We start from the raw sequence: 144,179 nt of genomic DNA, 5'->3' as shown, positions 1-144,179 counted from the left end.
GGTGATGGGCAATGTGTGCGTGCAATGCGCCGCCGCTCCTTACCACTCTATGAGATAAAATAAACGGAATCCAGACTTAGTCTTTACTGCGAGGCATTTCTCGGTCCGCGCAAGAGACCTTTATGTAAGCGGATGATTGTTTAAAACAACCAGTATTATTATATTAGAAATCGCGTAGGCGCTTCTTTCTCTGCTAGAGACATCTGTATAAAGACCGACTGCAAAAAAAATTGGACGTGCCGGCTACAATTCCTCTGGCCACCATGAGAATAGGGTTACGTTGGCGCAAGAGTTTTGTCCACAGTTAGCAGCTGGTTTAGGCCCCTGGCGTAAATGCTGCGCAAGCCTTTTCCCAGCGTGGGAAGCGTGGAGCTCAACCAAGCGGTTAGATGAGGCGTCTATTTCGTTTTCGGCATAGATCGCTTGATAGACAGCGTTCCGATGACGATGAATTTTGCATGGGCGAAATTGGCGCTGCCGAATTAAACGGGGCGAACTACAATAAATGATGATATTTATGAGTTCTCAAAATCTTTGTCGCCGTTACTAGATTACATTACGTGAAATCTCCTGTCAGGTAATAAAAATGTGAATTTCAATTTTGTAGTCTTTCGATGGTGTGTTCAAAACACTGCTGCACTTCCTCGCAGTCCATTTTTAGGCTGAACGCAACAAGAATAAGAACAGACAAAAAAAAAATCATTACATTTCTTACCTTATTACGTTACTCTTTTTATTCTTCATTTAGGGAGTTTCGGGGAAAATGGGGTCGTTCCGCAAGAAGCGCCATTATTCGCTAACTTTCCACGTTGCGAACTTCACTTGGTAAGTTTAAAATCACTTGCTGCTTCTGCGACATCTTGCACTGCCTAACGTACGCTATTCTCGCTGTTTGCTCAGACCGACCTCCTTTTCATTACAGCTGGACAAAGCTTGCGACGAATTTAATTTCCGGCTTTTGAGAGCTCATGATTTATCTTTTGTGCGCATTCGGCAGAAAATGTGCTTGGCATAATGAAATCCCCACCAAATTAAGAGAGCGAAGCGGACATGGAACTGATTATCAAACGACAGGGGAAATAATTTTCTCCGGGGTGAGTTGCTCGCAATTCTGAAGTTGACAGCTGGCACTCATTCGCTTAAGACTATCTAAGCACATTCCATTTCTCCTTCACCGACGACACGAAGACGTTTTTTTCCATCTTATGCTTTGCGTTAGGTGTTTCTGGATGACTTAAAACTTCAGAGGGTCATCCTAAAAAATTAACCCGCATTTCGCGTGAGGGCAACTTTATTTCATGTCAGCCGACATTGTTTGTCCAAATATTTCTTTTTAATATTTCACTTACTCTCCAGCCCACATACCTCTTCACTGCTGAATTGCGTAAATTAGGCGGCCATGACAGGTTCTCCGCTGACCCCGTTTTTGACACTGTGGCAAATTATTACTCAAGATTTGGTCATATGCACCACCACATAATATTAAATGTCGTTCTACTAAGAAGAATGCGACTGGTAGCGACCAATGGGACGGGGCAAGAACTGATTTGTTATGCCCGTCGGCACATGGACGCACTTCGAACGCTTCAGAGAAACAGTATACGAACATGAGCATGGTTTTACCAGAGCCTATACTGGATAGTGCAAATCATCCAGGGCAGGACAGTATATGTACGGGCGAATTTTATGACGTACTGTGGAGGACGGAAGTGATACACCTCTGTAGGGGACTCAAGGGTGGTTCGAATTGTCCAAGTTCCACAATAACGAAGGCATAAATAATAACGCGAGCTTCGTGCGGGCAAAGATTATATTGAACTGGCGTGTTCATGGGCGGATACTGTGAGCCTACGATATGTAGGCGAGCTTTGAAAATTCTGTGCGGAACACGTTTCGTAATCCGAGTGAACGCTGGCGTTTCCCATTTCCGAGAATTATTTTGGGGTCACTCGCAAATGGCGCGTCGCACTACTCCGGACTTTAAATTAAGCGTCGTACTTAAGCTATGCCAACTATTCCTGGCATACTCCAGAAGGGCTTGAAGTTTTGGTACCACGGCCGGGAGTTTGTAGCAAATTGCCGCGTAAGAGGAAGGGGGAGTTGAAGGGTGGTATGTCAGCGAGGACTCGGTTTTCGGGCTAGGAAATAAAAACCTTGCATTAAGTCTCCCTTCTAACACAAAGTTTACAGCGGATAGCGAGGAAAAGGGTTGTTTCTGTGAGTAGAGAGAATAAAACAGGAGAGCCGACTGAGTCACTCGTGAGTGCGTCCGCCTTTGCCTACTTATTGTCACGGACTGGCTTGTTTTCGAAAATGACGAAAAAAATAAAACAGCTTCTTGCCAATTTCTCTCGCAGGCACCAGTAGACTGTACGCCATGGCATAAAGTTTCATGTTTGAATGCCTGAGTTTATAACAAACATGATATACGTGCCGCACTATTACCGCCCCGTCATTTTTGGTGCACATCGCAAACCTAACGCATGACGAGGGTTGCCTTTGCCTCCAGAATGCATCGTGCTAAAAACGGCAAGAAAAAAGAAAAAGAGTCATAAACGATTATGTAGTTGTTCGTCGCAAAACTGAAACATTTACACAGTAAGACACTAACTGCGTTCGTATACGCATTCGGGGCTAGAAATTACTTCAGCGACACTAAGCGGCCAGTGAAGGGATCGTTGTGATCCCTTCAGACATCGCAAGATGTTATATGACGTAAATACGGAGGCACAGTTTGATTGATCTACCTAAGGCAAGGGAAGTACTGCGTACTTAAGAATATTTTCGAGAGAATATGGCGTCAAAGCAGGAGTACGCCCTACTCCGCCGAACAGGCTAAATGCAAACATTTTTATTTATTGTGACCTTCGTGAAGCACCTGTATTTCCCTAACACCCTGTAAAATATGAAAGCGGGCTTCTTCATCACTCGCTAATAAACAAAGCGACAATGAGTAATTCAACAGCAATGTGCCATGACATACAGCACGCAAAAACGATACAAAAACTCGTAGCTTCACATTGGCAGATGCATTTCCGGTCGCTGAGAACCCACTGCATCGGCAACTTCACGGTGACCTGTTTACACAATGCCGACTCAGGAAACTAAGGGAAGTAGAGGTAATATGCTTCAAAGAAGAAATGATGCATTCAAAGGCTTCTGAGTGCCTCAGCAGCCACGAAGACGTTTGTTTTTCCAATGGACAAACCGTCAGTGCTATTGAAAATAAAAGTAATAAAAAATTGAAGGTGTATTTGTGTTTAAAATAGCCAGCGAAGACGGCTAAGTTCCCAAGAAGACGTTTTTACGGCTGTTATTCTCAACTTTATTCTAACAATCCAAACTAAAATAAGATGATTTCTATGGCGATTTTGCTGTGCTCTCTCAACAGGGACCAGAAAGTTTGACGGAAACGCGACGGCACGGCTGACTCCTGCTACATGTAAAAAACAAATAAACGAGAAAGGAAGCCCGAAAACATTACTATTGGACGTCGCCAAAGCTCGCCTTCCTAGCGACGTTTCCTTTGAAGTGCTCCGCAGATCTCTGTTGATTTTTGGACCTCGTCCGGCCAAGTCAACACGCTGTAATTGCTTTATACCAACCAGCCCGGAAATAACTGGGCCTCTGTCAACATCGGGATAAAACTTGTTCGCTGGGGCCCCTTTGTCCATTGAATCGATGCACCGCTGCACTGGCTAGCTGTCCCAGTTATAGGAGCGGGCCAAGGTATGCGAGTATATATGCGTCCGTTGGGCTCCGTGCAGTGCCTGGAACGACAACAAAAGCAATTCGCCAGCATCTGCCGTGGTTGGCGCGTAGAAAGAAGGAAATAAATTCATTATTACACACGATTCCCGTCCACAACGTGAAATTTTGGTCCATCAGCGGTGGCGGCGGAGTTCGGGAAAAGGCGTAAAGATGTTGCTCTGACAGGCGCCGGTGAATGCGGCTGTGTATCCAACACAAAATGTTAGCCGCCACAATAGTTGGGGCCCTAACACCGCACGAAAATTTAAAGGGATAACTTCGTTGCACAATCTGCAGTAACGTTTCTCGTACGACAAATATAGAAAAAAATACTGCATTTTCTCTTTTCATGGCCACGCCGAGCCCGTTGCCGGGCGTGCTTTTGTTCAGCCATCAGCGTGCATCCACGTCCTTGGAGGTAGTTGGCACATGCATTTAATGCAGCTTTATGCAGCTCCCTTGCTCCGCATTACATATAATTGCTGTCAGAACTATCCGAAAAGGCCGTTTGAAAGTACGCACCGACAGAAATGTCGTTTACTACAACGCTACAACTGGTGTTTCCTATCCACCACTGTCAAGCAACAAAAAAGGTAGGCATAATGTTTTATTTCATATCCCAGGATTGTATGGTTCACCCTTCGAGTGTACTGCTACTGCAGGGTTATGGGATGAGAAGCTGCTCGACATTCTGCGCCTGTGTTTTATTCAGTACGCCTACCCCTTTCCTCTTACTGAGTGTCTGAAAAAAAAAAAAAAAAACTCACCACTCACAGAATCGTTCACGTCATGGCACAAATGTAATGCTGTGCTCGAAACACACAGGCTACATTGTCGAGGTTTTCGGCACGTTTTAAAATTTATGTGGGAAACAGTGCACCACACCTCAAAGGGCATAAATTGACATCCAGCTGTCAGAGGAGTCTCAAATCAAAGGGGAAATTTTTCTTTTACGCTCCAAGTGTTCCCTTGCACTTCCAAGGTTTTCAGCCTCTTTCCGGTACTCAAAGCAGCGAGAGAAATGGTGAATTTAATTCATTTTAAAAGATGCCGTTTTCTTCGTGCCGATTTCTTCAACATGAATTACCCATCCACGAGGGAGGGGTCCTTCCGTATCCGGCATCCCGTGCTTCCTGCCGGAAGCATTAGGCGCAGCTTATCATTCGCATCGCTTTGAACGCGACGTCTAACAAATCTCCTTTCATGACGTTCCTTTCACTGCCTTGTGACACCCAGGCCAAGGAGGCGGAAACTTCAGGCGTGCTTCCAATCTTGATCGACTATCGGAAGTACAAAGCACGTGCAACACTATAAAACAGAGCAATTTCCTTCGGTCCAGCAGGGCAGACTTAGAACTCCAAAAGCGCTTTATTTGTAAGATCTGCTATATCAGCAATGGTTGCCATGCCCAGAGCCACATTAAAGCGAAACAGTAACTTACAAGTAACATAGAAAATGGAAAAATAATTTAATGGAGATAGGTGATAATAAAATTTGTATCACAGAATGCATTCAGAATATGCAGGATAACGGGGGCTGGAAGTCTGGGAGAGCAGCCTTCGTCCCACCGTTGAAATGCTCGTGAATAAGCTAATGCCGATAATAAATATAATTCTTTCCTAATTTGATCATAATTAGGCTTCCCTCTTTTTTCGAATTTAGGCAAGTTCGCTAGCAATTCGGAATGCGAGAGCGGTTTCCTTCTAACCCGTAGTGAAGGCACTCGCCTTGACATTGGGCGCGAGGGCCAAATAAGGGGACATATCTAGAATTGAGGGAAAAATCAAATGTGCTGAACAAACAAACTTCATAGTAAAAAAGCATCACAGACGCGTTTCCTGGATTAGTTGGGGGAAATAGCGGCGTTCCCAGTTCCAATTAACCAAGCACCGCAGGCGGAAGTCATGAGGATGACTCAGAATTCCCCGTCTTAATATTCACCCGCAAAGCCAGCGCCCGTCGGCTCCGGATTGCAGACAAATAATTAGATAACAACCTCGCCTAAGGCGCATAGTTGTAATTGAAAAATAAAAACGCAGAAATTGCGAGAAAAAACCCCTACATCTTTGTCTGGGTCTACACTTTTATTTTTTCGACGTGTACGCATTCTTTTATGATGTGAAAGTGCGCGACCATCACTGCTCACTGAGTTGTGTCGATGATATATTTAGAGTTGCTGGGTGTTTCTGAAGGCTGAAAGCACCGAAGAAGTGCATGAAAGAGGATAAAGCTGCCTCATTTTGGGCTTATGGCTCATTTTAATTCGAAGCCTGTCTCCCTACAGTAGTGTTGCAGCAAGAATTCGTAATGTTCCATTTTTCAAACGCACTACTCTTCGGAGTGGCGACGCTACTTTCCAGAAGGACTGGCAGGCTTTTCTGCTTCCGAAGAGAGGGTGTGGGCGCAGCCCGTAATGTAGACGCCTTTTTTCTGCAGTTCTTGCGTTTCCATTGTTAAGGTATAAACTATGCGCCTTTTCGTCTTCAAGCAAGCAAGACTTTAGTTAGAACTGTTACGTAAATCACTTTATATGGCTACAAGGGAAACCAAACTAACTGCATAGACTACATTCGAGGAGTTTTCTTCGAAAGGAGTAAAATCCACCCAAACAGAATAACAGAAATCCGCTAAACTTTGTTACGGGGCCTACATCCAAAGCTGTCAAAGATATTGCGTGATATGTTTTACATGTCAGCTGAGGAATGCTTGCGGCCACAAGTAATGAAAATTATTGAGTTTATTATTTATTTCTTATTTTTAAATTAAATATTTACTAATATCCTAAATAATTATTTCTACCCGCCTGACAGACCGAGTTTTCAGGCGCGAACTCACAACGGGGCTGCCTTGTTGGCCATATGACGTCAAACCGAAAGCAGACTCCCATTAGGAAAATGGATAGGGCCCGTTTCGATCGATGCCACAACAGGATCTGGCTCATTTTCGATCCCAAATACGATCTTCCTAAACGTTCACTGCGCGTTATCGGACCTATTTTCTTGCAACCTGTTTCTTGAAGAAAGTTCCCTAGTTTTTCTTGTCACTACAGTTTTATCCGATTTTGTTTCGGTTTCAGAATTGCGCCTATTTCGAAGAAAAAAGCTCCTCATTTGTAAGACCCCAACTCAAATACGCGGCTATTATTTAGAAACCTCACCACACGTATCTTAGGCAACACTCGAAGTAATATATAATCGTGCAATTCGCTTCATTTCGCGCAAGTATACACACGCGACAGCATAACCATACTACGAAATAGCCTAAAATTAGCAACATGCAACAACGTCGCCAAAACATTCTTCTTCGGCATTTTTTCGAAATTTATCATAGCACATCATCGTTCCGTTGTTTGCACATCAAGCCGGAATCGCACATCTCCCGCGGTACCAATCACCAGTTAATAAGATTCCTACTATTGGCACTCACTAACATGTACAAATACTCACCACTCTTATTAGCAATAAAACTATGGAACGACCTGCCTTGCCCCAATGACATAATCAGTAACTAAGATGTATTTTGTAGTGCCCTGCCGTATTTTTAAACAAAACTACCACTGACTTGAAGAAGAAAGTGTATGACAGCTGCATCTTACCGGTACTCAGCTACGGGGCAGAAACTTGGAGGCTAGAAGTCAAGACCGGCGCATAGCTCCTCCCTTTTGTTCTGTGTTTCGACAGCGGTTCCGAGTACTGCAGATTGCGATAACGCCAGCCAAGATTGAATGGGTGCCAACTGTCACTTTTGCCTATGCATCCACCCCGTTGTCAAACTAAGCACCTTACACAGCAGGCGCGTAACAGAAGGGAGGAGCTTTGCTCCGGTTCAGACTGTCTTGCATGCGCAATCATGCGAACGGCATTTTTTTTTAATTGCGAAAGTTTGCTCTGCAGCATAAAACGATGGGGGCGCAGTTTGATATCTCGGAGTAGGGATGCGCTTGGACAATTCTGCCAAATGAAACGGCGTAGAAACACGATTGCGTCTAACTTTCTAATACAAGCATGCCTGGTTACTGTAGCCACTAAAAAGTTACTTGATCCCTTTTAGTTAATTAAGCCTCCGAACTCAGTAATTGCCTCCTAATTATGTATCCCCCTGGGCGCATAACCTCACTGAGGTGGTCTTCACGTAAATCTAGGCGCCTAATTAAAAAAAACCGGTCGACTTGATTTTGATCACTCTGTATAGTGCCCCATTCGACACACTCTGTAGTGGAGGAAAAACGATGCCTATTTAGATGCCTTCTCCATTCAACACAACAGGATTGCCTTTTGAAACACGAGGCACTGTGGGGCTCAACTCCTCAATGGAAACGAGCTCGGGTGCGTCGATTTGAAGCAACTTAGAGGGAACTTGTCAACAACCGAACGACTGAACCTTAGAGGAACCTATCAACGACCGAATTTCACCTAAATGGGCTGCAATGTTACCAAGCCGGATGCCAGTGCACAGGAGTGAATCAGTGCTACACTGTAGCCGTAAACGTCGCCGATACAAATGGTATCATTTCTTTTGTGCTTACAAGGTTCCTGTTCTCTGCGGCCGACAAGGTCACTTCGTAGGAATTCGAACCTTTTTGTGCGTCCTCGCTATTGAATTTCAGAAAGGGTGGTAAAAGCGTATTAACGATCGAGCGTTACGTCAGCCCACGCTTGCGATGTGGCATCCTGCACACCAAAACACTTGCTACTTTTTTTGACTGCGCAGTGGCCTTATGAACACTGGGCCGATAGTGTGAAACTGGAGGGTTACGTGACTACATGTGTGTATGCTCCTCATTTTTATGTAAAAACTTCACTTAATGATCATTCTTAACTTAAGCAGCAAGCCATGTAATCCTCCAGGATGATCTCGACGACTCAGTAAAACGTACTCTATCTATCTTTCTCTCTCTCTCTCTGTTTTTTGTTCTGTAGCCCCATAGTGAGTTTCTGGCTAGAGCTGTTTAGAGCAGCCAACAAATGAACTTTCGACGAGCACATTGGGCGCCTTATGAATAAATTGTTACCGACGGTAATTTAGGCGGCCAACTTGGTGGTTGAATGTTGCCAATTGAACCACTGGCTTTCATTTCAAAACTTACCCCTTTTTTGCTGCGTCAGAACGAAGGAAAGTTTGAAACATGCAAAAAAAAGGAGTTTGCAAAATTTATGAAGGGAGATAAAGAAGATAAAGACGCGTAGGATACATTCAGAATGGCCAACAGAGTCTTTTCTCAAAGTTCGCATCGAAAGGATTTGCGCCTCGTAGGCTGCCCAATTCTTGCTTTACTTACACTGAGCCCAAGCAGCCCTTTCTTAATTTCCTAAAGCTACTAACTGCAGCTCTTTAGGTAAGTCTAAAGGCATGATGGATGGAGTAATATCGGAGCGTGAAGTTTGTCAGCCGCAAAAGCCTTTTGCGTTCCGCAAAAGGGTTGTGATATTTTGAATTTCTACCGTTATTCAACACCCTTTTAGAACAGGGCCTTTTATGCCATTCTTCTTGCTCGACAGTGAAATTTTTTTTGCTACAGACGGGATCCTGCATTCCAAGTTTCGCGTTCGTCACCATCTCCCTCCCGTGATTATTAAGAGATTCCATGAAAAATGACGCTCTGGGAGGTGCTTTGGTTTTTTCTGTGGCTGTATGAACGAAATTGCTCGCTCATCGTTTGTGCCGTGCATGCTTCAACAAGTGTGGAAATGCTTAATGCGGGCTTTACTTTCCCAATCCATCCTGTTAGATATTAAGTACGAGCTATAATCACTATGTTCACTTGTCGCGGTCAATTTGTGACGCAGAAGTACATTAGCTTGACTGCTCTTCCATTTTTGCTTACTGGTTCATTAAAAACTGCACACGAATGTTTTGTTCACTAGTTTATGTGCGAGTGCCCGAATACCGATGTGGGGAAGGCGTCGTCAGGTAACAGTGCAATGAAAAGCAAATTGTACCCGGCACCGTCAAGTAAAATTCAGTGAGGAGTAATTTCTGGCGTGTATGCACATCAGATTGACGGCTCCGTTTTTATTATCTGAGAGAAGAGAGAGAGAGAAGGTTCTTTATTTAGAAAGCACAGAGGTTTTCCGAAGTTTACGGTCACCTACATGCGCCTCTGCTGAGGTTTGTAGATGGGGGAAGAAAAGGCCCAAGAAAGATCTGACGACATTTTAAAGTGTAGTGTATGCTTCGTTTTCAATATCACGTGCGGAGTAAAGCTTTTGCTTGTCGAAGCTTCTTCGTAAAAATAAAACTCTCTATAAGTACCCGAAAAGATCATTTTTACACTCCTTAATTGGCATTTATGAAACTGTTCGCGAAATTGTTTAACTTGAAAACACAAACAAAAAACACTTAATATAGCTATAATGAAGGCCTGGTAGAGAAACCCGGCTTCGTTATAAGATATACTTTCTAAAAACGGAGTTGGTACACTCTAATTGCATTGCGATGGGGCCCCAAAACACTTCGAATAAAGGAAGGTTAGAAATAAGGCGACTTTGTCATAACGGGCGTCAACTGTATGTTATAACTGCAAAACGTCCTCATTTTTAATGCCAAAGCATTGACTGCCCCATTCCGCTAAAGGTAGCGTCCGGCATCGCTGTCACTGAAATATGGCTAAAAAAATGGCCGACAGCGCACAGATAATAAAAGCAAAAAAAAAAAAAACTAGTTTGCTTCCAGCCGACAAGCCGGGTACTACGGAGTTCGAGTCCAACACGCATCTGCTGCACCATCGCTGGGAGTGATTTTTTGTTTGAAGAGTAACTTAAGCATGCTAAGCACAAGAGCGGTAAAGAACGTTTGCGGTAGCAGCGAATACGTAGAGCTTGCAAGGGCACAAAAGAAAGCAAAAACAAGATAATGATGACGACTATGACGACGGCACCTCTCTCGCCAAATATCGCGATAACCAACCGGCCATTTATGGCCTATCGTATTTACAACTATACTGGCTATTGAAAACAAGCCGGCTCCAACGCCATTCTGTAAGTTTTACCTTGCTGGTGCTGGGACGTTTAATAGTTGTTAAACAACACAATAGCTTACTGGAATGTATGAGCATGTCCCATATATCTCCTCAGATTCGTTGATTATATTGATTTTGAGTATTATGTTTTTTTCTTCAGCTCACATTGCTTCACAACTTAATTGCCCACCTTTCACGAAGCTTCAGTGGTCCGCCGAATGTAACAACTGCATAGCAAATAAACAAGTAGTAATTGATACTAAACTGTTACAGCGAAAACAGACGAAGGGCAGAGGAAAGAAAGCATAAGACTAGCGCCGTGTCCGTCTTGTCCCTTCTTCTTCCATCTTTCATCTATTTTCGGCGCATCAACATAAACACCCACCAACTCGCCCAACACTCCATTTTGTTGAAGTAAAAATTGTTTCGCCCTGACCCCTTTTGGTGCAACCGTTGTAACGCTCTTTTATGTACGGTCCGTTAACAATAGCACTCGCTGCTTATGATAGATTATACTTGGGAACACAAAAGCTGACCTCTATGTGCTAAATTCATGGTTCACAACTCACTAGACTACCGAAATTTCAATCAAAAATATTAAGTCACTTCTTCCGCGTAAATACACAACTTCGCGTTGTATCCTTTCCGTGCATACCTCTTCTTTTCATATATTTTCTAGTCATTTTTAACGCTTTGTATGTATTTTTAATTTTTTGCATCCCTGAGAATCTTCAGTTTTCTTCAACGGAGTGTACCGAGCCCCTTTTTAGCATATCAGCTCTGAACACTCGGGCACTTAGTAGCCTGCCTGGTACTTGATGTCCAAAGCATATGTTATGTTTTCCAAAGTCTCGGGGCACGCCTACAAATGCGAATATGTTTACTGAATAAGAATTTGGTTTCGACCCACACATCTCCCCTAGGTGCCGGCGGAAATCCAATTTCGCCCCCGCGTTTCCCAGGAATACATTAAAGCACCTGCCAGTTTCCAACAGAGGCATGGCAGATTAGATCGGGTAAACTATTGGGTGTCAAATCCGGTTGGTGTTCATTTCTTTGCGGCTTATTTTTTCCTGTTTATTCACAGGTAACAGGTTTGTGTTAGGTGGCTAATGTGATCTGTACGGGGCAGAGGTTCAAGGTACTGAAATAGGGCAGGAATCAACGGCTTCAAATTTGCTCTTTTCTTTGCACTTGGAAGTTTTTATTTTATCTGCGTGCCCAGCTTCATCGTGTTATGCTGTTCACCTCCGCGTTTTTTTTTATGAGTATTGGATAAAGACTATGCGACAAAACAGTCGTTCCCTGCTTCGCAGGTCTATACTGGATGATGGGCCGTCGTGGTGGAAGTCGCAAACTTTGGAGACATCGGATTGTAGGCGGGTCAGTTAGTACATATTTCTGAGATTAACAGCGCGAAATCTAAGAACGGTACAACAGAGAAGTAGACTAACACAGCGCTGTGTTAGTCTACTCCTCTGTCTGTTGTCCCGTTCTCTCGTGCTGTTAATCTCAGAAAGAGGAGACATCATTGAGAGTTTTCATATTGACTATATCGGAAGCCGCTATTAATGCAGATAAAATCATTGACATTCCACAACTATAGCTGTTTATGTGGAACGCTGCAATTTGGTACGGCACTTGGACACCGGGCATAACCAGTGTGCCAACTAATGAACTCATACTTCTAGCGAACTTTAACACTGGTCCAAGAAGAAAAAGACGAAACACACACCCTTCTTCGTCCTCTGTTAAAGTTCGCTAGAAGTACGAGTTCATTAGTCAGTAACCAACTCGCACAACTCTCTGATTTAAGCGTAGAAACGGTTTAAGCGTTTGTGGAAATAGAACCTACGAAATATTTCAATTACTTACCTTCATAGTGTGGTGAGCATACGAAGATTCGAATGGCATTTTCGCAGACTTTTTGTCGGTCTGTGATAACAAAACCTATTAAAAGTAATTAAATTCGTTCTCATTTTTTAAATTGACACATGCTTGTTCCGTGTTCCAGCTGTCTGTAGTTATATTGGGCCGCTCGAAGCGGTGTTGCAGTGTGTGAAGAGCCTCTTAAAAAGACAAGGTGGTGTATGCATTGCTGGACACCTCGGGGTAAGCGTTAGTAACGTAACTGTTGATTTGGGCGATTCAGCATAACCTGTGAAGTTTCATTCGTTCATGGCTATAAGAAAATTTCAGCATTGCACACCTATGAACGATTAGTTTCATGACTCTATTATGGCATGTTTAGAACAGGTGGACAAAGCATAGAGAAGAAATTGAAGAGCTTGTACGCAGGCTGAAACCCAGAATTTCCATCAGCTCACGGCCTTAAAATATTATTGATTTGACGCAGATAAGGCACAACCCAAGGAGGATATTGCGAACTTACGTCTCCGCGTAATTATTCATTCTTGGGCATTGCAGCGAAAAAAAATGTCTGCATAAGTTCAGAGAATTAATTGGCTGTTACTACGTAGCGTTATCATGCCGCTTGTTCTGAGTGTGAATTCTTTAGAGCCAAATGCGGCTATGAATAGGGAACGACGTTGGATTATTTTGTTCTTTTTAAGATTGTTTTTGCGTCTTTCGGCCGACCATGTAAATTTGCAAGATTACAACGATGAAGAGTCTTTAGTTCTCAAATTACGTTTTTTTTTTCGGAAATGCAAGACGTAGTCCAGCGTCGGTTCATTTACGATATTTTCATTCGTATTTCTAACATTACTTGGGGGACTTTTTTTGTTTATTCCCCGGCTGTTGGGGGAGATATGAAGGGTGCAATTGAGTGATTTTGTCACACCATTTCCGTAAAAATTTTATTTTTATATTCTTCTCGATTTTTGGTTTTTCAAAATGTTCACTTCCAGTTATCCCCATTTGCCCTGTTATAACGATTAAACGTGCCACTTCCACTATATCTGCATTTTTGTGGAAACGCCTGGCGTTACATGGTTCACCAGTTCTGCATTTTTTATTCGATTTTTAGCGTCCTTTTGCGGACTTTTTTTGTTTATTTTCGGGTTTCTGGGGAGATGTTTAAGGTGCATATTGTTTATTTTGCCAGACCAGTTTTGTGGAAATTTTCTTTTCTATTTTTTTATTTTTTTTTTCCAAATTCTGCCCTAACAATTATCTCCATTTACGCTAATATAACTAATAAAGGTGTAACTATCACCATATTTGAATTTTTGCGGAAATACCGAGTGTCACAAGGTTCGCCATTTTTTCTACTTAGATATTCGTGTTCGGACGTTCTTTTGCGGACATTTTTCGGAAATACATTGGTTTTGGGGAGAGGTGTATAAAATGCCTATTTTTGGTTTTGCCAGATCATTCTTGTAGAATGTTATTTTTCTATTTTTATTTCTCAGTTTTTTAGAATCTGTCTGACCAATTATTTCCATTTACGCTATTATAACGATTATAGGTAGAATTTCCGCCAATTCGGCATTTTTGTGGAAATGCAGGGCGTTGCACCAACCTGGCTATGGAGGCACTTGGCAAAAATTGTTACGTATTAAAATAGTAGCTCTATGGGTGCGTTACAATTTTTTACTTTAAACGGCTCCGTTGCCGTCTTTGCCGACAGTGCGCCATGCTAAACGGAATTCCGATTCGAGCGAAGTCCGTAACAAAAATTGCTTCATGGAGACAGCATCGAAGTCAACGACGATACAGGCTACCTTGCTGTCTAAACTAAACGGCGCCAGCGCTACCTTTTTACAAATTAGTGCGTTGTAACAAACTAACTTGACGTCTCATTTTAATGTTTTGGTCTTAATTATATTAAAATTGATGATTATTCTGGACTTCAACGTTATCGACGAAAAGGTCACCTTCCCGGTTAACGAAGCGAAAATGTTTACACACGCTGGAAAGATTCAGATCAGGCTTTCTCGTTCCTCTTTCTTTTTCTATTTCTCTCTTCAATCTACGTACTAAATTCCTTCTTCGACTGTACTGTTTTCCCTTATCTGGTTCTTTTAATGAAAAAAAAATCTTAGGCAATCCCCCTGAGTGGGTATGGGCCATTTTATGGACAACCACCACCACCACCACCACCACTGTCAAGGTGGCGAAAATTGCCCATAAGGCACCACAGTGCTCAAAGCAGACTATTATCGCCTGGAGATTTAAATGGCTCTCCAGATGAGTTTCTTACCTCGTATGCCCCGTTGCATCAAATTGGATTATGACCTGATATGCTATGGTCCAGAAGAAGCCTGAGACTGTCGCAAAGTAGGAAAGAATTTCTTTGTTGCTACTATTGGGAATGCATTCGTAACCTCCACGCCGCTTGCTGGTAGCAGAGTCCTTCAATGCTTTACTGGTCACGAAACTTCGGCGCTCGCTTCATATAGGGACCGCGCGCGCCACTACAGGCGCCACCGCCGCACGAAGGTCATCCAGCCGCCGCGCGTGCGGCGTATTTGCCAGCTCTTGGCGTGCAAACGCTCGCTGCTTTTGGTGTCGCGCGCTGATTAAGTGTGTTTTTTTTTTTTCTTAGTAGTTAGCGATGAATAGTCCAGTAATTATGTTTATCACCTGCCTTCAATGGGGTTTTATTTTTCGAAGTAAGTTACCGTAGATGTCGGCCGCGAACGGCAACGGCTTCTGTATGCTCTGGCACAAGCGCTGCGCCGTCGTGTTTATGGATTTTTAAATCTATATTGCTTCTTTACCACAGTAAATGCCACACATACGGTAGCTGTGTAGTGACGGACTGCTGCGGGCCTGTCGATATTCACAATAAAAAACTGAAAGAAACCAAGAACGCGTCGTTCAGACTACGCTTAATGAATTCGTTGATTGCTCTGTAATGCACAGAACGCTAAAAGAGATATCCCAGTAGTATTGTCGTTTAGATGAGTGGGTACATACTTGAGAACATCTAAAAACGCTGCAGAAACGCGAAGGATCAAAACACGAAGAGATATATGTTATTCCATGTCTCTTTCTGCTTCCACGCTTTGCAATCCTTGCAAAAACAGGAAGCGAAAAAAGAACAATGAAACTGATTTTATCACACGCAACAAAAAATTTCTGTTACGAAGGGAGACAAAAGAGCGTGGTCCAGCGTACAAAAATTAATTTTTTTGCGCTGCGATGTGCAGCACACGGAGGAAACAGAATATTGCCACGTAGCCAAGAACGACGCAAAGCTTTTCTGAACGCAGTGAGCTAGCGATCTCCTGCACTACAAAAGACTAGAATGAAACACAAACGTCTAAGAAGCAGTCCGCAGTGTGACGTGAACAGATGAACGTCGATAAAGCGAGTTGCGCGGCGTTTCCTATGCATGCATTACTCTTGGAACGTTATTAATTTCAGATCCATGGAAATAGGATCGAGAACATTGTCGAAGAAACAAAAAATCAAGTTAGCGACAAGGTGGCACCCTTTCCATATCTAATAATATTGCCCGATGGGACGTACGACAAAGAGCAAACGGGCGCTCCGGTTGAAACGCCAGATAAGAAACCGGAATCGGCCACGCGCGGTTACAAAACAAACAAAACGAACCCTAAGGGATAATTCGCGGAAATATGAAAAGTAAAAGCACAAGGATGTCCCAAAGCTTTTTTACACGCGAGCCTGAGCGCAAGGTAATACAAGTTTGCAAACAGGTAATGAAGCACCGCTACAACCTGACTGATATGACAAAAATCCGGCTTTAAGTTAGCCTTGTACAATTCTAGGCCCACGATGCTCTCAAAAGGGTACATTGCTTTTTCCATTCTCACACACAGTGCATTTCCACACACTGTCGCACACTTATAATCGAAGCTGAAATCTCCCGTTGCTTGCCTTGGATTGGCACCCCTCCATTTCTCACACAGCTGCCCGTCGATCGGTCAACAGAACAAGGAAACATTTTCTGTGGTATCGTTGTACAAGGAACGACATCCCGGGACGCAACTCATGTTCGGCATCGTCGTTGCACCACTTAAGTCGCATCACAAGAGCGCGATATGCACGTTACATTTTTTTCCCGCACAAAACAAACACAACTCGCCGCGGCTCCGCCGTTCGAGCCAGCGCAACGCCGCCCGAGGAGTGACCTCAGTGAGAGGGTGGCGCCACCGCGCGGCGGCCAAATGCAGCATATGAAGCTCTCCCATTGAGTTACGGAGCAGTTTCGTGACCAGTAAAGCATTGAAGGACTCTGCTGGTAGTAAGCAATGTCTTCGCGTGTACGTCTTTCGATCGTCGGCTTTGCCGTTGCTCGCTATCTGAGCACAGTCTGCGGTCACTTCGCGAGCCAAAAGCGGGTGCTCAATAGACATAGTCTTTCTGCTTTGTTGTCCTTGAGTTCTCCTGGGTGGCCACTAGTCCAGAGAGGAACAGCTTACCGCGCTCAGAGGGCGATCCCGGTGAGGTTAGGCCACACGATCACATCTCGCTCAGGTGGTCGCCCTCCTCGAATGAAATTGCTCGCCCCTTTGAGACAAGGTTTCCGCTCACGACTTGCGTTACTGAGTTGTTGAAATTTTTCCGGCATTGTGACATGAGCAATGACACCAAAGTAATGTAGTCACAGTGGGCGGAGTCTGAACGTAAACGGGAAAAAATAACATAGCGTGAGAGCCTCGTCGCATTAAGGGCAGTGTGTAGGATTAAGATACAACAAAAAGGGGTAATAAAAAACGGCAGAATGACGAGGTAAATGCTGGGCACAGGACTAACCGAGGTGGTAGAAGGTGCAACAGTAACCTTCATCAGCTGCACTTGCGCAAAGTTCATTGGAGCTTCATCTCTATAGCGTGTGTTGCTTGGCTCATTTTAGACGCCGAGTTCCTGCAACATTGTTTTCTATACCTTTGATTGTTTTTGTCGTATTTTATATCTTTATTCAACCCATGTGATGTGATTTATGCGCTAAGAGGGATTTTCTGCGCACAGATCTGCTGTAATTTGGGCTGTAACTGGTCTTGGGGGGACAATAGCTTTTTATGCTCCTGCAAAAAAAAAAAAAAAGCTAGAATCAAGGCATTTTGTTTTATAAAGAACGTACCTGTTCTTTGCGAAGTAAGTTTTCTCCCTCGGTTCCCACTAAGTAAGAATACTTATCTAAATATATACGTTTCTCCTGAGCAAATAATGGAGAGATCACTTGGGTTTCTCTTTTTTGCATATATTTGTCCATCCCCTCTGTGCTTGCTGGCGTACACGGAACCAATCCGGTTGTATAAAAAATGGTAGTCTTACAATAGGATTTTTTTTTTGTCGCTAAAGGATTTTCAAGGTGCATGACGTTTCGGATGGGCAAATTTGAGTATCTACTGCAGCGGCAGTCCCTGGTTATGTTAGACCCTTCGTTCTTGCATGCGGAGTCTGTGGAGAGTAAGGGTGTCGTAAAGGGGATTGAAGTCGAAGAAACAGAAGTCGTGTGGCTGTTGGGATGAGAAAAATCTTAGCCAAGATGGCGATCTCTTGCTCACTAGTGTTAGGATGCGGAATGACGAACGGAATAAAGCTGCCGCTTATGAAAGCAAGTAGCAGGCGTAGCTATTTTGATTAACGTGGAGAAAGAACAAAAGGAAGAGGTGCGATGGCACTCACCCTGCCACTCGAATTATTCGTGCTTCCTGCATAGCCGCGTGGTTGTTGAATGCTCCGTTTCTAAAGAACTGTGCATATGAAATTCATTTCCCGTCACCTTAAAATCATAACATGGGTTCCTCGAGATTTATATCAAAACGATACATATGCCGCTGTAACGTCTCCCCTAAGAAATCGCAGAAAGGATACCTGCAGCGCCAGCACGGAGAAAGACGTTGGCGGGTGTAACTACTTCCGGAGAGAATTTGGCTGGACGCTGTCTGCGGTGCAGTCAGGGGAATGTTTGGAAAAACGGCAAGCTGTTCCCATTTAAGATAATGTTTTCGTTATTGTTTCAAGCCCGTTGGTGCACACCCGGCTCGCCGTTCGCGAAACTTGGTGCTGGTCGCCATGAAGTGTGCATCTCCCTCACCTGTCCCCCAATTTTGCCTCTCCACATACCAGGACTCGCGTTCTTCGCTGCCAAATGAGATCAGAGCCGCATAAAAGGAGCGCAAGCAGCAGCACTACAGTACGTGCCTTACACTCCTCTTCCGTTCCTCGTTACACGTACTAGTTGTACCTAGTGACTGCCTGCCAGCACTTGTGAAGTAGAGAACACGACACGTATCATAATGAGTCGGGATAACCTTCTTGGAGTTCCAGGCGTGGCGGCGGTAGCACACTCGCTGCAAGAAAAAAAAAAAGAAAGGAAAAGAGAAGGGGTGTGGTTGGAAGCGTAACTGCGGTAAATGGACACCCGCACGCTGAAGGCCGGGCACTAAAAATAGGCGGAGCAGTTGTAAATGTAGTCCATGCTCAGCGCAGGCGCCTTTACGCTACTGTACGATAAGCCCCGAACTAGGTTTACGCGTTCATAGCGAAAAAGAGTGCGCGGCGTGTTTGCAGGCGACGGCACAAACACGTTCGTGCTCTAACGGGACAGTAGAAAACGCGTTATGGAAATGCCTACCAGCGCGGTGGCTTTTTCTAACCACTCCCGTTAAATTTGGTCCTGTTACTTATCGTTATACTGTAGCTCAGGAGGGCCAGACTGCAGCCCAACATTGTGGTTAGGCAGTCGCCGTAGTTATAGACATTCAGTCGTTTTTCCTGCGCTGATAAAACTGGTTTAAATTGGTTGTTTAAAGCTTAGAGGAGAAATGTAGTGAAAACCTTCTATGCAAAGAAGAAAAAAAAACGGAGGCCGCCTGCGTGGGCACTTGAAATGCACCTTTTTAATGCGATATCACTACAGTAGAGTAGCCTGGCGGCTGTGTCTTGTAAGCATATGATCAACACGCACCAATTTTCACCTCAGGTTATCTTTCTTGGGATAACGAGGCAGGACGCGAAGTAGTAGGGACCTATGTGTCCAGATGACGTTCGGACAACAGATAAAGCAATGAAAGTTGCCTTGTAGATGGCATTTCGTAATAAAGGCTTACAAAGCGGCGATTTTGCTTAGAATACTTTTTGTGCGTTTCTCTAAACCATCGCCCAGAGGGACAGCTGAGCGGTCCAGCTGTGCGTTGGACCATCTTCTAGCCATCTAACACAAATTGAACAGCATTCCCGTACTGCAGAAGCGGATGACCATGGAAGCTGTCGGGTTCCCAGACGCATGTGCCCTCCCTTCCGTCTCCCTTTCCTTTCCGGGACAATACCTCTGTGGCGGGCCGTAGCGTAATGCCAGCCGGTAGCGCCCACGTGATCGGCGGCTGCCTGTGCACATGATCCTCATCTTTCCCGCTACCCAACTCCTTTCGCGTCTCCTCCTCTCCCCCCCCCCCCTCCAACAGGCCTGATAAGGTGTGGACACCCCACGTCAGACAGTTTTGGGGCCACTTTACTCATCTCCCCCCCTACAACCTCGTAACATAGCATAGGTCAGCCCTGCTGCTTGCACGGCTTTCTACGCCAGACGGGGATTACTTCAGTGATGTGGGGGGAATGTGGGACATTGCGGGTGCGGAAGTGATGGGTAAAACAAAAGACGTTGAAAACGAGACACAATGAAATGCTCTAAGAAAAGTTCGGACAGAAACAAAAGGACAGATTTATAGCTGGCCTCCACGTCGTGCGATGCATGGAGCATTTCGGGGAATCTATTAAAATACCCATACGCCCTCATAATTTGACATGATACTTTCTATATCGCCCTTACAATTGTCATCTCGGCAAAAATAAATAGTCTACAGTAGTGATGATGGCTTTGTAGAGGCTGGGAATATGGCGTTTTACCTGGATACAAACGTCTTAAGGAGGTATTTACCGTTCTATAGAGACGAGGGATCTAAGGATGGCACCGAATTTAAGGGTACCAGATAAAAAGGCGCCGCTATGGCAAAACGTATTAAACGTAGCCATGAGGGCAGGAAAAAATGCCAGCTAACGTTCCTGTACCACGCTTGTGTGGCCCATTCCGGCCAAGGTATTTGCATGTATGCTTTATTGGAACCCAGTGCTCCCTAGCTCTCATTTAGATTGCGCCCCCAAAACAATGCGTAGACTTTTTTTTTATTGAAACGTTTACCTGTTCTTGCAATATAGGTGTGGCGGTACTTCTGTTTCGAGTTTATTCGAGGAAACGTAGTTGTGCAATAGGATTTCTATGAAGATGCATTAGTACTGCCTAAACAACCAGGGATTGTCTGGACACTATGCAGATATACCTTATAATTATGTGGACAAAAAAGTGCACGTCGGTCATGTAGCAACGTATGGTATATGGAGAAACACCGACACGAATCTTTCGAAACAGTGCCCTCCCCGGAGGTTTGGTCCTAACGCAGCAGTAAGCGCACATGTGGCGCGCCGATGCTCCTCCTTCTCGGTAAAATATCACAATAATCAACTTGGAGAAAAACCAGTAGGATGATGCATAAAGTCGATAATACATCTTCTTGCTCTCCAGCTGTAGTAAGGTATATAAAGTAACGGATAGTAGAGCAATCTCGGTGTAATGACATCTTGATATCGGACTAGTTACGACAAGCAAGCATTCTGTTAGTGGATTTTATAATAGTAACTGTACATGCAGTTATGAAAAAAAGATATTGAAGCAAAGATGAAAAGGACCGCAGGTAAACAGGGAGGAGAAAAATGTTTGAAAAGAAGCTGAAGAAAAACTACAATTAGTTGTCCTTACGCATACATTGTTGCGCCTAGCTAGTTATCTCGGCTGTAATAAAAACTGAATATGTTGGACCAAACCAGGTAATTGAGACAGGGCTAAATTAGGAAAAGTACCAGGTGGTGCGGAACAGTGCTCGCTTTGGCGGCAGCCAACTGCTAGAACCGCTCGTTAAGGTTAGGATTGTTACAATGTTACTACGCTAATGAACTGTCGCCGCAATAATTAACTGAACAGAACAGACAACTTCTGTGAGAAGACCGGACCTGAATGTACATTTGTGCGAATCCTGCCAATCAGTTTTGTGGGTAGAATACTCGTGCGAAAAAGTGAAAAAATCTTTTCTAAATCAACGGGCTGACTGATTAACAGTGGTAATGGGAGCTTTTGCCCCAGCTTCTGAGCAGCTCACTCGCAATACGCAAGGAAGCCTGCAGAATGAAAACACGGATGAAGACCAATGCAATGTGCTGTATTCTTTCAGAGCATTGTTGTATTAGATAACTTTGAGGACGCTCTATTTATGTCTTAAATTCTTCCCCGAAACGTAACAGCATTTCTTCATATTCTGACAATATTTTCACCTAGGCGTCATCAATTCGTTTGTTGACTATGCTCCTGCAATCTTCAATACATAATGTGCCGCGCCTACGTCTTGAAAGAAAAACAAGAGTTACAGCCGTATTAGTAGCCATACTCCTTCCTTGGAAGGCCGTGCACTGATGGTACCCGGAAATCTCTAACGTAATTTCTAATGAATTGTGTAATTATGTAAATATATAGACACTGGGAAAACGAATTTCCAAAGCGGTTTTTGCACGCCTTTGAATTGACATAAGCTTAGACGCAGAATGCACTTACCGTGTTATTCTCCTACAAGCACAAAGAGTACCACATTGTCAACATCACTGCAGCTCTCCTACGTTACTTGTTGCAACCGCCAGCGCACAGATTGCCTTCCTTATTAGAACCTTGCCGTTGTTGTGTACAATGTATTTGTACCCATTCTTATACGCCAATTCTTTCTCCTCGTTTTGTAAATTCACAGAGCTACGCATTGTCATGTTTTCAGAAAGATTATGATTGGCATTTCAGCACCACAGCATTTTTTTCTACAATCTAACATCATAGATGCATTGCTTTAGAAAGTGCCAGATAATTCCAAGAATATTGGCCTAGTTAAACAGTAATCTATGGATTGCCGCGACAGTGTTATCAAGGAATCAAAGTGCTCAGCCATTCTGTCAAGAACATTTACTCTATTCAATAGTTTTCTTTTCCTGTTTAGGGAACGCTACGAACATCCATGTTCATTCGTCGACTTGCCCACTCAAAATCATCAACCTTCACTGTGGGTGCATAAATCTCTGGTGCTTCAGATCCGAGGTTTTGAAGCTTCCACTTGATTATTGTGATGTTGCATTCAATTTGTTTTACGCCCTGAAATAATTCAGTTATCTCGACACACACCAACTGCCCGCTGCTTCTCTCAATGCGTCCAGTATCTATCTCAGAGTCATAAAGCTTCCGGATTATTTCTACGAGCATGGACCACAGGCTCGCAGAAGCAGCTTGGTGTGGCATATAGTTTTTGTCAACCGGTTGCTGACGCCGACGACGCAAAAACCTTTCATCAGGGAACCATTAATAGATCTGCTGCAAACATTTTCTGATCCAAGCATCAGCATCATTTGGAAAGAATGGAGGCAGCATAAATAATTAGTGCGTAAACATAAATACAGTAAAACCTCGTTAACCGTACCTGACGCAGGTGCGAAGAAAGTGCGTACTTACCGGCACTACGGTTTATCCGAACTCATAAGGTTAAAGGGAAACTGAGTCGGGGATTCGGCGTAACTATGTATAAAAGGAGACTACGGCTTATGCGGGTGCGCTTTAACGAGCTTCCACTGTACTCATCTGCAACTCAAAGAGGTGCAATAAAAGGAAGAAAACCTCGCCAAATTAGTGCTATCTAGATACGCGACGACAAACTAATGTTAGGTCCCAGTGGCTTTAATATCTCACTAGTGTTGGGACAAAAAGAACGCTGCAACAACGTTTTCCGCTAATTAGCTCGTTAAGCAGTGCGCGTGCAGGGATGGGAGCGTGGGCCCTGCTTTGAAAAATATCCCAAAATTATGCCGACCTCAATGACCTTCAAGTATGAGGCAGGTAGTAAGAACTTCATTACTCTCGGGTTGCAAAACGCAGCGACAGCTAATAAACGCAGTGAGCCGGCCAGGTGGGAATTGGGAAGCGGCAGAACAGGCTGATGGGCGTGGGCTGCTTCATGAGGCGATTTGCATGGGAGCGAATCTCAAATGCCGTACTTCTCCGGTGTTGCAACGTTGCGCATCCCGCTACTGCCCACACAGCGGCGTACTTGTGGAAACTAAGCACGTTGTTAGAAGGGTGCACATTAGCAATAAGTTCGGGTGGGCAACCACGCTTTACTCTACTAGCATTTCTCGCAAATGGCCTCGAATTTGCACTGTTTCTATTTTCTTTGAGAAAGAGCCAAGAACAGGAGCTGACTCTGCACAGCAACGTCCCCAAGAACGTTTCAACGCAGTGTACGTCAGTAAAAAGCTTGCGACGCGTGACGTATTAACTCAAAAAGGAATCTAGTAGCGGGTTATAGTGCCTGGAATTTCTTATGAACACAGGAAAAACAAATCCTCTACCGAAAGCAAAAAAACAAAAGGGGTCGTGGAGGCGAAATTGGGCTCACTGAGCCACGCTAGTGGACCCAAAATTTTGGCTTAATACTCGGAAGGAATAACTTATCATAAGTACTAAGAAAATTACTTGACTTGCATTCATAGTATTTTTGCTTCGTGTATTCATGCTCGAGCCATGAGTTTGTAGACACGCGGCCGTCATGGAATAATTCTAGGGCTTCTGTTTAGACACAGTTGTAGCTTGCTTGCATTTTTCCACGTGGTTCTTTGTTTCCTTTGTCATAGGCCCTTCTGCAAATATGTAAAGAGTGCATGGGTGCGCAGCGGTAAAGCAGACTTGAAGGTTTTCTCTCCGCGGCTTCGGCGAGCGCGCACCGGCATCCTCTCAAGTAACAACTGCAGAAATACCAACCAATTTGCCGCTAAGAATTTATTTTGCCACTTGAAGACAGATACCTTGCTGTCGATCATGCTTTCATATATGTTGTAGTTGGATTTATACATTTAACAAACTTTTAGGTATAGCTACAAGAAATTTACCTCTTCCATTGCTGCAAAGGTTTAAATTAAGCGATGCTTGAATGTCTAAGGTTAGATGTGTTTTTCATGTCCGTAAACAGGAACTAAAGTGCGAGGCGCTTGAAAAAGAATGTACCGGTGTGTGTGCTACTAGAACGTGGGCATTATTAAATTCGCACGCCGTTGTAAACATGATAGGATTTAGAGCGTATACGACTAATCCGTATTTTCAGTGCGTTAGTTGGGGTTAGGCAACAGTTTAAACATCAAACTGTGAGTGCGACCTTACGCTTACACGTCTGATTGCTTGGGCATGAATTTTGAGATTAGTTATAAACAGGCACCCTAGTCAACCTCACTAGTGTAAAAGTATGTGCGGGCATATATGTAAAGTTGCCCCATAAAGTAAACGGAGCAGGGGTTGGAGATTTCCAGGGAATTTCTCCCCCATTTCCCTAGCCAGCAACCTCAAAGTGAATTTTCAAGAAAGTTATTCTAAAGTAAAATCGGGCCGCACATGCTTTATTTAAACTGGCAGCCGCATAAAAGAGCAATTATTCTAACTTCGCGAAGGCGTGCTCCGTTTACTTTTTGGGGCACCTGTACGTGTCTTTCCTAGGAATGGCCCACGTCAACCATCAGGAGCAATACAATTTTCTCCCACCTTTAGCTTAAATTACGTCACCCATCAGTCGTGTGCTTTTTAACTTCAAAAACTATGCTGATCACCTCATTTCGCAGTGTGGAATGGGTCACTATTTTTTTAAATACACATTGCGCAAGTACATGTGTTTTACTATGTAAGTGTACTGTGGTGTTATATTTATGTTTGTGCGTATGTAATTATTTCTGGTATTTTGTTGTTGTTCTTGATCACACCGTTTGGGAACCTTTTTTATTTCTTCTCTCTATCTTCTTTCCTATTTCTTTGGAGCCTGCAAATATCTTGTAATCTGCCGCTGCCACCTTGTGTGTAGGGCCTCAGGCCTCGTCAAGCTGCTGAATGAGCAGCTTTTTGTCTGAGGTCCGTTTTTCCACTAAGGAAAATAAAAAACATTTCTGATTCTGATTCTGATTCTGAATGCTAATTATTTCATATAACTGGAGGCAGTGAGCAGGTTCATATTGCTTGAAAATATGGGTTACAGTCAGAAGAATACATTATTAAATATATTCGAACCGCTGGTAAATATTCTTTTCCCGCCTGCTTAAAGCCCTTGCGCACACATTTCAAATTTCACTTGCTCATCTCAGACAAGAAGTAGACTAGCCGCTTTCTTTGCTTCTAACTTCCTCAGCTCCTTCCACTTGCATCCACACGTGTGAAGAGTTGGTGCATTCTGTCTTTTCTTCATATTTGATGTGAGCATAAATGTTGAGCTTCGAATGTCTCTCCAAGCCATTTTTTTTTAGATTCCGGTAAAGCATGCTCTCCCACATAAAGGTTTTGAACGGAGCAACAATTTGTCAAAGACGTCATTCGGCAAAATTGGCTGAACGTGCGATACATGTTTCTTATATACACAAGGCCTAATTTACCGGGTGTTAGAAGGAAAGAAGGATGCTCTCTGACTTCAGCGCTGTGCCCCACAGCGTAATGTCCTACTCAGAACGGCTAATAACACCCAGTGGTATTTTGGGGAATAATTATATGCCCCATGTACAGACATCGCCTCCTTTACAGGTTATTGTAACCGAGTAGGGCATTTTCCTGAAAGCTGTGCCCCTCTCACAAACTTCCTCATGAAAGATCTATATTTTCAAACAAGGTTTTGTTAGGAAAAGCGGGTGCCAGTGCTAAGCAAGGGCACATGAGAATATTTGGGAATCAATCATTTTCCGTATCAGGCCCCTGAGTCTGCATAAGCAACGCACACCTTAATATGCTCATTCAACTTGTTTGTGCCAATCTCAACATTTCTCATCCAAAGTTAATTCTTCTGCCATTGAAGCGAAAGTTTTCGCATGCGCCTCGATCTTAAGGCCAAAATTGACTGATTTTGATTTGATTGATTTGATTGTAGGGTTTAACGCGACGACGCAACGCAGGCGATGAGGCGCGCCGTAGTGTAGGGCTCCGGATTAACTTTGACCACATGGGGATCTTTAACGCGCTCCGAAATCTCGTTCACACTGGCGTTTTTGCTTTTCGCCTCCACCGGGAAAGTGGTCGCTGTGGCCGGGATTCGAATCCGCGTCCTCGTGCTCAGCAGCACAACGTCATAGGCACTGAGCAACCGCGGTGTGTTTAAGGCCAAAATTGAGCGGCGCGCTACGAGAAATGACTATTATGAACTGTCGGAGGAACCGAGGACATCTAGGGCTTTTTCTTGACCTCCGTTGGCTTCTACTGGAGCGCAAAAGCTGCATAAAAGTTGCGCTGTAACGCCAAGTTCATCGTTGGACCCTTCATTTTGGAATTAACTTGAAACTTGCGTCTTCTGCCACGGGACCTTGTGGGGTCATTTATATTTTTCCGAATATTTCTTGACGTAGCTGCTAAGAAAGCTTGACTAGAGTCAGGTGTATAATAAATTCTGAGATAAGATAAAAAAGATGTGTTCAAACTGAAATTCCGAGTTTTGGCAGGGCACGTATCAAGGAAACTGACCTGTCGTGTTTTTTTACTGCTTTGGCGCGGGTGCGTCAATTTTTTTTGTCAGCTTTCGTATGAGTACTTTTGACCGTATGAGAGGAAACAATATTACAAGAGGCATGTTATCACCAAAAGAAACCATACATTGCCCTGTTCATTCCATACGTGTCTCCATGAAGCATATTTTCCTAAAGTTGGGTATGAAGACCAAAGTGACCGTCTATGCTAAGCGGAGACGTTTGATTCCGCACTCAAGCTCTGTCGCTTGACTTTGGTAGTGCCCATTTCGGAGCGTTGGTTTTATTGTTGTTGGCCTAAAAGGCCTTATCTTGCGTGTAACGCACATTCGGTTGTGTGGTAAAATTATATCCCGTTATGTGTGAAATGCCACAAATTTACTATTGTTGCGCGTTCTTGTATTCTTGATTCCGGGCTTTTATGAAGAAACGTGTTGGTCAGCACCCGTGTTGATCCGAGGCTTGCTTTTATAAATAGTGTGAGTGAGAAGCTCCGAAGCGTGGAAATTCATTTACTTCCCGTTCACATTATCACCATCATCAAACACTTCGAGGAACAATTCGTCTACTTCCTGGGCTGAATATAATCATCGCTTTTGAGGTCTGGGTTCGGAGACGGCTCTGCCGCAGAATAAGCGTCCTGCTCATCAGTTACCCAGAGGCCTTACAAGTGGTAGAGGTGCGGGGTAGCCGTATTGTAAGCGAACGATACGAACTGACGTATGCGGTCACAAAGTATGTGGAAGTATGTGGCAATCATGACAGCCCCAAAATCTTACATTGCGTCCTTAAATTTACAATAACAAGCATTTTGGAAGTTCCAGCTGTGCATCCCAGTGCGGTAGAATTGCGTTTAGACCGAGTCTACTGAGGAAAAATAAGCGGAAAGTCATACGTAAGCCGGCTCTTGGTCAAACACTCGAGCTTAGGAATACTGCAATGAACACATTTAGAAAGCGCAGAGGTGAATAAGGCCAAAAAGAGGAGCCGCAAAAGACGTAAGCCTGACCGGCGCTCATTTCGTGCAGTATCTCCTTTTAGTATGGTTTGTTACATCGCTGTACGTTACATTGCTCGAGCAGCGAAGTTGCCCACCTTAAAGCACTGCGGAAGCTAGCTTCCAGAGCTGTCCAAAAAAGGGCAAGCCTAACGGTTGACTTCTTCTGGTGGTGGTCTACCTATTCTGGAGAAACATTTCGAATGAGGTTAGCGAACGCTTTTTCCTACGCACTGATGTCACCATATAAAGGTGGACTCCTAATCAGACTGGGTAGCGAGATAACCTTTACTCCACCAAACAGCACAAGACAGGTAGGAATAATCCTACCTAGTTTCTTCGAAACTTTTCATTCAATATGCCCGCCACAATTCTGTCATTATATCATAGCTACCACTCCAAAGTCTGCCGATTCAGACGTAATAGCAGAGTCATCGTATGACTTGGTATAGTGCGAGCATATCCTGTTCCTGGAGAAATGGTGGCCTAGAAGGAGACGGGGGATTTCATGTGGACGGGTGTTGCTAGCTGGAACGTTACCTTGATTTGGCTGTAAAGAAGGCTGGTCATGTAGCGCGCATCAAGATCCGGCAAAGTATCTCCGGAACGCTAAAGCCACCAGCTTTCCCTGCCATTTACCCCCCTTCCCCTTTTTACGTAAGTCGGCTACGTGTTTTTTCCGCATTTGCCCGGTTCGCTTTCGTGTAATTTGCTGTATGAAAGGATAAGAAGGTTTCATGGCATGTACGAAATGTGGAAACGTTGCCGAGGATACTTTTGAAAACAAGAGGCCTCGGAGGTTAGACCGGGAGGAAGCTCCGTGATGGGCTTCCCTGGAACAACCCTTCCATAAGCGGTGGCATCGGGCGTTAGGATTACGCCAAAGCCACCGCGGATGGCCGTCGCCTCTGCGCTTGTTACACTTGGCAGTAGAGTAAAGTTCCCCGCAAATCATGATGCCCCCAGCTGATGACCCGACATTGAGTCCCCAAAGGTCGGCGGGAAAGACTAGTGAAAAGAGCGCCACTTAAGCCTGTGCCAGCGGTGCGTTCTGCGTTGCCAAGTGTTGCAATGGTAATCGCTGCCTAGACGCAGTATTTCCCCGTGACGACCGAGTGGTTTGTTTTTATTCTGTAACTACTACGGTACGAGCGGAAATGTAATAATCAGGGGTTCACGCCATTTTAGGCACCCTTGAGCACAGGAATAAAAAAAAAGAACGAGAAAAACAACAAAACAAAACAACAAAAAAGGAAAACCTCGCGTTAAAATACGAAGGGACAAGTTATTACAACTATAGTTTAAAGTAAGGCCGAGTTTTCTGGCATGCCAGAGTTGGGCAATGTATAAAACTAGGCATCAAGACCGCTTACTGAAGCCATCGGACGAAAAACTGCGCACAGTGGAACAACTGGTTCTTAGCTCCAAAGTACTGGTTACTGGGGTACTGAAAAGAAAAAAACACTACGCAAAATCAGAGGCCCACGTGGGAACCAGCGTAAGCTTTTTTTTCTTTGTTGGTTGAGTCTGTCTTTACTATTTTGCGTCACAATCAGGGATACTTTTGTTGCGACAGTACCGATAAAAATGATTACGGGGAAGGTACACCCCAAGTTGATGACCCTGGGAAGTCACTTTTTTTGCAAGAAAACGGCGAAAATTGGAAACCTAGGAATTTGGAAAGATTGGCAACATCTTGTGCTTTTCCCTTAAACTGCCCCAAAGTAGCATCTAAACGTGCACTTCTGTGCTGATTCACATTGCAGTTACTCTTAAGCACCTTCTCGGGACATGTAAATTAAGACAAACATCATATACAAACTTTTCTTGATTACGCTTCATGTAAACCAGAAAAATGCTTAGACGAAGAACCTATATTTCTGACAAACACAAAGTGTTAAAAAACTGAAAAGAACTCAACTCTTTTCTTATTTATGTTGCACCTGGAAACAAATACCTGCAGTACGCAGGTCAAGGGCATTAAACACCGTACCTGCTTATCGGTAGCGCGTAACAACGCTTACGACGTTCATTTAACAAGTTTCTCCAATCACACCACTGAGATTGCCCATAGCGTTCTTACCGTAAATTAACCGGGCCTGTGTGATAGCGTTCCACCCGGGCTTCTGAAACTTCATCAGTTGCTAGCCATGCAGGCGGGATAAAATGTGCGCTGATCATCAAGCGCGAGAATGATAGAACGAGATAACGGACGAAAAAGCTGATGATAGCCGCTTAATATTTCTCTCAGCGATTAGCAAGGTATTCGGAAAGTACCATCCCTTGCTGATAAACCATTTTTTTCTCGTTCGAAGGGCCTGACAGGTGCGTTACGACCATATCTCTTAAGCCTTCGCCCTATCTGGCATTTTCGTGCATACTTGTCTCAACCTTAACTCTTTTGGGTTGTTTGTAACGCTGTGAAGACGCCCCTGGCTCTCGTTTTGTCGATGCGCCAAGGAACGAGCTGCGCTTGGATCAACTTTGAGATACATTGTTTTGGCGCTCTTTGCCCCAGTTGGCCTTGCGCCATAAACATCAAACCATCATCATCATCATCAACTTTGAGATACGCTCATCTTCTGCCGAATAGCTCTACAGGGGTAACTCTGCTTAAACCTTTCAGGGTTTAACAGCAAAAAATTGCTGCTATCAAAGATATATTGTGTTTTAAATGAAGCACCCGCTGTTATTATAAGGGTTGGTGGTGGGGGCGGTAAAACATTTGTTCCAAGCGAGAGGAGATTCGCGCTCGAAAGCCGGAGAAGCCCTCAGTCCAGGGCTCCTGTGACGGCTGCTGCCCTGCGTGCCCGGTACACCAAGTGCCGCTGGTCGTCAGCGCCCGAGCTGCACGGTGCGGCCTCCCAGTGCTCCAGGGTGGAGGTGCGAATGACGTGAGTGGCTGGTGCATCCTGGCAAGCCCACGTGGTATGCTGTGGATATATGGTGTGGTGTATGATATGCAGGAAGCTAAGGTGTGCGTGTGTGTGTGTGTTTGCCTGTAGTTGCCGCCAGGCTACGGCCTCCTCTCGGGTGAGCTTCTGTTGCGGTGGTGGGTAGGCACATCTGCCAACGCGGTGGTGTTGCAGAAGTGAACGATACTGCGGCTGGGAAGGCTTTGGGTCAGCGCATGACTGTTGCGGTGCCCGGAGGGTGCATTCTTATGATGCAGCGAGAGGTCGCCCGTTTTTGTCGAGCTCTGCGTGACCTGACGTTCATATTTGCACAGCAGGGTTGCCGAAGTTTGCCTAAGCCGCTCTAGTTGGCTGATAGGGGGGGGAGGAGGGGGGGGGGGGGGCATCCCTAGCGCTTTAGCTTGCTTATGGAGGTGTGAGGAGAGAGACTAGCGCCTGCTTGTACAGGAGTATGTGGAGTAGTTCATTTCAGGCGCGTAGCCAGGCTGTTTTTTCGGGAGGGGGGATAGATTAGGTTGTTTTCAATCTCCCCCACCCTCCCCGAAAGAAAGAAAAAGCGCGGTAGTGATGAGCTCAGAGTGATGAGCTAAGACTTCTCCGGGGAACAATTAATGCTGCGCACATAGGGGTACTGTTGGACTGCGTCAAGGGCTTGCTGAAGCGCATCCTGCATGTCGCCATAGATCTGGCCCACCAGAAGACCAAATCGTGATATCATCTGCGTAGAGCGCAGGCTTAATCCTCGGGATGGTGTTCAGTAGAAGCGGTAGCTTCATCACAGTATATTGAATACCGTTGAGAAAGCACCGCTCTTTGCGGTGTTGTACTGCAACTAATTATTCAAATTCACAAACGTCGGTGTACCCGCTGTTTTGAGGTATAAATACTTGTACTCCGGAAGAAGTTGAGGGGATACTGCTGCCTGCGTCACAAGTTCACCAAACGGACCTCCGATGCTGACCTTAGCAATCGGCAGGCGCACGTTTCGTGCTCCCACGGCTGGCTTCACCCAAACACACTGCCCAGTTAGCTGATCCGGTTTAACGTACGAAGGGTGGACCACGTCTACCGTCGCCGCGGAGTCGCGAAGAACTCGGCACGGTTTACCGTTGACGACAAGCTCACGTACGTACGGCTCCAGAAACTGCCTACTGTCCTCACTCTGATCTAGCACGTGAAAGACGAGTTTTCCTTTTTTGCAACTAGCGGCGAAATGTCCCGTCTCGCCGCAGTTGTAACACGCAGCCTGTCTGCGCGCCTCGAAAGCTTTCTTTCTGCGCTGCTCCTCAGCGTATGCTGCTCTCTTTTCGTTATCGTGGCCAGTTTCTCTATCCAGGACAACGACTTCCCTTGCTCCACCGTCTTCCTGGGGAGCTCTGCCTTTCGGCCCTGACTTATCAGGCCTCGGCCTGAACTCTTTTTGGCCGTCTTTCGGCCCCTGCGCACCTCGACGTGCGACAAACTCGTCGGCTAGCTGAGCTGCCTGATTCACAGTATTTACCCCTGGCCTATCTTGCACCCAGAGTCTCAGGTTTTCTGGTAGACGGCGGTAAAACTGCTCAAGACCGAAGCACTCAACTACCTTGTCGTGCTCTCCGAAAGCCTTTGCCTCTTTGAGCCACTCTTCCATATTTTCCCTCAGCTTGTAGGCGAACTCCGAGTACGACTCGCCCCTAGCTTTCTCGGCTTCACGGAACTTCTGTCGAAATGCCTGTGCTGACAGCCTGTACTTACGCAGGAGGTTCGACTTGACTTTCTCGTAGTCCTCCGCCTCCTCCTTTGGCAAGCGGGCCATCACGTCGGATGCCTCACCTGGCAAAAGCGTAAGCAGCTTTTGCGGCCATGAATCTCGGCTAAACTGGGCCCTCTCACACGTACGCTCGAAGTTGACCAAATTTCCCATCCAGTCGTCGCCCGCGTCGACGCATTATGCAAACATCCCCCTCGCGAGGGGCACGATCAAATGCAGAGCATTTCCGCGGGGTGTGCGTCTGCAAGTCGTATGGATTACGTATTGGTTGTTGTTGTTGTTGTAATTGTTGTCTTCCAGCGATGAAGTCGATGAAGTCGATGGTGAAACGTGAAACGTGCCGTGAACCCCCTGCCGCGGCTATGACGCAACACAATCCAACACAATCCACTTTAATTCAATCCAAATCCAAACCAATTCAAGACAAGCCAATCCAAGCCAATCCAATCCAATCCAATCCAATGCCCCTCGCGAGAGAGTGTTATAGCGCCGAAATCGCGCCACCACACGAACGCGTGATGTTGAATCACGCCACAGATGTTAGCGACCGGAGAGCGCACGAACGACATATGTGGTTTAAGCGCGAAGCGACCGCGGCGAGAGAGCGCGATGCGAGCGCCCCCACCTGTTCTTGCGCGCGAACCGAACGCGGCGACAGAGGGTGTTGCGAGCGCAGAGAAGGCGAGGAGGACGCGGGGGAGAGGGCGCACCTGTGGCCGACGGCTGAATGAGTCAAGGATATAATGCGCGTTCGTAACCTTCTACTCTAGCTGTGTCGGCTTTGTGGCGCAGTGGTTAGAGCGACGTGCACCTTGCGTTCCGCCCGCAGAGTCGTGGGATCGAAACCTGGCGCCGGTAAGTATTATTTCTTTATATAGTGTAGGGGGAGCGATGCGGACTACGAGCGATGCGGACTATGGACGCCAACGCGGGTGACATCGTGAGTTACTAAAATGCTCTGCATTTAAAACGTAGGATTTGTACGGATATATCCACGGCGATTGTATTTCTCAGAAGTTTTCAAATGACACAAGGAAGGTATGGGAGGTAGTCTACAAAGATGTTTTACAGCGAGGTGGCACAGATCAGCCACCCTGTTGCGGACTTATGGAAGAAGAGGAAGACGACCGCCTACTATCATCACCATGAGGGCAGAGAAACAGAAGCGAATAAACCACCTCGGTTAGGCACAGCCACGGACTCGCGTCAGCGTCCCGTTTCATAACATTATGGTGCCGTGAAACCCGGAAACAACGGACCAGCGGACTACACGGCGCATCGCCTTCAAGTTAGTGCGTGGCCTCGGATACGCCCGATCTTCTCATCTCGGAGGCCTCACTCCTGAACGGTGCCTGTCATGGCTGCGTGCTGCACGCAGATCCCCTGCCCATAACCCGGAGATGAGCCCAACCCATCGGACAGTCCCGACTCTTGCTTCGCTGCGCTCCCTGGTTTTGATGACAGGCAGGTCGTAGACCGACTTATCAGTCCGCGGGTCATCCTCCGGGCGGACGTAACCAAACTAGTCAATACAACCGTTCGTGCCTTGCAATCGTTGCCATCGAATATTAGTATAATTATTGATTTGTGCCGTAAGGTAGAACAAAACCTGGATCAACTTTGAAAGCTTGACGGGCAGATCCAGAACCTTCTGGAATTTGACAACTTGGTAACAGACTTAGTAGGAGGCGAAGAGTATTCATATATGATCAGTCGCACTAAGGTGTTACCGAAGGAACGAATCTCTGAAGAAACATTGAGGAAGTGGGGCACCGGGACGAAAACTTTGTCGCCACCTCAGTGCATGCAGCGGCCTCTCAAGGATGCCGCCTCCCGGACAGAAGACGCGGCCAACTCGGTACGCCCATTCGCAATAAGGACTGCCTTAGAAGCAGTGTGTTCATCGTATTCACTGCAAGAGAGGATGGAGCAGCACAGTGCCCCTACCACTGCGGCGTCGTCAGTGAACCAGACTGCGGAACATAGCGGGATACCCAAGTTAGACGAAGGAGCCGGCGCCATGGCAATCCGCCCAAGCGGCGATAATATCATCGGAGACTCAGATGCTCTCGGTGCCAAGCCCAGGAAGCCATCGCACATAGACAACGCGAAGATTGAGTCAACAGATGGAAGTGGGTCTGCGTGTAACGACACCAAGAGGTTCACTTGTGCGCCGCCGTTACGGAATGAGTGGCCTAGCAGCAAAGCTCGTAGCATCCGAATTCAAGTACGTGAAAGGGAAGCGTCCGCTCAACCGCAAGAAATAATAAAACCCAGATTCATGGCCACGATACAGATGCAAGTGGGAAACACTCAGACAGTACGCAGAAAACAACATCGAAGACGAATAGAAAAGGGAAGAGGGCCCCCTCACCAGAAGATTCAGGCCGCATTTCGAATACGAATCATCGATGCTCGAACGAGGACCAACTTAAATGCATCATTCGTAACACAGTCCGCTTCAAGACAAACAGCGTGCCCCGTCCTATCGAGCCTCGAAGCATCGATGGGGAATAAAGCAGAAGGCATGTGCCACCTGTCGTCTTCAAAGGAATGGCATTGCACCACCCATCTACGGCAAAACCTATACTAACCTGTTCTGAACTTATCCACTAGCGTCCCCGTCGGGGGTGGGAGTATATTTCGGAATTATGGAAGAAAAGGAAGACGATCGCCTACTATCAACACCATCAGGGTAGAGAGAAAGAAGCGAATAAACCTCGGTTCGGCACATCCATGGACGTGCATCTGCGTCCCGTTCCATAACACACCCGTCACGGCGGATATTTTTCGGGCAACTGTCGGGGGTATATCTTCTTAAAGTTTTTTCTTTTTTTGTTTTGCCCTGATTTTGTTGTGACACGTACTGCAAGTTACAGTAATGAAATGCATGAATCCTGAATACGAGGCCCAAAGTTCTTATCATTCGATCATTCTGTAAAAGCGTCCAGGAAACGGGTGCTTGGCCCATGGAGTGAGTGATTCTAGAAGATATTAAATCACCGCCCCTCTTTCAACAAGGTCATACAGAAACCTGAAGCGATATGCTTTAGAGTTATGGTTGCTGCTAACACTAACTAAGGTGAAGTGCGACGAGCAGTATAGAAGCTGGTGACATTTAACGAAAAAATTATGAAAGCACCAAATACGCAGCCGCAAATTCAACAAGTATCCCAACAACGTTCAATCAAATTTTCTGCCAAAACCGCGTCTCAGAAGTTAGGAATATGAAAGCAACCTTTCCTACAAAAGAAAACCTAATCTTCCGGTCCCGCGCTATTACTTTACTCGCCTGTTTATTGGCTCATTGGTTTCAACGCTTCGTCCAGGCACAGTGGTAGTGATTTTATTTTGTGCACTGAATTTTTTGCATGAAGGAAGGCAGTAGGACAGATGAGTACTTATTAAAAGTACGTGCAGCAAAGTACCTCAAGTAGTTACTTTTAAAAATCCGCAAAGTAACTATTTCCATCTGTACTTACTAAAAATCAACCTGATGGCCGATCATCATTTGTTCGTTATGACCAGGCATCGTAACACGTTACACTTTTGATTGCCCTCATCAACACGGTCACCTCCCTCGCCGTTCGTTCTTCTTTGTTTGTCCGAAAAGAGCACTTGTTGTTAACGATGCATGCAATTATGCACTTCTTGGTGGGCGGGAACGATGAGATGTATTCTTGTCGACGTGACACTGAGTTTACCCACTCTGACTAAAAGCAGTTCACAACTTTGTTCCCCATTGACGAATTCCTTTCCGCACTGTGCAAACATGCGAAAATTATCGCTCACGTGTTATTATATCATCATCATCATCATCATCATCATCCTATCTACGCCCACTGCAGGGCAAAGGCTTCTCCCATTAATTTCCAATTGTCCCGGACCTGTGCTAACTGCGACCAATTTATCCCCGCAAACTCCGTGATCTCATCTGCCCATCTAACTTTCTGCCGCCCCAAGCAACGCTTGCCTCCACTAGGGATTCACTCGGTTACCCCGTAATGACCAACGGCTATCTTGTCTTCGCATTTCTTCTTCATAATTTCTACTAATATGCCCTTAACACGAGTTTGTTCCCTGACCCCCTCCACTCTCTCCTTGTCCCTTAATGTTACACCTATCATCTTCCGTTCCATTGCCCCCTGAGTCATTCTCAATTTAAGTTAAACCGTGTTAGTGAGCCCCCAGGTTTCTGCCCCGTAGGTAAGTACCGGTAAGATGCTGCTGTTATACACTTTCTTCTTCAGGAACAATGGTAGGCTGCAATTCATTATCTGAGAATGCCTGCCGATTGCACTGCACCCATTCTTATCCTTCTGATTATCTCTGCCTCATGGTTGGGATGCGGGGTCACAACGTGGCCTAAATAGATATATTCGCGTGCCACTTTCACTGCCTCACGAGTCACCACCTATGTTAGACCGCTGTGCTGTCCTGAGGTTATTGATCACTACTTTAGTTTTCTGCATATTCAGTTTCAGGCCCACGGCTCTACTCTGTTTGTCCAGTGCGGTAAGCATGCTTTGCAATTCGTCCCCCGAGTTACTTATCAAGGAAACGTCGTCAGCAAATCTGTGGTTACGAAGGTATTCTCCATTAACCCTTACACCCACCTGTTCCCAATCCAATGTTATGAATACTTCTTGTAAACATGCTTTGAATAAAATTGGAGAGATTGTGTCTCCTTGTCTGACGCCCTTCGTTATAGGTATTTTACTGCTCTCCTTATGGGGAATGGTGGTAGCTGTGTACCCATTGTTAATATCCTCTAGTACCTATTCTTACATAATGCTCGTCTACACCCTGGTTCCATAGTGCCTGAATGACTGCTGAGGTTTCGACCGAGTCAAATGCTTTCTCATAATCTATGAAAGATATATATAGGAGTTCAATATACTCCGCGTATTTCTCTATCACGTGATTGATCCTGTGGATATGGTACAATGTTGAATAGCCTTTACGGAACCCTCCTTGTTCTTTAGGTGGACTGAAATTTTAGGGTGGCAGAAATTCTATTTGCGTTTACCTGGGTAAGTACCTTGTAGACGACTGACAGTAAGATTATCGGCCCGTACATTTTCAAGTCATTCATGCCACCTTTCTTATGGATTAAGATGATGTTCGTGTTCTGCCAGGATTCCGGTACACTCCGGTATAAAATATATACGAGTCTGACACAGCGGACGGAGAAACAGCTGGTGAAATAAATTCTGCTGATATATTTTGCACGCACCTGTTGGCATATATTAGGTGCCAAGCACCAGCTTCATTATACAGCCCAACTCTTTCGTGCTTTGACGACAAACAATAATAAAGTTTATTCATATAGCTCGTGACCAAGCTGCGTTTCAATCGATCACGGCTTCCTGCTTCATCCTCCATCCTAGTCCCGTAAGCTACGATCCTGGCGAATGGCTGGGGTTACAGCTTCTCAGCGAACCCTAAGGTCCGCCGGTTGCCACGGTAAATATACACCCCGGACTCCGTGACATAGAATGTGTCTCAGGGTGCATCATTATGGAGGATTACAAGCGGCTTTCACCCGTGGCGAGCACCGGAAACCGGCAAGTTCTCTGTGGCACTCGTGTAAGAGTTTTGGGAAAGTTCGGTGCATTAATCTCCTATAGTTTCCTCTTGCGCGTTCGTTTATAGGCCGATGTAAGTCTGGTAGCTTCACCTTCCACAAACAGAGACCTTTAGGCATGTTTTTTTGGGTTTTTATGTACGTACGTACTTGTGTGTGTGTGCATGTATGTGTATGTATGTATGTATGTATGTATGTATGTATGTATGTATGTATGTATGTATGTATGTATGTATGTATGTATGTATGTATGTATGTATGTATGTATGTATGTATGTATAGAGCCTAGAATATGGAGCCACTCAACACTTGTATTAAGCATTCAAGTTTGCGTGCAATACAGAACCAGAGAAGTCCGTAAAGACTGCGTTCTGGTATTTCTGCGTTCTTCAAAATTCCGGTTACCCCATTGTATCCAATGTTTAGTCCGACAATTCCGCTGCAGATGGCCGCCTTCCTTTCGTTTCGTGGATGGATGTTCTTAATTACCAGTTTCGAAAACAGCTCAATAGGAGCAAAGCACAGCCAAAACAAAATATGAGAGATTCGTGTCTACGCGGAGCTCATTAGGACAAACGGTCTGCATAATTTGTAAAAATAAAAAATTATCTGTGAACCAGTCTTGCTTAGAACTTATTTATGTGACGCTGCATCGATCCATGTGTGCTTATAGGGGAGTAAAAAATAGCATTTACAACAGACGGAACATCCACAAAAGCCAGAGACAGACGTTTGGGCAGAAAACGCTACATTGAAACAGATGCAACCAAGTCCCTTCAATCGGTGACATCTCTGCAGTGAGGTGCAGGTAGAGGTCTGACAATGCAGCGATATTGCACCTGGACGTCGGCGCCCACACGCCCATCGGAGTAATTATTGCTGCATACATTTCGTAATTACATCAACTCGCTCCACCACACTCGGAGTTGCAATTTCTTGTTGTCCTGACCCACAATTAGCTACGCAAACGGCACACGCATGCGTCAATCCGTGGCGCACTCTTTTGTTTGGTTTCGTTCTTTCCGGTGCTCTCCCACACTCCCCAAGGGACGCACCATCAGCAGTACTGGAAGCGCGTCATGACGACAACGCTAACTCTCCTAGGCACCACTTTTCCGGCCTAGGGCGCAAATGCGCAGCCAAGCGCAAGGCAGGAATTGTGTGCGCGAGCTCTAATTGTGTGCGCGAGCTCTAATACAGCAGCCGCCTGGGCACATATCTCTCGTGGGAGCCCTTATGGAGCTCTGTCGGCCTCAATTTCGCTTTTTATGCCTAACGCTTTCTCCTTTGTGTCTTATTGTCTCCGAGGACAACTTAGGCCGCTGCTACACCACGCGACAATGGCGTAGAACTCCCTACAGGCCTTGTCTTCTGCCGCATATCACTGCCGATATACGTACAACAATTTTGTCCCTTATTCTTCTGTATAGGTTGCTTGTCATTCCACTCGTAATTGCAGAGCCAGCTGAGCGCACCAACATACTACGCAGCGGTTTCACTCCTCATATGGATGCAAATTAACTGGACAACAACTTTACCTTATATTTGTGGAAAGAAGTTTCCGAGAGGCTAACAGGTTCCCCTGAAGGCACTTGCGTTGTGTATGTGCGTAAGCAGTCCTTAAACCGCAGCTTCATCCCTATGAACACTAGATGAGAGTCGTTCAGAAGTTTTTCCCATTGAGTACAATGAGCGGCACGGTAACAACTCATATCTGGAATGCTTACCCATGCACAAGACTTCTATTAAAATTCGTTCGTTTCCTTGCAATACATCTAGGGCACTTTCTTTAAGTAAAAATTATGTGGCTACGTTTTTCTCTGCATCTTTATTTCCATTTCTCAAAGAGGCAGATGGCGCTTCGGAAATTGTGGCGTTCCTGTTATTAATACTCTTCCAGTAACCCTGCAAACTAAGTTTCAGAATTTGTTTTCACTCTGCCCTAAAATTATCTTAAGCCACATTACCTGTTCTGTTTTACCATCGCGACATAACTGCTTTTTTTTCGTAGGCATGAAGATATTTTTTATTCCCATTACAACAAGAAATCCTAAAGCATTGTCAGAAGCAGCCAAGCCTGCAAACGTCCTCGCACAAACATGATATTTTTTAAAAATTCAGTGACCTCGAGCATAACCAAGGTTGAGCAACGAAGCGCATCGAACGCAGCCGGCCAAGCCTGACTAATGGGTCAGAGGAACTCCGAGCGCTATTCAGCGTTCGCATGCAGGCAGCCAAGCCGTTGAAACGGGTAATTTATGAAGTTTTTGGGCGGAGGATGCGTGTTTTACGGGTATAGGGCCGATGCTTAACTCATTACTCGCCCTAAGGAGCATGGGAGCGTGATGCAAGCAGAGGAGGTGGAAGAGGAATGCCTTTAATGATGAAGAGAGGTCTGCCTGGCAGCGAGCTTGGCTTGCCTCTGAGATGTGCGAAAGTGAACATGAGATGTGCGAAAGTGAAAGGAAACGAAGACACAAAAACTCTTACAGACACTACAAAAGCAAATAAGCACACAAACTGACAGACGCAGGATCACGCCCACAACACACAAACAGAAGTGAAGTTAAGGCAAACATTCACATAGTTTCGTTCAGGCCGGAGTCACGGAGAAATGACACCAAAGCCCGTGTACTCCGTGTTGCCGCGGCAGATGTATGCCATGGACCAATGGTGTCCCAAAGCTTCAATGGTGCATCAGCACGCAGTCCCAAAGTTGTCTTCGAGGTTAGCCGCGGGGTGTCATAACGGGGACACACACACAGTACATGTTCTATGTCCTCACGAACACTGTATACGTGACAGTGAAGGGAGGCAACTCGGCGCGTCTTGTGCAAGTAGTGGCTGGTAAAAGCGACGTTGAGGCGAATGCGGTGAACGTCTGCTTCTTCGCGCTTTCACTGGGCACGCGGCGAAAAGTGCAGGCGGGATCAATTCTGTATAAGGGCTGATAATGTTTTCTTCCGTCCGTCCATATCTAGAGTTGTGACTGCCGCGCCACGGAGTACGCAAGTGTCACGGCGTCACGTCGAGAATATTCTAGGCACATTTCCGCTTAAATGCCGAAAAAAATTTAAGGTGACCACAGTGCAAAAGTGAAAAATCCCAGGATGTCACAGGAAATCGGCTAGTAACTACTACTTCGGATTTTTAGTGTCCGCGTGTGTCCAAAATCTTTCACAGTGTTGCACACCCATAGAGGTGCCCACTCCAGTAGAACTCTGCATTGGTCAACGCACAACGAGTGAGCTTTGCTGAGGGATGCAATCCTCTTACGCTTATCGGCCGCTGGGTAACAAGTACTTTCAAATGTTTCCGACTCGCGGTTGTCTCCTCGTTGATCTTATTTGCGCGCATGATGTATCAAGATTACAACATGGCATAGACGCATATTTAAAAAGAGGCGACTCCGGAATTTGTAACCACACAACCGAAATTTATGGTGCATATTACCGCAATATGTGGTATTTGTTGAATAAAACTGCATAGCAATTTAGTGAACCAAAAATCTTCTTCCGCCTCTTTTGTAAATATTACGAAAAACAAAGCTTCAGCGAAGCACGACCTTTACTCCCGCGCATCGTTCCTCCTTCAGTTTCAGACTAAATGCCACTCGACATAGCCGTGCAAGTTGTTTTGAACCGCATCCAGCGGTAGTACACAGTACGGTATAAATGCTCGCATGCAATTGCCGAAGCGCGAACCATTTCTGAAGCGAAGCCCAACTGGACGACGCGTAGCAGTTCCTACTTTAGCCTCGCTTTCACAGAAGGCGCGATCGGCATGAATTGCCAGTTGAAAGCCGAAAGCACCGCGTTAAACTTACTAACAGACTGTAAAAATAAAAGAAACTTAGTAAGGTCCCCCTGAGTTGGTCAGAGGGGTAAGGTTCCTTCAAAACGTGAAATGAGAAAGCCTAACGTATTGCAGTGGAAGCACCCTAAGAATTTTGCCATAGCTAAGTAGCAAACCCATACTAAGAACAAACACGGTGCAGTTTGGTGCAGCGTTACACGTCCAAAGTATTTCTGAAAGCTGTGAAGGTTTTTGTAATAGCAGGAAGGATCATTTTATGCAAGTGCTGTTAAATTTTTAGAATTTGAGCTTGGTATCATTCTTCCAATGAGTATTTATATAACAGCATAAACTTCGTGCCATTAAATGCACAAACTAGCTATTTGGGCGTGTTGGTTGAACATGATCGGAGAGAGAGAGAGAGAGTAAACTTTATTAAAGAAAAAGAGCCAAGTGGTCGGTTTCCTCAGTCCAGGACCCCGTTGGAGCGTCCAGCCGTCTCAGCCCGGTGAATCAGCCGAAGCTGTTCTTCGGCGCTCGAGCTGGCCAGTTCTCCTTCCCACTGCTCAACCGAGGGGTTAGAAATCGTGGAAACTGAGCGGAGGACCTCGTGTAGACCACATGACGCAGAGCACGGGTGTGTGCAGTGATCTTCATTTCGTCCCTGTGGTAGCTGCGTTGTATTTCCCTGTTCGAGCCACGCAATAAGCAAGAAATATAGTTTGCATTCGACGCCTCTTGAATTATCTGAAATAAGTCACCATCCCAATTGGCACACTGTTGAGCTCAACAGTGAGGTACACACATGCTGACAATGCATATAGGTGCAACAGCATACCCTCAAAGTCTTTTGGTCAGTGACTATGGCTGCTGCCGTCAAAAACTCCCGGCCGGTAGCCCATTCCCCTTGGCTGGGGCGCCAACACACAGCCCAAAATTGTCGCATGCTGACGCGAAGTAATTGGACCATGAGGATATCACCTACGAACGCGTAAGGAGTGTAATGTGTCTCCGTAATTTTTTTGCGACATGGAGACGACGAAAGACACTACAGCGAAAAATTCCGTTTAAAAAATTCAATTTGGGGAAAATTCAAGTTGGTGTTCTCAAGGAAGAGAATTTGAATACGCCCGAGCGGGCAGCGGCTACTACGGTGAAAGAAATACTGCTGCTACAAAAATTGCCCAGCTGTAATGTTAGTAAAAAACAAAGATCATCTTTTTCTAATGCGTCACAGAATTTCGGTGCATCATATTTGTCGTTCATACTTTTATCTCGCAAAAGAAATCTGGCTCCTCATTGTTGCTGATCCTAAAGGTTGCTGAAGTAAATTTATAAAAGTTTAATTTTGCCTCTTTACTCATGTAACTTTTAGTGGCATGACGTTTTGCAAGTTTATCTTGCCTTGCTAGAATTAAACAGAAATGACCAGCGAGATTTGAGGCTGCCACGTATTACCACTATCACTCCACAGGAGTTTTCAACGTAATTAGATGCCACCTCAGCGCCACCATTGTGCACTCTCAAGCTAAAACTATCAAAGGAACACTGCCAAGCTCATTTTTGTCTATGTATAATTGGTAATCGATATACGTCTACAAGAACTGTTAAGAGAAACCCGGTACACTTTCCACAGTGCCGTCACAGTAAACGCCAGAAAATGGTACGAAAAAATGATGAACAGGATACAGCGTTTTTCAAAGCACGCTCTTTCAAACAAAGTCCCTGTGGAATGACTAAGAGTATTCAGAACAGGGTTACGTGGCTTAAATATTTTCTTATACAATGATTGCTCATGTTCTCAACTATTTTTATACTTTAAGTTTATGCTTGGGATTGCATGCCAAGCAAGAACTTCTGACAATAACACAGCAAAGATCACCGTGTCGAGGCCTTCGCAATATAACAATGAATGGTCGAAAGTTTAGTACTTCGGTGTTTTGTTGGGGATAATTAGAGGGTACCGCAAGTACTACCGGTATAGCGAAACAACTGCAGTCATCAGTACATAGACAATGGCTAGATATATTCATTTGTGTAAATACACTCAAGTGAAAGCGACTATCATTTGATACCTTGGCGCTTTTGAAAGGGACTGGCGCTGCTCTGGTATCAGCTCTGTAGGTATAGTCGCACTACAAAGCGTCGGGAAGCTGCTTAGGCATCACTACCTTGCGGCACCAAAATTTTTCCTACTGGCCGCCGGAGGCCCACTTCATTAAGGGCCTTGTGGAAAACCCAATGTAGTTTTAGAACTTTATTTCTTTGAGTGCACCCCATAATCCTGTTAAATACAGACACAAAAAGACGCAAAACTTGCGTAGAAAAAAGGCTCTACCCGTAATTATGCCCCTTCAGCCGATACGAATCATCAACAAAATAAATATTCCGCGTATAGAACAAGAGCACTCAACAGAAGTAAACAAAAACGAATGTAACTACTTCGCGCACGCACGACGAATCTGGTATAATTGGCTGGGCCCTATAACTCAGGATTCTAAACAGGGGCTCTGGGAGATTTGTTACACCGGTTATTTTTTCAATTCTTTTCACCTTACCTACAACAGCCTTCTGCAAAAAACTGCGTCGCAAGAACCACACGCACTCTTTTTTAAATGCGAATGCACTTCTTAAGCGAGCCTGAATCGTCCGCCGCCGTCGTCCGCATAGCAACAGCTGCGGGTGCGCGCGCTCCTCGTCTTCCCTAGCAACGGGGGGAGATGGGCGCGCGCTACTCTCCTCCTCCTCTCTCCGCTCAGTGACTGCGGTTGTTGGGTGCCTCCTCTCCACTTCGGGCGGGAGAGCTCTCGCTCGCGTAGCGGGCGCTCCGCATTCCGATGCGTGAGGGCGCTCGTGTAGCCCTCGCCGTAACGGCGGGCGCTACTCTCCTCCTCCTCTCTCCGCTCAGTGACTGCGGGTGTTGGGCGCCTCCTCTCCACTTCGGGCGGGAGAGCGCTCGCTCGCGTAGCGGGCGCTCCGCATTCCGACGCGTGAGGGCGCTCGTGTAGCGGCCGCGTGGCGCGGGAGGGTATTAGTCGAGCGCGCGCCGTCGTCGAGAGCGGTCGCTGGTCCTCCATCTCGATAACGATGATGGCGGACCGGGCAACGGTACCAGCAATAACGAGTGAAATATCTTTTTTTGTAGTTGTGTGCGTGTGTGTAATCTCTCGACTACTCATTAAGATCACGATATCCACCGTAATCGCGCAATCAACAACCGTGCATTCGCACTTACACACTCTCCCCCTCGGGGAAGTGCGAGGGAAATTTTTATCTATCTATATGCCTATCTACCTTTCCCTCTCTTTGGGTTATGCGCGGGTACAATGGGCTCTAATTGGCCTGAAATGTTGACGACACTGCAACGCGAACACCTCTACTGCAGCAAAGGTACCGTTCGAACAAATAGTTCTTTAGGGCCCTACGTAGGAACAATGAACTAACTTCCCGCGCGGAAGTCCTCTTCGATGAACTCCCGTAAAGATGCGCTCCTTTGATCACTACATTTTTTTGCGGTCTTTTATGTTAGATACGTTGAGAGTAGATAAATATTTTTTTTGCAAAGCAGGTTTTCTTGATTGCATGCAGTGATCCAAGGAAACAGCTAGTTAATGAGTTACCATGCCTAAAAATTAATTATATTTTTTCTTGTATGAGTGCGGCTCATATAGGTGTCTGGGATTTTTTACAACGAAGACAAAATAATGCAGTATAAACTACGCACAGGGCATTGAAATTACCTAAAGCACGTGCTTAAATATACGAATATAGCCCCTACTGCTTGGTGTTGGCTTCTTATTGAAACGTGCACGTAATACTCCTCTATTCCGTCGAGTGTAATAGAGAGGGTGCTATTATGGTCAAACCTCGGCCATACAGTCCAATATGTTCACCCCCGCGACCGAGTGAGGCCATTCTAGAACGGAATAGTTCCCTACGATGATAAGGACAAGCGCCGAATTCCACGGATCCATCGCCTTTATTGCTTGGCGCCTCTCTCCCTGTGTCTTTTCTTATTGTATCTTTCTCTGCTCTATTTTATTTTCTGCCACTATTTTTTATTTGAAGTGTAGTGGCGTGCTTTTCGCTGGTGGATGGCAATTCGATTTCTCGATTACGATGCAGCCTACGTCCTAATACACGTCTGTGCGACGGAGTGTTGTTGGAGGCGTCGGAGTGTTACTGAGCGAAGCAATAGGGACTTCCGAGGCGGGACGCAAACTGGGCCCGACGGGAATTTAAAATAAAACATTTTAGACAATTAAAGTACGCAGACTTTAGAGCACATAACGCCTAGAAATAGGTAGGGCCTAAACCCTGTACATCTTAGTGTCCTAAAGCCCCCCTCTCCTTCTTGTAGTACACAATTTTGACACGCCCATGACTACACTACCCGTCACAAATATATTCATAATTCTTCATAAATTTTATCCTCTAATCGGCGTCAATTGCTTAAAAGGTCATTGTCATTCAAAACCTTCTTGATAACGAAGTGCTTCGTACAGGTAACTGGCTTCGATATAGGCGATACTTTGTTTTAGATGCGACTGCATCTCATTCACTCGCCTTGTCCCTCTATACGGCGTTGTTGTTGTCCGTCCACACCCCTCCCCCATTCTCCTCGCCGCGCGAGCTGCGCTCTCCGCCGCTCACCCCCTCTCCTCTCCGATAGCGAATACTCTCTCGCGAGGGGCATTGGATTGGATTCGATTGGGTTGGCTTGGCTTAGCTTGGCTTTGCTTGGATTAGATTGGGTTGGATTGGATTAAAGTGGATTGTGTTGGATTGCGTTGCGTCATAGCCGCGCCACGTTGCGTCATAGCCGCGGTCGTTCCAGCACCGGAGTTCCGATTTCGGGCACGTGCATAGACTTGATCTACGCTGAAAATTGCACGGTGGTCCCGTTACTTCACCATCCACTACCCGTACACTTCAGCGACCACAAGGCCGTCATCGTTAACGTTACGCCGCGTGTTAAATAAAGAATACATCATACGCGTTCCTCACACGTTTCAAGCAATTAGAGAATCAACCCAACGGAAACACCAAGTGAACCCCCAAGATGCGTCGCATCTCCACAGGGTTCCCCTCACGGGAAGGTGGGGTCATTTTTTTAACAAAGTATCGCTTTGTTAAAGTAACAAAGTAACTAAGTGGAAATGGTTCGCCCTTATTTCAATGCAGTGTGAGTCGGGGAGCAGCCGCCGCGGTGACTCAGTGGCTGACCATTGTGCTGCTGAGCACAAGGACGCGGGGTCGATTCCCGGCCGCGATGGCCACTTTTCTGATGAAGGCGAATGGCGAAAACGCCCGTTTATTGGAGATTTCGGCGCACTTTAAAAATCTCCAGTTGGTCAAAATTATTCCGGAGCCCCCCACTACGACGCGCCTTATTGCCCGTGTAGCGTCAGTGCGTTAAAACCCACAATCAATCGAATTGGGAAGCACTGCGACTGTTTTATTGTAGGGTTCAACGCGCCGACGCAAGTCAGGCGATGAGGCGCGCCGCAGTGGAGGGCTGCGGATGAATTTTTACCACCTGGGGAATCTCGTACACACGGGTGTTTTTGCTTTTCGCCTCCATCAGAAAAGCAGCCGCCGCTGCCGGGAATCGCACCCGCGACCTCGTGCCCATCAGAGCAACGCCTTAGCCACTGAGCCACCATGGCTTGAAGCACTGCGAATAAAGCGCGATTTCGAATACGCAAATTTCATTTGAACGAGGGTTGACGCTGAAGCATTCCCGTAGCCTTCTTTCTGGCCGGTACGAAAGACATAGAGCATTTCTTGAATAAAATAAGCCTGAATAAAATAGTCATTAATGGCCACATGCTCTGTGCACCGCATTTATCCCAGCACACAGAAACGTAGCAGAAAGGTGCGAACAATGCTGTAGCCAGCTGGTTGACGTGCATTGAGACGATACAGACACGTTGAGCTCAATGGGGAACTGCTCCCAAATGCGCTTTAAACTTCCCAACCTGGAACTACGTTGGTTAGCTGTTTAACAGTTTCACTCTGGTACATAGTTCCTGCTATTATGCCGAGATTCTTCAGGAACGAGGGAATGATAAAATTACCCCGAGAAAGCGTGGGCTAGACGAGTACAACCTAACAACGGGAGCGCATCGTGCTCTTTAGGGAAAATTCTTTGTGCTTTCGCTTTCGCCATTCGCCATCGGTCGCATTTGTTGCACTCGCTATACTCCATTTGTTGACGTCCACCGCATTGCAGCCCTACAGTCCTACCTTATTTTTAAGTTCTGCATATTTCATTCCACTAGTTGCCAAGCGTTTTATGCTTTAAGGCCAGCCGCATTTTCCCAGCCAAATTCATTTTGTCATTATGCTGGCATTCTATTTGTCACACACTGCGCGTTGAAATTTCCCCCCCCCCCTTTCAAGTAAGCCGCATGATTACTTCCGGTGTGTTGCAGTTTCTAGATATCCCGCGGGGGTTTGAATTTCTGTAAGGTGTCAACTATAGGGCAAACATCTTTTAACCCTTTTCATACAATTACGAGTAATTTTTGTGCCAGGCTGAGGAATGTTATATCATTAAAAGTGGGGATACCCAAACGTGAAAACCCCTGCAAGCCTGCTTGCCGGTTTGCCTGCATGCCTGCCTGCCTGCGTGCCTACGTGCCCGCCTGAGTGCCTGTTCGCATGTGTGATTGCCTGCCCGCCTGCCTGCCTGCGTGCCCGCCTTCCCGCGTGCCTGTGTGCCTGCGTGCCTGCCCGCCTGCCTACCTGCGTGCCTACCCCCCAGATCAATCCATCGCTTCTGCCACAGAGGTAGGACGCACTGCGTGAGCTTCAGCGATGTGACCCCATGTTGCCACCATGCCTCATCTTTCTACCAGCATAGCTTGTTCAAAAATTCTCACTTTTTCATTAAACCAACACCAAGCTTTTTCTTTCGATAACAAAGAAGCTGATACTTCTTATTTAAATTTAAAGGGTGAAGCTCAAAAAGGCAAACTTCGGGGCTCAAACACCGCTTGCAATGTCGTTTAAATCTAGTAGCGGTACATAAGCCTTGGCGGATTTCTTACCATGGCATCCCCTTAACCTTCAAAATTGGAGCGTAAGTAATAACTTTTGATATTTTTTTAATGTTCACTTTTTCTGCGAATATCCACACATGTAAACTAGGCCTACACCCTCTCAAAGCCCTAACTGGTACTAGGTCTGCGGTACTGCGGTACTACGTCACTAGGCGAAGATGATATGGCCTCGGAGTTTCATACTAATATATACTGGAAGGAAATCTGTCGCTGCAGTCACGGGCCGCGGTGGGCGGCGCCATTGCCGCTAGCGACGTTCCTCGCCTACTTGGCTTATCTAGCCATATGGATTCTTTTTTGTCTCGAAGCTAACATCAACAAAAAAGGGTAACATTTTTTTTCTTGTTCATCGTGCATGAAGCGTTTAGATAATCACCGACAAATTAATGTTTTGGAGGTTCATTTTTCTCATAACAAAACAAATCTGACGAACCTTCCACAGTAATATTGTTGCTTTTTTGTATTGTAGCCATAGCCAACTTTTCAGCTTGTTCTTGAGCCATGCCAAGGAAAAGTGGAACCTTTCTGCCCGGCACATGACGGAACGCTCGCCCAAGCGCGGCTCCCCTAGAGAGAGAGAGAGAGAAAAGACCTTTATTCGGCCGAAGTTACAGGCCGAGCATGTCCACCGCCTGGGCGACCAGTCTGCGCTGCTCTTCTTCTCCTTCAGAGCCAAGCCAGTCGGTCCAGGTGGAGATGGAAAGGGATAGGGAGGGATAGGAGTCGGATAGCTGAGCCACCGGGCAGTAGAATAAGCAATGAGGTAGATCAGCGTAGGCAGTAGGGCAGTTGGGACAAGAGGGGTCAGACCTATAGCGATAGAGGAAAAGGCGGGAGGGAGTGATCAGGGCATTCATTTGGATGTGCCGGAGGAGCCGAGCCTCCGTTACGGTGAGTGATGGGTGAGGAGGCGGGTAGAGGCGTTTGTCAAGACGGAGCTGAAGGTAGACCTCCTTGATGGTACGGCGAAGGGAGAGCCTCGCACCGTCCTCCGAGGGCCCGGGCCAGGGGATTAACGGTGCCCGGTGAAGAGTTTCGCGGGCGAGTTGATGCGCCAACTCATTGCCGTCAATCCCGGAATGTCCAGGGACCCAACGGAGGAAAACGACGGATGGCTGTAGAGCGGAGACCGCTCGTTCGACCTCCTGTTGAAGGATAGATGGTACTGAGCGATTTTGTATCTGTATAATAGCGGCGTGAGAGTAAGAAAAGACTGTGTATTCGGGGACGGGGGGGAGAGAAGCAAAGGACTGAAGGGCATGGGCAATGGCGAGAACCTCAAGAGACATTGCTTCCGGAGGGTGAAGGTACGGGCCGCTAGTGTGGGTTTCTGCTTCAGCAAGGTGAGGGTGGTACAGAATGTAACCGCACGAGCCTCGAGGCGCCACAAAGGAGGCATCTGTGTAAGCAATTCCCTGGGTCGCGAAAAGAGGAGAATGATGCTGCGCGGCCGCATGACGACGACCTGCATGAAGGACAGGGGACATGTTTGACGGGAGAGGGAGAATACGAAAGTTGGGCGCCGAAATTGCGTCGGGAGGGGTAATGGGGGAGACGGGAATCGGAGATATACCCGCCTGAACCAGTAACCATTGACCTTGACGGGTAAGGGAGAGCCGAGAAATCTGGGAATCTCGATGGAGATTGAGGAGAGAGCGAAGGGAATGAAAGAGGCCCGTGGCAAAAAGCTTATCTGTAGAAGTGGTGATAGGGAGGTTCAGTGCTGCTTTGTAGAGTCCCACTAAGGCGGTCTCAAGGGTATTGAGTTGAGTGTTGGTGAAGGAGATGTAAGGGATAAAGTATAAGAACTTGTTGAGCGCGAGGGCGTGAGCAACCCTGCAGGCATTAGCTTCGTGAAGACCCGCCCGTCGAGTGACCACACGACGTAGAAGGTGGGTTACCGAGTGGCAGGTCGCGACGGCGCTGTGTAGGGCTTGTATGTTCTTGGCTGCATGCAAAGGAAAACCAAGAACCTTGCATTTGGTGACGACAGGAATGGGAGAACCAGAAATATGGAGAGAGATGAGGGAATTGTGGGCACGCTGGTAAGAGGAACGGTTGAGAAGGAGAAGCTCGGACTTTTCTGGAGCAGGGGAAAGACCAACAGCGGTGAGAAAAGAGTCTATGAGATCCAAGCCACGTTGCAGGGTGCTCTGCACATGGCCCGGAGAGCCAGATGAACACCAAAGGGTGATGTCGTCGGCGTAAAAAATGTGATGAAGATCAGGGATTTCAGATAGTTGGTAAGCCAGAGGAGTCATAGCAATATTGAAAAGGGTGGGGGAAAGAACAGCACCCTGAGGAGTGCCTCGAGTGATGTGGTGGGGGTCGGACAGATGAGAGTCGACTTGAAAGCGAGCCACTCGGTGAGAGAGGAAGGAGCGGAGATAGGAGTACATGCGGGAGCCGCAGGACATTGCGGCAAGCTGTGCCAAGATATGGTCATGGCACACACCATCAAAGGCTTTACGGACATCGACGGTCACCAGAGCGTGGATTTGGGTGGGGGTGGAAGAGAGAAAGGTGTGCTGGAGAAGCAAAAACATATCCTGAGCACCGACACGGCGACGGAATCCGATGAGAGTATGAGGGAAGAAGTCCCTCTTTTCGAGAAATTCAGAGAGGCGAGTCAGAGCCATGCGCTCAAAGGTCTTACCAACGCATGACGTTAAGGATATAGGCCGAAGGTTAGCGATGGAAGGAGGTTTTCCAGGTTTGGGAATCATGGTAATAAGGGAAGACGTCCAGGAGCTAGGTAGGCTGCCACTGTCCCAAGCTTGATTAAAAATCTGGAGGAGGAACTCTTTCGCATTGTCGGGGAGGTTGCGGAGAGCCGTGTATGTGATGGCGTCTTCTCCAGGAGCAGAACGCTTAGCATTTCCAACCAGGGCCGCCTCGAGCTCCCGCAGAGTGAAAGGGCGGTCCAGATCAGAATTAGGTTCACCTGAGTAGTCCATATAGCTAGGAGTAAGAGGGGGCGGGAGATAAAGAGAGGCTAGTTGGTTGAAGAGATCGGAGGCTGTTCCTTGAGCAAGAGCTTTAGCTAAAGTGGGAGCAAGCGTGGGCTTAGTGCCTAGGAGAGATTTAAAAAGAGACCATGTCGATCGTGAGTGCAAAGCAGAGTCAAGATTGTCGCAGAGAGCACTCCATCGAGAATGTTCGAGGGAAGCGCAGTGGGCAACAATCTCGTCTCGTAGAGCAGCGATTCTGGAAGCGAGCTGAGTATTTTGGGGTTGGGAGCGGAAGGAGCGCTGCAGTCGTTTACGCCGGCGCCATAAACGGAGAAAGTGAGGGTCAGGGTCTTGGATTGGATGACGGATGCGAGCACGACGACTGCTGCTCGAAAGCGCAGCGGCAATGCCCGACGTCCAGTTCTCATACGACTCAAAAGAGTGGGAGGCCAGAGCCGTGCGGAAGGCGTCCCAGTCAATGTGAGTGACGAGGCGACGTCGCGGGATGTGGGAAACGGATATGGAAAGATGAATCAGAAAATGGTCGCTGAGGAGGTTTTCCGCTGTGACCCGCCACTGAACTAAAAGGGGCCCCCGAGAGAAAGTAAGGTCGGGTGTCGTGGGCCGCTGTGAGGTAGTGCCGGCTCTGGTAGGGGAGCCCGGAGTATTAAGAAGGGTGAGGTGGCGTTCCTGTACAAGACAGTGGAGAAGGCGGCCAGGTTTGAGGGTCTGCGGGTAGCCCCAAAGAGTGTGAGGTGCATTGAAGTCACCCCCAAGGATTAGATTGGTGGTGGACGGAAGTGAGTGAAGGAACTTGCCTAGCGCACTGAATAAAGAGGAAGTTACAGGCGAGTTGTAGAAAGAGAGAAGTGCCAGTGAGATTTTAGAAGAAGGATCGTAATAGACCACGCCGACTAAATATTTGAGAAGGGTACAGGGTATGTCCAGTGGTTCCACGAGCATGTCGCCACGCACATAAATGGATGCTAGCGGCGTGCTTGTAGCGGCATGATGGGCGCGGTAACCTGGGATGGCACTAGTGGCACGGGCCTCTTGTATCAAAAGAAAATGAGGGAGAAAATGGCGGTTGAGGAGGTACTGATGGAGAGGCGTCTTATTATTGCGTAAGTTTCGGCAGTTCCACTGCACCACCTCCAAACCCTCAGCACTGGACATCTAGGTAGCGGTGGATGTAGAAGGACGTTCCTTTTTCTTAGCCGGGGGGAGTGATTCTTGTAAAGAAATAGCAATGGAACCAAAGGACTTAAGTTGCTCGGATTGGGCATTCAGCGCGGTAAGAACTTTGAGGATGGAGGTTTCGAGCTGAACCAATCGAGTGTGCTGGGCGGTGGACGTGCTTTCGACTAAGTCTGCCAAAGGCAAGAGTTGGGTTGCAGAGGGAGCTGTGGTGAACGTGGCAAGGTGCTGATTGAGCTGCGCAAGTTGGGAGGTAAGACAGGTGGTGGTTGCTTGGAGTGTTTCGGTGAGAGACTGAATCTGCTGTTGCAATTCCTGGGAAACGCGCTGCTGCTCACGCAGCTGGCGTTCGAGCATCGCGAGTCGGAGGTCGAAAGAGTGACGGTTCTCCTCATTCAAGGACGGTCAGGGTGTAGCATTGGAGGAAGCGGGCGGTGGCACCGACGGTCCTTTCAGTTTAGCAGCGTACGAGCCCGGTTGGGATGTGACCGGTGAGTCAGATGCAGGTTTAGAGGACGGAAGGCAAGGGGTGTCCTGCGTGACCCGGCGCAAAGCTATGCGGCGTTCAAACGCAGCTTTAGCACATGCGCGTTGCTTTTCGAGGAGGAAGGGGCAGGTAGGGTCAAGAGAGGGGTGAGTGTTCACCTTGCAATGAATGCACCAGGGCTGAGAGCATGCGTGGGTGCTAGGGTCAGGTGGTAGAGGGGCAGCACAACGGCGGCACTTGGCCGGAGCACAATGCTGCGGGCACTGGTGAGCCCGGTGTCCCAGAGCGAGACAGCGGGTGCATGTGGGAGGTTTAGGCTTGTGGGGGCGACACCGAAAAGCAACACGTTTGAAATATACGAAGCGGGGGATTACGGTGCCAGCAAAAGTAATCAGAACTGATTGGGTGCTACCTATCATGCGTGCAGCAAGAATATCGGTAGTATACGACTCTAGTTCCTGCATAATCTGAGGAGGAGTGAAATGGCCGCCGACGTTATGGATGACACCAAGGCAGGAGATGGGAGGGCTGCGAGCATAAGGTTTTATGCTGATGGTCTTACCATGAAGCCGAACGTGAGAGAGAGAGAGTAGGAGGTGAGCGGTAAGGGGGTAGTGAGTTTTCAGAAACACAAGGCTCTGAGGGGGCTTCGCCTGGAGGGTGATTTCTTCACTTGTCTGGGAGGAACGTTGTGCAGCAGAGGCAATATTGGTGAGCAAGTCGTACAGAGGTAGCTTGGGAGTAAGGGTGCCTGGAGGAAGTTGGATGCCGACAGTGATCAGTTCGGTGCGGGATCGGGCGGTAGAAGCTGGTTTACGGGTGGAGCCAACAGTGGTCCAGGCGTTTTCCGAAGATTGCGTTGTAGCGTCATCTCCTGGCGGCTGAGTGAGATCCATTTCGGCCTACGCGTCTTCAGTCGGAGGCACGGCGGGCTTAATAGACAGTGGCGCCAGATTTCCCTCTAGTATATGTATATTAGTATGAAACTCTATGGAAACGGCTACGTCGCCTGCGCTTTATCGCTTTGCGGTGTCTGGGCCGTCTCTGAGCGCGGTTCAGCGCAAGCGAACCACGTGACTAGGGCAGGGTTTCACGACTGATATGAAAACACTGCGCTGACTGGGTTTACAGGAACGAGGACTAGAGAAACGCACGATGGTCGCACACGGAAACGTTGATTTTCCGGCGGCTTCACCGGTGGTTGATTGATTGATTGATTGTGGGGTTTAACGCGCCGACGCAACGCAGGCGATGAGGCGCGCCGTAGTGGAGGGCTCCGGATTAATTTTGACCACCTGGGGATCTTTAACGTGCGCCGAAATCTCGTACACACGGGCGTTTTTGCTTTTCGCCTCCATCAGAAAAGCGGCCGCCGCGGCCGGGAATCGAACCCGCAACCTCGTGCTCAGCAGCGCAACGCCTTAGCCACTGAGCCACCGCGGCGGGTTCACCGGTGGTTGGCCCAACAGTCTCGCAATCGATGGCGCGCCCATGGGCTATGTGCGCGCCCTTCAGAGCAAGAAAGATGATTAAGCCAATCATCTAGTAGATATAGCTAGACGCCTGGATGCGAATTCTCAAGCAAAGCAAACTTTCAGGAAACACTCTGTGCGTAGTCCTTGCTTTTGATCGTGAAATCGAGGTTTAGAAGTGTTTAACCTGACCCATTATGTCTGAATCACCCCTCTCTGCAACTTTTTTCGCATCCTTTCGCAGGACTACCCGAGCGTTTACTTCACAACATTAGCAGTAGCCCGCAGCTACATCAACAAGAGGTCAACATGTCCGCCTGAGGTATACAAGCTTTATATTCCGTTGCTCGCCCTTTTTCTAGCATGAGGCCATCTCTAACATTCGCGTGATAGCTTAGCTGAAGCAGAGGACGCAACTCGCATCGTACCTTGTCGCGACAGCCTTCTGGGGACGTTGCGGGCATAGCAGGCGGGGGCAGAAAAAGGGTAGGGGCGGGGTGAGGTTCTATAGCGTAAAAGTGCTGAATGGGCGCCTGCGCACAAGGGCCTTGTACCCCTGTTGTACGTGGAGCCACCGTGCAACGCAGGCATCTTTACCCGGGCGTGCTATAAAGCCCAAACTTGATTTACGTGTGCGTAACGAAGAAAAGTGCGCGCCGGGATGGGAGCTGACAGCCATGCGACGTGGCTGTTCCCGTGGAACCGCAGAAATTGCATTACCAAAATGCCTCCGCTCTTGGCAACTATTTTAAACCGGTGCAGATGATTTGGTTGTGCTTACTTGCGGCAATTTTTCAGTTCGGGAAGGCTGTGCTGTGGCCAAACATAGCGAGAAAAGAAGCTTCCCTTCGCGTAAAAAAATTCTGGCTCACCTCTAGAACGACAAAGTTAATCTTTCAGTTCATTTATATGCACCCACGTATAAAAAATACAGAAGAAACTTTAAATTGCAACACACATCTCCCGACGCGATAGCAGTGACAATAAAGGGCGTAGTTTTTTTCCTCTTACCTTGCCTTTATTCGGGCGCAAGATGCTAACGCAAGACCAACGCTTCACTCAGCTTGGATTTCGTGTGAGTATGAAGCTGCACCCACGGGAGTGTACAGGCAGCCGTTTATACATTCCAACATGAGGTTTCGGCTACAAGCAAGTACAGGAGCCGAAGTCGCGTCACTCCTAAAACGCCTAACGGTTGATCTTCTGTTCGAAGGGCACGTTTCCGCAAACGACGAGAACAAGAATTTAAGCCCAAATTTTGAGCTGCTGTCAAGCCCAATTATTTCACAATAATGAGGTAATTGCCATTATACGGAAATAATGCCATTATTTTCCATAGCAGTGCAAAACCTTTAAAGTTGTATGCTGAGATGGCAGGGGTGTCAGGATGGGGATGAACACCGTCACCTTCCCCGAAGCATGTTAACTGGCGGCAGGATAGACGACATAGCCATAGTTGGTAGGGAAGCGATCTATTTACAGGTCGATGTGATTTATTTACAATTCGACCGTGATAGCTTGTGTCAGGTATCGGCGCTACCTGCCTTCATCGTGAGCACTGTGCGCTTTGGTTTCTTATCTTTGCACTGAATGTAGCAATATTTTCCTTTCAGGGTGTGCTCAGGCAGCACAGAAACTGTGTCCAAAGACCGGCCCGTCTATGGCCGCTTTCTGGCATGTCCGGCCAGCATCCAGGTTCTCGTAGTTACTAACCGTATGTTGAACAGCCGACATTTGGCCACTAGCCCGTCGGTATTTCTCCGGCCACCCGTGTTCAAACGCACAACGGCAGGTACCCGGCTGCCAGATATACAGTTTACGTTCGGCGGCCGATGTTCAGAAAAAGAACGGCCGACATACGACCTTAGGGCAACCGTTTTTCCTCTGGGAAGCGTGTCAAGCCGAAACACGGCAAGCAACTGGCCACAGAGTATTTGTATTCTTGTGCCAGTTGGTGTTTGGAAGGAGCCCGCCCGGAGTGCCGCTGCCGTGCATTCGCTCTTTCTACGGTACAAGCAGAAAGAAAGGGAATCTGGCATTTCTTTCTTTTGCTTGAATAAGAACCTGTTTACGACAGATGAGCTCGAAAGTCAGTGGGATCGCCCTCCGAATTTCCTCAGCAGCACTAATACGATGAACTATTGTACAACCTTGTTAGAGACCAAGAATTGAAGAACTACTGTGAACGCCACTAAATAAGTGTTCAAGAATACTGGATTTCAGGCCCACTTACTGTGCCTTCAGATTAGTTGAAGTACCTCGCTCTAAACATAACAATAAAAGTGCCTGAGCCTCACTCACGCACTAATTGGATCCCTTGGCAGAGAGAGAGAGAGAGAGAGAGAGAGAGAGAGAGAGAGAGAGAGAGAGAGAGAGAGAATAAATATTTTTATTTATCGAGCAGAGGATGAAGTGTGGGCCTCGCCCCGTGGAAGGCATCCTTAGTCCAGGATGCCTTGACTTTGGCTGGCCGTCCTTGCTCGGGCCACCAGTTTGAGCTGGATTTCCGGGTCTGGGCTAGTCAGGGAAGCCCTCCACTGCTCGAAAGTGGGGTTGGCACGTGGGGGCAAGTCTAAAGTACGCTGGCACTCTCATATGATATGGCAGAGCATGACTGGCTGAGGATAGTAAGCATAAAGTGCACTACCAGATCCCCGTATCCAGTCATGTCAGCGAAATACCCATTAGCTGAATGTGGCCCCAACACCCTCATCAAGGTTCCGAAAGGCAGTGGCGGCGTCGCTCTAATGTGGATTGGTCAGTGAGAATGACTGCAGCCGCCAAAGCCTCATGTCCGGCCAATTCAACTGTTCCCACTTGACTGCAACATCAATAAACCTGTCCACCCCGAATCCCCACGTACGGCTAAAAGCCATTGGTGAATTACGATAACAACTGCCGTGAACAACTCACGGCGAAATCACGATACCGAATTTTGCTGTGACTTCAACTCGCCAATCCCAAATACTCGCATACGCACGCTTGTTAGTGACGGTGACAGAATTTGCATTAGCTCAAGGCGGATTTACTAATTCCCATTGGCAACATAGTCAACACACCTAACCAGACGTATGCTTTCACAGCTAAACGAGATCTGATGCTCGAGACTTGTAACACGATAAGCGGTAGCTTAAGGGCCCTGGTAACTGTGTTTCTGCCCTAATTTACGCTCGTTTGAACGCCGTTGTAAGGAACGATGTTATTTCCGGGGGAAACTCCGGTTGATATTGGGTAGTCTTAAACATAAAAAAAAACGGACATTGCCGCTATTTATCGCATGTTGACGGCTTGGTTCACGCTCAGCAGTCAACAATTACTCACCGAGAATAAAAAACTGAACTAAAGGCCAGCCGCTTCCCGTACTACGAGCCTTGTGAAAGCAGCAACCACGCCCCGTTCGATATTCGCTCCGTCACCCAAGCACCGGGGCCATGTGGGCACAACAAACCGCAAATATCCAGACAGAAGGGCGAAAGATACGGCGTAGGGGAAGAAGTCGGCTCCCAACTTGCGAAACAAGAGCCTTGTAGTTGTCCCAAAGTTGTAGTTGTCCCCCTCAAGTAGCCTTGTAGTCTTCCAGCTGTCGCAGAGCAAAGAAAAAATAAAAGCCTCCTTTCCTGACTGCGGAAAGCAGACGCCTTATCTGTGGCGGCTCGCCAACACTATTGACTCGGCCCGAGCATGCTGGGCTGGTTCGGGCGACAGTCCACGGTGGAGAGCATGGATAACAGTACTAGCACGTTGGAGAGGCCAGCGGCTGAGTAGGAGACTTAGGGAAAAGATCGCGCTGCTGAAACGAGAGATTGAGAAATATTGTAATGTTTTACGTAGGCAACAATGGGATGAGATATGCAATTCTTTAAACGGCCAACTTCGAAAAGGAAGAGGCTGGGGTCTCCTCATTCACCTACTACATGAGAGCGGTTCCGAATTCAAGCCAAACCAGCGGTCGCTACTGAGCAAAGTGATTCACAAGGCACGGAAGGAAGCTAAGGAGTTCGAGCTCTCAAATGATCTATTTGGTCAGTATTTGCCACTTATGAAAACGCAGACTTTCATCCCTCCGCCAGTAGTGTCAGCAAATTGTACCAAGCACGCGCTTGACGGTACTTTTTCGGTGGGAGAAGTTGGTTTAGCGATTCAGGAGCTAAACAGTAAATCTGCTGCTGCTGACCCTGATGGTATTTCTGAGTTCTTCGCAATCTTGAGGATAATTCCATCAGCTATCCAGACAATTCAATAATGTATGGAAAGAGGGCTATGTCCTAGACGCATGGAAACACTCTTATACGACATTCATTGTTCAGCCGGGCAACCCTCTTGCACTAAAAACCTCAGAACGATCTCACGTCCTGCATCGGGTAGGTTGCGGAATATGTTGTGCTTAACAGGCTCTCCGGTTATGTGAAGGAGCTCTTCCCGAATACCATGATCGGCATCAGGCCGGGTCTTTCGACCCAGGGAGCTGTGCTCCGGATCGAAAAGAAGCTTTCGGATGAGGTCACTCATGACACAAGGGCCATTCTGGTCCTTTATTTAGAGAAATCCTTCGATAATATACGCAACACGACAATACTTCAGGCCATATCGGACCTCAGTCTTGGCGAGCGTTTCCTTTCTTACGTTCAATCCCTTCATAGCGGCAGAATTGCTTGCATACGTATTGGAAATATATCAGAATCCCTCGAACTGGGAGACAGGGGCCCTCTTCAAGGCTCGGTGCCGTCTCCCTTTTTGTTCAATCTGGTCGTGTCCAAACTAACAAGAACCCTTCTAGATACCGAGGGGCTTACCCTGATGTTACCCTGTGGAGGGCCGGGGGCAGTGATGGCGAATTGGAGACTTAATTGCAAGACTCTGTCAGGGCCACAGAGCTCTACCTCGCCCATGCGGGTCCTAAATGGTCCTCAAAGAAGTCGGAGTTGCTTTTCTATAGCCAACGCAGACCAGGGCGCAAGCTTAGGGGTTTGGGGCAGGACAGAAAAACCAACATCGCGCTTTTTGACATAAACGGCAATCGCATTCCGGAGAACGATTCCACCCGAGTTCTGGGCTTAATTATCGAAGTAAACGGATCCCATAACCTAATGTTACAGAACAATACCGAGGAAGTGGAAAAGGGGTTACGAACGTGTTACGAATGGAACACAGGTATAGGCGAGGACTGCGCATCCACATTTTCCACATTTTCCTCCTATGCCCGATTTCTTAGGTCGCAGCTATGCTCAACTAGAAAAAAAAAAAAAAAACGAAGAGAACCGTCTCGACACCATGATTGTTGGGGTTTTTAAGGTAGCTTTGGGACTTCCTATCAATGCATCCACAGATCTCCTACTGATATCACACAATAGGGTTCACAATAGGTCAGCAGAAATCGCAGAAGCCCAGAGCACGGCACAGCTAGTTCGACTGTAAGGCACTTGAGCAGGCAGAGACATTCTGGTCACTCTGGACATCTTTACCGAACAGAATAAGGCCATGTTCAGGCACCTCATCAGAGGAATCAGAGACTCGATCGTGGTGCGTGCTTTCCCCAGAAACATCCACCATTTCTTTAATTAAGTTAGGACACTGTCTCGAGCCAAGGCACTTCTAGCTACGGCTCTCGAGAGCCCTAAGGAGTCAGCTTTTGTAGATGCTTCTCAGATAAATCGAACACAGGACTTCTCGATTGCGGTAATCGAGGCTCAAGAACGAATGTGCAGAGCACTTTCCGTGTTTACAGAAAATCGGGAGGTTGCTGAGCAAATGGTCATTGCTCTTGCTCTACTTGATACTAGCAATAAGGTAATTTATAGTGACTCTAGGGCTGCCACTCGAGCTTTCGCCAGAGTACTGGTTGTTGCCAAAGTCTCCAAGTTATTGGAACATAGATACATTAGTACTCATTCCGTAGTCTGGTCTCCAGCCGGCATGGGCGACCTCGGGGGAGGATAGCGGAACTCCAATGAATGCGCACACGAGGCGCGCGAAGACTCGTCAGCCGCGCTTCCTCCCAACCACCCCGTCTTCCCACAGAGCTTTTAAGGATCAATCTCAGATCTACAACGAGCTCACCTAGCACTTCTACCTAACACTACGCGAATTTGCACTCCCAAACAAGGGACTCCATAGGGCGCAGCCAGCCACTCTTCGTATGCTACAAAAGGACTCATGCTCCAATCCTTCGAGGATGAGCCACATCGACCCAGACTACGACGGAATTGCTACATGTGAAAAGTGCGATAGGTGTGTGAACTTAGGTCACATGTTGTGTGGTTGTGCTACGGAAGCCTCCTATCTGGAGGATAAGGTCAAGTGGGACTGCGCTCTCAGGAGCAGGGAACTTCAAGATCAACTCTGGGCTGCCCAGAAGGTCCGCGTAGCGGCGAAGTGTCTCCCGCTCCCCGTCCCGCCCGACGTGGGAGATGCTCCCTACACCTTGACACCTTCCAGGTGTCCTTCGGGACCCCTTTTGGAAATAGCATGCTCCAATAAAGTGGACATCTTCACGATATTTCGACCGGAACTAAGTCTCTGCTAATGCTTGCGGTTTTCGCCTCCCAATCTTTGTATCTCCTCTCTTGCTTTTCCAGACCTTCACACTGTTGTTACGGGAGCGTAGTTAGATAGCTGCTAATTAAGTCCGAAGCACTCGGATCAAACCAGGTCGGGGAGACAGGGCTAATTTGAGGAAAGCACTCGCTGGAGCGGAAAAGGGCTCGCATCGATGGACGCGAAGTGCTAGCTACAAGGATCATTAAACCTTAGGATCATTACGGTGTTATCGCTGCCATGAGCAGGCACTCGGATAATGACCCAAGCACACCGGACTTCATTGGCGAACAGACGGCACAATTTTAAGGGGAGTGCGTAGCCTGAGCAGTGGGTTCTGCCCGGTCACGCAGACGTTCCGCCCCTTCACGGGCTGCTCAAGGGTTCGCCGGTCATACTTTCTTGTTACAAAATATCGCGCACGTTTTGTTCTGGCTGGCAACCGACAATTAGTGACAACTGTGTAATTGGGCAGTAGTAATGAACGCTTTTGTTTCATAGGACACCAGCCATTCATTCGACCTTTACAAAGACTGCGCAGCGGAAGGGAAATCCCCGTATGAAAGAGATGAAATAGTAATTTCACTTTTGATGTAACTGGATACATGCTTCATGAGAATTAACAGCGCGAAAGAACGGGACAACATGTTTCACCTCCCCTGTACATAATTGCGCTTTCTTACTAGCGCCGTTGGTTGTTTGTAATTGTTAGAGATGACACACTGGCGTCAAGTAAAAAATGTCTGCAATAAACTTTATTGCGGTGATCTCGGATATCACCGCAGTAATTCACAGCAACTATCTGTCTTCAAAGTTTCCTTAGGCTTAGGTGTGTGTGTTGCGGAACAGCCACCTTCACACTGTTTGACATACCCAACGGCGTTCTTTTTTTTTTTTTTTTTTTGTGCACAGAAAAGGGATTATATTATTTCGAAGCCGTTTCATCCTCCCTGAAATCGTAAAAATAAAACCGGAAAAGCGCATACTTTTTTAAGTACCATTTCGCTTCGTTCGTTTTTCGGCATGCCAGAAGCTTACAAAATACTTCCATCGAAATTGAGGCATGTAAATTTACTTTCGAAATTTTATTTTTTGAGCAGAAGGCATGAACACTGTTTAATCTTCTGCTTGGAACCAGCCTCAGCAGTTTCTTTAGCAGCTCAAGGAACGTCTTAACGTCAATCTTATAGCTACTTTTTTCTTCTTCAAGTACCTCAAACAAACACATTAGGCATAAAAGCAAAGGAAAGAAACTGCTGCTTCGAGCTATTCCTGGCCACTGAACGTAAAGAAGAAATGATTCGGAAAATAAATGTCAGATCTGGAGGCCTTAAACAAATAAATCGGTATCATAAAGAGAGAAAGTAACACCGCCATTCACTTGTCTCCCTCATCCAAGCACGCAGTACCTTGTAGCGTGAGCTACACTGGCCGACGTTGAGCAGTTTCGTGTGGCTCCTGGAGAGCCGTGCAACGCATGCGCGAGGAGCAGTGATGTCACACGACGCACGGAACGTTGCTCACTGCCCGGTGTCTCTCGCACACCCCACACGCCCAGCATCTTCGTCGACCTCCTTTCCGCACGTAGTGGCCCGGTCCACTTGGTGATCATGCGAGAGGTGGCCGGGTGTGGAACCGATGGCTAGTGCGTCGCAGCAACACCGGCGTGGGCTTGTGGAACCAACTTAGCTCTGGGGCGATTGGTGACGCGGCGCCGGAGGCGCTTGATAAATATACATGTGTGACATAATGCGTATACCGTGTGTGTGTCATTGAAGCAGCAGTAAGCATGATAATCAAGATAATCCTAGACAACCAGGAAAGCTAAGAACACGATAAGTATAACCAGCTGAACCTTAGCTCACGCTACGTATATCCTGGCATAGCCGAGGAAAGCCACTGCTAATTGTTTTTTTTTTTTTTGCCCACCACGCGTTCTGTTTTTCTTTGTGGGCGTGTTTTTTTTATAACTAAAGTTTGGCTGGTACTTCGACCCTGCACGTCATGACATAGCTTCCCGACCGCGTTCAATCTTGACGCAGCCAACTTGACTTCTTCCGTGAAGACGGGAAAATGCCGGAAGTACCTCGCTCCGAGGACTTCCTTATTTGTCACCTTAACAATCACTATAAATAGGTTGAAGTCAAGATAAAGCCCTGAGTTTCAGGGGCGGGCATACAGTGAAAAAATTAGACCATCTCCCCGAAGGGATGCAAAGCATGGGGGTTCCGTGTAGGTTCCACACCGGAGCAAAACCGGCGCAGGCGGTGTCTCGGAGCAGACTGAACGCCGCGCAGCGCGCGCACCTGCTTTTATACAGGTGGAGGAGAGGAGAATGGAGGAGACACATGCATGAGCAGTGGGTGTGCGGACAGCGCAACAACAAGGGAGGAGCATAGCCCCAACCATGAGATGGCTCCTGGAGCAACAGTGTCGCCGGTGTCTTCCTGGGCCGGCAGGAGACGCGGCGTTATCATAGCTGGCGTGGAAAGGGGCACGAGAAGGAGAGGTGCGGATGCCGGACGCTGGCGGACGACAGAGTCTACTAAGAGATGCTTTGCATCTAAAAAAGGCTGTGCGTGACAGAAAGAAAATGAAATGGGAGGCGGTGTCAAATTCTTTTTGTCAACCGTTAACCCCCCTCCCCTCTCGCCTTCCTGGACAACTAAAATAGTCTGTGCTCTTGCGCGCCTGACAGAATGACACCGCTTCGAAGCCGTAGCGAGAACCTAGTCTATTTCCTTCATGGCCAACAACCTCACCTCACCCTTAATTCCGTTTCTGGTTGTCGCTAGCTTGTTCAGGTCTCTGCCCAACCACTTCCTACAGCCACTCCTTGTTTCTTCTTCTGAAGCGCGGCAGTTTTCTTCTCATAACATATTTAAACACATTCAAATTGCCTCAAGTTTGCCGCGTTCCCTGTCATCCACTCAACAGTAACAGCGACGAGCCCACGTGGCGTTGACGGGAAATAAACAGAGGGGTAAGGATTATAGTTCGGGAAAGAGCTGCCTGTTCAGGTTGGACTACACAGTTTGTTTTTCTTGAGAGGTAAAAGACAAAAAAAGTCATCGCCCTGTGTGACTCACGGCTTTTGTTTAAATTTTGTTCAGCCTATGTTGCCACTGTATCTTGTCCTCCTGCCAAGAATTCAAGGCATCACTGCGGTATTGGTAGGAAGGCACTCACACTGGCGGAATGTAAAGCCATGAATCATTAGTTTTCGCATGGATTTTACTTTAGTATTTAAGGGAGCTAAAATACCCGGTAATGCGAAGGGTACAGGGAGGATTAAGGTATCTCGATTGGAAACTTGGGCGGTAATTGATACAATTTCAGAAGAAGTGAATCTCGGATCGTGAGTTGAGCGAGTTCGACTAATATAATTAAAAAGAAATATAAACAAAAATAAAGAAAATGGAAGCTTAAGGCATAACCTATCAAATGAGACTTTGAAACGTCGTTGCTGTCTTCAATCTCAACTTTTTAATTTCAGGAGATAATGCCCTTATTCTTGAACCCATCAAAAGATCCAGAAAATCATCATTGCAATCACAGACGTCTTTTCGTTGCCCCGGAGGCCATTAGTTATATAATGGGTCGGGTTTCTTTTGAAGGCGATAGATTTAAGTGCCCCATATTCTGCGAGAAAGCGTCATATTCTTGATTGTTGTTGTTGTCCATCAGAAAAATGGCGCAAACATGTAATATATCCGAAGGGTTTTGAACCTGTGTCTCCACAGTACCAGCGCGATGCTCTTCCACTGTACAATTTTCGCTCCTTCCTGGAGAAGAAAAAAAGTCGCGATCGCCACTTTTTGGGGGGAAATGGCCATAAGTCGGGAGCTTCGGGGGATTGGCCAGAATAGTTTTGAACACGTGTCTCCACAGTAGCAGCCCGATGCTCTTGCACACTACAATTTTCGCTCGTTTCCAGAAAAAAAAAAAAGTTGCATACGCAACTTTTTTTGGGGAGGATTGGCCAGAAGTCGGGAGCTTTGGGGTATTGTCACAAAGGCTTCCAACCTGTCTCTCCACAGTAGCAGCCCGATGCTCTTCCAGCGTACGATTTTCGCTCCTTTCTGAAGAAGAAAAAACAGTTGCGTACGCAACTTTTTTGGGGGGCATTAGCCAGAAGTCGGGAGCTTTGAGGGGCTCATGTGTCCGATTCAGAAAATTCCCGAAACATTGAATTTGAACGTAAAACGTCTAGAATAGTGCATGTAGTGTGACACCGGAACGTGACACAACGTGCGCAGAAATACGAAAGCTGCGCGAAGTGATCTGGACTAAAAGACAAAGAAACTAAAGCGAGGAAGGACACGCCAACAGGATGTACCAGTAAAGGAGTTGTAAATCAGAATTTCTAGGTTTTCACCTTCAAAGCCTGTAAGCAGACTTAAGTGTCCAGAAGAATTTCAAAGTATGATTACCGGTCTTAACAACGTGTCATAATGATAAATTTTCTGTAGTTCCTGCCGGCCAGCAAGTTGCCCGTGCATTCCACTGTCGCAAACCGAGCATTAAAAATTTGTGCTCCGTACCGATGCAGAATGTGTCCCTACACAGTTCCCAGTTTATCTAAAATTTAAGAGAACTTTATATGGCTAAGATTACGTCATTTTTTTTTATTGGCCGCAAGTAAATCCCGTGACACCCCATGTGTCATCGAAGCGCGAGGTGTTGGAAAGCAAGAAACACCAACAAAAACAGCAACTAACGCTTCGGTGGTGTGTTTCCAAATGCGTCGCTGCACAGAACACCCACGTGACACATGTGATGTCACTGCGCGCGCTAGTCTTTTGAGCGCCTGCTAAAACGAATCCCCTGTGGTGGCTCTGTAGCCTCGACGTAGAGCACTGAGAACTGGCGCTTACGGCTTCGGTTCGAGCTCCAGAACGTCTATATCTTAGTTTTTTTATTGCCTTTTTTTTACATTTAGTTTTCTTTTCTAAAACTAAATCTACGCGTCGTTTTTGTTAATACTGCTGATTTGGTATGTTTTAGGTCGCTTTAGTTTTGGGGCGCAGCCGATGACCACGTTAGCATTACCGTGCTCCATCGCGCGAACAGACATGCCAGGGGGGTGATCTGTGCAGCGAGGCGTTTAGAAATGCGCATACCGGTGTGTGTGCTATTATCACGTGGTTACGTAGTCCCAGGAACCAGTCATATCCTTCGTATCTACTGTGAAACCCTGGAAGTGCCCTGTTGTTATCTAAAAAGTAAAATTCCTTAAATTTCTTTTTTTAAGACGAAAGTGCTGCATTCCCGTATACGTGAAATTTCGATGATGTCATATCTGTCACGGAAATGACGACAGCCCAACGAACACAGGAGAAACGCCAGAAAAAGTTTCTTTGATGCGGAGGGGACTACCGTCTAGGAGAGGTGAAGCGAGTAGTGCATGATGATGATATCAAGCGCCGAAAGTTGGCGTAAGCTACGTTGCAGCGACGCCGACGGGCAATTGGCGCAAACGCCGACTGATCTGATGCGAAGAGAAACGTCTGCGGGTAGCGAAACCGAAACACGTTCGCGCTTGCATAGTTCAAGCTACAAATTCTACCTCTCGCGTTCCACAAGCTCAGCTCGTCGCAACGAAACCGTCAGCCACGTCACGGCAGACGCCACGCCACGTGGCGTCTGCCGACGCCACGGAGCAGGACCGAAATTGTCACACCTTTCCTGAAGCCACCCGCTAGCAGGACGTCGCTCGCCAAGCAGACCGACAAGACAGCCGCAATACCGCAAATCAGGCTCCTTTCACTTCAAATTTCGCCGCAAGTTTCACTTTCGTGCTTTACCGATTCCTATGACAGAGGAATCAACCACAGTTTTTTTGTGCCGTTTTAGCCTTGTTTTTACATTTTTGAGGGGATTATGGAATAGAATGCCCTTTTCTGGGCCAGTCCCCGTTAGTGTGTGCGCAACATTTTTGCCCGCGGCTCCACCACTAACTACCTCGTGCCCCTGCACGCTCTTCAGTTGCACGCGACCGCAAACCGGTTCCAGAACCAGGATGGCGATCAACCTCGTTTCGTTGGTCATGATCGTAATCTACTACGCCCTGGTCGTGTTTCTGGGCATGTGGTCAGGCCGCAAAGTGAAACCTCGTCGCGGAGGCGTGTGGCCCTTCAGGCTGGACCCTGCGGAAGTGAGCCGCAGAGAAGCTGCGGCCGCTCACATCCTCCTGCAACTCTTTGTGGCCAACCACCACTTGCCGCTGGTGATGGGCATCGGCTCTATGACCGGTAAGCAGCCCGCGGGGAACGACTGCGCCACACTGCTGCACGGCGGGAACGCCTTTCGAGCGCAGCCTGGATGTGATTGATTGATTGATTGATTGATTGATTGATTGATTGATTGATTGATTGATTGATTGATTGATTGATTGATTGATTGATTGATTGATTGATTGTAGGGTTTAAAGCAGTGACTCTGCACCTGGGCTACGAGGGGCGCCGTAGTGGAGGGCTCCGGATTAGTTTTGGTAGTGTCTATTATCACGGCAACTGTGCGAATTACCGTCACATTTCTCACGGCAGTCGCCTCTGATTGGGTAAATACGCCACCCAAAGATTCTCTGCAAAAAATATTCCCTAAAATCTTCGTTCTACAGCTGCTTCTGTGGCGTTGGGGTATAACACTTGCTTATGAACACGAAGGCCCAGATTCGAGTCCGGCATCGACGTTTTCTTTTCTTTAAGCTTTCGGAATTTTGGAAGCTTTCGCTCATCGGGATTTCGCTTTCTTTTTCTGGTTACTACTATATGAAGAGATCGGAGCACACGGCTTCTATAATGCGTAGGATCAGGTTTAATATAGGTTGTGTTCTGTGTCTTTGGCTGGGTTCGTTTAGGTTTGTTGCAGTTGGGCTGGAATTAGGTAGGCTATGATACGTTCGGTTAGGTTACGTTATGTTCGGTGAGGTTAGGTTATGTTAGGTTGCGTTGGGAGGCTATATCATTCAGTGATTTTGAGGCAAGCCACCTTTTATGAAACTGCCGTGAGAATTTCCCGGAGGGAATTCTCAGGGCTGCCGTGAGATTAAACGCAGCCTTAATTTTGACCCCCTGGGAATATTTTACGTGCGCCGAAATCTCGTATACACGGACGTTTTCACAACCGGGACCGGAATCGAACAAGTGCTCTTGGGCTCAGCAGAACAACGCCATAGGCACTGAGCCCCGCGGCGGGTGCAGCATGCATGTGACGCGTTCGTGAACGCAAGGTTGAGATGCTGCAAATGGCGCTCAAGGGGTGCATACTGATGCCAGGTTGTTATTGCGGTTATCACCCTAGTATAACTGCTATATTGCGACGTCGTCTATTTCCTTTCCTCACGATTTAGCCTGCCGGTAAAAACGTCGCGCCTTCTCATCCTTGTTCGAGGTGTGGCTCTTCACGGCGGCTCCGATTGATAAGGAGGACGGTGATGCTTGCCAACGTAGCAGTACCGATTTAAAACAGCTGGAGTCGTAAATGAGGAAAGACACTGTGCCATGATTGCTGCCGTGATTTGTCGAAGGGCATGCGTTTCTTGTCCCACCCTTACTGGGAGAAAAAATATACAGAGGACACTTATAGGGGACAATTCCATCCTGGCATACCTTGGTTTAAAGGAACCTGCCTGTGACATTTTCAAGAGGCTGTTATTGTACTTGGCAGTCGCTCATTTTTCAGAATGATGGGCCCTGGGAGTGCTTCGACAAATATGAGAGAGATGTAACGAGAAACGTTCAACGTCTAAGTCTTCCTGGAGAAGACGCTAGGAGCTCCAAGTGCATGGAACGGGGTGCACGCATGAACTAGGCGTTACCGTGGCGCACCCTTTACCTTCCATGTAGATTCCCCTGTCGACCCCAGGAGCGCGGTACGGGTAGGCCATCGCTATCTCGGGTCACTTGCTTTTACGCCACTTTCTCTGCGAGAATGGCTCTGATCTGTGCTAGTTGGTACATTCTTGGGGAAAAGCAGCTAGAAGATGAAACGAAACAAAAGACAAGAAAACACAGGACACGCCGCCGGCCAATAATTTGACGCAAGACTTAGGCAAGTCTTAGAGCTGGGGCTTAAGTTTGCTGTACACAAAAGCTTCATTTTGTTGACAAAGTATCGGCCAGCGGGGTGTCTAGTGTTTTCTTGTCCTTCGATTTGTTTCAAGTTCTCTTCGAGAGTTGGTTTCCTATAAAAGCCCAGCGCCGTTCGTGATCACAATGCCAGAATGCAGCAGCAGCAGCAGCAGCCCCGCTTATAATCGGGTAAAGTGTAGACGCTTAAAAAAAACTGTTAAAAATGTCTGTTTCAGAGGTAGAAATTGTGGACTTGTGCCCCAATGCATGACAGGGCAGTTCACGTCACTACAGGAGCGGTATAAGCGTGGTGGACACGCGCCACCTTGTGAATCCAGAGATTGTTGTGTTCTGTGTTGTGAACCACCGAGGATAATTACGGAACTTGTGAAAAATAGCAATGCCACCATAATTTCTCACCTGTGTACTTTATACGCGCTGAATTTGAACCATCTTTCGCGCATTTGTCTTAACAGCGACCTGGGTCGGAGGCGGCTACCTCAACGGATCCGCAGAGGCCGTGTACATCAGGGGCATTCTCCACTGCCACGCTCCGATTGGCTACGCGCTCAGCCTGATCATCGGTGAGCTGCCATCTTTGTGGCCGCATCTACGCGAGCGCCTGGTAAAGCGTTTGTAGCCACTCAGGCAGTGCGCGTATGCGAAATCAAGTTTTTCATTAACCAATTAAGAACGCGGACATGATTCATATATAGTGTGCAAAATTGAAATCGGGGGTGTTATAAGCTTTCCAAGAAATTGAACTGCTATGAAAAGGAAGGCTACGCGAAGATAGAACGCGAGTACACCCACCGGGCGCGTTCCTCACGGCATCTCTCATAGCATCCCCGATCTGACCTCATGTGTATTACCTTCAATGGCCACTGGGGTCTTTCAGTATCTGTGTCTGATGAACTTTATGACCGCTGGAGTGGCTTGGCCTGGCATTGCAACGTACACTCATCGCCTCTAAACCTTATCGCTAGCACAAAGTTCATTGCACTGAGAAGACAAAACATAGTTTTCTATAACACCTAAAACAGCAACAAGTACTTGCTTTTGCTACTTTTTAGACAGATTTAGTGCCCGTAAACACACGTGCACCATGGCATGCAGTTGTATGTTCTTAGAGTTTCCTTAGACACAAGAACAGCGACATCCAAATTCCAAAATAGTCCTGATTCTTCGACGCGCAGACGCAGCTCACTCCGGTCAGGCCAGTCAGTCGAACGGGTATGGTTCGGCCTTGCATGTCTTCGGCATTTCTGACAATCTACCCCTGTATAGGAGCACGCGCATACCGCTCTAAGTGGGACGCTGAGCTGTTTGCACGACGCCGCCTGTTCCCACATAGGATTCCATGATGCCTTCCGGGAATCATCGGGGCTGCTACGTTGCCGTACTAGGAGTTTCGCATAATGCACGCGATGAACAAATCACCCAACCATCGCGAGATCCACCCAACTATCCAGGCATAGAGGGATCCGTGGTTACTGTCGTGGGGGCTTCAAAATGTGTAAATACGGCTTCGGCCGTTTTATGATTTGTGCACTATTTTCACCCGTAAGTAGCTCCCGTAATCATCATTCCGTTTGCTGAGAAATGCGCTGATGAAAGTGATGACTATGACAATGGTTCATGATGTGCTTTGTGAGCACGTTACGGTGCCTCTTCGTCGTTATTATTCTCTCCACACTCGTTGGGAAATGACTCCCTCCTGCGTAACGTGTGTGCCCAGAGGGAGACTGAGGCCACGAGCAGTGTATAGGCTTGAGGACACCTCGAAAGAGGCGTAAAACCCAGGAAGAAAGTATGTACACTTTGTGAGGATGGTAACACCAGCAGGCAAAAGTGCGTTGGTCAATTTTATTTGATTCCGGCCTATACTTGTGCTTTGAGGTGACGAACGGGGGGGGGGGGGGGGGGGGTGGCGGAGTGGGGTCATGAGGCTGGCCTCCACTTTCCATAAGAAAGCCGGATGACCACTCTGCGACGGATATCTAACCATATATCCCACCGCATGGGCTTTACAGAAAGACCAAGCGGTCGAGTGCCCAGGATCCCAAACCCGGAGCCTCTACGGTGTGCACGTGAACCTCGTTATAACGAACACTGATATCGCGAATTATCGGCTATAGCGAACTTAATACAGACTTTGAGCGGTCCCGCTTTATTTCAATGACACTTAATATTTTATAACAAAACTGACACCGTGAGAGCTGCGCGATACCGGATATAACGAAGAAATATTGGACCAGGAGGCTGAGAAACTAATTGTTGAAACCCTCGTAGTCCTAACCTGCAGAAGTATAAAGGCCGTTTTGTTCGTCGACACTGAAAAACTTCATCCTGCTCAGTGCTGTGAATATCCACCAGACGAAGATCACATCCTTCATCACATAAATAAGGACGCAGTCCTGTATGGCCAAGTGAACACTGTTCTGCTATATATTCACGTACTGATGTTCCGGTTCATTGAACTCGAAATGCAGCAAGGAGAAAGGTAAGGGTTACCTCGTGCATAGTACGTTCGAAGACTCAAAAAATTCATTTTTGTATCCAGGACTTTTGCGCGAGCGAGGTTGTCGATTTCTTATAGCCTATTTTTACGTCTGCTGGTATAACGAATATCGGTTGTAACGAACTACTTTGCTGGCCCGATACTACTTTGCTATAACGAGGGTTGATTGTATAACTCTGCTCTGCAAAACCAGTGTCACTTGGTACACCGGGCACAACTGGCCGCAAAACCAAAGGTGCAATGGTCATTGGGACCGTCTCCGCACAAGGGGCAATTCCTTAATTCACTGATCGGTTAGCACCACATTACCTATGTAATTACAGCGCACATTCCGTGCCAACTCCTCCCAGGTGGCGCCTTCTTCGCGGAGAAGATGCGAGAGACCAATCCGGTGACCATGCTGGACCCGCTGCAGAGCCGCTACGGTCGCTGGGTGGGCTCCTTGCTGTGCGTGCCAGCCGTATGCGGCGAGGTCTTCTGGTCAGCGGCGGTTCTGGCGGCCCTCGGTACGAATGTTTCCCTTTGGAAGCCTTTCTTACATTTGCTGCGGCCAGGTGCTTGTAAGGCCAATAATTACAGCGCGGTTTCCCTGCCAGTTCGTCACTTTTTTCGGAAATCACTTGGGAGCTGCCGTACGACCCCGTTCTTGTTTGTACACGCAGTAAGCTAGAGATATGAACATTCACGCAGAACGTAACTGCATGAGATTTGTAGTACCTGTTTCTATTATACTTCCATGGCCCAATATTTTAACAGCGATGCTGCTTAAAGCAACCCTGCAGCACTTTTTTCAACTTTTTTCGAAATCTTAAATGCTTGCAGACATTAGTCAACCAACACACCCAGTACGTAGACTGGGGGGTCGCAAAGTACCTTAGCCAAAAATTACTGCTCTATGCCCATCAGAAAGCTTGCAATCTCGCTCAAAATCTTTTCTCTCTTTCCCGGTCTTGACGTTCTTCGACGGCCCGAATTACGTCACTAAGGCCATGTAGCGGCTGTTGGCCGGTTTTCCTTCAGTTGCAGCAATGAAAGCTTTTCGATAGCAACTTAAAAAAGCAACAAAAATAAAGCAGAAATGGAAGGCGTATATGGTGCGGCGAGCAAATCACGCAGTGCCGCTGAGTGCTGGCGATAATAGCTTTCGCAGTGGTTCCAGACTCGAAGGAAAGAGTGAAAGTGCTTATCGAAGTACTGCAGGGTCCTTTTGAGTTGGTGGTTGGGTGGGCGAGTGTGCGTACCAAAAACCTCGACGAGCGATGACGTCGTCGCGTGCGCCGATACCACCGAAGCTGGGCTTGGTGTCGCTCGGGCAGGAATTGTGCCGCCACCTGTCGGAGGCGCGATGCAACTGGTACAAGCACAGCTTTGGAAACGCGTCGCGGGAAGGCGCGATACAACTGGTTCAAGCCCGGCTTTGGAGGCGCATTGCGGGGTGGCTCGCTCTATAGCTGGTTGCGACGAGTAATGCAGTTTTGATGCTACAAAGAGGAGAATAATTCCAAAATGAAAGAAGCCAAAAGACTAAAAAGCGATCGGTGGCCGCCGAACGAGCTCAAAAATCTTGAGCAAATGCTAGTCCTGCGGCGACCTTCGCTACTTATGGAGCTTCACCGCAAAGCCAGTCGGCACGCGCACATTGTACATACTGTAATGAATCATTGCCTTTTGGGGGGGCCAACGACGACACCACGAAAAAAACCTGACCAAGCCTCGAAGCATAACCATGCAGACAACTTGGCCGAATCTCCAAGCGTACCACGCATAAACTTAGCCGTTGCAAGAATACGCTAGGTGGGGCAGCCGGCGTCGCTGTTTGCCCAGTCTTCGCGTCACTAGGGCGAAGCTGACCGAATTTTTTTACCAGTCGCCGATGTGGACCATGCTTTAGAGTACATCCCAAGTCATGATGTCTGCTATCGCGATGTCACGCACTGCTGCACGTTGTGAAGCTGATGCGGTTCCCTTCCCTGCAGGTGACACGGCGCGGGCCATCATTGAAGTAGACTCGCGATTTTTCATCGTCGCGTCAGCGATGATCGTCTTCTTCTACACTTCCATGGGAGGTCTTTACGCCACCACGTACACTGACCTTTTCCAGATAGGCACTGCCGCCATATGCCTGGTAAGTCTTTCGATGTTTATTACGTGTATACACGCAGCAGATCCTAGCTGTAGAGTCATCATCCTTACATAGAGTAGCTCGTTGTTTCTTCTTGCCAGCTTTCGTAGTTGGAATTCGATCGCCATTTATGGCTGTGGCCTTAGCCGCTCAGTTATTGATGGTTGAATAATTCGCCTGTCTCCCATCTACCCGTACGCTCGCACGCAGGGATAGGTCTAGCAGTGTTGACGGAAAATGAACGCGAGTTCACCGAGGGGATTCGCTTGTACGTTTGTTGTACAAATCTCCGGCTAAGAGTTCTTCGCAACTTTGATTCCGTTCATGAGACGCTAAAGTGGGAAAAAAGGCTCCCATAAGTCTGCCGATTACAGTGTGGGGAGTACGACTGCGCACTCGCGGAAGCACCAGGTTTTTATTAATTTATTTACACAATACAGCAGACCAAGTAAATGGTCCAAGCAGGACGGGCAGAACAAAAAGAATGTACACGCACATACAATGCAATACAATGCAAAAAACAATGGGGTAACATCAACTCAGAATTCATTTGGAGACTACGAAATAAACCAGCCAAGGTGAAAACAAACATAACAGGGTTTCCAATACAAATAAAACTAGAAAATGTGGTAATCACGTAGAACTTTGAGAAGCGTCGCTAAAAACCCGAAGGTCAATAATTAAAAGTTGCTAAAATGATCGTGTAGGGCTTTCGTGAAATTTAGACTAAAAATTCTTTCTGGCATTTTATTCCAGTCATCTACCGTGCGTGGAAAATATGAAAACTTAAAGGTATTTGTTCGGGCAAGGAATGGGGATAAACTATGGCTATGTGTGTATCGTGTTTTCCTCGTGGCTAACGGGCTAATGAATGGAGTGGGTGATAATCCAGTCTTACACTTAATTAAGGATTCCAGAAAAGCTAAGCGGGCAATTTGGCGTCTAATGTGTAGTTGTTGTATTTTATTGAGTGCCATGATACCTGACGGAGAATCACTTCTTTTATATTTATTATAAATAAAACGAACAGCCCTCCTCTGAACCTTCTCCAATTCGTTAATGTTTTTGTTCCTGTACGGGTCCCAAACAACCGCTGCATACTCCAGTTTAGGCCTAATTATGAAATTGTACGCTAAAAGCTGAACGTTACTAGGTGTACCTCGAAGTTTATGCCGTAAAAGACCAAGTTTTTTTAGCGCTGAAGAAGTTACATGCCGAACGTGGTCGTTCCAATCTAATCTGGAGTTCAATACGACACCTAGGTATTTAAACTTACTAACCTCCTCGATTAAGGTGTTTTTAATTTTGTACCTAAAAATTAGGGGGTTTAGTTTTCTGGCTATACGTAAAAGAACTGTTTTTGCAGTGCTAACTTTCATGCCCCATTTGTCGCACCAAGATGATATGTCACATAAAGCCCTATCTAGCCGACGTTGGTCGGACGCAGACTGCACTTCAGTATAAATCATGATATCATACGCGAACATTCCAATATTCACAGTATCACCAACCACAGACACTAAATCATTAACATCCAACAAAAAAAAGCAGGGGCCCCAGCACACTTCCCTGGGGGACACCTGATGTCACTGCTAGAGAAGAGGAACAAGTACCATCGATGTCTACAAATTGCGTTCGATCTTTCAAATATGAATTAACCCAATTTACGAGTGTAGAAGGAATTCCTGCTTGTTTACGTTTTAAAAGAAGGCTACCGTGATGAACCCTGTCGAATGCCTTGCTTAAGTCTAAAAACAAAACATCAATTTGCCCGGAGTGATCTAAGATTGAACTAAAACTGTGAACGGCGCTGACCAACTGCGTAACGGTAGAAAATCCTTTCTAAAACGATGTTGGAAGAAACTCAATGTTTTATTTTTTTCCAGTACATTAAGGATATGGCTAGCTACAATATGTTGTATGATCTTACAACAACAGCACGTTAAGAAAATTGGTCGATAATTGTCAACATGCAAGCGGTCACCATTTTTAAAAACTGGAACTACCCTAGCCATATCAAGTGTGAAACCACACGAAGGCTGGGTATCGCCGTCTCGTTGCTTTTCCTCCACTTCAATTTGCAATGGAGCCATTTGTAAATGCGTAAGTGGAAGGAATAAAGCTTGTAGGTTTATTAACATGAAAGTGTTTTACGGCGGGGTACACAAACCTCACCGAAGTCATATCCGTCGCGGAACTGACATCACCATGAAAAGTTCCAATGGAGCGGTGGCGCTAGAATTCGAGCCCACGATCAGCCTGGCCGCGACGGGAGGTGTACAACGCTCTGTCAATGGGTCATTGAGTCATGCCCGAAGATCTGTACGAACGCGCCCTATGTCCTTCACTCTAACGTCTTCATTCAGATGGTGCTGCCGTCAAGGAGAGGTGAAGCGAAGTAGTCATGACGTGAATGAGCGCCCGTAGTTGGCGCCTCGATAAGGCAGCGTAGAGCAGTGGAAGCTGCTGTTTATTCGCCCGCCGCCTATGTGGAACCCCGCTCAGCTTGTGGAACGCCGCCACCGCGTTCCAGCTGGACGGCGCTCGCCAAGCACACGCACAAGACTGCTGCCTACACGCAAATCCTGCTCCTTTCGCTGTAGCAGACCGTGACTTCATCAAACGATTCGCTGACAACACGTTCGGTTTCGTTCGCACAGTTTGCGAGAGCTTGGGGTTGCAATCGGATTTACGCAACGCTCCGGCACGTGCGATCCAGTGTCTAATGTTATTGCGTCTAACGGTGCCATACCAACGAAATGATGCGTCTAACAGTGCCATACCAACAATTTGATATAGATGGACAAGAAACATTAAAATGCTATTGTGAAGGTAAATTTCACTGTCGTGTTCTACCGGTTCGTATGCAATAAGGCTCAACCACACATTTTTTTTATAAAAGGATGGTAAGAACGTGTAATATAATATGCACACCCTTCAATATTTTTGAATATGTGCTTGTAAAGAGAAACAAACCACAGCTTTCCAAATCACCGAACTGCTGCGTCTGTACTGGAACCTCACTGTGGCCGTGACGGAGCTGTTTCAATTTACAGCTTCAGTTAAATATCGCGTGCCTTCTATTTTCTTGGTGTACTTACTAGTACCACCAGACATTTGTAGGTTTCACAGCAGTGGTTATTGTGGCTGGTTCGTAGCAGCGTAGATACATATATATGCAGCAAAAGGTAAGGCGAAAATGGGAGTTTTGGCAGGCAGCATAGGCTGTCGCTTTTGCTCGTAATTTCGACAGAGTATGGCGCGGCAGCATTTACAGATTTGTTCTCAGAGAAAGCCCGTGCATGGTACACTCCGGATGTGACCATCCGTGCCCTGGGAAATTTCAGCCTCCCCGTTATCTTTGACATTAAAAAAAAAACAAGGCAGAAAAATGAAATAACTTAGAGCTTTTCTACCTTGAAGATGGAAGACCACTGAAGGTTCATTGGTGTATAAGTATATTAGAGTATATATTGGAATATGCTGCATTGACCAAATAGACACGTACACATATCTTTCTTAGAAACTTATTCTAATTTATCATGTACTCCCATTCGGGATAGTTGTAATAGAACTAGAGCTATAGCCATTTTGTCTAACAATACTCTCAACGCAGACGGTCAGCAGGCTGGAATTTTTTTACGTTTACTATTTCGCTGTGAACCAAATTAAACTGGGCGTGATGATAGAATCCTTTTAGCGGCCAATTTCAGTATAATCGTTTTCGAATGTACTTATATTAGATTCAGATGTACAGAGCAGTTCCCTTTAGCTCTGACACTGACACAAACGAATGACTCTAAAGCAAGCCCTTGCGACTCTCTCGGCACGACCCGATAAACGCATTCATTTTGTACAGAACCCAGCGCAAGACAGCTTCGCTATAAAACTTCAGAAGACCGACACTTCGATACAACTCGCAATGAAAAGAAGGAAATGCCCGTTCCGTTTAACAAGCCCAATTGTTCCCTTTATCGCAGAGCCTCTGCGTCCCCTTCTGCCTCCTTAGCCCCTTCGTTGGCAAGTTGGGATCACCCGATAACGACTGGGTAGGCACGATCACGGCTACCGATGCGACGCAGCTCTTCGACGTCTGCTTGATGGTCATCCTCGGAGGCATCCCGTGGCAGGTAGGCTTGCTGTTTCTCGCGCTCACCGTTTCTATGGCCGCGGGTGCAATCAATTTTGCCTTCCCTCATTTACGCAGCACCATCGCCTCCTGTATTTTTACAATGGCAAACGCACCATCCCGGACCGGCCAACGAAACCCTCTCTTTCTACTACGGCCACTCTCGCCCAATCTGTCGCCTTCCCAGCGCTTTGTCACGTGACCGGTTCATCTCGGGGTGACACGTGGTGGAAAGCGGCAACGTTGGCAAAGCGTGACCCGCCGCGGCTCTGAGTTTTCTAACGCTGGAGCGAGTGCCATTACTTTGGCAATCTCAAAGATCGGTTGCCTTGGCAACCAGGCACAAGCCGCTCTCGAATTCAGTTACGGTTGGGTGATCGCGGTTCAGCTCTGGGCCCCACCTTACGACAGGTGGGCATTGCAGGCGTACCACTCACTCCTATCGGGAAGCGCGCAATGCGTTTGGCATACAGGAGGCGATGGGAGCACGCAACTGTACTTTTCCTAGTGGGTTTTAAAATCAACCTCCACTCCTTTCCCCCAGAACACGTTTTTGGCGCCCTGCGCCTCTTTTAATCATTGGCCATGCCCCATACCAACTCGATTTTTCTCCGCATGTACTTGTTTCCATTGATACGGTTTTCTGCACAATTTTTCGCCGACCACCATGCTACCCGCACTGTTTTAACAGCGGATCTGTTGTTATAAGCTGTAAGTGTGATGTTGCGGGAAAAAATACCGAGACGATGCATAGCGCTTGTGAGCGCGTGCCTCGCGGCGGCCGCCGGGTGTTTGCGGTACGCGCAGTAGCTTTACCAAATGAAAAATAACTGGCAAAAAAGCACGAGGTGCGAGAAAATGCCGAGCGCTGGTGAGCGCGTGCATCGCCGCGAACGCCGTGTCCCCGGTTCGCACGGTGGCTTTGGCAAAAAAAAAAAAAACTTCATTGTCTAGCGCTACCGCTAATGTAATGCTTAGCATGAGGAAAACGACGATATCTATGCATATGGGGATGAATACTACTAGCACAGTGGAAAGCAACGACGGAACATGTCAATAAACAATTTGAAACCTGTACAAATGCGTGGTTATTAGTTATTCAGTGCTCACATACAAAGAAATCCTGCAGCTTCGCTATGGTTCAAGCCATGCGCGACTTTGTGCAAGCTTTGTTTGCCAGTTGAGCTGGGGGAAGTCTACAATTCTGAGGATGACTTTGCATACACCACTCGAAGCGAAGAACATGACAACCTCTTCGACGCATACCTCTTCGACGCATATAACGACGGTTACTAGCACGGCAACTATACAAATAAACGATTATACTGAAACGAAACTATGTGTCCGGCAACGCTCACCTAAAACAGCTTCGACATTTCTACGCTTGCGCGTGAGCGCAAGCTTCCCTGAATTGTTTTAAAGACGATAGTCTTTCTTGGGCTATTTAAACCTAGAAATTTTGGTCTGCTGTCTGTCTGTCTGTTTCTCTGTCTGTCTGTCTGTGACTCGATTCAGCCACCCGGCCAAAGTAAGATAGATATAGCGCAACAGTCTTATATACTCACAGCCAAATGTAAACGTCCAAGCCTGGTTTATATGTTCATACTTGTCAACTTTATTGAACAAGAACAAGACATTACGCGAATATAAGACAGAGAATTAGTATACAAGGGATATTTACAGCGTTCCTTTATAAAAAAATTCATGGATGCTTGGTTTTTCAATAGCAAATGATATTCCACATCTACAGCGGAAAACCGCCGCCTGCTGTTGCCCGCGCCACCGCCTTGCGGCATATGAGAAATCACGCGGCAACAGCACCGAAAAATTCCACTAGCTAGGTTCCACGTTCTGCTTGGAACGCACGTGGAGCACGGCCACGTGGTTCTATAAACCTTGAGGTCGGCCGCCTCGATTCACGCGCGTCTCCGCCGTACTGCAGCGCTGGCATCGAGGAACCCGGCCTGTAGTGGAACGCGGTAAATTGAAATCGCCTTGAGCAAACCTTTAGTGTGTTTACCTTAGGATGAGAGCGACGGTACAGGAACAGCATGAGAGGTGAGCGGGAAAGCAAAGGGGGGGGGGCATTTCCTTGGCAAATGTCTACAAAGACTATCGTCTTTTGACGACATTTGCAACGAAAGGAGCAGATAGGCGGCCAATTTTTTCTTCTGCATTTCCAAACTCGTGAAGCGCTGGGCCTAGTTATATGGCACGCTCAAAAACGCTTAGACAGGTGGAACAGAGACGCATGGCCTGAATGTGACTGGTCCTTATTGAGGATGAGGGGCTCGTTAAAAAAAAACCACTAAGCCATTTTTGATATATAGTTTTTTTATGTAATAACTAATACTGAACGAGGCGAGAGGCAGCTGATGTTAGGAGTGGTTGCTACAGCTGCTGCTGCTACTGCAAAAGACAGCACGCAGCGCTAATACAACCGTGTGTTCTATTCTTATCTGGGACGTTAAATTTGTACGTCCCCAAGATATTTTCGCACCCTGCACAAACACACTGCGACGCCCCCCGCCAGCCACTTAGTCTGCGCGGCCGCGCACGGCCAGAGCACAAAAAAAAAAAAAAAGCTGCGGCGCGGAAAAAGACTTCTTCCCGTGATACCCAGCCTAAAAATTTATAAAAATGGAAAGAAGAAACGACTCAATCACCAGGAAGGATACATGCGTGCTACAAAACCTCTGTAAATCGGTTCAAATCCTCCCTCCTATCCGCAAACGCAGGTGCGGCATCCCTGTTGAGCGCGGCTTGTGTCGGTGCCGGATCTGACGTCGTCATAGAGACGCGCGCCTTGTCGTCTGCTTCTCTCTGGCCCTGACATTCGGCTCGGTGTTTGCACTTAGTATATGTTTGATTCTTTTCGAGCTGCTTCTTCAGTAGCTCATTTAGTGTTTTGGGAGCGTTAGCCACTGAGCCACTCTCCGCGGTGGCTCAGTGGCTAAGGCGTTGTGCTTCTGAGCCTGAGGACGCGGGTTCGATTACCGGCCACGGCAACCGCTTTTTTGATGGTTTTTTTAGAACTCGCTGCGTGTTAGATATCCCCAGGTGGTCAAAATTAATCCGGAGCCCTCCACGACGGCGCGCGTCATCGCCGGTGTGGCGTCGGCGCGTTAAACCTCATAATCAATCAATCAATCAATCAATCAATCAATCAATCAATCAATCAGTCAGTCAGTCAGTCAGTCAGTCAGTCAGTCAGTCAGTCAGTCCAGTCCAGTCCAGTCCAGTCCAGTCCAGTCCAGTCCAGTCCAGTCCAGTCCAGTCCAGTCCAGTCCAGTCCAGTCGAGTCGAGTCGAGTCGAGTCGAGTCGAGTCGAGTCGAGTCGAGTCGAGTCGAGTCGAGTCGAGTCGAGTCCAGTCCAGTCCGTCAGTCAGTCAGTCAGTCAATGTTTTGGTAGCCTTCTTTTATCGCTGCAAGAGTTTGTGCAACTGTTTCCCAAGTTGTGCTGCCTGAATGGTTGCTTTCTTGCTATTGCTCACGGTAGCGTTGTCTACTTGAGAAACTCTACAGCGAGCTGCTTAATGCCATGAAGCCGTACCGCACCATTACCGCCCTCAGCGTCCTACCAGGCTTTCAAAAAAAAAAAATGTCAACAAGCCTGTCTCTAACGCCGATCCACTTAGAAAAGAAAACAGCAGCAACACAAAAGAAAAAAAACAGTCGCTTAGTACCAGTCTATTGCCTTTATAACAACGCGATGAAGGTTTTCGTCTGGTAGACCTTTTGCCCGCAAACTACAAGCTGGCGGTATGAAAAGTTGCGCAATGCTCGAAAATAAAGTATGTGGCTACTCTATGAGTAAAAGCAGCATGTAACTCGCTATTAGGCACTACGCACAATATATATCGTCGTACAAAATGAGCCGTGTTCAAGATGCATGTGCATTCTGAGGCGCTTACATGTATTACCTTGGGCATTGAAGCAGTACGGCGATTTCTTCTGGATAATTCTCACCCGGGGTGAAAATGTGACCAGTTCTCTACGTTGCCTGGAATGAGCACCCTGAACCTCGTGTTCACAAAAAACTTATGTTCTTCAAAATTTCTTCTATTTCGAGGGCGAAGGCAGGAGAAAGATATAGGATTGAGAGTATCCTTATTAGGTGCAAAATCTGGCTCCATTCAAAATCTGGCTCTGTAAGGCCGTCTTAACTTCTGCATCAGGGGTGCCTTTCTTTTTGTCAAATGATTGTTGTTCGGCAAAAGGTCTAATCAATCAAAATAAAAAAAAAACACGCTGGTATTTTTATGTCGCATAAAATTTCCACGCCCACTTCGAGAGCTGTCACTCAGATATTATCTGAAACTTAAGGGTATTCAAAGGAACACTGATAAATTTCTTCATGAATAGTATCCATAATTCGGCTACGAAGCCTGATTCCAGCATCCAGCCAGAAGAAGCGTATACCGGGGAAGAAAACAGAACGCGTGGATTTTGGTGTACGAGGCCGGGGACAGGAAGTAAGATACGTTCTGAACGAAAGCCGCTGTGTTTAGCTACAATACGCAGTCCAGCCATGATGGCTTCTTGTTTAAAGGTACGGCAGCTTCCGGCCAACTCCGTATTCCCTTGCTTTAACTCTCTATTTCATTATGTTTGAAGGCGCACCAATTGTGTGAAATACTCGATGTTACTCAGCTGCGTGATCCAAGCTCTCGCGAATGCTAAGTAGCACTTTTAAAATTTTAATCGTTGCTTGAAGCTTGCAGGAAAACCACAGCTTGAGAAAAGTATTGGGGAGGGTTGCTTCTCAGGGATATTTACCTCTGCACTGATATCCTGCAAGTGTTTTAGGGTGTTTTTTTTTTATTTTCGTCTCCATCAAATGTATAGCAACCGAGGCAGGGAGTCAAACCCTCGACCTCAGCACTGCATCACATCGGCCACTAAGTCACTGCGGCGATTTCTTGCAATTCAACTAAGCAGAATTAAAAGTAATCAGTGTATGTCGTGACGAATAAGCTCCTAGGGAATACCTTGGAGGACGAACGCAAAGAAAAATGACGCAAGTTACTTCTGGGGCGTAGTTCCGGTGTCGCCGGGAACTTGATACCGTGAAAGCCCCGTTAAATTTGTAATGGGCAGAAAATCTTTTCAGTCTGATGCCTTTAGACATTGAGATTAATCTTCCTCATTAACGTATGTTTACTTAAAATGATTTTGTAGCGAGATCAACACGATAGGTAATACGTTGACGTTAGCCTCACCGGGAGCTCTACATTACCTCGTATCCAGCGCTCTTTGTCGCCGTAGTTAAACTGAGAAACTCGTTAAATTCATTTTATTTTGTTTCTTGTACGCGAAAATACCTCGCTTAACGCGTGTGAGAGCGATACGAAGACGGTTCTTGTTTCTGCAGAGCTACTTCCAGCGGATCGTGAGTTGTGAGACTCACTATGCCGCCAGGATGCTCTCCTATGTGTCTGCTGTGGGGTGCGTCTTGATGAGCATTCCGGCCATCACCATCGGAGCAGCAGCCAAGAGCACAAGTAAGTGGACTTCGCAAGAAGGGTCTTCAAGATACGGTTCGGTTCAACTTTTTTGCATCAGGTTCCTTTTTTGCGGAACCGAAGTGTCCAAGAGGTGAAATGGTTGTCGGGTGTGCTGCTGGCTAGGAACAGCCCGGTGCGGTATAGCACAGAGGGAAGTGATTTGCATTGATGGCGGGTACCATACTGAGGTGCTATCGCGATGCTGGATTGCTTGAGTCTAGGGGCTTCTTAAATGGGAACTGGTCGCCCTTCAATTATGTCTTTGCGATAAAGGGGCACAGCCCATGCTGCTCTGGTCTTGCCTTCAATAAACTGTCCCATGCTCACTACAACCGATCAACTATAATACAATTAGGTTGTAAGCACATTTGTGCAATGCTGCCGAGCGTCATTTCCAACTACGAGGCATGGGGCAAGTCAAGATAATGTCACCTCCTAAATAAGCGCTACAAGTACCCCCTACTAGCCGGCCACGGCATTGTGCACCACCTAACAGCCCGCAAATCACTATCCCTACACCAATTCCTTTCCTTTCCTTTATTTTCTTTTTTGGAGCAAATTCGCAAACAAAGTTTATAAAGTCAAGCTTCCTTGAACAGCGAGCACTTCCCATTTCTTAAGCGATGGTTCGCGGATTACGATCTTCTCATTCTACTCGCGCCCGCGTAGCTAATGTGCTCATATAGGGTGTAGAGATGCAGGTATTCACGCATGCTTTCTGACAGGATGGTAGACTGGAAGTGGTGAGGGAGGAAGGGCAACAAGTGCTGTAAAAACAACCCTTAAGCTCAGGATAGTACAACCACGTAGCAGAAGTTTGTAGAACCTAATAGAAACTTTAGTAAAACCACGCAGCGTCACTGCTTTTGCCGAAGTCCGTTAGGGGCTATCTTCGCAAAAATGCGCTGTGGAACGTAATGGTGAATGGTTGGGGGCGTTAGCTTGCCACGGATGTGAATCGGAGCTGCATCGCGCTGATAAATTACTTCGCCACGTTTTTCCTTTACCAGACTTCACAGCCGCCGGTTACCTCGGCCCTGCCCGCCTGCGGGCCAAGGACCGCGGGAGCGTCCTTCCCCTTACCATCCACTACTTGACGCCCGAGTTCGTTTCCATCCTGGGCCTGATTGGCATCACGGGGGCCGTCATGTCCTCCGTGGACTCGTCCATGCTCAGCGCTGCTTCCGTGGTCACCAGAAACATCTACAAGGTCATCATCCGGAAATCGGTACGCTGTCCTTGCGGCCTCAGGCTGTGCGCGCAGCAGGTGTCCCCGAAACTTTCTTTGACGGCTTTAAAAGAGGCAAAAATTTCCCAGGGAGGCCCAAGCAGGGAAGAGATGAGGATGAAGTTGTGGTGGCTTGATACCACAGCAGCGCTTAAAGAAAGGCTTGCTCGGTCACTGAAAAATTCCGTGATAGTGTTGCGCAGGTTGTCTTGCTCAGTCCGTAATTTTAGTCGACTCTTGTGTGTCCTGTACACTTGGTCACGCCCATTTTAGGCCTGAAATAGGGGTATCCGCAGTCGCAGAAAAACGAATTCATTGTTTTCAGTGGTATGAAGATAATGAAGAAGCCTGAAACGATCATCTCTCCAATCTCACTATTCAACCAGCAGTAGTCGTAGGTAGGAAGGAACGCAAAAATGAATCTAATGATCAAACTGCCTCAGAAAGCTTGGGAAATGCAGATGTATGTTAGGATTGAGGGCGCGAGAGCGAATAGAATTCCCGGAGTTGTCGAATATATCAAAATCAGAAGAACCATATATCGTGTAGGAAGTTTAAGAATAACCAAGAAAAAACTAGCCATTGTTCCAGATGAAACTCGTGCACCGAGGGAGAAAAAGGGCATTATAAGAAACATAGATTACATGTAAGATATCGTGGAAACTTCTATATAAATATATGTGCCTGTGTCCATGACTCGGTAAACATATTTATAAGTATTGGCGTACTAAAACCAGCTTCTAGTACACCGAGAGATACGATGGGAGAGGTGGTTAGGATGAAATGAAACTCAATATATTAGATCGTAGTGTGGACATTGTGGTAGGAAAGGTCATGCATTTGTATTGTCGATGTCTCACGGCTGCAAAGGTTATACCGACAGGAAAAAAAACGTCAACATTCTAATCCACAAGAAAAGGTGGTGCCAAAAAATTTAGAAGCCCCTCACCTTAATCTCTGCGCTATAAAAGTTATTTAAAGGAGCAACGTCGAACCACGTTTAAGCGATGCCAACGGCAGTTCAAAACTGAAAGAACAGGCTGGCTGAAGGAAAGGTTTTTTCACAATAAATCATATTTATGCCATCGTCTAGGTAATGAACAACCTGCAGAATATGTTCCCGAAGACGAGGGTTTGACGGAAGCCCGTTTGGTGGGGAGGCATGTTGCAGTAAAAGCGGAGACGCCGACCAAAAGAAACTGTCAACGAAGTGAAGCAGATACACGTGCAATTTTTTTGTTTCGTTTTGTTACCCTGCTGTTTCTTTTTTGCTAAAGGAACGTTGCGTGCGCAAAGGCCCGCTTTATGGCACGTCTTCGCTTATGCGTAGCTGCACTAGCCCTTATTGAATGAAACATCGCAAAAATGAAAGGTTAAATACGTGGATTTCCCTTTAGTAGGACTTTAAAGGTTGACAAGTACCTCGCGTGACCGTAGAATGTGGACAGACACGTTTTTATTGAAGGGCGAAGCCAGAAAAGCAGCGCAACTAGTGCAGCACACGGCATGGAGGCGCGTACTCGAACGCGTGATTTGAGCCGCTTATAGCTTGGGTACAAATAAAATGATGCCACGCGTTTTTAAGCAGTATTGCTGATCCTCTTGAGACGTTTCTTTTCCCCACTTTGAAGGAAATCGAGACTGTTTTTTTTTTTTGGTTTTTACAGTAACGCATTAGAAAAAACAAAGCAGTCAATCTTTTTTTCGCATATTTATATTTTTTTCTAGACAAGGGATGTTTCGCATATATGTTTACAAATATCTGGTCGACATTATGTATCACATACGAGTTGGTCACAGTTACAGACATGGAGATAGGGGGCGTAAAATTTATCGACAATCTAGCGTCTGACGCGATTTCATAATATTTTTCTAATTTTTTTTTTCACGGCAGAACGCAAAATTTGTTTTGACCTGTGTGTCAGTTTCGTGCAATTTTTGTTTACAGACAGAATTTAGTCAGTACGATGAAACCTTGCCGTGCGCAAATCCCGAAATTTGGAACAAATTGCAGTCGTCGGAAATTGCGCGTCACCCACGGCAAGGTTTCAAATTTTTTTCTCGCGAAGTACATACGCTAGAGAAAAACGAATTGCAGTTTTAAGCTATTCTCTGGCTCGCGGATAGCTAATAAAAATACGGCAAAAAGTCTATAGTCATTCAGAGAATTCTCTTTTAATGGGTAGCAATCTTATGCCGCTGGTCTTGAGTGTGAGTTTTTACAGCCAAAGTTTTTGGTTTTCCTAAATCCTGTCCGACCAATTATCTCCATTTACGTTGTTATAACGATTAGAAGTTGAACATTCGTGTTACCTGCATTATTGTGCAAATGCTATACGGTATACCTCTCGCAGTTTCCCGCAACCTTTTTAATATTTTGTTAGTTTTAGTTTATCAAAATTTCGTCCGACATCTGGTCCATTTATCAAAATTTCGTCCGAATCATCTCTATTTAGGTTATTAAAACGATTACATTTGGAAATTTCCCGAAATGTGCATTATTCGCCAAATTCTGTAATTCTTTTAAATTTTTCTTATTTTTTAGTTTTTGAAATTTTCGTTCGACTGAATATTTCCATTAAAGGGACCCAGAAAAGCTTTTTGTAAAAGTTACAAAAGGCCTGTATTGTCGTGTAGTACCAATATAGCGATGCAATGCGTTGGAATTATTGATCTACATTCAGTATTAGCTGCGCGAGAAGCTCTCGGGTACTCGGAAAGGAATGCTAAGCATCAAAACAAGTAATACGCGTGTTCACGCATGTTAGTTCTCTCTTGGAATCACCATAGAGATACAGAAGGCACATCACATGCTCAATCGCTATGAAGGAACCCTCCACCAGTCGTACACGCGCTGGTGACGTCACATACTCTAGAAAACATACGCGTCCATGAACGTTCCTTCACCCTATTGTGAAGAGAACACCCGTAGCAAAGCCGAAACGTCTTGGTTGCTGTTTTTAGAGTTTTTAAGAGTTTCTTTTGGTCGGCGTCTCCGTTTTTACAGCAATAAATGTTCCTGTATGCCGTTTGTAAATTATGAAAACGGCTCGGTATCTTCGCCACGGAGCTTGCAGCAGTGAGTTATCATGGGGTGGACAAGCCACGTAGCTCGGGTCCCGGACATACACGAGGGATGCTGAAGTCCTCGACTGAGACTAGACAGTTCCCTATAAGAAAGGGTGGCACAGGAAGCGACGCATTCTTTAGTAAAATGTTTGCACGCCTGGGAAGGGTGTTCCGGAAGTCCAACGGCAAAAATAATGGTTACGAGGACTAGAGGAACACTTGACGTATTTAAAGATTTGGGATGGTGGTACATGTAAAGCGTGCTTCGAGAACCCTGCTTGAACTGTACCCTTTGTCGTGCAGGATTTTTCACTTGCTGTTCTGTCGCGATGCGAGTGAATGTGATGTGCACGGGGACAGTATTTCGAGCCTTCTAACTTCGTATATACGGAGCCAATCCTCGAACTGGTCACGGCCATGGCGCTCTTCTTATTTCGCAGGCGAATGACATCGAGGTGGCGCTGATACTGAGACTGATGGTTTGGGCGGTTGGGTCCTGGGCTACGTACTTGGCGCTGCACGTGAAGTCCGTCTTACAACTCTGGCTGCTTTGCTCAGAATTTGTCTACGTGCTGCTTTTTCCGCAACTCCTGTGCGTCTTCTACTTCAAGAAGACCAACGCATACGGCTCACTGCTGGGTGAGGGAATGGCTTTTGGTGCCTAAGATGTGAGTGAGTGAGTGAGTGAGTGAGTGAGTGAGTGAGTGAGTGAGTGAGTGAGTGAGTGAGTGAGTGAGTGAGTGAGTGAGTGAGTGAGTGAGTGAGTGAGTGAGTGAGTGAGTGAGTGAGTGAGTGAGTGAGTGAGTGAGTGAGTGAGTGAGTGAGTGAGTGAGTGAGTGAGTGAGTGAGTGAGTGAGTGAGTGAGTGAGTGAGTCAGTGAGTCAGTGAGTCAGTGAGTGAGTGAGTCAGTGAGTCAGCGGTAAGAAATAGTATTCTGAAAATGTGTTCATCTACACTCAAGACTCATTGCCTCATTAAAATGGAAGCAATGATGACGTCTGAACCCTTTTTGCGCTTCCCAAAATAATTTTGTCGACCTATAGTGCAAACTATCTTTATACTGTTATACGGGACCTCATCTGCCACCCCTCACCAATCTTATTCATTTCTCATATAGGCTACATGCCCTAGAACAAAGGCACATTTTTAAGCGTTTTTTCCTGTTCCCTTTACACCCGTCGTCTGAGAAATCGTCTCTCTCCCCTTCATTGAGCCGGAATAGACATCTGCCGATAAGCCGGGTTTCACTACGGTGTATAAGGAAAGGCGGTGGTGGTACTCGACTTTTTCTCACCTCACGCAACACTCATGCCCGACAACGTCTTCTTAGAGTGAAAAACGCATTTTCTCCTAATCATCACAATGAAGACGAGGGAGCTACGACAAAAAACTGATCCTTATCGACGCATAACGACGCGGTTTTTTCGTACCTTCTTTTTTACTTTCACTTCCAAGCGAGTACTCATATGGGTAAGCACAAAATCACTGCATTTTTCTTCAATTCAACAATTTAGTGAAGCGCCCAACTGGCATTTTAAACCCACGTGCGTTGGACTACATGTCAGAGTATTCAAAGGGAGGGGGGCTGGACACTCGTTTGCCTACATGAATATTGGCTTTTGTGTGTTTAAAGGTGACATTAAACCCCGCGAATGACGAGTATTTAGGTATTCGGAACACACCCTGCAAAGGAAGCAAGCTACCCGAGATTTTCGCCCATGGTAATCACACTGTCGTAAAAACGGCCATTTCCGTCACCTAAAAAATCCGGACTTGAAATATTATAAGGCATGCGTCCAACTCATCAGCCACACTAAGCAAATGCAATCTGAAACTGCTCGTAGCTTCAATTCCTCGCCGCTGCGGTAACGGTCTTCTGGTGCGATTCAAGCAGCGCGACAGGTGCAAGATAACGCGCAGGCCCGTGTGATGCAATGAGATGCTACGATGATGAGATTTGTATTACTTCGCGCACTTAAGACGTGTGCAAATCTCGATCCTCTTGTGCAGCTTTCATCTTCGGCGGTTCCTTCCGCCTTCTGTGCGGCGAGCCGTCGATCGACCTGCCCACAGTGATCAAGCTACCGTTGTACCACGAAGAGGTCGGCCAGCGGTTCCCTTTCCGGCTGACCGGCATGTGCCTGTGCCTGGTCACGCTCCTGGTCGGCTCCTACGTCACATCGGTCCTTTTCAAGCAAGGCTGGCTGCCACCCCGATATGACTTCCTGCGGTGCTTTAAGGAGAAGGCAGTGCCCACCGCCGAGGCCAAGCACGACGCCCAGCAGCTTCCGACCAGAGGCGAGCTGAGCCCCACCAGGGAGGAGCCCACAGTGTCCTTCCCTGTCGCGGATATGCTGAAGAGTAAGGGCAGCATGGACACCGACACCATTGCGTTCGACAGCGGCGGCGTGGGCCCCAACCGGAGGAAGTCGGAGGTGACGTTTCAGTCGGCGCTCAAGGAGGAGACGAAGCCCAAGACGAAGACTGAGACGCTGCTCACGAGCTCAAGGGCACATTTGCCCCAGCGGAAAGGGTCGAGCCGGCGGAGGGCGAGTGGCAAGGCCAACCGCATGGCCAGCCGCATTGATCAATCGGAGCTAGGGGCGGCGCTTCAAGGGCCTTGAAGGGCACGCTTTCCGTGTCCTGCAGACAGCTCCGCAAAAGAATACTTCCAATACTTTTTGTTTGTGTACTATAATCCCGTAATTACTGCTTAATATTTTAATACACCGAAGTATCCAAGCGCTTTCTGCACCTGCCTTCTTTCGCACCCTCGACTGTGAGACCGGGGTCTCTACGACAGTCGGCTGCACAACCCATTTGAGCACAGTAACGCGCATCACGCTCGCAGAAGGGCGCATTTCTAGATGTTTCTGTGCGACTGCTTGTTATTCGCTCGTGCGCAGTGAAGTCAAAATACAAGTTGCTCCAGATGGATGTTGTGATGTGAGGTTACGGGAGACGCAAGGCGAGGCAATAGGAACACAGGTTGAAGACAGAAACACGGAAATTTATAGGGATTCACGCAAGTGTAGACATAGGCGACGAAAGCGAGAACAAAATACGGATGTGCACGATGGTAGAAAGGTCCGGGCAGCAGCAAAAGTGATAACTGCTCACAGTCACAGAAAACATTGTAAATAAAAGTGTGTTCTTACGACACGAAGAAATGTCAGATGTCGGAGAAGCACACGAGGGTCGGGCGTTGGAGGTGCGACGGACACAGTGGCCTTCCGAGGTCAGCAGCAAATGCGAAGGGAGAAGAGAGGGTGGCCGCACTTCTACAGATTGTAGAGGCTCCCCTGGTAGAAGGTCGGGACGGGGTGCCTGGGCGTCCTACAACGGCCACAGGACAGATGTATTAGGTAGCCGAGAATACCATCATAGCACTTTTTAAGCATAGCATTTCTGAAAACAAGGTTACAAGTAGCCAAACTTGATGACCGGTTCATCTGCCAGTGGCTGTATTGCGAGGCTTGCGCCGGAATCGGTTGAAAATCGGAGGGCAGGACTTTTCTGGCTGCCGCTAGATGGCGCTACTCGTCCATACATAGGGCGCGTGGAGGAAAGAATACTCAGGAAAGGCCCCTAGTAGAGTGTACTACCCCTAGCCATAGAGTTTCATACAATATAACTAGAGGGGAAACTGGCGCTAGTGTCTACGCGAACATGGCAGCGGTGCTTACGCTTCAATGGGAATGATGGGTAGTTCTGGAACCGAATTACGTAGGATCGAAACGGGCCTCTGGCTGCGCAGATTGTGTTTTTTGACAAAAAAACTCTTATTGCCCGGTTTTCTGTTTACTAATTACATGGCAAACAATAAAGTTAGTGAAGAAAAAACGGTTTTGTACGAAATAAAACGGCGCGTATAAATAAAAAGCAGACGCGGAGTCGAGGAGGTTTGTGGAGCAGGTTTGCCATTTGCCGCCAACTATGAATATGTTCAGTAACTCTGGCCTCCAATTACAGCAGGACGCAAACTTCTTCAAAAACTACTTGTAAAAGTTTCGGCGCTGGTGATTTGTAATACTAACAAAGGTTTTGTGCTCATAACAAAAAAAGAAACCAATTACCTTTGAAGAAGTTATTCTTGCTGAATTAGTGACATTTGTGAAGCTGCGTTCCTATCAGCCACCGGTACTGCTGGTCTACGTCGTAGGAGCCGGCGTTCGCACGGAAGGTGTGGCTGTTCAAGCGATTCTCAACTGTCGTCAGCTACGACTTTTTTTTTTTTTTTATTGATCGTCAGCTACGACAATACATTGCTCTGCCGAATGAGCAGCGCCGCAACTCCTGATTCGCAGACAACTTCGCCGCACAGAGCGCCGTCATTTGTGTTTTCGTGCTCGCTGTGCCGGCAATGAATTGATAACCCACGCAATTCACAAATCTGGTTAAACATTCCACTGAGGGTGGCGTCAGTGCACACGAGGCATGCAGTTCAAGGAGAAACGTATTTTTGATCGCTTCTCCCAACACCTCGCGTAGGCAAATGCGTTCATGTAAACCCAAAACGAAAACGAAACTGCCTGCAATCCATAGTAACTTCCACAAACCATCAAGCGCCAATCCGAATCCAGAACTACCCATCACGCCCATTGAGGCGTTAGGGAGCGTACATGCGCCGCGCCTTCGTCGTTTAAACGACGAAGGCGCGGCGCATGTAGGCTCCCTATGAGGCGTGCGATCGCAGCGCCAGATTCATCTCTAGTTATTATTGTATGAAACTCTATGCCCCTAGCATCCCAATGCATTGCAAAAAGTGTAGAGAAAGTGACATCATTTTTCTTGAGCCCATAAACAGTGTTGCCTAGTTTTTTACAGTTGCGGTGGCTAAACCTGGCGAAATGCCACGGACAATTTTTGCGGCGCCTTGACTGTGGCTGCCTCGCTACGTTGGCAACACAGCGGGGCGGCCGCTCGGGTGTCGTCGTCGTCTGCAATCTGTGCACTACAGCTGATTTCGCAGCGTTTCTTTACTGCCATTTTCTTTGTGGTCTAATGTTCCTCAGAAAACAACACTCGATGGTTAATAATTGGCGTGGTCGGTGAGCATAGTTGCCGTTATCTTGTGGAGATATCTCGTCGATTCGCGCAGTGGTTTTCCATCCTTATCGGTCTGCCGGTGAAAAGGTGCGCGTTGGCAGCTTCGGCAGCGTCGACCCACTTTCTGTGGCGATTTGCTTCAGTTGGGAATATATTCTCAACGAACACAAAACAAAGTGAGGCAGACACGTAGTGCTTCCGTTTTGCTCGACAAATAGCGCATTGGCGAATATATGTACTTACCTGTGAACCGCGAGTGCGACCGGCCATCCGGCACGCAACAGTGAGGCATCTTGCAAACCACTGCACCCGCTTATTCACGCGAAACGAGATTAGACAGTTTTAGTTTCACGAGTGTACAGAGTTCATGTACGCAAACGTGAAAAGCGTACGTAGTCCACCCGCATGTAGTTTGCAACTCGTGCGCGACGCTCGCAGCGCGTGGGGTGCCTGGATTCCTAGCACCATCTACGAACAGAAACTGCAGTAGCCACTCGTGATCCCGCGAGCCTGTTGCTATGACGACGACAAACGCTGCTTTGCCAGGCTTAAGAGCTTAAAAATCGTCCTTTTATCTCAAAAACGAAGGCCGTTTTTCGATTGAAACTTTGGGTGAGGGTTAGAATGGGCAAATTGAAGGCGAAATCAACAGCTTAGAACATGACATCGCACCGAGAAATTAGCGACGAAGCTGTTTTCGCTGCGAAGCGGGAGGGCAGGGCGACGCCATGTTAGTCAAATCAAACCGGAAACAGCAGAGGATAGTGGGAACAAGTGCGGGGCTCCATGGGATCATGTCAAGGCGGCTGTGGCTTCACAAACGTGACGTCAGGGCCTCTCCTACCGCATTTTGATGACGTGCGCGCTACGCGTGAGCGGTTAGGTTCGACGCCACCATTTGCGGGGCCTCAAAACGAAAATGTTTTTTTCTCAGATAAACCGTCAATACTCATCGCGGGTCCCATAAAGATACATTTTGCTCAGAGCTCCAGAGCTGCAAAGGACGTAGGAGTTCGGAAGCACGACTGATTTCACTGAAACTGACCAAACCGCTCGGTGAGTGGTGGCGTTGTATTCGGTTCCTTCTATACACCTCCGCCCGCTGCCTCGCTGGCGTCCGGTTTACTGTGACGCAAACAGCGGCTTGCGTAACGTTTGATCGGCGTTTTATTAGCGATTTCTCAGCAATTAAGGTATTTTTCGACGCCGAGTCAAAATGGCCATGGGAAGGTCAGACTTCCGTTTGAAACCAACTTGCTGTTTTCCTTCAGTGCCCCTTTAAAAGTTGAAACTATTTCGGAGGTCTTCTGCAATTCATAACTCCCCTTACGCCCCGCGACTCCGTTTTTTGTTCTTCCTGTAGAGCAATTGTGTGAAATGGTTTACCTAGGGTACTGTTACGTGGCAGCGGACACACATGAGGAACCATAGCAGATGATGGATGATTTGATTTTTTATTTTGATTGAAGGGTTTAACGCGCCGTCGCAGCGCAGGCGATGAGGTGGGCCGTAGTGGAGGGCTCCGGATTAGTTTTGACCACCTGGGGATCTTTAACCTGCGCCGAAATCTCGTCCGCACGGGCGTTTTTGCTTTTCGCCTCCATCAGAAAAGTGGCCGCTGCAGCCGGGAATCGAGCCCGCGACCTTGTGCTCAGCAGCGTAACGCCTTAGCCACTGAGCCACCGCGGCGGGTATGATGGATGATCTATTAAAGACGACAGTCTTTCGTGGGCTACTTAAACGCAGAAATTTTGGTCTGTCTGTCTGTCTGTCTGTCTGTCTGTCTGTCTGTCTGTCTGTCTGACTCGATTAAGCCACCGGCCAAAGTGAAATAAAAGCTGCGCAATAGTCCTATGTACTCACGTCCAAATCTAAACCTCTAAGTCTGGTGTCAATGTCCGTACTTGTCAACAGTCATATTTGCCGTGTTCCTTTATTAAAAAATTCATGGATGCTTCGTTTTTCCCATAGCAAGTGAAATACTACACCAGCTGCAGAAAACCTTCGCCTGCTGTATCCAGCGCTACTATAGCTTCTGGCGGCATTTAAGGAATGAAACGGCAAACGCAACGAAAGGTTCCACTAGATAGGTTCCACGTTACGCTTGGCACGCTCGTGGGGTAGGGCAACGTGCACTCTATAAACTTTGTATACTATAGTCGGGTGCCTCGATTCACGCGCGTTTTCGCCGCACAGCATCGAGGCACCCGAGGCTCGAGGCCGACGAGCAGTGTAACGCGAAAAATTTAAGTCGAATTTAGCATAGCAAACCTCTAGCGTGGCAGTAACGAAATGGGAGAAGAACTGCATGAGAGGTGAGCGGGAAAGAGAAGGGAGACATTTACTTGGCAGGGGCGCAAATCGACAATCGTCTTTCGTCAAAATTTGCAACGAGAGCAGCAGATACGCGGCCATTTTTTACATTATATACAAGCGGCGATGACAGAGCGCGTGTAGGCTGCACACCAGCCACTCATTCGTCGTCGTCGTCATCGTTGTCGTGGATCGGGGCTATGACCCCATAGTGCATTGTCGGCCATGTCCCGTGAAATAACCCGCCCTTCCCTCCACCCCACCACCAACACCCCGGTCGAGGACGAGCGTCCCGGTCGAGGCAGCAGTCAGTGATTGAATGGGGTGAAAATGCGAATGAGAGTGAGGAGAATACGGGTCGAAAAGTTCTTGCCACCAGCGATGGCGATGGAGAGTTTGATGAGCGGCGGCCCCAGAACAGCGATGCCGGCCTATGCAACGAGGCAGCGTCCCAAAGCCCTTGGAATCACGCCGGAGAACTGGGCAGGGATCGGCATCGGCTTGTTGGGTCGCGGCTGGTCACTTCGGCATGTCTCAGCGGATTATTGGCTTGTGTAATCACGTCCATGGCTCACCGGGGCTGGGGTGGGCCGACGTGATCCAAGAGGCTCGGTGTGTTCGCTTCAGGAGCCGAGGCCAGGCGTGAGGTTCCACGATGGGGATCAGTACCCAGCACCCTTACCAAAACGTTACGTGGTGGCAGGACACAGGTGGGAGGAATCATGGCAGATGATGGAGCGTCTATTTATATTATGTACAAGCGGCGATGACCAATCCCGGGTAGCGTGCCCACCAGCCACTCCGTCGTCGTCGTCGCCATCGTTGTCGCGGATGTTGGGTCATGACTCCATGGGGCATTGTCCGTCATGTCCCATGGCAGTATGGTATCCCTATCGATGAAATATTGAAATTCGGTGGCCTACACTGGACTCGAGCGGCGCAGAACACCAGCTGTTGGAAGCCAATGGGAGAGGCTTTCGCCCTGCTGTGGGCCTGAGTGGGAGGTTTATGATTATGATGATAGTATTATATCATGGGAGAGATTAGTATTTGCCATAACAAGCATTTACTAGAACTATTTTGATGGCTGAGCACCATGGTTCATTCGCATGATCCCCAGATTCACGCGGCCATAAATTGTAACCAGGACCTATCATAAAAAATTTTATTGGCTTCATGTAGCCCTTATCCCCCCATCTACATTCACATTGGATGGACGAACTCAAAACGTATTCAAATGGTTTGGCAAGAGACGGCGACAGCAGCCGTTAGAAGCTTATGGTCGATTGAAGAACGTTAGCCCTAATGTGACATATCCAGGTACAGCACCGTTTACTCGCACGTTATGGGTGTGTAATCGGCACCCAACTTTAACCCAGATCCCCAAACCAACTGTGTCATCCTGGGAAGCGATTCGCCTCTGACCGCAGCCCAGCGACACAGCTCCTGCGGAAGTCCAGGGCATAGGAAACCTTGCCCAGTGCTTCCAAAAGAGGTACCCTGGACTATCGGCGTTTAGAAAAAAAAAAACGTATTCCTGTCCTTCTGAACCCGCAGCTTGCCGTACATTGAGTTCGACATTGTTTGTCCCATCGTTAGGCTGAACGTTGGGATCCCCGGACGCAAAGACTGAATATGTGATTCATGCACCCCCTCAAATGAATTGGCCAGTGACAATGACAGCAGCTATAGAAGCCCACGGCCGCTTCATTCGTTTGAATTGCGCTGCGACATGCACACACCCATTCGCTATTCATGCGTGCCCACTTATGATGATTGGCCGTTGACAGGCAGCTGCTGTGAGGGTCTGCCGAGTACGTAAACTTTCAGGGAAGGCGACGTCAACATTCACAATATCAACCCGCAATTCTCACACACTCACTCAGGGGGATGTGGCAAAAACCACTAGGGGCGCATGGTGGCTTAAGAACTTCCGTCTTGCACGGCGACGTCAAACTCCCACCCGCGCCTGTGCTTTCAGAAATACGATGATTGCAGAGCCCAGTGGTACGCTGTAATAACGCACGGTTTGCTTGGCTCCGCACGCCCCGTATGTATACGGAAGAAATAGTGCCGGTTTAGAGTGCATAGACTGCCCGTTGCAAATCATTGTGGGCGCTCCTGTGAACCTCACAGCCTCAACAGCACAGAAATAAGTTAGTGACACGTACATCTCCACGTCGCGCAACCAATTGCAGGAATGAAGCTGATGACGCAGCCCACATTGCCAAGGCCAGGGTTGGGGTCGGCGCAATGCTCGACGAAATGCTGGTATTCGTATTGCAGCATCAGTAGGTGCTCAGGTGTCATAGCTAGGCCAATGTTTTCTGCTGTGGTGTAAATTCGAATTCTGGCGCCGAAGCTACGAATAGCCCGTCGATGGTACAGGCGCTGTGATCGGGGGCTGCGAATTAGCTTAGACCACCTATAGGGCTGGAATCTTGACACATGGGCGTTTTAGTTATTAGCTTTCATCAGAAAAGCAGCTGCCGCGGCTGGAGAGTCCTTGGGATCAGATGCACAGCGCATGAGCGACTGAGCCACGGCGGCGGGTGTTGGACGTTGGTGGCCTTGCAAGCTAACACGGGAGTGTTGTTACTGGCGCTTCATAAGCCCGCCTGCAAGTACGCACCCAAACATTTACATGGCCCAATAAGAAATCAGTGTTGTCAGGACGCAAAAATACTAACAACCCGGTTGAATCTAGCTGGAAGCAATTATTCCAGTGTCAGTTATTCACGCACAGAGTACATAACTAAGCCATGGTCCCCGGTCACAGAGTACATAACTAAGCCATGGTCCCCGGTATACCAACATCCCATAAAACCAGATTATATGAGGTTTTCCGAAGCGCTACAATTTATAAGAAAAGCTTTAACAAAAGCCAATGAATTCTTTTATATTTAAATGCTACAAAATAACGTATCTTACGACATATTATCGCAATATAAAAGCCGGAAAAGCGTTTTTTTGTTTTTTGGGGACGAGGGGCCGTACAAATTGCAGGTAACCTGGTGGCGAGACCTAAACGCCCCACAGATGCCGCACTACTACTTTAACCTTGTCTTTTTTTACACGCTCATCATTCGAATAGTTGCACAGAAAGAGGCCCGTCAATGACCGGATAACGCTAGCGTTTTATTTGGCGCGTCTGTTCAACTGCGGAAAATCAGCGTTCAACTACAACCCTGTTCAGAAAATGCGATGCGCCATCGTCATGCTCAAACTTTCCAAGCTTGACCACAAAGTTGCAAAATGAGGTGAGCGTAAGAACACAGTTTTAAGCGCGGTTTTCCAGGCACTGTAGTACGCTGCAGTGCTTAAAACTCCGCGGCCCTCTCCATGAACCGCTTCCGGCCATCGGCTCACGCGAGTCCGTGGTCTTGAGTGCCAATCGTCACGCGTTCGCGACATTCTCGGTGGACGGGACGCTGCCGAGCGAGGCGATGGGACTCGAGCTGTCGTTCGCTTCCAGCACGGGAGCACCGCCCCGGGCCTGGAAACGGAGGTGCTCCTCGTAGCGGGTCAACATGTACACAAACAGCGCCTGCAAACAAAAAAACCCACTGCTTCATTCAGTCTTCATAAAGTGATAATCAATCGTCATCACAATCGTAAGCATCATCATCATTATCATCATTATCCCAGTTATATCCAGTGCAGTACGAAGTCCTCTCGCCCCATAGACATCCCAATATTGCCATAGTGGAGTGCCCAAATTGATCCTTCAGCCCCCTCCCCCTACCAAGTTTCTTATTAAAACACAAAATCAGCTTTCAGCTGCAACGCTGCGGCGTGAAACCGTTGACAGAAAGCAGTGAAAGAACAGGGAATACAGCGCGTGTGCGTGATGGAGTGACGTTAAAGGGACCCTGCAAAACTTTCGATAAGCGCTTTCACTCTTTCCTTCGCGTCTGGAACCACTGCGAAAGGTATAGTTATCGCCAGCATGGAGCGGCACTGGTTGATTTGCTCTTCGCACCAGATACGCCTTCCATGTCAGCTTTGTTTTTGTAGCTTTTTTTTAAAGTTGCTATCGAAAAGCTTTCATTGCTGCAACTTAAGGAAAACCAGTCAACAGCCGCTACATGGCCTCAGTGATGTAATTCGAGCTGTCGAAGAACGTCGAGACCGGGAAAGGGAGAAAAATCTTTTGAGCGAATTTACAAGTGATCTGATGGGCACAGAGAAGTAATTATTGGCTGAGGTACTTCGCGACCCCTAATCTAAGTACTGGATGTGTTGGGTGACTACATTCTGCAAGCATTTAAGATTTCAATTAGAGTTGAAAAAAGTGTTGCAGGGTCCCTTTAAGCCGTACCCCGAGCCGGCGGTAGCACTGTCTGCGACGGCGCGGCAATAGCACCGATGCCGACGTAGTTGTTAGCGAAACGTCAAAACAAAGCGGTGGCTGCTCGCCCGCCCTTTCTGCCCAGAGTGCCCCTTGTCCGGCCCTGCAACGCGTCCCGTACCATCTTGCAGGCTTAATAAGATGGAGTGTGCAGCCAGTGGGCAAAGAGTCAGTAGAGGGGATGGAAAATTACGGCCACGAAATGCCGATAGTATTGGGCGACACAAAAAGAAACGCGCTTACAATGCCACTGCTAGAGTAAGCAATCGTGACCACCCGCACTACATGGTGTGTTTTAACAGCGGCACTGTTGTATATCCAGCGTTTTCGTAGATCTGCTGAAAGTCTTGTGTCACGCAGAAATACGAGCATGTTCCCAGACCCGCCAAAAGATGGCGCAGTGGTCTCGCAGGCGTGCGTTTCTCTCCCTCCTCCAGGGGAGAGAGTGTCCCGCCGTAGACGTTTAGCTGCCGATTCTTTTGCGCGAAGCACGGGATTTGCGCGGCGACGGCGCTGCCGTTCTCGGACGAGCGTCTGTTGGCATTTGATCTGAGAACTTCAGCTCTGCTGCTTCAGTAGATTTCACACTGGGTGCAGCTGGTCTTAAATTTTTATAGCGGAATTGTTGTACAAGCCGTAAGTTTAATTGTCGCTGCAGGAAAAAATACCAAGAAAATGATGGGTGCTCGTAAGCGCGTGCCTCGCGGCGGCTGCCGAGCGTTCTCGGCACGCGCAATGGCTTTAGCAAAAAAAAAAAAAAACTGGCAAAGACCCCCCGAATCGAGAAAATGGCGAGCGCTCGTGAGCGTGTGTTTCGAGTGGACGCGCAGCCCCCGGCTCACGCAGCGGCTTTAGCAACAAAAGAAAAAAATCTCCAGCGCTCTTGTCAAGTGCTGCCCTGCATGCATAAAAAAAAACTCCAGCGCTGCCCTCAAGCGCTACCGAATATATTATACCTCCAGCGCTAATACTAAATATGAAAAGACACCCTGCTTGGGAGAGGTCACCCTGGTGGCCGCATTCTCTAGAAACCATTATGGATTATCGAAGACATGGCTACTGGTGCGCCATCTTCCCCCAAACGACTTCGAGATCCCGCCATCGCTGCCTCGAGTCGATGAAAAAGAGCTGGTGGAGATCTACAATGCTGAAGATGACTTTGCTTCCACCACTCGCCGCGAAGAAGACGAAGACCTCTTCGATGCATACGGCGACGATTGCTAGCAAAGCAACTGTGCAAATAAACAATGTTAGTGAAACTTGACTATGTGTCTCGGAACGCTCACCTACAACACCGTTCCCATTCAAGTCCTGCGAGTGATTGCAAGGTTCCCTGGATTTTTTTCTTCGCGATTTTGATGGAGAGAAACTCCGTAATTGCGAATTTCTCAGTACCTCCCACGCTGCCCACAAACGTTGCTATTTATGTCATTCAGAAACATTTAAGAAAAGACTGGTTAGTCAGAACAAACTAGGTACACTATTTGAATCGCGAAAAAAGCATCTCTGGCTTGAAATGCAACTGAGTGCACTGTGTGAACCGTCAACCTCTCAGCGACGACGAGACTGTGGAGCATGCCAGCAATACTTACGTCTACTACGCTGGTCATGAAGATGACGGGCACTGAGAAGCGTCCGAAGATCTGCATAAAATACAGTAAAGTTCCTTCATCATTCGATATTTTTTTAAAGCAGCGGGAAATTAGAAGTCCCTGATTGGCATGCATAGGGACCCGAACATTTTAAAGAATAAAGCACCAATGCAGGACGCACGCCACGCTTTACAAACACGCAGAGTATAACGCTCGTTGTTTTTTTTAGATTACTGCGTCCTCCGCATTCCCCTGATGTGCTATGACTGAGAATTGCATTACCCAAGGATCCCGCTTCTTTATTGCATGCCCTACAAAAGTATTCGTCCTTACCATAAAAGCAACTGAATTTTTCTAGGTTTCCCTTTTTCATTTTCATTCCTTTTCCTCCTGTTGCCATAGAGAAAGACACAGAAATCTGTGTTACAAAACCAACCGCGTCTGCTATTTTCTTTAGCGAGCTGCGTATTGTGTAGGCTGCTTGTAACTATCGCTATATATCAAGAGAATTATTTGAATACATAAATGCACATTTTCGTTGCATTTTATGAACGTATACATAAGAACAGTTTTGAATGGGAAACTTTCTTGTCTTCTACGAAGACAACCTAGTTTTCTAGGATTTCAAGAAGACACAATGCGCCCACCTCCTCTCGGTGCAGTTCAAGTAGTTCGATGTGGTGTACGATGGATTCTTTCTGAAAGTAAAAGTGAATAACAAATTATCACAAGTAACAACGTGTAGTTTAAATTGCTTCGAAGTTATGGATGCGTAAACATAATCCCTACAAAATAAAATCCACAAAGAACATGTACGATTGATGTCCAAGGTAACGCTTATTAAAGTTACTTCATATGTAAAAATAGTGAAACCATGCCTGAAAGATTAGGGGAAGAATTTATATTTTTACTTTGTGTCTTAGAGGACACGGTGAATTTCAGCCCCAACGGTACCAGTCAGCGCGAAAATGAATACTGGGGTGAACCCGCAAGCGACGTTCGCTTTGCTTCACGGAATGCAAACAAACACGCAAAAGACAAAAACAAATAAAAATTGCCCTTCTATGCCGTTGCATAGCCAGCCACCCATTTCCCGTCCTTTAAGGCGAATGCAACTGAAGAGAATTGTCAGCTCAGACAGAGCGCTAATCCATGGTCCTTGTTTTCTCTCTGCCTTACTTCCCCTTTGTGAAATAAGGAACGAAGGAGGCCATCGCATGACAACTAACGCTTTTTTCCCGAGCTCCGTGTTAGCGCGGGCGACGTAGGCAGATTTTCTTTTCGGCAGCAAATGAAAAACAAAAAAAAAGCTTTCAAAATGGTGTATAACATGGAGATAAAACCAAACACCAAAGCAAAAAATGTCGGCTCGAGTTGCTTCAAACACAACAAAAGCAAAGGTTCAGCAGATGGCGTGCGAAAATTGCGATCACGGGCAAATTGATTGAAATGAGCAAACCTGCATGAATTTGTCATGATGAGAGTGACAGGGAAGATCGTGTAGGACGGGAGGGGGAGGTAGCAGAGGGTGTTGCGTAGCAACGCTGGCAGAAGACTGTAAACTTTCGACTATGTTTGCAGTGAAGCGAACAGTCAGGCAGCCGTTTTTTACAGCGAAACTGTATGTGCCTGTGTTTTCACGTTTAGCTTGCGTAGATAAATCAGCGTAGACCAGAAATTTTTTGCAACCAAGAGCTAGGGTCTTGTGTATACCTCTTGAAAGGCTCCTTGTGTGACTTTTTGGGCGTAGTTTTTTGCGGCCGGCTCGAAGGCCTTCTTTCGGAGGGACATTTCAGCCGGAGTCTTTATGCAGGCAAAATACAAGTTTGTTTTATTCGAGAGATTTCGTGTTTTATAGTGCGCCCAGCGTTTTCCGGCGGCAAACGGTGCCGTATTCACTGAGGAATTAATGAATTTAGGTTAAAACATTGACTCTCCCGCCAAATCGTGTGTTTTTGTGACGCGTGCCATGTTATCAGAACAGCGAGTATTCAAACGAACTCCCAGTGCGTCAATAGGCTCTGCAGCCTTGCTTGCCGAGAGTCCCCCCACACGGCGCTAGCATACTGAGACGCGGACCGTTGTCCGCCGTTGCTTTGTTTTCGAACGTATTCGCACTTGGCTTATTTTTGTTACGATAGAAAGTAATAGTTTCGTGAAACGTGGGGTATGCTCGACAAACAGGGTCACGTACGTCACCGTCGCTTACGCCAGTCGGCCAGTGTCGTATAAGACAACTCCAGAGCGGCGGTCTGCTGTGCAGAAAGTGTTCCCAGTACCAACAGCAGTGCGCATCGGTGCTTCTATGTTTACGTGTATTTTTGTAACTTTCATTGTTTACCCCTTTCTTACTGCTGTAAACTGAATATGCATTCCAATTAATCTCATATAGCTCGTTCGGCAAGCTTTTCAGCCCTTCCTAATTTTATTTTGCTTTTGCCGGCCTAAGCCAATCGCAGGTGGGCATATGACATCATGAGTTCTGTTGCGGGAAATGAGCTAATGGGTCGCGTGGCCACTCCTTTTTTCCTAATTTTATAGCTTATTTCAGCGAAGTGTGCGTTAAACGTGGTGTCATTATGACTCTAGCGAAGCAATCTTTCGATGAACTTGTGTTTTGTGTGCGTGGCCCCTGTAACGTCTAAGCCCGGCCATATCTACAGGTGTCCCGTTACTCGTACGCGGGTGTAGGGGAGCGGCAGGTGGAGGGGGGCGTGCACGCGCAGCCAGGTTTCACGCACTCATCGATGTCGTGCCGGTTACGCTGGTGCGAGATTTCATCGTGAACGTCTCCTTTATAGGTATGACTTGACTGCTGTAGAGTAGATTCAGATTCATGGTGAAAAACAGCGCAAGAAACACAGGGACAAAAAGAAGATGGACGACGCACAGCGCTGAACCGAAATGGGACGACGTACAACGTCAACGCTGTGCCTCGTCCCATCTTCTTTATGTCCCTGTGTTTCTTGCGCTGTTTTTCACCATGAATCTGAATCTGCCCCAACTAGCCCAACTTGCCATCTTACTTCTGCTGTAGAGTAGTATGGGTTGCTGTGTTACTCAGACAGTGAGACGCCTACGACGCGGAGGGGAAACTGACTGCCACATTCGTGTCCGCTGGAGTAAAACTGTAGTTCTTCCAAGTTTCATTCAGCTAATTAACTCGGAAGTAAAGCCAATCGCGAATTACAAACAGAAGAGTTCATGCTTCATGCCCTTCTTAAACCGCTCCCTCTTCCGCAGGTCACCCTTCTTCACAGGGACAGGCGCGCTAAATTTGGCGGCAGTTGCATATATGCTTACGCTACGTAAGAGCTGCTTCAGAAGATGGTGACGCGTGCGCTCACCTCCAACATCTGCTCAAGCGCTGACAGGGTGGCGTAGAAGGTCATCCCGATTAGGCGTACTGCCATCGCCGTCGTGTAGAGCATCATGCGATTCAAGCAGTCCTGGACTCGAGAAGCGACACAGGCAAAAGAACAACCATGGTGAGCCTTACGGCATCGGCGCACATTAATGTATGCTTGAGCACTGGATACTTTGGCAAGTTAGTCACGCACAGAATCTGACTTGGCGAGTTAGGGGTACGTTCACCTTTACCAGCTATTTTTAACTTACCACTGCATTGCCACATACCTGGGAAGCAGCGACGATCCAGGCGATAATGCAGCCCAGGTTTGCAGACCGCAGGAGACAGCCAGAGCCCTGCACGATCCAGACGTAGATCCGCCCTAAGCGGCCTTTAATGGGTTGTTTATGTCTTGCGCCTATCAGTTTTAACTGCACGCGTTTCTAAAAAAATTATGTAAAAACGCACCATAAGCCCTGTGTTTATGAGCCATTTTTAAAAAGTGGTTAAAGTTGATTAAATAACGTTTTAAGCGGCGTTTTTATTGTTAGCGCTTTATGTATTTTTCATGTCTACGAACGAAAAGCCACGTCTCTTTAAAGCGTGAGGAGTTTTATGGACGAAGCATTGTAAAACGACGTCCCACTGTGTGTGCTATTAGCACGCGGTAACAATCAAGGTCGCACGCCGTTTAAAACATTGATTTACACTTCCAGCCTATATCTCATCATATGGATATGGATGGTGCGTCGATAAATCATTGATGGACACCAATGTCAAAATAAAACAGTTCAGTGCCACTCCATTCTGTGAAGGAGGATTGTCTGCGAAGCTGTAGCAGTACGAAGCTGTAGCAGTACAAGAAGGGCACGAAACAAAACACATCCGCTTGTAAAGTGCCATCGAGTATATTTCTTGTTAAATTCCTGAATGAAATTTCGAAGAATAGAATTTTATTCTAGCGCACAAACATGAGGCGGTCCGTTTACCTCCCGCATCGTAGGTATCTTACTGTCTGTGTGACACACTAGCCCAAACCACCAGACCACGGAGGACAGTATCCAAATCGCATCGGGGAATGAGACGTCCAAGTTGAAATCACCCACCAGCCCAACGAGGTAAAAAGGTGCTGATCGGGTGAGAAATTGCCGGCATACCACGCAAGGCTAGGTCCACCCGTCAATAAACATCACCACCACCACCACCACCACCATGTCATCCGTGAGCGCCTGAGGCTTGGCTGCGCTTTCACGTCGTCCCCCTCCACATTAACCCCGCTCACACACCCGCGCACGCGTAGCCGAAAACCGGGTATGTGCGTGTGCTTTGTGCGTGCACCCAAACCCGTGTGCCCAAAACCGGGTATGTGCGTGTGCCCCAAAAATTATTTTGCTTAAGCGTGTGAGAAGTTTTTTATCATCTAAAAACCCTTCCAACATCACAAATATGAAGTCAGAAATAAAAATTGGTTCATTAGGACAGACACTAGGACGCACTGGGCACTTGGAAACACTGGGCACTGGCTGCCCATATATCACTTGAACAAAAGAGCTGCTTTGATCACCATGATTTATGGTTCAAGCAAAGACAATAACGCACATTTCTATTGTTATCATTTGTAAAAAAAAAAGGAATTTCACAATTTCGGTTACCTGTCATTACCCCATTGAGCCACCCGAGCAAGATGCGGGTTGACAGGCGTAAACAATATTTTTTAGCAAACGGAAGTACGCTCTGTCCTCTCTTCTTTAATTTTTGAAGCTCCCGGATCCTTTGTCCGTCGATAGATGGTGTTAAATGTAAAAAAAAAACGCAAAGTTCGAGAGAAAATTAGCAGTGGATTAGCTCGGTTGTGCCAGGATATACTTAGCGTGAGGCTGAGGTGATTATTCCGTTATTTTGTTTGTTTGTTCCGTTACCGCAAGGTGCCTGGTCGCGATATCTCGTTTCGTTTAAAACTGCTCTGGACGCAATGTGCAGCATATCACCGTGTTCAATTGATGTTTTGCGTCCTGCTGCAGGGTCCACTTTACGGTTGATGAAATCAAAATTTCCCGCAGCGACGTGATACCGCTACCGCATACCGTACAAACTCGGTATAAGGGAGCAGGTTGATTCAAAATCTAGCTGCACGTGATGTGGTCCTTGATGATGATGATTGGTTTTTTATGGTGCAAGGGTGATGTGGTCCTTGGCCACAAATTGCGTGCACTGAGAGCAAATCACCTCCGCATTTAACGCAATATCACTTATAACTGCGCCATTTTCCCGCTTCCTGTTGCGAGCACTTGGGTGCATATTGGAGATGCCTAGGTGGTCAAAATTACTACGGAGCCATCCATGACGGCGCGTCTACATGTTCAGGTTTAGCTTGGGCGTGTTAAGCACCCAGAATCTGAAAAATTGAATTTTATGTTCGGAGGACTTAGCTATAATGAAGGTTTACTGTTTCGTTTTTCGGCATGGAAACTGTAAACGAGCCTCAATTTTCACTTTAGGACATCTCACGCGGTATCCGAGAGATGCTATTTTGTTTCGTTCTTAAAGCTGAAGAGCAGCTGTTCCACACCGTCACCACGCAATGAAAAGACGGTCGCCTTTCCAGCCTTTGCACATTTCTCGCAAAGCTCAAGTTGGGGAGAGCGAACAACTACTGAAACGTACAACTGTGAAATTCGCAGAAAATTGAAGCAGATAAGGAAACTCACTGGCATGCCTGCATACGCTTATGTATAAAAGAGAAATAGCACTCACTGCTCGCCTCGCACCACATTGCTGAAATAACCATGACGAATATTTCCATGGACAGGAACACTAGCGTTACCAGCTGTATGAAAAGAGAACCGGGTGAATGTTCTGTTTTCGCAAGGCACATCATCATCATCATTTCTACTCCTTTCTATTCCTAATTGCAACACCATAGCCAACACTATCGGTTCCTACACCTCCTGCTGCATTTATCAGCATTCATTCCACTTCCCTTAGGGCTGTCAATTCCTTTTTTTACTGGGAAATAATAAGCCCGTAGAATAATTACTGCACCGTGATGGTGACACGGAAAATAGGCATTTGGCTAAATACCATTCTCCGTAGTGGCAGCTGCCCCCAAATACAGTTACCTACATGACCGGGCTTTCCAAATCCATCCAATCCCTGATTTTATGGCAGCTTTTAAGGTCGATAGTCTCTCTTGGGCAACTTAAACGCAGAAATTTTGGTCTGTCTGTCTGTCTGTCTGTCTGTCTGTCTGTCTGTCTGTCTGTCTGTCTGTCTGTCTGTCTGTCTGTCTGTCTGTCTGTCTGTCTGTCTGTCTGTCTGTCTGTCTGTCTGTCTGTCTGTCTGTCTGTCTGTCTGTCTGTCTGTCTGTCTGTCTGTCTGTCTGTCTGTCTGTCTGTCTGTCTGTCTGTCTGTCTGTCTGTCTGTCTGTCTGTCTGTCTGTCTGTCTGTCTGTGACTCAATTCAGCCACCCGGCCAAAAGGAAAAAGAAGCTGCGCAGTAGTCCAATACATAAGTGATATTTGGAGTGTTTCTATAACAATTCATGGATGCTTGGTTTCGCGATATTCAAATGAAATACTACATCGACTGCAGAAAATCGTCGCCTGCTGTTGCTCGCGCCATTACAGCTTCTGGCGGAATTTTAACAAAATTAACGGCAACGGTAATGAAGTGTTAGACTAGATAGACTCCCCGTTCCGCTTAGAATGCACGTGGAGCAGGGCAATGTGGTTCTATAAACATTGTAGTAAGGTGGATCTAATCACGCGCGTCTTCGCCTGACAGCAGCCCTGGCATCAATGCACCCGGTTTGGAGCAGTGGAACGCGGTAAATTTAAATTGACTTGCGCATACGCCTACCGTGTTATCTTGGGAGGGACGAGACGTGAAAGGAAGTGCATGAGAGGTGAGCGGAAAAGAGAAGGGGGGCGTATACATGGCAGGGCGCCAGTCGACTATCGTCGTTCGTCAACATTTGCAACGAAAGGAGCAGATACGCTGCATTTTCTCTCGTCGCTTTATTCGGCCTCGACCTCTCGTCCTAAGGAATCATGCCGAACGATGGGTCACATTTCCTGTGTCCCTGAGCATAGTTGGGCGTAAGTGCAGTGCATCGGGCGCATTCATGTGTTGCGTATGCGCCAGGTCAAAGGAAGTAGCTGAGTCCCTCAATACTTTTCGAAAAGCATTGAAGGACCCTGTAAGTAGTCAGGCCAGGGGGTGGTGGAGGGGGGCGGGGGTGCTAATAATTATCAAGAGAACTAAACCTTGTCTCTCTTTAGTTCTCAAATGTCCTGCAGCGCGGTGCCCAGGCCGCCCGAGAAGCAGCTCCGGATACAGCGTGATAGTGCAGGTATCAGGTCGCGATAACAATAAAAAAAAAATCAGGGTAACAGTGCATAAAAGCTTTTCCCAGTCGGAGAGCAATGACCGGTAGCCTGTTTCTGACCGACTAGTTTAGTATAAACGCAAATGCACCCCCCCCCCCCCTTCAACCACTCCTCATCGCGTATCAGCTGTTCCGGCAACCCTGTAGACGCAGTGGATAATTGTACCATTGGTTTCAATGATTGACGCACGACATTTTTTACATCTTCAATGGTGAAATTGGAAGGAAACTCCAAATTTGAACAGATCCCCGTCAACCAGAAAGAGATTATGTATCATGTACGCTATTCGATGGTAGTAGAAACAGTTAATGTATGTTTTTGCATATACACGGGCTGTTACTCACCGCAAATACTAGGGCAATACGCCGTACTGCCTTCCTGCTTTCGGTGACCGCACATCCCATGTCAAGCGCGTCTTCTTCTTCTTCTTCTTCTTCTTCTTCTTCTTCTTCTTCTTGTCCTCCTCGTCCTTCTCCTCCTTCTATTCACACTCTACCAAGTAGCCTGGTAATTGTAACCAAACCCGGACTTGTCCCCCCCGTTCCTCATCTCCAAACTCGAGAAGCGGGAGAACTCGCTGTGCAAGCCACACCTCACCGACTATGTAATGTTGAGGGAGAGGGCAGAACGTCGGCAGAAGAATAATCAATAAACGTTTTGCTCTCTCTCTCTCTCTCTAAATAGGGCAAACAAAGTAGCTTCAGGAAAGAGAAAGATTTACATGGTTTCTAAAGGACGCAGACAGTGTCAGGATGCAAGCGCGAGCATTTGGCTTGTTTCCGCGGGGCTAGCTGAACCTTTAGTTGGTGAGTAGCAGACGATGGGTACTTTCATTATTTCACGACGTTTGCTCCCAAAGCGACTTAAAACATTTATTAGGTTAGTTATTAAAGCTGTTAATTTTTATTGCGATTTCAAACATTAGAACTCGTTATTAAAGACGTTAACGTTCCTCAGGCTACCTAAAAACCAGAGTTTCGGTCTGTCTGTCTATCTGAAATATACGCTTAGTGACAAGGAATCCCCGTTACATGTAGACATGACCTCTTCCGTTACTATCCGTCACTCGATTCGACAGCGCGGCGAAAAGACGGAGAGACAGAGACGGAAGAAACTTTATTCAAGCCCAAACGGGCAGAAGGAAGGCGGCGAAAGATGGAAGTTACTTACCCTTCCCCGTTAGATGGCGGCCATGAGCCCGAGGGACCTAGCGGCAGCTTCCGCCACTTGAACGGTAGTTGCTTTGAGTCGGGGTGAGAGCTGAGCAAGACGGCCTCCCATTTCTCTCGAGTCCTGATGTTTAAGGAACTATTACGTGGGTGAGGTTTCGTAAGCAAGCCCATATATGTTGTATGGTAGGTTTCTTTGCACCATTATTCCCTCTGTCTGAAAATGAGTCCGGGAAATAGCGGTTTTAGAGGACGGGCTTGGGGAAGGAAAAGCGAAAGAATGTACAGGCAAATCATTCCAAGGTACTGACACTGCTGGCATCAGCCCTGCATGTGCACATTATGCAGTGAAGATGAAATCCCAGAAATACATGAGGAAGATATGGTTGCACAACGGAAAGGTTCGCCGTCCATCTAACTATAAATACACGTGCAATGACTGTACAAGTTGTCAAACGAAAAACAATTAGGCCAAATAGAGGTAGTTGAGCATTGTCTCAAGTTCTGTCAACAAATGGCGCAAGGAGAGAGCGAGCGTGGGAGAACTGACTTCGACTGAGAAAATAGCCATTGCATTAATCGTGAGAGCAGTGATAAGGCAGGGCAAGAGCTTCAGTGCTGGGTGGGTGAGAGATAAGAGGGACGTTATGAGGCAATGGCGGAGAAAGCTTATCGTCTTTCGACAACATTTGGAGCGAAGCAAACAGATACAGTGACATGTTTTTACCTTCCAACTGCATTTCCAGCCGGCAGCAGAGCGAATATCTAAGCGGGGGTCAATCTCTCCCTGCGTTCACTATAAATTGCTAAGGGTTAATTTCCGTCATCATCATGCGTAAGGACAATCTCACCGCAACGAACCCCATGTTCTCTCCATTTCTTCTCGTTCTCCACGGCGCTACCTCCCCTTCCACCGCCCGTCCCCGTTTTCTAAACCAGCATTACGGAGGCACTCCCCTCACACGGTCAAGAACTACCTCAGTCACTGTTGGATATGACTGCTTGTATCCTCGAAACAGTGATCGGCCTGCCCCCGATGGATTACATCATGGCTCCTCCACCCCACCTGACGAGGGAGCCCACTATATCTGCCAGTCTGCCGCACGTGAGGCATGAAACATCGGCCTGCTTGGAGAACGTCGAGGGGTAGTACACAACACAGCGACATACATTTCATTGAAGTCAAAAGTTTGTATGTCAATATATGCGAACATCTGCATCTGGCTCCTCGGATACCAGACCAAGCGCTTGTGTGTTACTGCATAACATGCTGTTTCGTCAGTTAAAGCGTACCTTTCAACAGTAGGGCGGACGCTATCAGCGGAGAAGCCGTGCTTTGTCCTATTTTCCGGTGTGCGGCACAGGTCTACACGTGTCAGGATGGACCTGAATGGCGTTACCATCCGCCAGACTACTCATGTACAATTTCTATGAATCGTCCTCAATCATAGGTTGAACTGGCAAAAGGCTCTCGATTCTATGGTTTCCTCTGTGGCGGCCAGACTTAACGTACTGTGGAGAATTGTGGGGAAATCACCAAGCCTTTATCACCAAGTTGCACGAAGCCTTGATCTTGAACCTCATGCTATGCCAGCTGCCTCTCATATCGCCTTCACGGACTCGATTGGAGTGGTTGGAATCCTCACACAGGCAAGGGCTTAGGTTGTCTCTTGGCGTTCTTCAAGTAGCTCGGAACAAGGTCCTCCATGAGGCGTAATTAACCCCTCTCCGTCTTCAGGCTTCTCAACGTTCGCTTATGCCAGTGTTGGGCCCGGGGAGAAACCAGTGCTTGATTAGCATTACTGAGGCATCTATGCTTAAGGGTAGGGTCTCGTGCCCATGCGACATGAAAAACTCTTGGAGAACAGGGTCCCAAATGGCCAGGAAAAAGCTATTTTGAACGCGACTTGGTCCCACAAGAGGGTGGATTGTGCATTGACCGTCCGTTATATGCGCTCGAAGCGTTGTATACCTGTTGCTGAAGCCCGATCACTGGTGCTGGAGCATTTCGAACGGGAGTATGGTCCCTCTTGGCACATATAAACTGATAGATTGGTTGACACAAAAAGAGGGGTGTGCGCGGCGGCTTTTTTCCTATCCAGTATGAATATTTCTGGGGCTGCCAGGGTGACGCCTTTGTTTCATCTACATGGAGTGAGTATGTAGCTATCGAACGTGCATTGCGTAAACTGTCATCGTCGAAGAACAAGAACTCGCAATATTCAGCGATTCAAAGTCAGCTCTTCTCCTGTTGCAGCGTAGTATGCTGCCTATGGAAAATACCTGTCAGCGATCCCTACCTCTACTAAAACGCTCAAGCATGAAGGTTTCATCGTGAAATTCCAGTGTATCATGTCGCACATCCTTGTAGCAAAAGCGAAGATGCTGACAGCTTAGCCAAGGACGCCTTATCATCTACAAGGATGGTAGGATGGTGCAAACGCGGTGCGATTTCCAACGGATACAGAAACAGACTGTTCGCGAGAACTTTAGGCCGCTGTGGTGACCAGTAGATTAACCTGTCGTGAAGAAAGGCCTAAAGAGAGCCGAAGCCTGTCTGCTCCACCGAGTAAGAACAGACTTAGCCCGTATGTCAGCTTCGTTATACAAAATAAACATTTTGTCACCCCCCTTGCGCCCGTTCTGCAGTGTGACTGGTGACATTGATCACTACATTATGAACTGCTGCAAACCAATCTTGGGCGGGCGAACTTTGCCCGTGATCTCCGGAAGCTAGAGGCGAGCCACGCTACATAAGAGGACATTATTTTTTCTTAGTACCACTGGATTGTGCAAAAAGAGGTGTTTTGTCTTCTGGTGGGATATTTTCCGGCACTTGCGGCTCTTATGCAAGGCTAAGTCCGCCTTATCCAACAACCCATTGTACTACCAGAGTCCTTCAATGCCTTTCTGGTCATGAAATTTCGCCGTCACGCTATGGGAAAGCTTCGTACGCTGCCGCGCCGCGGCGCTGGTGTTGATCGGAGGGCAGCCGGGGGCGTGGTCAGAGCGCGTTTGGGAGGGAACGGACCACAAAGTAAAATAAAACAGACGCTCGACGCCTTATCAGCAGTGCGCTTTCGCTTTACGTGTCGTGGGCCTCTCAAATGTACTTATCATTTTGTGAGTGGCGAAAAAATTTGGTGCGAACGGGCATGCTGCTTCTGCGTTCCTGCCTGCCGGTCTGGCTAAAGAGCAGCGGCGGCCGCCCGATGCCCTCCGATCTGCGGTGGCGCCCCTCGCGCTAGCCTTTGTCCCCGTACGAAACTTGGCCGGGAGTTTCATGACCAGAGAAGCATTGAAGGACTCTGGTACTACTACTAGTGGCGGCCCCTCTCCCTTCGTCGGGCAGCCGGCTATGGCGCCTCACATAAATTTCCGAACTTGCGGCGAAAGTTCTCCATGACTCATAGCCCAGGTCGTTTTGTCCGCAGGCTTTCTCATCTCCCAATGTGGGCCGCGTTAGCACGCGCTAGAACCCAAGGAACCGGATTCGCGAACTCAGCGTCTGTGCTCCCCACTCCAGGCTCAAACACACGTGAACTGGCGAGGAGAAAAGGACAGGAGTGACCACGCCACGAACGCTGGGCAGAGTGTTCTCGAAGGTCGAGCTGGGCGACGCAGGGCGCTCTTCACGAGGCGAACGCCACATCAATGCCTATATTCTCTCCCCCGCCCACCTCTGACGCTATTGCACTTACATCTGGGTCCTCCCGCGATAAACAAAGTGGACGATTGCTCAAGTTAATTCAATTTTTCCGCGTTCCCCAGCTTGTGCGCTATCTATTGGCAGCTTTCATTACTGTTAGACTTCATGAAATGCCAAGCGCGAGCACTTTTTGTATTTTTGGTCAATAGATTGTTTTCAACGCGTCTACTTAACAAATTAAGCAGCCTTGCATCTTTAATTCAAATAGTACTGAAAATACGACTCATGTATCGAATGTTTGCCTCAAGTATGCATAATGTTTTCTTTTTCCTTAATGTTAAGCAGTATGAAGGGTTTTCCAGATTTAGTGGCTTTGAAAAGTTGTGCGGATATACTTCTAGTTCCGATAAGGATTGGCCTGGTGGCTGAATCGAGGGACAGACAGACAGACAGACAGACAGACAGACAGACAGACAGACAGACAGACAGACAGACAGACAGATAGACGAAAATTTTCGCTTTTAGAAGCCCAATCCAGACTATCGTCTTTGAAAACGTGACTACAGGCCACCGTTTATGCAAGGACCACGAGACAGACATCGGTCATCACAGGAAACCGCAAGGGCAAAATATAGAGAAGGAAACCCCTAAACCTTTTGCAAGACTTGTACGCTGGCGGCATGGCGTTCTTCCGGTGGCCCGCCAAGGGAGGAAGCCTCGAGGAATCCTCCATTAATTATGGCCCCCGGTGACACACGTTCTCCCACGGAGTCCGGGGGCGTATGTTTACCGGAGAAACCGACCTAGCTTAGGGCTCGCTGCGACACTGTAATCTGGCCAATCGGCCCGGGATCTTGGCTTAGAAGAAAGGACCTAGGCGGAGGGTGAAGCAGGAAGCCGTGATCAATTGAGGCGGGATCTGGTCGCAAGGTATTGACACCGTTCTCCCTCGAACCACCTTCAAAATTTGCATGTAGCTTGGTAGATCGATTGAGTGGCGGGAAAAGTGAAATGAGAAATGAGTATTTCTTTTGAGACACATGTAGATCAAAACCTATTCGGTTTGTTTCTGGAAACGTTGAAACTACAATAGGACGAAGTTAAATAAACTGTTTCCTCTTTCTTCTCGTGTAAGGCACGAAATAGATATTCTTAATTATGACACTAGTGCTGCCCACTTATTGTATGCGAAAACACCTGTAGAAATTATATGAGAAAAAGTTGCCTCACCAGTTGCTTCTACGTCCGCTGTCTTAGACTCATACTCATCTCACGAAATAACGTATTTAATTTCTAGGATATTTCAATCGTTGCGGACATGTCTCAACAATTTTTTTTGAGCTTTTATCGAGCAAAACACAAGTACGCTAAAGGTTTGACATTGAAAATATTTTGCAGAACCCGTGTAATATCAGTGCGCGGATATATTAACTAGAATCTATGTTTGTTAGTAGCTATTTCTTATTTTGTCAATTTAATAAAGTTCCAGCCGAGCTGTTGGTATCGCGCTGTTTGGCAGAAGACGGAACCCTTCTCAGAACTCATCTAAGCGCAGTTAGTTCTTTACCAGATGGACAGAACACGTTCCGCAGTCGCCTGCAGAACGTGGCGAGCCAAACAAAGGCGTGCAATTTAAGATAAACATGCGCAAAAGACGCCGGAGGAAACAGTGGAGGAGGAAATTAGGGAGTAAAGCGCGGCATTCCGGCCGCTTGGTGAGGAGCAGGAATAAGCGTTTAATCGATCAGTTAATGTGGTCGGCTGTACTGCCACGTGTGCGTGTTTTGAAAGTTGTGGGGGTCTGTTATCGCCCCCTAACCACCAACCTAATTTTGTCATCAAGCTTCATTACATACTAAACACCGTTGACACGCCACACCCTACGGCTACGATTTTCCTAATGGGAATCTTTAATTTTTCAAATATATACTGGCTTCCAACTGTACCATCCGCCATCCCATTTTCATCCCAGAGAACAGAATATCTCAACCCCTGCACGCTTTTTTCACTTGCACAGCTTGTTACCGAACCAACCGGGATAGCGAACGACCCCGCCAATGTTCTAGATTTGATACGTACTTGGCACCCAGATATGGCATCAGTCCTCCCTTATTTAATATCTCTGAGCGACCTTTTTTCACTTAGTTTTGACATACTGATGCCTCTAATAAAAACCGGAAAGAGAACTAAACCTATTCGCGATTATAACAAGGCGGATTTTCAAACAATTGGCCAGGAACTCTCATGTTTCGTCGCCCTTTTCCTTCAGGATTTTCGCATCCATGCAACAGAAGCTAAATGTTGTATGTGACTGACTTAATAAACAAATACGTCCGTTTGCGAATCATCTCATCGCACCCCCGAGCCCCGTTGTACACCATGTACTTAAAGCGCCTCTGGAGCATGAAAAACCTCCTGTACCATGCCGCAAAACATTGTTGTTGTAGTCCCAAATAGGATTCTTACAAGGCAGCTAACCTTGCTTATGTGCCAAAGGTAAAAGCGACACAACATGTCTTCCAAGACACTCTACCTGCATGCTCTTAAACGATCCGAAAAAGTTTTGGCGCACAATTTGCCCTAACGCTAGTGATTCAATCAATCTACTGTATGAAGGTGGCTCGGTTATTCCTGATAGATTGTATCCCGTGCTTTTCAATGCTGTTTCTTGTAGTAATCTTGTTATTTCTGGTCCTACATTGTGATTCCAAACATAACAACTTATGAATTCCTGCAAATATATCCAATAATTATCGAACCCAAAAGAATAGAAAAAAATACTTGAATAACTAAAGGTTTTCGATCCCTGCTGTTGATTTATTTAACCAGAAAATTTTAAAAGGTACTAAATTGTACTGTTATCTCATTTTGTAGAAGATCTTCCAGCAATTTATCGACACCTCCACCCTTCCTGATGACTGGAAATTGGGTGAGGTGGTGGGCATTCCTAAGTCACGTAGTAAAAACTCACCTTTCTACTTCTGTCTAATCTCTTTACTAACATTCTTTGCAAAATACCGGAGCACATACTTTACACAAATATTTTAGAATATATTGAATCTAACTCCTTCTTTACCAGCGCCCAAGATGGTTTCGGTGGAACCTTCTCCTGTGAAGCCCAACTTCTTTCCTTTACTCATAAACTTAACTTCATCCTTAACCGTTGTTCACTGGTACATTGTATTTTTCTAGATTTTATCAAAGCTTTTGAAAAGGTATCACACAAGCTATTACTTCTTAAATTAATCAAATTGAATCTTGGTCGTGATTTTTTAACATGGCTTGAGCACTTTTTTTGAACCGAACGCAGTTTGTTTCTCCTAACAAGATCAACTCTCCCTTTAGTGTTGTTCCCTCAGTGTCCCGTTTTAGGTCTGCTTTTGTTCTTAATATATATCAACGACCTATCCTCTTGTGTTTCTGCTAACATCAACTTATTTACTGACGTTTATGCATCATTTAACGAGTCTGTATTAATGAGATAAACGACTTTTACATTTCGCAAACTGCCAGATCGCAATTTCAAACTGACGTGACGCATGACCAATGAACCTCAACACTACCAAAAGTTAAGCAACGCGCATTTCTCGCTGCTTATCTAGTACTGTTACGTACTATCTCAATACTTCCACTCTCGAGTCAGTCACTTCTTATCGGTATCCTGGTCTCTACATTACTTCCTGCCTCACCTGGTCACTTCATATTAACAGGATTATCAGCAGCGCTAACAGAGCATTAGGGTATCCTCGCCGTAATTTCTCTTCCGCCTCTATGTCATTAAAACCAAATTTATATAAAACATTATTAGAAAATCAGAATGGGATCCTATTACTGATAACTGAATTACCTCTTTATAATTAGTACAAAATAATTGCACTCGTTTCATATTGCATAACTAAGATCGTACCGCTAGCATAACGTCCATGAAAAACACGTTGCACCTTCTTCTCTTGCCCCCCATTGCCGATTTTCTCACCTGTGCCAATTTCATATTGAATCAGTTATTATTTGCGCACCGAACTCATGCTTCCACCAATGTGCATTTCCCCGCGAGCTGATCATGTTCGTAAAGTTGGAATTTAGCACTGCCGAACACGAGCTTGCCATCAGTTCATCCCACGCACTTCAAAAAAGTGAAATCAGCTTCCCGTACCAAAAGCCACCATTGTCCACCACCAATGTTTTGGTACCGCAATAGTTAATATTGTATACCCAGGATCCTCACAAGCCTGTAATCATCTAATCAATTTTCGTACTTGCCCTGTATCCCTGAGTCCACTCCCCTCTTTAATGCCTCTGGTATAGGGGGTATACATTAAAATAAATAAGTAAATAAGGGCGTCAAAGATGTCGTGAACCCCTGATTATATTTGCACTTGTTCAGTATGTACAACACCGTGCGCAGGGAAATACTGCACCTAAGCAGCGATTACCTTTACGACACATGGAATCGCAGAACGCAATGACGGCACAGACGTAAGTAGTACTAGTTCTTACTGTCGACTTTTGGGGACTCAATGTGGTGTCATCAATGCGGCGCCAAATCATCATTTCTTTATACCCTTCCTCATTCACCAGTTTAATACCCGGGAAGCCGTCTGGGAAGGCTTTTGCGTAATCCTGGAGCTCCATGCCACTGCTGATGAGGAGGCTGTGTCCGGGAAGCCCATCTGGAGCTTCCTGCGACGTCAGCGTCCAAGGCCCGCCGCTTTCGAAGGAAATGCTCGGTAACGTTGCCACGTTTAGGGAAGGTCATTTCCCTGACGATGTCTCACTCTAGGGTTTATAGCTCTTGTCGCTATATTAATGATTTGGATTAACACCGGGGTACGCGCTATTAAGCAAGCAGTTTTCTTGTCCTACCGCGCAGTAACTCCCATAAAAGCAGAGCGGACGTATGTGGACAGAACACGTAGCCGACGCACGAAAGCGAAGGTGTGAATGTTGAGGAAAGAAGGTTGGATTATCGTTGCGGGAATATTTAGCCGGAGCTAGTGACCCCCCACATGAACGGCCTTTTTTATATCCCATCAAGTTAGCCTTCCTCATATATCACACCTGCTCCGGTTATATCCCCGCCATCAGGCTATATCCCCCAAAGGAACATGATGGAAAAAAAAAAAAAAAGTTCCTGTATTTTGCACCTCAGGAAGTAAAGGAACGGCTATACTTGTCAAATATTCGGCCTATACTCGAGTACGCATGCATTGTATGGGATCCCCACACTCAAAACCTTATCGACCGCCTAGAATCAATTCAGAATCGAGCTGCTCGTTTTGTAACTCATAATTACCAGTTTCCTACAAGTATTACTCAAATAAAGAACTCGCTTGGCTGGCCTAACCTTTCTTTGCGTCGGACACGTTTTCGCATTTGTTTCCTTCGTGATGTATACCTTCATCGCAATGCCGTTACCAGGAATCTATATTTACTACCACCAAACTACGTATCTACTCGGCGAGACCACCAATTTAAGATAAGAGAAGTAGCTGCGCGTACCTCAATTTTTATGAATTCTTTCTTTCCGCGTTCCATCAAGCATTGGAATCACCTTCCGCAACACGTCATGGGGATGATAAGTGACGATAAATTTTTTGAATTGTTAACCCAGCATTTACTCAGTGAATAGTACTGCGTTTGTGCTTTTCCCTTCTTGCAATGTTTTAAACATCTGTCTTGTATATGCCCTGTTTTAAGCCATGTTTTGTGACTTTTTATGTCCTCTTTCATGCCTTGCTAGCAGTCCTTACCACATATCGTGCAATTGTTAACTGTGGTGCTTATGCCTATTTGTTTTTCATATTGTTGTTTGCTTGTACATTTTAATTACTTCTTTGTTAACTTTTTCCGACTGTAGCGTTTGAAACTGTTAAGCGCAATTATTTATGCCTTGTGTGAATGCCCCCCTACTGTAATGCCCTCGGGCGAATGTAGGTACTTAAATAAATAAATAAAAATAAAAAAATGTGTAACTATCGCAGAAACGCGTGAAAATTATCACCATCTGCCTTGCGCTGCTTTGGCGGCGCATAAACGGCCTTGGTGCTCAGCCTGGTTAGTAGTATACCTCTATATGATGGCTTGAGTACGTCGCAAGAAGCATTCGCTTGACCCATTCTAACGTTTTCGTGTGAGTAGCTGGACGGCCAGTGGTGATGTCAACCGTTATAGCATGCTGTTATTTGAATGGCTGTGGTGCCTTACGCTAAGATTTGAGGTGGGCAACTTCGCCGCTCGAGCAATACAATGTATAGGAGACATGAATAAAATAAAAGACCACTCAAACTGAGTGCTGGTCAGGGGCGCGTCCTTTGCACCCCCTCCCTCCCCCCACTCTTTCGTCTTATCCATTTCTGCGCTTTATAAATGTTTTTGGGTACCTTTCTCTAGAGTCGGAGCCGTCGACCAGTTAAGAACTCTCCGCCGCAGTATCATCCCCATTGCGGCGCGAGCACGCCCTACAGGCAAATGAAAATGGTAGATGAAATGAGTGAAGTTGTGAACGGAACTCTTCGTCTGATTCGTGAAATATGAAGGCAAGAGAAAACGTACTAACCCTTGAAACAGTCTAAATCTGGTGACACGAATTAAGGACGTAAAAAGCAGAAAAGCCACTGGTCCACTCCTAGCAAGGCGATTTACGCGTAAAATTTGTCACAAAAAATGCAGAAAATTTGGACATGTGTAGAAAGCGGTATTAAGGACCGTTGGGAATGTATTCATTATTGCATTCCTCTGACAGCAATCCAGGTTTTCACCAAATATATGAATATGCTCAGTACCTTCACTTATGAGGAATTCCTAGCATTCTAAAACTCTCAAAGGCTAAAAAGCTGAATCCTCAGTAGCACTGACTAAACGTTAGTTCCTATGTGCAAAGCCTGCTTCGGTACATATATTGAAACAGAAAAGAGTCAGGGCACTTGTTAACTACTTGTTATAGGCGATATTACTTCCTAGGACCCAAGCGGGTTCACGAGATCGGTATGTCTGCAGTAGCAGCTGAAGGGATCACGTCAGTGGAGGTGGCCCGGGATATTTGTATTTTCTTTCGCCATTGAATGTCCAGGATTTTGATTTACAGGTACCAGTGCACTGTCCTTGCTCATTTTTTCTCATCCAAGTTTCTGCGCCGCTCTTCAAAACGTATTTTACTCCATGCTTCCCTGGCTTCCGTGATGCTCAACGCCCTTGTAGTGTCATTACGAAAAACACATTCTGACGCTCTTTCGACCGCCATCAGAGTAGACAATGCTGTATCGTGTTTATACCGCTTGGTGCGTTCTCTTCACCTTCTAATACGCTGGCGCTCAAATGTACATTTTTTTTGCCTACTTTGCTCTACCGCCTACAGTAACACTTTAAAGCCGCAGCCTTTTCGTACCTTTGGGCGAGTTTTCCCACCCTTTTGCGGTACGGGCAGCCTATCCGTTGATGAATTACACGCCGGAATAGAACGGCATCCGGCAGACTTCAAAGATTTAGTTTCTAACCATCTCGTACCACATAATCTGCATATTGCATGCAACCGACGTGCACACCTCGAAATAAACCGATGCTACAAGCGCTGGTCATTGTGCAAATTCGTGGGCATTTGTTATCATTTTAGTACCATAACGCGTGGCTTCTCACCGGGACTTATTGCTAATCCACACCCACCTAACAACGGGCTTAGTTTCCACTAATAGGCCGCTGAGTGGGCAGTGGCGTGATGCGCGCCGGACGCAACAGGGCAGAAGCCCTGCGTTTGCGATGAGGCGCTCATGCAAATCGCCTCATGCAGCAGCCTACACGCATCAGCCCTCCCTGGTGCTTCCCGATTCCCACCTGGCCGGGTCCAGGCGCATACTTGCTGCTTCTGCGTCTGCGCACCTCGAGGCTAATTAAGTTTTTACGAGCTGCCCCACGCTGCAAGGCCATTCCGGCCTGTGTAATTTTCGGACTCATACCTTCCAGAGCCCAGGCACGCTCCCATCATTGCGCGCACAGTGATTAATCGGCTCATTAGCGTAAAAAGGGGCTTCCACGTCCTATTTTCCCCCAAACTCGCTTGATAACGAGGCCACCATGGATTGAGATTATTTTGAGATCGCGCATCCCAAAAGTGCCAGTTTCCCGAGCTTTCCTTCCCACCTTCTTCTCATTTGTTCGGTTTGATGGGAGTATTTGTAACAAAATAGAAAGTTGGGCGAGTTGGTACGTATTCACGATGGAATGTAAGAGTGCAATAAACGTCGAGGGACAGAAGAAATTAACAAGGCGGGCGCTGGTCTTGTGAACAAGACAGCGCCCATCTTGTTAAATTCTTCTGTGTGCCTCGTCGTTTATTGCACTCTTACATTTCATCGTGAGCATTTGTAGTAACGCAATATTTATAGATTGTCATAAAATATAGATTCAGAACACACCACACGCTTCGATGTGAGTGCCCTATTTTTTTTTTTTGATGTCCTATGAAGTGTTTCCGCATTGAACAAAAGCCTCATTCTGCTATGCGGGGCATATGTTACATGCTTGTATAAATAAACCAGGAGCCCCAACTTGTGTTGGTGTTCAAACTTACAGGGAAAACAATTCAGGTTTCCATGCAGCTTGATTCCCGCGAGATTACGGACCTAACTGGGCGCGTAGAACAAAATGACCGAGCATCGAAGTAATCCACTGGAACCTTGGAAAGCTCGAAACTGAAGCTCCGAATTTTTACACAAGCCAAGAACACTTTCTTAAAAAGTCGAGACATTGATATCCTCTGTCAGCAAATAGGCTATCATGCTACGTGTACACACCGCAAAGTGTTAGAACTTATAACCTTGCGAATTCCTGCTCCATACGTTTATGAATATAACTTGTGAGTGCTAACATACATATTCAGCTTTTTAAACATGACGACTGGGATGACTCCTTGTCATGACTGGAAACAATCTGGGAACGCTTTCTAACCTGTATGGACACATGAAATGAGTAAAGTAACGGTGACAGCTTTGCCTGAAGAAAGCTTATATAGTACGGCTACAACCATATGCCTGGAGCATTGCGCGCTAGCTTCACGTGCCGAACCTACTTAAGGGCTCGATTTCGTATTTGCTGCGGCAATTGAGCAGTGAAAAGCCACATTCTTACAGATCTAACAATCGCAGATTCAATCGCCTGTCCCTGCGTACGATATATTCGACGTGCTTCTTTTCTGTTTTGGAAAAGCAACGTACGTCTCGCGCAGATTTCCTCCGAATGCCACTGACAAATACTTTGAAAGGCGTCTCTTATTACTTGCTCGTCCTCATTCCAGCTTCAAAAACCAATGGCGTCAGTTAAAATATCACTGCGTCCTCACAATTTAGGCTTTTCTAGTACACATGTGTTCTTTCTCGAATTATCTGCTTTGAGGGAGCGAAGCGCCGGTACATTTCGGTTATTGCCGGGTATGTACCTATCCTATAGTAAACATTTCAATACGGAGACGTGAACCGTACATGAAGGAATAAAGTACTTTGTTGTGGTTGTTGTGCGAAATAGCCCCCAGATAATTCAAAGAATTCAGTGCACAAATTCGTTCAAGTTCCCATTGGTTGGTGCACAGCTTGGCTCAAGACAAAATTGTTTCGTAATGGGCGCACCATCATAAACAATGCGCGTATAATTCAAAGAAAGCTGGTAGATTGATGACGTCTTTGGCTGTTGCAAAACCAAATAACTACGGAGCCTCGCGCTGCAAAAATTCAATCAAAACTGGCGCGGAAAGCGTAAAGATCCCCCGCATAACGACATTATTTTAATGACGTCACGCTCGTAAAGTTCTCAAGTTAGTTTAAGTCCAAGCTCTTAGCATGTGTCAGCTCCACACAAATAGCAATATGCTGCCTTATCAAGAACTAGCTATGTCTGTCGACACAATCAGAGCAAAGAATATGCGCTCTAATGAGATTTGTTACGGTCGCGTCGTAATGAAAGACAGAGAGACAGAAAATAAAAAGACCCCTGGAGCTGAGAAAAGCTAAGGAAAAGGACTATGGGGGTTCATTAGTTAGGTTCTCCGTTTTCTTAGGCGCACCGACAATGACATTTCGCAGAACGACTTTTTTTCCTCCCCTGAAATGTCCCGTGCAACCAATTTAAAATACCGAAGTGATATGAAGCAATAAGAACTCGAAAGAAAATTGAAAGCAATGATAGGTCGACGTTCAGTTCCGTGAGCGAGTTATTTTTAGGCTTTCATTCCGAACGTGTGCGACCTTGTGATTGTCATGAGAAAAAAAAAAATAAAAGCAAGGGGTGCAGAAGTATAGATGAAGTGCCTTGAAAATCGCGCATTTCTATCGTGTGGCGTTGTCTCTTCCCACCGGGTGTTTGTTACCCCGGGGAAAAAGGTAACTAATGGACAAAGCGGAATGTGATGACCGCAATCTCGATTGTCATCTGTAAACTGTTTATTGCATTTGCATAAATAATGAACTATATGTTTGTTATATTCACTGATGCCGAAGCCTCCAAATCACATTGGTGCGAGAATTCAAATACTAAATGAGGCACAGCCAATGGAAGTCAGATAAAAGGGGCTAGGGGTGGGCGAAATTTAGGAAGAGAAATGTATTCATGCTTATAATTTCTACGAGGCATTATTGAGGATAATGTGAAAGGAGAAGGAATGGTGGCTCAGGGCTTCGAGAACGCAGTCTTCCGAGGAAAGCCGCCTCCCCGGTATGGAAAGGATGCGGCTGAAGGACCTTTCTATTGAGTCTGGTTAAGTTAGGTGGATCGATAGAGCCAGCGTAGTCTGGGTGTGTGATAGTGCATGGCGTGCCCGGCTTTAAACACGCCCCTGGCATTCTTAAGAAATGTGAGTGCTTCCGGATCCGATGGGGAGCCAGACGGCTGAGCACCAGACGTTTGAGGAGTCCATTGTTTATTGTGGGAAGGGAACCAAAGGCTAATCTAGTTGCAGGTACTCCAAGGTTTGAGTTCCAAAATATGATGTATACAGCTATTATGCCCTTGCGCATGCGCTGTGACTTCCTAGATATACAGGGTGTTTCAGTGAACACTTTCAAAAATTCCTGAAGGTAGGCTTTTCAAGAAAAATAGGAATTCTGTTAAGGAACAAGCTATCAGGTGCGGCGGACGTCAGCAGTTATGAGAAACATGCGAATTACATGGTTAATTAACTAAAACTCTCTAATGAACTTTTTTAATTAGCGAAGTTTGGCGGTTATTGCCAATGGCGAGTTTGTAGCCACGGAGACGACGATAACCGATCAGTTTTTAAAGCAAAGGAAAATACACTCTGTAGAGCCCTACAGCCCGCATAAATCAAGTATTTTTCCCCTATGAAACCGAAACGCAGCGCACATGGTGCGCCAGAAGTCAAGCGCATACGCAACATCCGCTGATGACGTGTTGCAGTGACTGTGTCGCCCAATTCAAGAAGGCTCTGGTGATTCCCCACGCTAGGGAATCAGCTGATATCAAATTCCATCGCCTCCTGTATTTTTTCAATGATCAACGCTCACCTTACACCACGGCTAGCGTTATCTTTTCTTTCGTTGGTAGGCGCAAGAAAGAGGCTAGCCATTGCCCGCAACACGGTCGCCCGTTTCGGGAGCCCCAGTGGGCGTTGGTGACAGTTTTGCTTTTCTTTTTTTTTATTGTCTCGACCCCATCTGACGTGGCTACCACACATGCAAGATGTGAAACGTCACCATCCGTTCATTTTTTTTTTCGTTAGGTTTATCTGCTGTTCGTTTATAATCGCTGCGTGTTAGAAAGCGCACCAGACAAAGGAAAGATTTGATTGCTGGGCGAGGAGGGACTTCGCGGCTGTGGCTGCATGCTGAGGCTTTCTAGAGCTAGGGGAAACTGAACTTACATTTTGAATTGGCCGCCACATTCATTGAAACACGTCACCAGCCGACGTTGCGTTCGCTCAAGACTTCCAGCGCTCCCGGAGCGCCGAGTTTCGTTTTTGAGCGAAAAACAACGGCAGGTTTCCTCGCGCCACAGGGCTTTAAACACCGAATTTTCGTTGTTTTAAAAACTGATATGAAATCGTCTTCTCCGGGGCTACAAAATCACCATTGACAGTAACCACCAAACTCCGCTAATTAAGAAGTTCATTAGTAGAATTTAATTACCCACCTAACTAATGTGCACACCCTTGATACTATCTCGTGTCCGCCGCAGCTAGCAATCTCCTTCTGAAGAGGGTTTCTTTTTTTCTCGAACAGCCTATTTTTAAGAATTTTGAAAGTGTTCACTGAAACCCCTAGTCGAAAAACACAACAGAAAAAATACGACACTGTTTGAGCACTGTAAGGCTATTTTTTCTCTACCATTTACTTTTCTACAGTTTTACCGAAAAAGAGGACTTTTGGGGCGGCGCCACATGTGCGCTTAATGCTTCGTTGGGACCATAGCGTTTCATACTAATATATTCTAGAGGTAAATCTGGCTCTGCATTCGCAAGCCGCCGTTGGTGCCGCCATTGTAGCTAGTGCCGTTGCTCGTCTAGTTGGCTTAGCTAACCATATGGTTTCTTTTTTAAATGCGAATGCATTTCTTAGTCGGGGGTTGTCGTGCGTTGGCCGGCGTGCACCTAGCAACAGCTGTGGCGCGCCTAGCAACCGGAGCACATGGTAGCTCGGGCGGGAGTAGCGGAGGGCAAGGGGAGAGGAGGAGCGCTCGGCATGTGAGGGCGCTCGCATCGCGGAGCTCGGGCGGAGTAGCGGAGAGTGAGTGGAGAGGAGGAGCGCGCTCGGGCGTGTGAGGGCGCTCGCATCGCGGAGCTCGGCGGAGAGAGCTCGCGCGCGAGGCGGGCGTGTTGCGCGGGTCTCTCTCTCCTCTCCGCGTACCCTCTCTCCGCTCGCTGCGCTCGGAAAAATATATATAAATGCGGTGGAGCGCGCGCCTCTCTCCGTGACTGCTTGCCGCAGCGCACTCATCGGCGCACCCAATGCATTCGCATTTCCGCACGATCCCCTTCGGGAAGGTGGGGAGAGTTTTTTTTTTTTTTTTCTGGAAGCCAGAAAGGCAACATTTTTTTCTGCATCGTGCATAAAGCTTCTAAATAATTACTGACAAGTAAACCTTTGTTGAAGTTGAATTTTGTAATAACAAAACAAAATTTCAATAATCTTTTAGATTAATGCTGTCGCTTTTTTGCAGCTAGAGGCAACTTTTCAGCCTGTTCAGGAGCCATGCCAAGGACAAGGGGAACGTGCCTGCCCGGTACGTGACGGAACGCCTGCTGAAGCGCGGCTCCCCTAGACAGTGGCGCCAGATTTTCCTCTAGTGCATATTAGTATGAAACTCTATGGTTTGGACCCGGGAGGGCAATGTGGCAAGAGCCCGGGGCGCAACAGGTTAATTATATTGTAGGGCTGGTCGTTTAGGATGCCCCACTGTCCCGCTCTCACTCCGTGTGCGGTTCAACGAGGCAGGAGTGTTACTAATTTCCTGTACGGGCGTTTACCTTTCAAGGGCAGCTACAATCAACAGCCTCGCAACAGTTCGCTGAATTCTCAGTTCTAAACAATACCCCGCCCTTAGGGCTGCTGCATTTTTTTCCCGCCTCTTTGATACTTATTTTAGACTTGAAACGAAAGACGTCTCCTATTCCTGCCCGTTAAGTGGTGATCGTAGGTGTATAAATTAGCCAATTCTATTTGTGGCGTCTGCTGATTGGTACGCTCAAAAAAATTAAATTGCATATAGCGCTGCAGAACTTGATGTCGCGCGATTACAAGCATCGGAGGGGGTCCATACCAAATCAATACCGTCGGCCAGCCGGAAAGAGACCTCTCACCTCTGCGGTCACGCAGGAGCACTTTTTTTCTTCCCTGACCGCTGCGCGCTATTTTGGTTCATATCCAGATCCCATACAAGATCGCTGTTCTCCAAACTGGCTGCCAACGTATGTCCCAAGTGGCACTTGTTCTGCCCTTTCCTTATATTTGAGTCTTGTTGTCTGCCCACGAATCTGGTGCTTCAGCGTTCAACCTTGAGGACCTTGAGGACGACGGATAAAGCTCGCACTTCGCAGAAATTTAGAATAGGGAGTATAGTAATTGTCAGTGAATTTTTTTTCGTGTAGTGAGTGCGCTACAACCACTACACTTACAACTTCAAGAAGGTTGTCGCGACCTATTAAGACACGCTTCGCATTTTCTACTTTACAACTGGAGGCCGGCAGTCGTTAGGAACATCTTGTGCGCGTAACGAGAAGCGGCAGAGGAGTGCAAGGAGCGTACTGTAGAGCTGGTGCTTGCGCTGCATTCATGCTGTTCGGATCTGGTTTGGCCACAAAGAACGCGAGTCCTGGCATGCAGAGAGATAAAAGTGGGGGACAGGCAATGGAGATACACACTTTATGGAAAGCAGCACGTGAAGCCGGGTGTACTCCAACAGGCTTCGTATTGAAGAAAAAGTTAATTTTAAATGGGATGATTTCCAACATTCTTTCAAAAGTTCCGCGAGACTCCACTGCAGACACTGTCGAGCCGAATGTATTCCGGGCGTAGTTATGGACCGCCCACTTCTTTCTCCGAACGAGCGCTGCAGGTATCCTTGTCGCAATTTTTCAGGGGAGAAGTTTCAGAGTCAAAAGTCTCCTTTTGATAGTAATGTCAAGGAAACCGTGTTGGCATTTTATGGAGACGGGAAATAAATTTCAGATGTACGGTTTTTTTTAAAACGGAGCGTCAACTGCGCGAGTAAGCACGAAGCGTAACTCGAGTGGCAGAGGATGCACGAAACTCGAGTGGCATAGGATGCACCATCGCACGAATTCGCGTTTTGCCTTTTTTTCTGGGTAATTTAGAGTGAGGTCGCATACCAGGACCTTTTATAAGCGGCATGTTTTTTCCGTCCGTCATGCGAGATCCTAACACTAGTGAGCACGAGATGGCTGTCATCGCTACAATTCTGCTTATCCCATCAGCCACAAGGCTTTTGTTGTTTCGACATCGATCCACTTCACAACAATCACATTCTCCACTTGCTCCGAACGAAATAAAGAAGGGGCTGACATAACTACAGACCTTCGCTGCTGCAGATAGCGGACAGCATCTGTCCGAAACGTCATACCTCTCTCAGAAACGGAAGCGACGAAAAAATTCAGTTTTAGGACTACCATTTTGCTGTTCGACAGGCAGATTGGTTCTCCAAACGCAAGCAACCACCGTGGGCAGAAAAGAATACATAAAAAACGCGAACCATTTCTCCGATTGTTGCCCATGGAGATACCCAGGTACTTAGATTTCTTAGTTACCTGTAAATAAGCAAGAAAACTTTGGAAGCAAAATGTATGTCTTTTAATAAATAAAACGCCTACATTCCAGTTTTTTTTGGCAATTATAAAAAGGTCGAGTAACGAGGTAATATTTCCAGGTTTTTGAACACCAGACACAGCCCAAAGCACACCTGGAGCTGGCGCAGAAAACGCCAGCAAGCGCATGGATCATATTCTCGCATGGCTGAATGCGGGAACACGACAAGCAAGATCGACCAAATCGCGAAAACGAAAACAAAATTGAAGAAAACCCGCCATCGAAAATGAGTCAAGCAGACCAAAAGGAGGTCAAGCTCCGATGAACTTTCCGGCGGGCCACTGCAGCCGAGGAAGGTTGTCGTCGTTGCACCGTCTGGTGCCCCCATTAGTCCTGCGTCCAGCCTTCACCTATTCGGTTTACAGTTGCACTATTACCGCTGTTTCTTCTACATTAGTTCCACCAACTAGTCTCAATGCCGCCATGCCCTTACGCCATAATATTTTTGCCTGAGTATTTGGGTTCAGATTCCGTCTCCTGCTGCCACATTACTTCAGCGTCCTGGCCCAACTACCATGCCGGGAAACTTTTAACACTCGGGGGACGCAAGCTGGGGGCTCGGACCTTTTCTGCAAGGGGTGAGCATGCCAATTTCCTTCGATGTGCGCGACCACAGGAGCGAGAGGAGATCATGTGGCAATTTCCGCTGTAGCACCCGAAGCTGTGGGGAGGGCGGAAAGAGTGCAATTGGCGTCTTGGCGCTTTGGGCCTGACCACATCGGGATCGCCCTGTTAGCGCGGTGAAGCGCACACCTCTTGACTAGTGTGGTCAGCGGGTAGAACTTAAAGGCTATAACGCACAAAGGTGAGGCCTGCGGAGTATCCACCTTTGGCTTTCCAAGCGGCCACAGCCTGTGCTCAGGAAACAGGAATGGGAACGACGATGACCTGGATATTTACACGGGGAGAGAATGCTTACTATCACCCCCAAGGCGAATAGAGCGTGTGAATGCACTTCGCGATCGTAACAACCGCCGCGTTCGTTTCCAGTTTGTGGCAACTGTAGTACTCTACTCGACTAGAGCGTATTGTAACATAATCTAATTGCAGTCAACGTTGCGTACGTGATAACAAACTTCTATAAGGAGGCATGTAAGTCAACGAAGGTAAGGATTTGCTTACAGCTCTCTGGTGTCTGGGCACTGTGGAAACGCCGAATAGACCCAAGCATAATGAAAATAACTGAAATGAAAAGTTCAACTGGATAGTTTTTGCTGTGTTTGAACATCCAGAACGCCTGTACAACACGCATCACAATTGTGCCGGTAACATGAAAGTTTTGCCAGAGAAGAATGAGGATAGTTAAAACCTTAAACAAAATCAACACCAATGAGATTTTCCACCGAATTGTTTACCTCGATCGAATCTCCCACACCCCTGTTGGCAACTGGCAGGTGACTTAATATATTCCTTGGAAACAGGGTTGGGAAATTGTATTACGGCCTGAGACCAGGAGAGAAACGTGGGTCGAAACCTAATTCTTATTCAGCAAACGGTTTCTCAAGTGTAGGCGTTTATCGACTTCGGGAAAAAAAATAGCGTCCCCTTCGCGCCTGACGGACACTTTGTACACCATAATATTCGAGTGTTTCCGGCTGATATGCTCAAAAGGCCCCGCAGACATTGACAAAACATCTGGACGGGTGCGGTGGAAGAAAACACAAACGGATTCTCCTAAAAAAAATTAAAAGTAAAGAAGCTTAGAAAAATAAAACTATAACAGTAAAACAAAGAAGTGTTGATCGCGAGAAGAAAACAGTGGCATGATTTGTAGGCGGCAGCTGATGCCGTATTATGTTCAGCACGAAGTAAAGTACGTCGGTGATTTCGAAAACACAAAACCACCACACACACGCTACATTTCATGTTTCTGAGTCGAGCAATAATTCGTGACTACTGTTAGCAACAATAATAAAGCAATAAAGCAACAATACAATAAAACAGTAAAGCAATAAAACAAGAAAGCAACAATAATAACGGCTGCACCAAAAGGTCAGCATCATCAGCAGCGTAGTTAGGTCCACTGCAGTACGAAGACCTATCCCACTAAGTGTAATAAAAAACCAGGTTTAGTGTTTATTTTATTACTAATAATATTGTTGCCCATTTATTTATTTATTTATTTATTTATTTATTTATTTATTTATTTATTTATTTATTTATTTATTTATTTATTTATTTATTTATTTATTTATTTATTTATTTATTTATTTCTTAAAGAAATATTTCCTCACTGTGTATCGGAAGCTTGAATTTGTATTTAGCTTTAAGTAAAAATCGCGTACCATTTTCCAGTGACAGCTCGCAATCGTATATTACAGGCGGTAGTTCTCTCCGTGTGAAGCTCCCAGTATGTCCACCGCAAAGTGATCGTCGCCGGTGGGACGGTGGGTGCGCTGCCAAAAACAAGATAGCTATGCAACTCAAAGTTGGGAATGCTGGCCCCCCTCCTCCCGGTTTGTGAAATAGGAATAATGACCACTAGGTCCCGAGTCCGGTTGTAATGGTTTCTGGCCTGTTCTCCCATTGAAGGCCTCTACGGTGGTCAAAAGTTTATAAAGCCTCGTAGACCCTGGGGCAACTGCAAGCAGAAACACGATATGCAGATATCATTGCTGTCCCAGGCCCATGCCCACAAACACTCAGATACATATCAAAATGGCACTTGGGCCAAAATGGCGACGAAAATAATATAGCCAGATGTTAAACAGGTATCCTTTTCTTCACGGCACCCGAAATGATTTGCCTTTCTTGGCACAATTACCTGATTCTTTTTTGGTGCATGACACTTTTGGCAGCCACCCAATAATTTGCAAAGAAAACATTCGTGCATACTTATGGTTGAACTGATCGGTATGAGATTGCAAGGGCGAACAAAGGAATGCACTTAAGTATTAAAAAAGAGCAGCTGCAAGAAAGCAGTGTTTAGTATCGAACACGAAGTATTGCGAAAACAAATGACGCATTGAGAATTTCGCGTAGCGTTAAAGGGTGTATTGTACTATAAAGGAGACATCGATTCCGGCACACAGCAAAGGAGCAGGAAACCAGGTAGAAAAACGTCGTTTTTTAGAAGTTGCAACAGCTCCTAATAAACACGAAAAGGAGAAGATGTCTGAACGTATAAACTGCAATGCAAGATGCCTTGTATAGCAACGGGGTATCTTTCACTGTCGAGTGAGAGGAATGGGAGAGCAAGCCCTGTTGCGAGAGGAAATTCAAAACTGGTAAAACTCTAAGCAATGCAAGCCTTATCCAGAATGCGAAAGGCGTATGTGGCTGAGAGGTTTCACGCCCCGATATTGCGCCATCCATCATGTCCTTACACATGCCACAGAGGGGGCGTAACTGCAGTCAGAAGATTCTGTAATAATACCAAGAGGCTCCTTCGGCTTCTTATAACGAAAGCAGGAAATTGGCACCCCCCGAGATGTGCATGCCTTTGTATTCGAACTCACAGAAAGCTCTGCCGGCCAGGCTGAATGCATCCTCCCTGTCTTCATGTGGCTTCACATGCTGTGCAAGCTATTTTTTTTGCAAGTTCCTTTCCTTCCTGTGTAGCCCCATAAATGGTGTTAGTTTTATTTTCGACGTGAAAGCCAGAGGTATAATTCATACCATTTTAGCCATGAAGTTTCCTAAGTTACAATCAGTACCAATGTATTTTTAAGTCCCAAAGAGGTTCGTGTGTTCAATAGTTTTCGTCCTGGCTGTAAGAAACAGTTCACTCAAGAAACGCACTCCAGGATAAGGAGACAGAGTGATAGAGAGAGTGAGAGAATTTTGTACCAAGCTGGAAGTTTCGCCTGGCACGACGACGACGACGATGATGATGACAATGATTATTATCATTATTATGACGATGATGTTAGAGGGAGGGAGAGAGAGAAGCGTGTGTTTATCTTCCCAAGAGAAATACGGTGAAAGTTTCTTCAAGTAAATTCAATTTTCCCGCATCTCTCTGCTCTCGCGCCATCTATGACTGTTGAACTTCCTCGAATTCCGCCACAAGGTCTAGGCTCGGCTGCGAGTGCTATTTCTATTTTCGGTCAAAACGGCGTTTTCAATCACTGTATTTTATTTGCTGTCGCAAAAATCAAGCGGCCATGCACTTTTAATTAAAATAGCATTGCTTGTATTACTTATGTATTGATGTTTTGCCTCATATGTGCCAATTGTTCTCTTTTTTCCGAAGAATCTTGACAAGTATGAGGTGTGTTTCCATCATTAGTAGTTTGGAGAAGTTTTGCTTAAAGAGCCTTTCAATTTCAGAATTCTTTTATTGTTTGGCGGGGTGGCTGAATCGAGGGGCAGACAGACAGACAGACAGACAGACAGACAGACAGACAGACAGACAGACAGACAGACAGACAGACAGACAGACAGACAGACAGACAGACAGACAGACAGACAGACAGACAGACAGACAGACAGACAGACAAAGTTTTCAGGTTTAAGTAGACGAAGAAAAACTAGCGCCTTCAAAAATATAAATGTAATTGAAATGCAAATATTCCTACAGCTTTCTCAAGGTTAGCCAAAGTTTTACAGAATGTCGCAACAAATGTCGAAGCAACAATCGTAGAGAACGATATCACACATAGAGAAAAACCTCAAAAGAATCATTACAACAGCCCAGGACGGCTTTTGTCGTCAAGTCGCCTTAGTATGTGATAAGAGATTAGCAATTTTTTCTTCTTGTTCCCAGTGCATGCCTACGCTTTAGGTGCAAACTTATTTGGCGCTAAAAACACAACCGTGACGCAATGTGTCGACGAGTTAGCAATCGTGATCAACATCCCGTTTGCGACGAAAAGCACCACACATGGTACGCTGATTGCTGCAAGAATGTCATCAAATTCCTTTGAAGTGTGAGCGCGTTTACATCGGCCAAACTAGCCGATGCCTAAACGACAGAGCTCGTGAACACGACGCGTCTCTCCAAGCCACCACTCCTTCTGGCCACCTGCCTACACACTGTCGTAATTGTCGTTATTGCACGTGCGAAGCTCCGTGCTTGGCATTTCTGTGATCGACAAAAAGCACAACAAACTCGGGAGTGAAATTGTCGAAGCCTTCGCGATCGACGTTTCTGGGGAGTCACGTGTCAGCGTTCCGTCCGTGGTTTTATCAGACTGTGGAAAGCAGTTTGCGAAAAACAATGTTATAATGCCTATTGGTAACCTTACGCCTTTCGGAGGTTGTTTATACATACATTTCTTCTATTTTCGTAAATATTCAGTTTTTAGTCAGCAGCGTGTCCTGTGCTTTCTTGTCCTTCGTTTTGTTTGAACTTCGAGCTGCGTTACCCCAAGAATGTACCAACTATCATAGACCAGAGCCATTCTACAGCGCAAAAAGTTATTTCACTTTCTATTCGCCAGATAAAAATGTTGGTAGCGAAAACTTCGAGGCGCAACTGTGCCTGAGTTTCTGGAGTGAGATAGCGCGCTGAAGGGGAAATGCAATTGAAGACTTTTTCGCGTATACATACTCATAAAAATGATTCTTGGCTTCTGCTTCACACGAATGGTGCAGCTGCAGGCGACAGACGAGACCACTATAGCGGTCAGAAGCGTTTTAATACGAGAGGACCGAAGAACCGCTCCAACGCTGCAAGTGCTACGTGTGCCCAAGTGGCCACTGTCACCTTTTCTGCCAGCAGCAATATGGCGGCTGCTGGCGTAAACAGCAGGGGCCGCTGCCACTCCAGAAATTGTTTTAAGACCTCCTTGGTACAAATCATTGGGGGACTGACTCGTTCGCGGTATATTTATTTCTGAGGCATAAAGAAGCCTTGTTACATTGGCGAAAGCGTCCCCGCACGTACCGAGCTCCGTCGCCTCCGTCAAGTGGTGGCAGCGTGGCGGACCAGCGGCGAGCGGAAGAACTGCCTCGATGTTGACGACAAAGATCCGAGGGCAAAACGTAACTGGTTTTGCTGCATGGCGAGAGATGAACAGCGACGATACAGGAACAGCACTCTTGCGGGCGAGCTTACAGTATGACTCGGACAGAGCAACGCTCCTTACGGAAGCCCGATGGGGTCTGACATCTGTCACTGAAAGCGCTTAACTTATACAAAGAAGCGTCAATGGCTCCACCGCATTCACAGTACTTCGACCACGCCCCGAACAAAGTACAGATACACAAGAACACTCTCCCAGTCTCGTGATAACCCTTGTCTCGTTGAGGCTCAGACTCAGTTGAGGCTCAGTTGAGGCTCTCTCGTTGTCTCGTTGAGTCTCGTTGAGGCTCAGACAGGAGAAAAGGAGAAATCTCCGCAGGTGGCGTCCCCTAGAAAATACGTCTCAATACGACCGCGGTAGAACAGTTTGCGTTGAAATTGCTGAGGCGTAGTTAGCCGCCAGCGAGGGCCCTCGCGGCGGACGCACTCAGGCTTGTCGTAACAAGTTTGAGGAAGGCGGGCTTGACCGCCAAGCACTGAAAAACTTCACCGCACTACAACAAACTTGAACACACGCGCGCAGGGTAGCGGTGCACTGAATCGTAAGTGGCTTCATTATTTTGTTAGAGTGTTAGGCAAAATGATTTCAATCATGAATGGCACGTTAAATAAAAATATTTGCATTTATCTATGGGTGTGTAGGCTGCAGACCTCTTTTGCCGTATAATTTTTTGTGCAACGTGCGCGAATGACTCCATATATTTCTGCGACACCAAACGTTGGTGTCGCGGGTGTATAATTCTCCGGGAAAAAACCCAAAAATGGGGGCTGCAAGACAGCGTCCTTCTGTAGGAACCTGAAGCTTCGCAATCAAGGTCATAGATGGAACGAATGTGACATGCGGAAGAAAAATACCAGCAAAGCATCACCTAGGGTAGGCGGTCCCGGACTCGGAAGGTGGGAGCCTTCCAAGCGCGTCATCTGTGAACCTGTATAACCCCCCCCCCCTCCCTTCCGCACTCCCATCGAGCGCTACCATTCGCTGACATGTTAATGAAACGACATTCAGATATAGGCGTGAGGGTGTGTGCCTAAACTTGAAGATTTGCGTCGTGGATGTATGTAGCTCTGCGACCAAATTTGTTAGAGTGCCAAGAACGTAGCCAGCTGCGCAGCCATACCTGCCGTCTAACGTACACAATCCAGCTGTCTGATGTACGTGGGCTGAAAAAAAGTAGAATATCCAATGAAACGTTAGGAGAAACAATGACGGCATTAATAAGGGCGAGTAAGCGCTCACGTCAAATACGGGTTCATTTCTGAGAACAACCCTCTAATTTTTTTTTAATTTCAACTGGAAACGCCTGCACAAAGCTACAACTAAAAGAAAAAGAAAAGTCCCCCCGTCGTCCCTTAAGGGGAAGCATAATGTGCTTGCAGAATTCTAAGCGAGTGCTTGCCAGCTGTCAACTTCCGAATTGGGAGCAACCCACCCCTTCGAAACTTCTTTTCCCTGTCTCTTGATAATCAGTTCCAATACTACTTCGCTCTCAAAATCTGCTGGGAATTTCATTATGCCACCAACGTTTTCTGCCTAATGCGCACAAAAGCGGTAACGCAGGCTCCCCGAAGCCGGAAATTAAATTCGTCGCAAGCCTCCTCCAGCTGTAATGAAAAGGAAGTCGGTCCCAGCAAAGACGAAAATGTCGTCGGACTGCTCAAGAAGTCGGAGAAGCAGCAACTGGTCTTCAACTTACCTTTAATGCAGAGAGTCCGAAATGGAAAGATCGCGAGGGAGGAAACATCTCGTGCAATGACCCATTATATTCTCAGCGCGCTAAATGAAGTAAAGAAGTATTATAATAAAGTTAGAGATCCAGTTCATTTTTTATCTGCCCTCGTTCGCATTGCGTTTAGCCTTAAAAAGATGAACTCAGGAAACGTTCCGGTGAAGTTTTAAACGTACCCTAGAAACCATTCGAAGATCACAGGTTTCTCTTTTTTTTTGTCTAACATGGGTTTTAGCGAAATATTGCTCACTAACGGCGAGGAGAAATTTTTAGAGCTTCTTCTCTTTTCTCAATTCCTCCCTTACAGCAATTTGGCTGTTTTAATTCGGCTGGGTTAACTTCGCCGGTAATGCCTCCATTGTCCTATACAACATTTGCGAACGGAGCCGTAACAACACGCCTTGTTTCGCCTCCAGAAATAGAAAGCACTGACGCTGGCAATAAAAGGCTTGTGGAATCTCCACGCCACGAGCATAAGTGCGGCGCAAAATGTGGACCAAACGCGTCCGCCACCACCACCAATAGGTAATTGTATCGTTGCTAGAGCTATTTTAGCCAGCGCGTCAAAAAGTTGCGATTTTGTTATCAGATAAAACTGGTTCTAAGAGAGCGAAAAAGCCCTTAGATGATTTGTAATTTGTAATCTGGTCATTTTAAACGAGCTCCCGCTTGAGCAAAAATATAATTCCATCCATCACCAGCCTATCTACGCCCACTGCAGGGCAAAGGCCTCTCCCATTAATCTCCAATTATCCCGGTCCTGTTCTAACTGCGACCAATTTATCTCCACAAACCTCCTGATCTCATCCGCCCATTTAACTTTCTGGCGCCCGCTTCCACGCTTTCTTTCTCTAGGGGTCCACTCTGTCTCCCCTAACGACAAAAAAAAAGGGCAGTGGTGGCGTGGGTGCAGCGGTAGCGCAGAGGCAGAGCATCCACGTGGCGTGCAAAAGGACCGTGGTTCGAATCCCGGTGCCGGACGATTCCACCGGAATAAAAAAAAAGAATCCGCGTGTTGACGGAATTGCAGAATGAGGCTTGGGGTGCGGCCTGACCCCGGCGACCATTTCCGGTAACAAACTCCCCAACAGAGCAGGATTGGCCACCCTGACGTAGTAATGGCCACAACCTCCCGTGAATACGCCAAAAATTAAGAATATATTGCACGGATTAACAAAGCCCGGGCAGTGACACGTGAGGGTGGTTTAGCTTTCTATAATCTCATAAACTATCATAGAACAGCGGTGAATTTCGCGCCCATATTGCACATCGGCGCGCAATTTCATGCATTCGCACCAGTTATTCCGATCTGCGTTCTCCAATTTTTTACTACCGTGCATAGATTGTGACAATGTAACGTGGCAATGAAATTCAGATTTTCCTGATTTAAACTTCGGAGGCTTTGCCGTCCCGACGGAGCAGCAGAGTGTGAGATACTTTCCACACAGGCTGCTGTTAATCCATGAGGAGTGATATGCAAAAAAAAAAAAAAAAAAAACGCCTGCATCTTCCCACGGGGGGAACTCGAGTAAATGCGTCGCAGAGTGGTGGGGGTATCGCGTGAATGTTGCGTAATTGGGTTTGGTTTTGGAATGCTTAATTGTTATTTCGTCTTTATTATTCTTATTTATTGAATGAAGGAGAAGCGAAGGCAAGGATTTTAAAGTTAAAGTCTGTCTTTATTGCTTGGTGCCGTCGTTGTATTGGACGGATAGGATGACTGCTTTGTGGTCGCTAAAGTGCACTGTCAAGGGGTCTTTGAGGAGCGGCCGTGCGATTGCGTAACTGGTGACGACGTTGCTTCCATCGCATCTACTCGAGTCAAGGAAAGCGTCAAGTCAAGCGAAAGCCAAGCAAAGACGCCCTTGACTGAATTCCGAACGCGCGCTCCGCCGCTTATATACACACCACCCGCGTTCGAGGGAGAGGAGTACGGGGGAGAGACGCGCATGCGCACACTTCCGTACACAAGCGCGCGAACTTTCCACGCACCCACCACGCCGTTATCACGTGTACACGCCCTGCCGCCGTTACTGTTGAGCGCGACGCAGCGCACGGGTAGCTACGACGCATGCGCGCACAGACGCGCTCCCCCCGCACCGCCGCTGCTGTTGTTGAGAGCGACGGAGCGCACGGGGTACACGCGCTCCTCCCGCACCACCGCACCTGTTGTTGAGAGCGAGGAGGGTACGGGGGAGAGACGCGCACCTGCGCCTCGATGCGACGCGCATGCGCAGTGAGCGTGTGGACAGCGCCGACGCCGAAGTGCGACATCGTGCGACTAAGAAATGCTCCGAATTTAAAAATATAGTTTCTTCCCATACAGTAATGATCGTCAAGTTACAGTTGTCAAGAGGGCAGTACAATTTAATTGTACATTGTAGCTGTAATGAAACAAGGGCCGTCCGGAAGGTAAAAGGGTTCACTAGGAATGTTCATTGACAAACGGTTTGAAGCACAAAAAATTTGAAAAAGAACCCTATGTCTGCACGAGCTTCCACCGACCTATATTTCCTACTTCATTTACATCAACACCCATGGTGTTGATGTTTACCTGATGTTTAGTTACCTAAAATCGGTATAAAAAGCCCAAAAGTTGACATATAATTCAACCTGCATTGAAGTTCGTAAGGCAATACTCAGGTATGTTCTCATAGCAACACAAACCACTACATCTATGTTGTTATAAATATTTGTAATGTAACCCATTCTTTTCATGTCGGTTTGTGAGGAAAGTAAATGAACGTGTAAATCAACGAACGGCATGACTTCGTACCACTGCATCGCCTTTTGGAAGCCGATCCCCTTTACTCTCGAAGCTTGATTTACGGCAGGCAAATACTTCCCCCTATGACCACTGTTTATCTCAGCTGTACTTGACATGTCGCATTTGTCTCGAAGACGGTGGTTATAAAAAAGGAAATGAAAATTCCTCTGCGTCGCGACCCGAACGAAGCGTCTTAGCAGTCAGCTAACTTTGCGTTTAGCTAAAGTACGGGACAGGTGCTCGGCCTGGGTTGACTGCACTGAATTGGTTCCTACATTTTTTTCCTTCATCAGTAGAGCCCTAACCATGTTTAGGAACGTGTCCTTCGGACCGAGAACTCTACTACGGCGCACTGTCAATGCTTCGGTTCCTTCACCATAGTTTACAGGAATCAACTCACGACATGCATAAATGAATTTAATTGAGCATATGGCTGGAATATGCCCAACGTTCCTGTTTGCAACAGCGCAGATAAACCGTGAATCTACTGCACTACCAACCGCATTGAAATTAGGTGATATCAATGAAAAAGACTCGGAAGAAATTTTTTCTATTGTTACTAAGTGAATGCAAAGGCATCAGTTGTCTAGGCCACGTAAATACTTTGACCATTGCGGGGAAAAGTGTTGAATTTTGTATGGCGTTAATCAGTATATCTGTGCGTGTACACCAACATGCATTTCACGGAGGGCACAGGCGTGCTCCTGTGTTACAATCAACACTTTATGAAGGTGTTATCTTGGGTCAAAATTTGATTGCAGGTCCCATCCCCGCGTGGACATTTAAAACATTGTCGTAATGGCTTGATCTAACTGGGGATCTGCGCACCGCTAGATTAATTTAAGCTTGCCGGTCTCCTCTTATGTGCCTCGCTTGTGGACGCGTTATCAGCTTCCTGATAAGCGCAAAAGTCGATGGCCATAAAACTTTAGGGTGGGATTCCTGGCCATAACTTAACATTTATAAATGGCGCAATTACAGAACAAGTATTCATATATATTGCGATGCCGGTTGCATCACTTGCACTCATACCTTGCCGCTCTTCTCAGCCACATTTTTTTTCTTTTGCTCCGGTTCTGTTTACAACTAGAAAAATAACGCCAATTTGTGAAAACAAGGCGCAAAAATCTAATCATTATTTGTCTCTTCCTTCCTCTCCCGTAAGAGATCACTATGTTTTTACACTCATGTGCTCGCAATAACCAAGGTTGCAATAGCAACAAGCAGTAAAGAAAAGCTGTTTTTCAAGGACACTTGAAGTGCCTTTTTTATTATCCTGGAGGGCGGCCCTGCCTCGATGTTGTTTGATGCGTGGGGAAGCTAGCTTTACAAAGCTCTGACACCCGAAGAAAAGAAGGCCGGTTCCCCATAAAACACTAGCACCAGCTCATTGTTCAGGCTAAAGTGTGCTGTCTTCTCACACCACAGTATGTGGGGGAAACAAGGTTGAGGCAGCCATAACAGCAAGGGCAACGAAGGTTGCTTCCTTTGAAAATTACTTCTCGTTCGCCATCTTCTGGCAAAGCGTGCTCTGCCTCTACATCCCTCTTTTATGGACAAGCAAACTTTATGGCACATAAGCAGCAGAACGAGGAATCCTGTGCAAGGAATATTTTATTGCTGTTGAGAGTATAAATACCGTAGGGTAGCCTTCATTTTAATGAGAACCCTGTTATTTACTTAGAAAAGTTTGGAAAATATGCTTTCGTGATTTAAAGATAACCGAAGAAGGACTGTCTGAGCAAAACGACTTGAAGTTACACCTTTCCAGAATGCCCTTGTGCTTTTAGGAGTTAACTTAAGGAAGGGACCGTTATATGCGAATAAAAGTGGCCAAAATCTTATTCCTTCACTCTTATTTCTTCCGGAATAACAGTAGCGGAGGTATGGGAAATTTTGGACAAAGCTAGCGCCATAAATGGCAGTATAACTGTATTATTATTTATTTTGTTTTTTGTATTGCACACATTTTTGATGTGGATATTGATGAAAGCTTTTAATGTCAATTACGGCTGCAGACAAGTTAAAATACTAAAAATTCCAAGAAGATCTCATAAATTAAAAATATAAATACAGCTTACGGTTAGCACACGTAGCACAATTCAGTAAAAAGAGTCTTCGTATCCCTTTAGCTGGAGGTATTTAACCGCGGAGCTGTTAACACTTGAATCTTATCCATGCCGATCTTTTTAAAAGAAAACTATCATCATCGGTGAAGTGGAAATGGGGAAAATTCTATGTCAAAAAGTTCGAGGAAAAGTGGCAAGGAGGCAAGGAGCCAAAGAGCAGGTGTTGGGGGTGGGCGCCTCAAGCAGAAAACGCTTTCCGTAGTCAGAATTTAACCTGGGACACATTCAACGCAATCTCACATTGACAAAAGCCGTCAACCTGACTTTGGATTATGTTACGTGTTTAATTGTTCCTTAGGCGTACCAAAGGTTTGGTGTCTGCAAGATATTCTGGAGGATTCGACTTTGCGCGATCACCTCAATCGAAGCGCACAGCATTTACGTTCAGTTCGTAGCGCGAGCGTAGGCTTTGGGCTTTTGCTTAGTTGAATTGGACTTTGGCTTCGGACTTTGGCAGTTTGTATTTCAGACCTTTGGGAGGATGGTTTGTGGACTTTCATTAGCCTCAGTTTACATGGAGACACATTCGATTTTAGCCATCTTTCCCTCAAGAAAGGGGCATACCCGAGAAAAGCTAAGTTGAAACTGGGAAGACCACCAGCTCCGCTGTTTTCTCAGTCTTGGCATCTCAAATTGCTAAGGGCCTAATTTTTTTATTTCCTCTGGTCTGAATATATGTGGAGGTAATTCTTTTAGCTAGAACTTTACCATGAAAAAACTGAAGATATCATGTAGGAAACCTAAGATTTTTCACGGTTAGGTTAGGGGCTAGTATATGGATGTGGACGCAGATGTTCTATATCGTATCCGTTCCGCTTGAACGCAGGTTACACGGATCTCTACCTTTTTCTTGAAATACCTGGTACACTTTTTCTCCTCTGTGCCCAGAGCACTCAGTTCAGAGGGGCAATTAAAGAATGTTTGCGTACACGCTCGAACATCACGCGAAAAAAAAAAAAAAAATCCTGGACCGTGGCCATATTCTGACTTTGTGTGAAGGAGAGGTGGTTTTGTGATGGCTGTGTAGATACCAATACCGTTAGATATTTGCAGCCTTTGTGCGTGTCCGTATACTTTGCTTAGGATGTTCGCAGCATAGTCATACCCGCCTGACGCAGATGAGTCGGGCAGCCGGCCGGGTTAATAAGCAACGATTTTCCTCTTTCATGGAGCATGGGCTATATTCGTCGGGGCGTAGGGCGCCGATTTCAATTCTGCTTTAAAGTTGTTCGCAATTAACAATTAGCCATGGAATATACACTGCTATTCTTCCGGGCCTGTAAAATGTTAAACCACCTGCTGCCAGAAATGAGGGGTTCCTGTTGTCGGTTCTCGTTAAAAAGATAAGAATGGCTCTGTGGCTTGTCTTTTCTGCCCCCTACCCCCTAATAAAACGCGCACTACATAAAAGAACACATCTTAATTCATAATTGTGCACCGAGCCCAGAACATAAAAATTCAGTAATCTTGTTAAAAAACGGCGCCGGAGGGTTCGGCGGTGTAATGAAATTTTCTGGCGATCGAAACTTAATACTGCGTCTCAGCTCGGTGAGTCGTATGTCAAGAGGACGTGTGCTTGGAAGAGGAGGCAAGACAAGGCGAAGGGTGGCAGCGAGTGCCGCATGCATTATTAATTTCCTTTGACTGCTGGATAGGAGCTCTAACGGGAGTATTTCAATGGGCCCACGAAGGCCGCCAATGTTGGCATGATGGGCCGCACGCCAGATGGAAAAGAAGCATAGCCACAAAAGCACGACCGAAAAAAACATTTCTCAAATGTCTAAGTACAGTGCAAATCGC

The 144,179-nt window shown here is 46.8% G+C and overlaps 2 protein-coding genes across 2 annotated transcripts; one reads left to right on the top strand and one right to left on the bottom strand.

Moving 5' to 3' along the window:
- Positions 1-67,954: 67,954 nt before the first annotated feature.
- On the top strand, positions 67,955-91,868 carry LOC144147298 (high-affinity choline transporter 1-like). The gene is made up of 9 exons (XM_077679394.1): positions 67,955-68,211; positions 70,509-70,616; positions 72,904-73,059; positions 74,530-74,678; positions 78,656-78,805; positions 84,179-84,308; positions 85,322-85,539; positions 89,049-89,247; positions 90,619-91,868. Exons 1-9 carry the CDS (start codon positions 67,980-67,982, stop codon positions 91,230-91,232), a joined length of 1,956 nt encoding a protein of 651 aa, XP_077535520.1. The 5' UTR covers positions 67,955-67,979; the 3' UTR covers positions 91,233-91,868.
- Positions 91,869-99,018: 7,150 nt separating this feature from the next.
- Positions 99,019-105,659, bottom strand: LOC144147293 (uncharacterized). The gene is made up of 5 exons (XM_077679390.1): positions 105,550-105,659; positions 105,261-105,362; positions 102,561-102,611; positions 101,914-101,964; positions 99,019-99,517 (listed from the first exon to the last, which is right to left on the bottom strand). Exons 2-5 carry the CDS (start codon positions 105,345-105,347, stop codon positions 99,368-99,370), a joined length of 339 nt encoding a protein of 112 aa, XP_077535516.1. The 5' UTR covers positions 105,348-105,362; positions 105,550-105,659; the 3' UTR covers positions 99,019-99,367.
- Positions 105,660-144,179: the final 38,520 nt, after the last annotated feature.

Source organism: Haemaphysalis longicornis, unplaced genomic scaffold (assembly GCF_048455015.1).
Source record: "Haemaphysalis longicornis isolate Haplotype H1 unplaced genomic scaffold, Haemaphysalis longicornis Haplotype H1 scaffold_7, whole genome shotgun sequence".
Taxonomy (NCBI): Eukaryota; Metazoa; Arthropoda; class Arachnida; order Ixodida; family Ixodidae; genus Haemaphysalis; species Haemaphysalis longicornis.
The sequence above is the reverse complement of the archived record's forward strand: the minus strand, read 5'-3'. Positions and strand labels throughout refer to the sequence as shown.

Bases quoted from the DNA above. Each gene is read 5' to 3' on its own strand.
- LOC144147298 (XM_077679394.1), top strand. From the start codon at position 67,980: ATGGCGATCAACCTCGTTTCGTTGGTCATGATCGTAATCTACTACGCC. The intron at 73,060-74,529 runs GTACGAATGTTT...CCTTCCCTGCAG, and splicing joins GGCGGTTCTGGCGGCCCTCG to GTGACACGGCGCGGGCCATC. The intron at 85,540-89,048 runs GTACGCTGTCCT...CTTATTTCGCAG, and splicing joins AGGTCATCATCCGGAAATCG to GCGAATGACATCGAGGTGGC.
- LOC144147293 (XM_077679390.1), bottom strand. From the start codon at position 105,347: ATGATGCTCTACACGACGGCGATGGCAGTACGCCTAATCGGGATGACC. The intron at 102,612-105,260 runs GTGAGCGCACGC...TTTTACTTTCAG, and splicing joins CGCTTGAGCAGATGTTGGAG to AAAGAATCCATCGTACACCA. The intron at 101,965-102,560 runs GTGGGCGCATTG...TATTTTATGCAG, and splicing joins TTGAACTGCACCGAGAGGAG to ATCTTCGGACGCTTCTCAGT.